The 144,179-nt window shown below is 44.7% G+C and overlaps 2 protein-coding genes across 3 annotated transcripts; one reads left to right on the top strand and one right to left on the bottom strand.

The window, feature by feature from the left end:
• Window positions 1-2,047: 2,047 nt before the first annotated feature.
• DCAF4 (DDB1 and CUL4 associated factor 4) lies at window positions 2,048-77,154 on the top strand. Its single transcript, XM_082275030.1, has 14 exons — window positions 2,048-2,099; window positions 10,375-10,476; window positions 19,433-19,518; window positions 20,212-20,366; window positions 21,698-21,780; window positions 29,894-29,996; window positions 30,127-30,270; window positions 39,366-39,415; window positions 55,090-55,175; window positions 56,478-56,576; window positions 66,725-66,822; window positions 74,753-74,932; window positions 75,053-75,167; window positions 76,854-77,154. Exons 2-14 carry the CDS (start codon window positions 10,409-10,411, stop codon window positions 77,060-77,062), a joined length of 1,476 nt encoding a protein of 491 aa, XP_082131156.1. The 5' UTR covers window positions 2,048-2,099; window positions 10,375-10,408; the 3' UTR covers window positions 77,063-77,154.
• A 22,354-nt stretch (window positions 77,155-99,508) lies between these two features.
• Window positions 99,509-134,609, bottom strand: ZFYVE1 (zinc finger FYVE-type containing 1). Of its 2 annotated transcripts, none has more exons than XM_082242823.1 (11): window positions 133,918-134,609; window positions 127,156-127,660; window positions 120,893-121,107; window positions 115,660-115,766; window positions 114,383-114,491; window positions 114,023-114,120; window positions 113,802-113,919; window positions 109,839-110,009; window positions 109,156-109,336; window positions 108,045-108,155; window positions 99,509-99,980 (listed from the first exon to the last, which is right to left on the bottom strand). In XM_082242823.1, the coding sequence occupies exons 1-11, from the start codon at window positions 134,407-134,409 to the stop codon at window positions 99,748-99,750; spliced, it is 2,340 nt and encodes a 779-aa protein (XP_082098949.1). In that variant the 5' UTR covers window positions 134,410-134,609; the 3' UTR covers window positions 99,509-99,747. The 2 variants fall into 2 exon arrangements, with proteins under 2 accessions (XP_082098949.1, XP_082098948.1); XM_082242822.1 differs by having other exon boundaries at window positions 108,045-108,158.
• Window positions 134,610-144,179: the final 9,570 nt, after the last annotated feature.

Consider the following 144,179-nt stretch of genomic DNA (forward strand, 5'->3'; position numbering starts at 1 on the left):
GGACGCTAGGTGTGAATGGGGCCTATATTTGATACAGCAGGAAGAGCTTTTACCTCTGGTGATTTCATTTTTCTCCTCTGTGTGCTCTACAATTAATTTATGTAAATGCTGTTTATGTTCGTAGTGTGGAAAAGGGACGTTTCTGTGCATGTTTCTCACACTGGAATGCCCTACCCTTCCTGGACGCGCGTGGGTGCCATTAATTGTTAAAGGCACCCCAAACGCATCTAGCAAACGTGGCATGCTTGCAGCACACTGTATCATGTGGTTTACTGCGATTTTTAAAAGTTGCACCTGCCCTACTTTTTACGCGATCCTGTGCATTTGGCAGCCAATTTAACCACTTGCTGACCGCGTAATGTACATTTACTGCTCTATTGTGCGAATACAGAGACCTGTACGTCATTTCGTGCGATAGCCTCTGGGGGGTGCGTGCACCGCCGGAGACCCGATCCTGCACTGATTGGACAAAGGGGGAGCCAATCAGCAGGTCTGGCGGACCCGATGTCCGCCGGCCACCTGCGATTGTTCCCAAATGGGGCAGTATGATGGTAAACAAGGCAGATCACCATTCTGACGGGGGAGAAGAAGGGGAGGAGATGAGTATCTTGAGTTTCTGCTAAGCAGGAACACAGATCTCTGTCTTCCCCCAGTCAGAGAACCCCCCTACAGTTAGCAAGCACTCCCTAGGGACACACTTAACCCTTTGATCGCCCCCGATGTTAACCCCTTCCCTGCCAGTGTCATTAGTTCAGTAACAGTGCACATTTTTTTAGCACTGATCACCGTATTGGTGTCACTGGCCCCTAAAAAAATGTCAGTAAGGTGTCCTGTTTGTCCGCCACAATGTCGCAGTCCAGCTATAAGTCGCTGATCACCACCATTACTAGTAAAAAAATAAATTAAGTTTCATAAAAATTTCAAATTGTTTGTAGACTCTATAATTTTTTTGCAAGCCAATCAATATACGCTTATTGGCATTTATTTATTTATTTATTTTTTTTACCAAAAATATGTAGCAGACTACATATTGGCCTAAATTGATGAAGAAATTCGATTTTTACATGTTTTTATTGAATGTGTTTTACAGTGGAAAGTAAAAAAATATTGTTTTTTCTTTTTCAAAATTGTCGCATTTTTTTGTTTATAGCGCAAAAAATAAAAACGCAGGTTGATCAAAAACCACCAAAAGAAAGCTCTATTTGTGGGAAAAAAAGGACAATCAGTTTAATTTGGGTACAGCATTGCACGGCCATGCAATTGTCAGGTAAAGTAATGCAATGGCCTGGTCATTAAGGGGGTAAAATCCTCTGGGGCTGAAGTGGTTAAATGTATGGCCTGGTAAAAGCGGAATGCATGGGCACCGGCCCTGAATGTATTCATGTCCTTAGCAATAAAATGTCTAATTGTGACCTGGTTTGGTTCTATATTCTCAGTTTACAACATGGTCGCTGGGTATAACAGCTGACAGAAACCCCATCCTTGTTCAAAGGCCCAAATGAAAGTAACCGTGAACAAGCTCAACCAGTATGACTGGAGATGGGCTGACCTGCCGGTTTACCTCAGGACAGTCAGGCCTCCATTTTGTTGTGAGGTAAATCTTTTGCCCTGTCCTCCCTACATTCCTTTATCTGTTCTATATTTCCATCAAAGCAATTATATAGAGGGTTCATTTCTAAACTGAAATCAGCATTTATCCACCAGAGTGACGATATATATTGTATATACAGGAAAAATCTTTCACTCACAGGACAAATAGATGGGCTGTCTGAGCTAAGCTTGATGTATGTTGTCCATGGTGGAGGTAAGCACACAGCTTAATATTATAGAGCCATTTATTCCAAACTGCAGACAGCGGGTTCAGACTTCTTATCCATAATCAGTGCAGTGTATGGAAACCATTGGCTTCTATGCTGTAAGAAGAAAGTTTAAACATAAGATTACCTGAAAAGCAGTCTAGTTTCATGTAATGGCAGTTCGGGCACTGACCACAAGATGGCAGCAGCCATAAGTGATAGCCGCTCCTGGAAGTGGAGCTCTCGATGGTTCCACGTGTATGTGTATTTCCTGTGGCATTTGGAGCGTGTTGTTCGTACAGTGTGAGTATCAGGAAGGGCTATGTGCTGGTAGTGCCCCTCTTAGTGCCTCCTGGCGGGCGGGGGTCACATGACTATTCATGCCTGGTTGCTGGCTGTTTAGGAGCGCTTCTAATCACAGCGCCTGGCTGTCTATCACTGTGGCTGCACTGCAGACACTGAGTGTTGTATTCCACTCGTTTTTGTGTTTTTTTTTTTAAAGTCAGCAGCTACAAAAAGTGTAGCTGCTGACTTTTTATAAACACACACTCGTCCCACGGTCCAGCGATGCGGCCGGCCGAACCTTCGCTCCTATTCCTCTCCGCTTGGCAGTGCCAGCATCTCTAGTGCGGGACCTGGATGTGACAGCTTGCAGCCTCATCGCCGGGTGCCCACTGTGCATGCAAGTCACGCTGTGCGTCGTGAATGTCCAGGCAATCTTCTGGGACCTGTGATGTGTCCCAGAAGATTGCAGGGACCTGCGATGTGTCCCAGAAGATTGCAGGGACCTGCGATGTGTCCCAGAAGATTGCAGGGACCTGTGATGTGTCCCAGAAGATTGCAGGGACCTGTGATGTGTCCCAGAAGATTGCAGGGACCTGTGTTGTGTCCCAGAAGATTGCAGGGACCTGTGATGTGTCCCAGAAGATTGCAGGGACCTGTGTTGTGTCCCAGAAGATTGCAGGGACCTGTGTTGTGTCCCAGAAGATTGCAGGGACCTGTGATGTGTCCCAGAAGATTGCAGGGACCTGTGATGTGTCCCAGAAGATTGCAGGGACCTGTGATGTGTCCCAGAAGATTGCAGGGACCTGCGATGTGTCCCAGAAGATTGCAGGGACCTGCGATGTGTCCCAGAAGATTGCAGGGACCTGTGTTGTGTCCCAGAAGATTGCAGGGACCTGTGTTGTGTCCCAGAAGATTGCAGGGACCTGTGTTGTGTCCCAGAAGATTGCAGGGACCTGTGATGTGTCCCAGAAGATTGCAGGGACCTGTGATGTGTCCCAGAAGATTGCAGGGACCTGTGATGTGTCCCAGAAGATTGCAGGGACCTGTGTTGTGTCCCAGAAGATTGCAGGGGCCTGCGATGTGTCCCAGAAGATTGCAGGGACCTGCGATGTGTCCCAGAAGATTGCAGGGACCTGCGATGTGTCCCAGAAGATTGCAGGGACCTGCGATGTGTCCCAGAAGATTGCAGGGACCTGCGATGTGTCCCGGAAGATTGCAGGGACCTGCGATGTGTCCCGGAAGATTGCAGGGACCTGCGATGTGTCCCGGAAGATTGCAGGGACCTGCGATGTGTCCCGGAAGATTGCAGGGACCTGCGATGTGTCCCGGAAGATTGCAGGGACCTGTGATGTGTCCCAGAAGATTGCAGGGAGGGAGAGAGAAGAATTTCTGCCCGAGCGGAAGTGGGAGTGGGCACCTGTCAAATCTAGGTACCAGCCCCCCCCAAAAGAACTCTGCTTCAAAGGAGACCACCTTTTCTCTATGTAATATGTAGGCTGTAGTTTCTAACAGCCTTGTAAAAGATTACTGCTTGGCTGTTTCCCTGATCCAGAACAAGCTAGAAATGAAAGCAGACCTTTACCCATGAAGTTAAAGAAGTACAGCCAAGGCTCATTTGGCTGTACTTCTGTTGATGACAGGGGTGCAATTTGTTCTTCACTCCTGTTACCCAATTTAGCAGACAGCGGGCTGAAGTCTGCTGTCACAGAACCGGTCCAGGCTTGGGCAAGACCGTGACAATGGAGTTGGGATCCACATGCATGGACCGGCACCCGGCTCAGCCTCTCGGCAAGTCGCTGAGAGCATGAGCCTGCCGCCCCTCCACAGCCTGGGGGGGGGGGGGAGTTTGCAGAGCAGAGTTGCTGACTGACAGCAGCTCTTTGCTTGGGGAGCTGTGAGAACAGAGCGATCAGCGGTCAGCGGTGTTCGATCACTCGGTTCTCAGTGTTAGAAGCGCTAATGCTGCATGCATCTAGGTATGATCCTTAAAAAAAAAAAAAAAACATCTTTTAAGTTTCTCTCATTGTCTCCCTTCCCTCCTACACAATAGCAGACAGTTCGCTTATGTTGGACAGAATAAATGGCACGTAGGATTTCTGGAACATGTGACAAAGCACACAAATACACGTTTTGCCGCGCTACCGCCAGCATGGGTGGCAGATGTGCATTTTGTCTTTCTACAAATGCACAGCGGAAAATTCCCCATGCTCAACTTTTAAAAAGGTCCGGAGCTTCTTTGCGGAGTTTGCTTGAAAAAGGAACAAAAATAAAACACGAGCAGAAACATGAAATCCCTCTACTCTAAGGTGTGAATCTTGCCTAATAGACGTGAATGGCCAAAGCTTTTTGGTCATGCATCTCATGAGTCACAGGAGTGCACTTACTTTTGCTGTCCTGTGACCCAGAATGAGCCGAGTGGGCTAAAGTCCACTGTCAAATGTTGTCACAGAGCCACTCCAAGCACTTGAAGAATCCCGACCAGATTGTCAGGATCCATCCAGCTGCCTGATTGACAGTTGTCCCAGAATCCGCACAAGGCTTAAAGCGTAACTCCACTTTAGAATTTACATTTAGTGCTGCTTCCACATACTAATCACATGTGCAGCTAGATGGTAAAAATAATAAGTGCCAGTGCAATCAATAATATGTATAAAAGCCCATCAGTGCAAACAAAGTGTTGGTGTAACTCCACTTTTGTTGAGAAAAAAACATTCCCCTTTGGGTGATCTATGTACATTACAAGGATTTTACCAAACATTTTGGTAGATTCCTACCTTTTTTTCTTCTGAAGAAATCACTGTTTGTTCCTCTGTGCTAAGTGAGTCTAAAAGGAGTGGTTTTATAATTATCAGTCAGGTGCTGCACTTGCAGGGCTCTAATAAGGAAAACTGCTGGGTCTGATTCTCCTTAGACATGATTTCCTATTGGGAATATTTCACCAAAAATTACATTTTTGTTACAGGGGATGCCAAAAATCTGACTTGTATCATAGGGCAGACTTCTGGGAAAATTACACAAGCAGGAAATGATGTTTCTGGGGAGTGAATGTGTACAGAACACCTCCAGGTAGCCATATTGCGTCGAACTTTACAGAAATTTACAGAGCTGCAAATTGAAAAGGAAAGGTGATTTTTATTAACATTCACTTACAATATGACTTGTGTCACAATTGTATACGCTATATTATTATTATTTTTTGCTATTTTTTTTCCCATGAAAGTGGAGTTACCCTTTAAAGTTGCTATGCTCGCCCCCTCTCCAGCCTGGCACTCCAGTGAGCACTGAAAGGAGTGGAGAGCTATGACTGATAGTCATTGCTCTAAGCAGACTGAGAACTGAGTGATCGATGGTCAGGTGGTTGCTCAGTTCTTGGTCTTAGAGCTGACGTGGGACAACTGCAGCATCACATGAGGAGTATGAAGGTTTTTTTTTTTTTTTTATCTATACCCCAAACTTGTCCCTTAATCATGGGGTGGGCTGTTAATTCCCGATTCCTCACCTAGGTGAGGTTGATGTAAGGATCAGGTGCCCAAATCTCCTGTGATGTCCATGTCACATATGCCATGAGGCAGTGTTTCAGTGAGTGAAGAAGCATTGTTTGATTTGATCTGGCATGATTTAAGTATTTGGGGAGAACTGTGGCATATATGTGCATGTGTGCGATCCCACAGCACACATAAAAACCTGGAAGAAAGTGTCTCAGTGGGGACAAAAGTTTCAAGATGGCGGTATGGAAGCAGGACCAGGAAGTATATTTTTTTTGTCAAAGGATAAGTTCACCTTTCGTAACATGTTATATTTAGAGTGTAACATGTTAGGAACAGACCGCACCTCACCGATCACCGCTGTGATAGCTAGCGGGGTTCTTTTCCCTCCCCGCTAGCTGTCACAATTTAAAAAAATGTGTCCGAGTGGGAACTTGACTGGCCTGCACAGAGTCCTGACCCCAACCTGATAGAACACCTTTGGGATGAATAAGAGCGGAGACTGTGAGCCAGGCCTTCTCTCCAACATCAGTGCCTGACCTCACAAATGCGCTTCTGGAATGGTCAAACATTCCCATAGACACACTCCTAAACCTTGTGGACAGCCTTCCCAGAAGAGTTGAAGCTGTTATAGCTGCAAAGGGTGGGCCAACTCAATATTGAACCTTGCGGACCTAAGACTGGGATACCATTAAAGTTCATGTGTGTGAAGGCAGGCATCCCAATACTTTTGACAATATAGTGTATAAAGCATTTGTTATCTGTCTGTTTTAAAGTAACATTTTGTGAATACATGAATGGCAAAGCTGCGTTTTATTAAAATCATTAAATAATGGAGCACATGTATGGGAACAAAATATGTTAATTTATCTATAGCTGTACATAAATATACCATGTGTTCTGTGTGTGTATGTGTGTGTATATATATATATATAACAGTGCTTTGCGAAAGTATTCGGCCCCCTTGAACTTTGCGACCTTTTGCGACATTTCATGCTTCAAACATAAAGATATAAAACTGTAATTTTTTGGGAAGAATCAACAAGTGGGACACAATCATGAAGTGGAACGAAATTTATAGGATATTTCAAACTTTTTTAACAAATAAAAAACTGAAAAATTGGGCGTGCAAAATTATTCAGCCCCCTTAACCACTTACCGCATACTAACGTACCCATACATCGGGTAACTTTGCGGGGTTATGCCGGGATGATGCCTCTAGCTAGAGGCATCATCCCGGTACTGTGGTTTGAAGCCGACGGTCAGCTTTCCGTCGGTAAGGACCAATGCGGCTCGGGAGCCGCTCGATCGTTACCCGGGTGAGCGGGAGGGGACGTCCCCCCTCCCGCCGCCTTCCGTGGCTTTGCTCGGGGCTCCCGTCCCACCGGGATCCCCGAGCACCCAGCCGGCACGTCCGCCGGCTGGATGGAGTCCCGATGAATGCCGGAAACGGCATCGATTGGGTCTCCGATGACGTAACCCGGAGGCGACGTCCATGACGTCACTTCCGGGTTACTGTGCTGCAAAAGGCGGCAGATTTGAAAAACGGCTGTATGCAAAAACGCCGTTCTCGGCGTTTTGCATACAGGGAAGTGTAGTGGAGGGGTCTAGGGTCTTTTAGACCCTCGATCCCTCCATAAAGTGTACCTGTCACTACATATTGGTGTCACAAGGGATGTTTACATTGCTTGTGACAGCAAAAAAAGTGATCAGATTTTTTTTTTTTTTAAAAAAACCTGTAATAAAGTTAAAAAGAAAAAAATAAATAGGAAAAAAAAAAAAATTAGCCGCCCCCATCACCGTTAGCTCGCGCACAAAAAAAAACGTATACGCAAGTCGAGCCGTGAATGAAATCGCTGTTCAAACCACACATGTGAGGTATCGCCACGATCGCCAGAGCGTGGGCAAAAATTAAAAAAAAGAGCTACACTCTAACTCTAAACTGGTAACCGTTAAATAAATTTAAAGCGTCGCCGATTGAGATCTCTATTGACCGTAGTTTGTCGCCATCCCACGGGGGGGGGGCGCAATTTTAAACCGTAACATGTTGGGTATCTATTTACTCGGCATGACATCATCTTTCACAATATACAAAAAAATGGGCTAACTTTACTGTTTAGTATTTTTTAAATGCAGTGAAATGTGATTTTTCAAATTTTTTCCAAAAAAATGACGTTTTAAAGACCGCTGCGCAAATACCGCGTGACAAAAAATTTTGCAATGACCGACATTTTTTTCTCCAGAGTCTTTGCTAAAAAAATATATATAATGTTTGGGGTTCTAAGTAGTTTTCTAGGAAAAAATACTGGTTTTAACTTGTAAACAAAAAGTGTCCGAAATAGGGCTGGGGCTTAAGTGGTTAAGTTAATACTTTGTAGCGCCACCTTTTGCTGCGATTATAGCTGTAAGTCGCTTGGGGTATGTCTCTATCAGTTTTGCACATCGAGAGACTGAAATTTTTGCCCATTCCTCCTTGCAAAACAGCTCAAGTTCAGTAAGGTTGGTTGGAGAGCGTTTGTGAACAGTTTTCAGTTCTTTCCACAGATTCTCGATTGGATTCAGGTCTGGACTTCGACTTGGCCATTCTAACACCTGGATAGGTTTATTTGTGAACAATTCCATTGTAGATTTTGCTTTATGTTTTGGATCATTGTCTTGTTGGAAGACAAATCTCCCTCCCAGCCTCAGGTCTTTTGCAGACTCCATCAGGTTTTCTTCCAGAATTGTCCTGTATTTGGCTCCATCCATCTTCCCATCAATTTTAACCATCTTCCCTGTCCCTGCTGAAGAAAAGCAGGCCCAAACCATGATGCTGCCACCACCATGTTTGACAGTGGGGATAGTGTGTTCAGGGTGATGAGCTGTGTTGCTTTTAACGTTGTGCATTGTTGCCAAAAAGTTTGATTTTGGTTTCATCTGACCAGAGCACCTTCTTACACGTTTGGTGTGTCTCCCAGGTGGCTTGTGGCAAACTTTAAATGACACTTTTTATGGATATCTTTAACCACTTTAGCTCTGCTCACATTGCTGCTACTGCAGCAATGTGGCTCGTTATCGTCCAGCGACGTAGGCCTGCTCCCGCTGTGTTCAGTCACAGCGGGAGTCGGGCCAGGGGAGGAGCAGCGGCGATCGCCGCCGCTCTTCCCCGATCGTCGGGGAATCTAGTTTGGAGATCCGCCCGCTTGTGTAAACAGAGCGGGCGGATCTCCTAAGTGACAGGGAGTGACAGATCGGAGTGTTTAGCATAGCTGAACATCCGATCTGTCCCTGACTCACACAGTCACCTCCCCCCCCCCCCACACACGTTAGTAAGCACCAGACATACATTAACCCCGCCCTCTCCAATAAAATTAACCCCTTCCCTTCCAGTGTCATTTTTACAGTAACAGTGCATATTTATAGCACTGATTACTGCAGTAATGTCACTGGTCCCCCCCAAAAGTGTCAAAAATGTCAATTAGGGGTCCGATCTGTCCGCCGCAATGTCGTAGTCCCGCAAAAAAAATCGCAGATCGCCGCCATTACGCGTTAAAAAAAAAACACCAAAAATGACAGAAATCTTTCCCTTAGTAAACGCAATAACTTTTGCGCAAACCAATCAAAATACACTTATTGTGATTTTTTTTTTACCAAACATATGTAGCAGAAAACAAATTGGCCAAAATTTTTTAAAAATTTTGATTTTTAAATTTTTTTTGAGGGGGAATTTCATATAAAAAAAATGTTAAAAATATTGTTATTTTTTCAAAATAAACGCTATTTTTTTGTTTATAGCGCAAAAAGTAAAAATCGCACAGGTGATCAAATACCACCAAAAGAAAGCTCTGTTTGTGGGGAAAAAAGGACGTAAATTTTGTTTAGGTACGGCATCGCAATTGTTAAAGTCGCACAGCGCTGAATCGCAAAAAGTGGCCTGGACGTAAGACAGCAAAATCCTCCGGTGGTAAAGTGGTTAAGAAATGGCTTTCTTCTTGCCACTCTTCCATAAAGGCCACATTTGTGCAGTATACGACTGATTGTTGTCCTATGGACAGAGTCTCCCACCTCAGCTGTAGATCTCTGCAGTTCAGAGTGATCATGGGCCTCTTGGCTGCATCTCTGATCAGTCTTCTCCTTGTATGAGCTGAAAGTTTAGAGGGACGGCCAGGTCTTCGTAGATTTGCAGTGGTCTGATACTCCTTTCATTTCAATATTATCGCTTGTACAGTGCTCCTTGGGATGTTTAAAGCTTGGGAAATCTTTTTGTATCCGAATCCGGCTTTAAACTTCTCCACAACAGTATCTCGGACCTTCCTGGTGTGTTCCTTGTTCTTCATGATGCTCTCTGCGCTTTAAACGGACCTCTGAGACTATCACAGTGCAGGTGCATTTATACGGAGACTTGATTACACACAGGTGGATTCTATTTATCATCATTAGTCATTTAGGTCAACATTGGATCATTCAGAGATCCTCACTGAACTTCTGGAGAGAGTTTGCTGCACTGAAAGTAAAAGGGGCTAAATAATTTTGCATGCCCAATTTTTCAGTTTTTTATTTGTTAAAGTTTGAAATATCTAATAAATTTTGTTCCACTTCATGATTGTGTCTCACTTGTTGTTGATTCTTCACAAAAAATTACAGTTTTATATCTTTATGTTTTGAAGCCTGAAATGTGGCAAAAGGTCGCAAAGTTTAAGGGGGCCGAATACTTTCGCAAGGCAATGTATATATTATTTTTATTATTTTTTTTCCACTTGCACAAAAATATCTGCTAGTTCTTGTGATTAGTTTAGTGATTTACATACTAACCCAATATATTTTTACAGCATTAAGCAAATGTAATGTTACTGGACAAAAGAAATGGGTCGTAAGAGAGAAAATAATCGAAAATGGTGGAGAAATAATTCACAGAGGCACTTTAATAAAAGGTATATACGTTCCTTTTTCTTCAATTTCTGCAAATACTGACCTCTGATTATGTTACTTAGTGTCAAACTGTGAAACAAAAGCCACTAGATTCTTCTACATCTACAATGACTTCACATCAATTATTAATATTCCAAAGCCTTTTAAGTGGTTCTAAAGGCAGAAAGGTTTTTACCTCAATGCATTCTCTGCATTAAGGTAAAAAAAACCTACTGTTTGCAGACCCCCCCCCCCCTATACTTACATGAGCCCAGGTTTGATCCAGCACTGTGCACGAGACCAGTGGCTTTCTCAGCTCTCTCTTATCTCACTGGACAGAGAGGCAGCAGCAGGAGCCAGTAAGTATAACATGTTTGTTATTTAAAAAAAAATGTACGTTTACAATCATTGTAAAGTGGAGTTAGTGCCGGTTCACACTTGTGCGGATGCGCTGATCGCATGTAATTCGGAGCGCACTGCTCCTTCATTATATGCGATCTCCTGTGCGGATGCGAGTTCAGCCATACACTTTGTATAGCTGAATTCGCAGCGCATCCGCAGCAAACTCGCACATGAGGGATTTTTTGAGCCGCCTCAGAATCGGATCGCATAGTGGTTAACACTTGTGCGATCCGATTCTGTGCGAACTTGCAGATCGCACTGCGATATGCGATCGCAAGTGGGGGTGTCGTTAACTTTTGACACCCCCTGCGTATCGCATATGGCAGTGTGAACTGCCAGATGTGCGGATGCGATGCGGGAACAGGCTGCATATTCGCAGCGTTCCCACATTGCACAAGTGTGAACCAAGCCTTACAGTCATTTTTGTGTTTATCAAATGTCAGCAGCAACAAAAAGTGTAGCTGCTGACTATTAATAAACACACACTCACCTGTCCCATGATCCAGCATAATAAACACACACTCACCTGTCCCATGATGTGGCCGCCTGAACCATCCATTCTCTCTCTCTCTCCTCTCCTTGGCACCGGCATTACAACTGCGGGCACCTGGCTGTGACAGCTTGCGGCTTCACAGCCGGGTGCACACTGCACATGCACGAGCCTTGCTGTGCCTTCCGAATGGTCGGGCAATCTTCTGGGACCTGTGACATGTCCCAGAAGATTGCAGGGAGCGAGGGGGAGAGGAGAACTTCCGCTCTGATCGCCTAGGCGGTCCAAGCGGAAGTGGGAGCGGGTACCGTCAAAAATAGGTACCCGCTCCCCCCCCCATAAAAGAAATGACATGCCAAATAAGATGGCATAGGAGGGGAGAAGTGCTTAAAGCAGGACTTCCCCTTTTGGGGGAGCTCTGCTTTAAAGTCTAAGGTGTTTAACTAGTTGCAGACTTTTGCTAGACACATCAAATAAACATCATCATTGTACAAAGGACATGTGTAGCATTCCCGGTGTCTCTACCCTGCTGCTGGAACTCCCCCTCCCAGTATACAGCAATTTTCAGCTTTGAATAACCACTTCAGTTCCAGAAGGGTTCACCCCCTTCCTGACCAGGCCATTTTTCGCGATACGGCACTGCTTTGCTTTAACTGACAATAGCACGGTTTTGCGTCACTATACCCAAATATAATTTATGTCCTTTTTTTCCCACAAATAGAGCTTTCTTTTGGTGGTATTTGATCACCTCTGCGGTTTTTATTTTTTGTGCTATAAACAACAAAACGGCAACAATTTGTAAAAAAATAAATACATTTTTCTATCGTTCATCGACAGACGCAGCTCTGCTTAATCATAGACTATAGGTTATGCTCCTCCCTCTAGGAATCGGCACTAGGCGGAAAAAAAAACTTGTCCACGCCTATGGAGCCTTTCCCAGCAGTCATAACCCCTCAGGCTCTGCTATACTCAAACAGTTTGCTCTGCCTAGTGTCAGGGATAGGACCTAGTTTCCTGCTGGGATTTCGGTCTTAGCTGTAACAGAGAAAGCTTTGTGATTTTTTATTTTATAGTTAGTTCCTGAAAACCAAGATCCAGAGGAACTACAAGCAACAGCCAGCTGGTATTTGCACTGGATAATCTAGACCCTTAAGGTCTCCCAGCCTGGCCAGCAAGCGCAAGGACATATGCCTCATCACGACAGTGCCCTGATGGATGGGGACCCCCTGGCGAGATTGCGGTTTTTCTGCGAAGCCTGATGTAAAAAGTGCAGTCAGTTTGTTCTGGTGCTGCTAGCCGCAGACGTCCCCTGTCCTGCAGGATCTTTGGATTCTGACACAGATATGGTTGCTGCAGACGCAGACCACCCTTAGGGATCAGTGTCTTCACATTCTGACAGTGAGGAGGAGCTGTCCTCCTCAACTGTTGCGCAAGAAAGTGCCTTGGTGGAAAATCTGATAGTTTCTGTGCGGGAAACTCTTAAAATGGCTGTTGAACCCACAGCGCCAGGTACGCAGGTGTCTTTTGGTTCCGGCAAATATCGCAAATCGGGTAAAAAGTAATCCCTTGTCCTGACTTGTTTCACTTTGTTGAGGATGAACAATGGCGACGCATTAAGCACATGCTGGTGGTACCTAAGCATTTTGCACGCCGTTATCGCTTTGCGGAGGCGGTGGATACCAGGTGGGCTGTACCACCGAAAGTGGATTCCCCGGTGGCCAGGTTGAATAAACAACTCTGGTGCCAGTGGAAGAGTCTTTTTAGATCCCGTGGATAGACAGGTGAAATCCTTATCTCCTCATGTACATGTGGTAACGGCTCACATGTTAAAAGCTAACTTTGTGAACGTTCTCGTAGCACAGACTGCTACTGAATGGGTGAAGTTTCTGAAGAGTAACTTGGAAACGGCAAAGCTTCCCTCTGCGGTTCTGGAGCTGTTAGATCAGTTGGTGTTCATGTGTGATACGTCCCTGGACTTGGCCTTATTGGTGGCCAGGATGTCAGCAGTGGGGGTTGCTTTTAGGCACCTGATATGGCTAAAATGCTGGTCAGCTGACCAGGCTTCTAAAAAAAAGCTCTTGCTGATCTCCCTTTTACAGGGGAGGAAATATTTGGAGCCTCTCTGGACGAATTGGTCAAAGGTATCATGGGGGGGGTAAGAGCACTAATCTGCCCCAATCCTCTAAAGGCAAGACCCCCTAGGCGGGGGCCTTCCTTTACTGCTCATGAAAGTCTTTTTCTTGCCTCTGGGTCACAGGAAAAAGGTAAACCGTTTAGATCTTCTGGAGGGTCCAAGAAACCATGGTCCTGTAAGTCCAACTGCGGCAAATCCGGACTCGCAATCAAGCACTCCTCTGCATGAAGGGGAACCCTCAACCGAGTCTGGGACTTCCTTGATCCAGGACACATGCGTTCACAAATTGATCCATTTCAGATACAAAACCGAATTCCGGTCTCGTCCTAGGGACAGGTTCTTCCCGACCAATCTTCTCTTGTCCCCAGCCAGGTTAAGGGAGTTGAGAGGGGCAGTACATGACTTGCTATTGCAAGGGGCGATTGTGCTGGTTCCAGCTCGGGATTGCTTTCAAGGGTTTTATTCAAACCCTTAAACCGTGCTCAGCAGTTTCTTTGCTTTTGGTAGCGGAGGAGCATTATCAATTTGTGGCGTTACCCTTTGGTCTCGCCTCCGCTCCCAGGGTGTTTACCAGGGTTCTGGCTCTGGTGTGTTAGCATTGCTGCGCTGGAGGGGGATTGCGGTACAGGGATACCTGGACGACCTCCTGTTGAGAGCAGACTCTCATTCGGGTTCTGTTGGGGAATCTGGAAGTCAGTTTCAAAAAATCTGCGTTGCCTCCTGTCCTGAGACTGGAGTACCTAGGCTTGACTCTGGATTCAGCCTTGGTGAGAGTTTTCCTTCCCCCGGACAAGCTGCAAAAGTTGCAGGGGCGATTCAGTCGTTGTTGTTGAACAGCCTTCGAAGCGGTTCAGTTTGCTCAGTTCCATACAAGACCCCTGCAGAGGAAGATTTTGGTAAAGTGGAACAAGGATCCGAAGTCCTTGGACTCCTTGATTCGGTTGAGCCACCAAGTCTGCTCTGTTGTGGTGGATGCAGTCTCCAGCACTATGCCATGGCAAGTCCTTCCTTCCGTTATTTTGGATGGTAGTAACCACGGATGCCAGCCTGACGGGCTGGGGCAGGTTGCTGGGGAAGCTCTGTGCCCAAGGTACCTGGATGGTGGAAGAGTCAAAACTTCCAATCAATGTTCTGGACTCAGAGCGATGAAACTTTGTTTGAGTCATTGGACTACTCATCTACACGATTGTCCAGTTCGGGTTCAGTCAGACAACGCCACAGCATACATCAATCACCAGGGGGGCACCAGGAGTGTCCTGGCGGCCAAGGAGGTGGCTGAGATTCTGACTTGGGCAGAAAGATTTGTTCCAGCTCTCTCTGCTGTACACATCCCAGGTGTGGAAAACTGGCTGGCGGTTTACCTTAGTCGTCAGGTGTTGGATCAAGGGGGAGTGGTCCCTGCACCCCGGAGGTGTTTCACCTACTGTATGTTCGGTGGGGGACCCCTGAGGTCGATCTGTTTGCCTCTTGCCTCAACAAGAAGGTGCAGAGATTCGTAGCCGGGTCTCGGGATCCTCTGGCCGACGCCACAGACGCACTGGTGGCTCCTTGGGATCAGTATCGGCTGATTTATGCATTTCCCCCTTTTAAAAACTTCTGCCGCGTCTTCTGCGCAGGATAGAGGTGGAAAACATTTGGTCATTCTGGTGGCTCCAGACTGGCCTCGTCGGTCTTGGAAAGCAGACTTACTAAGAATGGCTGCCGGTACCCCTTGGAGACTTCCTCTCAGTGAAGATCTGTTGTCTCAAGGTCCGATCTTCCATCCTGCTTTACAGTCGCTGGCTTTAACGGGCATGGCCGTTGAAAGTCAGGTGTTGAGAGATAGGGGTCTCTCTGAATCTAATACCCACTCTCTTGAAGGCTAGGAAGTCAACTTCTCGAAAAAATCTATCATTGTACGTGGAAATTGTACATTTCATGGTGCGAATCGCTGAAAGTGCACCCACGCTTGTTTTCTATCGCCAGGGTTTTGGCCTTTCTGGAGAAAGGAGTTGAACAGCGGTTGGCCTTGGGTACTATCAAAGGCTAAGTTTTGGCTCTGGCTATTATTTTCAATGCCCATTAGCCACGCACGCCCTCATCCGGACGTTCATTCAGGGTATGCGCCATTGGCGCCTCCGTGGCCATCCCCGTTACCGCCATGGGATCTCAATTTGGTGCTGTCTGTTCTTCAAAAGCCTCCTTTTGACTGGCCTGCAGAGAGTCCTGACCTCAACCTGATAGAACACCTTTGGGATGAATTAGAGTGGAGACTGCAAGCCAGGCCTTCTTTCAAACATCAGTGCCTGACACAAATGTGCTTTTGTAAAAATGGTCAAACATTCCCATAGACACACTCCTAAACCTTGTGGACAGCCTTCCCAGAAGAGTTGAAGCTGTTATAGCTGCAAAGGGTGGGTCAACTCAATATTGAACCCTACCGACTAAGACTGGGATGCCATTAAAGTTCATGTGCATGTAAAGGCAGGTGTCCCAATACTTTTGACAATATAGTGTATAAAGCATGGATGGATCAGACAGATGGTGGTACAGGCCTATTCGCTGAAAGGTCAGGTTCCTCCTTTTCCAGTGAGGGCGCATTCTTCTAGAGCGCTGAGTGCCTCTTGGGCTTTTCGCCATCAGGCATCGGTGCTACAAGTTTGCAAGGCGGCAACTTGGTCGTCTGTGCATACTTTCACTAAATTCTACAAGGTAGATGTGTTGGCATCAGCGGATGCTTCTTTTGGCCGCAAGGTTTTGCAAGCTGCAGTTTAAGAGAGAACTCCTTTTTTTTTTGGTTTCTCTTTGAGGGTTTGTTGTTTCCGGGGGAGCTCCAGTTGTTCCTGGTTGAGCTCTGTTTTCCCTGGTTGGCTACATTTGGCTATTGGGGCATTCAGGTTTTTTGTTCCTGTCTTGTTCCCACCCCTCATGTTTTTACTGCTTTGGGACATCCCTATAGTCTATGATTAAGCAGAGCTGGGTCTGTCGATAGAACGATACAGAAAACTGGATTTTTGTAAGAACTTACTGTAAAATCCTTTTCTCTGAAGTTCATCGATGCGCAGCACCCACCCCTCTACATTTTGAGTTATGGGGTCTTTTTCTGTCATTGCTTGCAACACAACTGTTTGGGTATAGCAGAGCCTGAGGGATAATGCCTGCTGGGACAGCTCCCATAGGCATGAACAAGTTTTTTTCCACCTAGCGCCTATCCCTAGAGGGAGGAGCATAACCTATCGTCTATGATTAAGCAGAGCTGCGTCTGTTGAACTTCAGAGAAAAAGATTTTATGGTAAGTTCTTACAAAGTTCCAGTTATTTTTTACTTTCTGCTATAAAACACATCCAATAAAAAATGTATAACGAATTTCTTTCATCAATTTAGGGCAATATGTATTCTGCTAAATGTTTTTGGTAAAACGAATCCCAATAAGCATATATTAATTGGGTTGTACAAAAGTTATAGCATCTACAAACTATGAGATAGATTTATTGACTTTTTTTTTTTTTTACTAGTAATGGTGGCAATCAGTGATTGTTAGCGGGATTGTGGCGGACAAATCCGACACTTTTTGGGAACCAGTGACACCAATACAGTGATCAGTGCTAAAAAAAAATGCACTGTCACTGTAAAAATGACACTGGCAGGGAAGGGGTTAACATCATAGGGCAAAGAAAGGGTTAAGTGTGCTCCTAGGAAGTGCTTTCTAACTGTGGGGGGAATGTTGTGACTAGAGGAAAACAGAGATCTGTGTTTCTGCTTAGCGGAAACACAAGATCTCCATTTTCCTCCCTCACAGAACAGTGGTCTGCCCTGTTTTCATAGGCAGACCACCGTTCTGCCTCTCCTCTGAACGTTCGGCTGGTCCCGGTGGCCTTCCTGGCGCCCCAGAGCTGAGGATCTAAATCACGTACAGGTACGTGATTTTGCGCTTAAGGACCACCTTCCGCAGTATATGTATGTGGGGAAGTCCTTAGGCAGTTATTCAAAGCTGACATTACTGTATACTCGGAGAAGGTGTAAGCAGCTGCAGCTGCCAGAAAAGCAGTGTGAATCAGTGTTTAGAAACATCACTGCTCCAGACACCAATATAAAAAAAATACAAAGTAACATATTACTGTTGTATCATTTTGTTCATTCATCTGCAGATAAAAGGGATAAACTTTGATCTGCAGATGATGTCAGTCAAAGCAACTTGACTAGTAAATCAAAAATGACTTGTTTTCAATAAAATGTTTCTGTTTAATCCCTTAACTTCTAGTTTACTTTCATCAGCCCTAATTAACTCCTTATTCTCCCTCTTCGTTTAAATATTATTTTCCTGCTGGTTTTTGTTTGATTTGTTTTTTTGTTTCTGTTTTATTAATCATTAATTTTTAAACTTTTTTTGTTTTTGTTTTGTTTGTTAATATTTTTGCACATTTAACATATTTACACATTTCCCATTTAAAAAAAAAAAAAAATTTGAAATAAAAAAAAAAAAAAAAATTTGTAATAAAAACTTTTCAATGCTTTGTAACTTAAGTGTCATTTTAAAAAGAACAAAATACAGATATAAATATGCACTTTTTATTTGCAGTAACACTAGTTATTTTTAAACTAACACTGCTCAAAAAAAGAAAAAGTGCCTGTTTAGTTTTGTTGCAGTTTGTCTAAGGATTGTAAAAAAAAGTATTGTTATAAGGCAATATAAAAAGAAAAACGACAAAATAGGGAGATTGGTAGTCCCCCTGAAGGAATCAACTAAGGACACCAAGGTGGGTGGAAAACAAAAATTATCTTTATTAAAGCACATAAGCCAATTAAATCAAGAATAGTGTGAATAAGTGTGGCAAAACACAGAATAAAACATGGTTAAAAACAAGACAACACACAATGAGATAAAATATCAACCCGGGTTGAATGATGAAGGGCTAGTTAAATGGGGAGCACTGTGGTTAGTATTGATAGGCCAACTGGCTAATAGTAGTATTGCACAGTCCCAATAACAGCGGTCAAGCACAGTGGGGTATGGGTAAGGGAGAAGGTCCTGGTGGGGACAGTCCCATGTATTTGAAAATTGGATATCACCAAGTATGGTAGATCGGTAATGGGGGTGTACAAGATAACCCAATGGAGGGGCTGAGCCTGATGGTGCCAAAGCGATGACAGGTTGGGGGCAAACAGATAGGAGTTTGCTTAATAGATGGATTCCATATAAGTGGATGCAGTAGGTAATGTCACTGTATAAGCACCGTGATGGCGTACCAGATACCTCTAGATACCGTCCATGCTGTGTTGATCCAGGTCTCATCCAAGCCTGTAAGTAGATTCCCGGGGAAGATGGACCCTGTAGACTCGGCAGCAGTGCAAGCCCGTCCCGGCGTTCCTAGCAGATAGCTTTCCCTCCGTGAGCTCCCCTGAGAGAGGGGCGGGCAGTCAGATTGCGGCCCAACGTCACACCGGACGTGGGAGGCGGGGAACGTTTGCTGCGGCCGTTGGGACGCCCGGCGGTCAGGTGGTCACAATCCCATTGGTGGATGTCGAATGACGCTGGTGCTGACGCGTTTCACTGGCGTATCACCGGTTTCCTCAGAGCTAGAGATGGGGGTGTCCTGTAAGGCAACTTATAGAGGCCACTGATTGGGTACAGCTGTAGCTGAATTCCAAAGTAGACAGCATGTAGTACATTTTTTGGCCACTAGATGTCCTCGCTAGTGAAGATGAATAGACAGTTACTTCAACCCCATACAGGTCATTCACATTTCCCAAGGAGTGTATGCCAATTAGGCAAAACCTCCGACTTCCATGGGAAATAAAAAATAAAAGGTGATTAACCAATATTTACAATTTAAAAAAAACACAGGATATTAAAACCAATTGATTCAAGATGACTGATATATCCAGCTAATGCCTTCTGAATTTGGTTAATAGACCGGATATACAGTAGTATTACACACTAATACTACTAATGACATTTATTCCTTCTAACTAGGTATGGGTCAGGTATATCGGAATCGTCGGAGGCAAACACACCAGCAAGTTCTTCCTCTAGGGGTAATCAGAACTCTTCAGTGCCAGGTAACAGCAGTCTTTTTCATGCACAGTTTTTAGGAATTCATATTCTCATGAGCAACAACAGTGTTTTGTAAATGAAAACCAGAGAGACCGCAAACAAACAAAAGAGCAGATTTAAAATTAGTAATATTAAAAAAAGAGCAGGTTTAAATATAGTAACATTAAAGCGTAAAGAAAAAGAGTTAGGTGACAGAAGGGCTTGAATAGCTTCAGTGCTTTTACTGTGAACTTTGGGGATGACTTGCTCCACATTATCTGCAATTATGTAGGTCAGCAAGGACTTTTTTAATATGCATTATTTTTCACATATCTGCGTACCTCCGAAATGTCCTTACTTAAACAGTACTTTGCTAAGAGGATTTGTTTTCGTAAGTTAAATCCAGGCAGAATTCCCCAATACAGGAAAAATTTCTGGAGATTGCCACAGGTATTCTTCACTTGTACTTTTCACTGTTATATGTCTTCTCACTTCATTTCTAGACATACACTGCTGTATTAGTGTATTTTTATTTGTCTAGGATTTCTAGATACTGTATGAACTGTAGCCAGAAATCCACTAAACTTAGTAAATGTGGCATCTCTACTAGTCACATTTTATTTTTATTAGATGTAATACTTGTAACTGGTATCTGTGAAAAACTATTCTTTTCTTCCCCTTTTTTAAATCAGTTTTTTTTTTTTTTTAATTTCTTTTAGAACTTCCAGGATTTTACTATGACCCCGAAAAGAACAGGTATTTCCGCCTACTTCCAGGACACAATAACTGCAACCCTTTGACTAGGGAGGCTATAATACAGAAGGAAATGGAACAGAAAAGACTTCAACTTCTTGAAGAAGACAAAAACAGGAAGGTGGGTGCTGCAGTTGATATGGGATAAAGTATTGACAAGTGTTTTTACCCTATTTGGTAATGCATTAAAATTTATCATCCTATATTTAGTGTCCTGTGTTTACCTTTGATATCAATGGCTACTATGCTGTCCTTTAAAAAAAACTTAAACAGTTTAGTAGTGTAGCACAATTCCCAGTCGTTTTTCTGGATATGGGTCCCCCTGGGTTACCGCTAACAACAGCAGCACATTTAAGCATGTTTCTCCAAGTGTGAGCACTGAGACAATGACCAGTCCAGTATATATATATTTTTTTTATTTATTTAGGAACTTGGATGGGAGAAGGGATAAGTGGGATACTCCTTTAACTCAACTATGCACAATTTGGTGGACACACTTAAGAAGTACTGTTTGATGCTGGTTAACGCTGGCTGAATGCCTGCCAAAGCTGACTTGACGCTGGTTAACGCTGGCCGGATGTCAGTTAACCTGAAGTATTCTTGTAACTGAGCTTCAACTAAAGAAATCCTCTCTTAGCTGACTTAGGTACTCCTTCCTGAGGTAGCTACTCGTACACTTTTGCTGCACTGCTGAACGCTTCAGGGCCCACACTGGTACCCCCTTTCACTCCCTTATCTTCAGGGCTTAACACTTGGCACTCCCTTTCTATGCCACAACTACCAGTTAGCTGGTTCCTGGATCCCTTTGACCTTCTGGAGTGGCCCCCTCTCTTAGGCAGACCCCTGGGCAGATCTCGAGTACTCACAACACTGTTGTTCCTGGAAACTTCTGCCCAGCAGCTCCACTCAGTCAGCAACACTCTGGATCCCTTTCTGCAGCCCAGCTCAACCTCCGGTCCTTCAGGCCGACTGCCCAGGACACCTTCACTCGCTCTGACAGGAGGAGAGACAACCATCAGCCTCCTCCTGGGACTCTGCTTCCAGCCAAAGATGCTCTGTCACATGCTCCCACCAGGTTTATACCCAATCCCAAGGTGCATTGCGACGAACTCCGCCCATTGGGACAGCTATAAACCCTGGTGCGCTATTGGCCAGGATTCCTCCACCGTACAACAAGAGCCCTCATTGGATACAGTGGGGAGACTCCCCAGACTCAACAGACTACACCTGGAAACACATGACAGCCTGACTGATCAGGCATCCCTGATAAGCAGACAGGGCCACACATACTTTTCCTAGCACCTACCTAGGAGGGTGCTACAGTAGTGATAAAGATTTGAGACAAAATATTTAAATGTAATCATTAAATGTTGACCAGGCAAGATTGTCCTGTTTTAGTGTCTATTGCCAGTGCTGCTCTAAATGTTCAATAAATATTTTTGGTTTATTTAGAAATCCACCAGGCCTGGAGTAAATGCATCTATGCTTGTGTGGAAACGACAGCTTGGACTGATGCCATTTACAACCTACTGCAGGTAGGAATAACATAACAATATAAGGCCACTAATTTGCCCCTTCCTTTTTGTGTATTTTTGTTAACAGTAACATTTTTAGGATTGACTATTCAGTATTTCTTTATGGTACATCATGGGCACAGAGCAGCCAAAATAATTACTATCCGGGTTATGAACCTCCTATAGGTGAATGAACACTGGCAACCAAAAAGACAGGAAGTGCCCCTCTGTATAACCCCTCCCATACAGGAAGTACCTCAGTTTTTTCGCCAGTGTTTTAGAGGTGATGGTAATGGTTGGAGAAGCTCTCCATATTTTTAAAGAAGAAGAAAAAAGATTATGCTTCAATCTTGGTTAAGATCTCTGGATCCAAGGGGATTAGCAGTCAGGTCCATTCCAAAGTGGAAGACTAAAAGGAATTGTATCTGAGCCCTAATAAAGGGAAACGAGGTATTGCCTGTAATGCAACCCTCTTGGGAGCTGGACCCTGGGATCCGGATCCTTAGTAAGACTAATTCCAAAGGCGTTCCGGCAGGGTGCCCTACAGGTACAAGGGAGTGGCACCAAAAATTTGGGGGAACCCTAATTTTTTTTTATTGGTCCTTGAAGGTTGACAAGTGACAGAACCCGCCATGATGTTTGAAGATTGGATTCTAGTTATAGGCAGAATCCTGCGGCAGTAATAGTAAGTTCACTTTAATTATGATGCACTGTTACCTTCTAATTTAACAGATACCGGGTGCCATGTTTTCGGTCTCCACTACAGGCAGTATGTGTATTCAGCTGTAGCATGCGTTCCTTGAATGACTTACATTTTTCTGCTCTCAACTCCCCTGATGCTTGGCGAGCAGCAGGACTTTGTACATCCCACCCACGCATCCACTTACCCTCTGTGGCTCTAGGTTCAGGGAGCACTTTTGGTGGCCATCCCTGCGGTGGGAGATCACGCACGCAAGTTCAGCCTTTTTACACACATGGCATGCGGACTTTCACATAGCAGGCTGCACATGCATAATAAGGGGCAGGGACGTTGTGGCATTTGAGGAGTGTTCCCGGCGGCGTGAGCTTCTGTCAGAAACTGGATGGGACACAGAGCAGCTGCAGCTGGATGCGTGGGTCACAATAAAGAGTTCCTCAAGTTTTCTTGTCTGGAGCAATGTCCTCCAGGTAAAAGAGGGGGGGGGGGACACAGCGAGAAGGGGCACAAGAGTGCTGCCGTCAGGATTGAAAGATCCTAGCCATGCATCCTTTGTGTTAACCTCCCCTGAGAGGCCAGTCTGAGCCATTAGTGTTGTCAGGCATAGTAGCCACATCTAGTGGTCACCAAGGACGATTTGGCATCAGCTTTAGCTGGCCTTGACGGAAAATTGCTGGCATGATTGCTTCAGAGGGAGGAAACATGATAGATCCCCTTCTCCTGAGCCCCCCCCCCCCATGTTTTAGTTCAGGATTGGGCAGAGGATGTGGTAGAAGTAGCTGTAAATGGCTTAGAAGAAGGCCAAGCAGAGGATTCCACTTCTGGGAAGTCAGGGTCTGAGGAACCATTCTCGATCTCTCAATCCCAGAGATTGTTAATTAAGTCACTCACGGAAATGGTCCAGTCTGGATTTAAATCACCTCCCTTAGAGATTTCTGAAGTCTTTTTTTCCTCATTAGGCTCATTATGCCTCCTCAAAATTCTCAGACTACAGATGCCAGTCTCTCTGGCTGGGAAGAGTTCTGGAGGAATCCACTGTCCAAGGGAAATGGCCGTGGTTAGAAAGGAGCTTCCCCATCAATATCCTGGAAATCCGAGCGGTTTGTCGGCATTAAGGTACTGGATCCCCAGGTTTCGGGGTTGCCCCGTCAGGGTACAATCCGACAATGCCACGGCTGTGGCCTATATCAACCGTCAGGGGGGCACCAAGAGTCAGTCAGCCCAGAAGGGGGTGGGTCAAATCCTACTCTGGGCGGAGAAATTTGTTCCATGTCTGTCGGCGGTTTTCATTCCAGGAATAGAGAACTGGCAGGCAGACTTTCTGAGTCACCAGCAGATGTTTTTAGGGGAATGGTCCTTACATCCCGAGATCTTTGCATTAATTTGTCAACGCTGGGGGGACCCAGAGGTAGATCTATTGGCATTCTGGTTTAACAACAAGTTAGACATATTTGTGTCCAGGCCCAGGGATCCGCTTGTAGTTGGAGTGGATGCCTTGGTGACTCCCTGGGAGCAGTTCTCCCTGATCTATGCCTTTCCCCCAGTTCAGCTGCTGCCATGACTTCTGTGCAGGATTCAGGAAGAAGGGAAACCAGTAATCCCAGGAGGATTTTGTACACGCAAATTCTAAGGTTGGCGGTGAGAAGGCCATGGGTTCTCCCACTGCGTCCAGACCTGCTGTCGCAGGGTCCAATATTCCACCCTGCTTTACAATCTCTAAATTTGGCCATCTGGAAGTCTTACATTTCTTGGTGTGAGGCCAGGAAGTGGCATCTCCGTGAATATATCATTGGGAGAATTCTAGCCGCCTCGCGTGTAGGGGTAGATATGAAGCTAGCCTTCTACACTATCAGCCTTGTCAGGCTTTTTTCAAAGACTGATTGCTTCCCATTCTTTGGTCCGAGCCTTTATACAAGGGGTGCTATGTATGCTTCCGCTAGTTAGGCCACCGTTGTGTCCTTGGGATTTAAATTTAGTCCTGACATTTCTACAGAAACAACCTTTTGAGCCCATTTGGCATATTCCTCTGGTTCTTTTGAACAGAAAGTTAGTCTTTTTGGTTGCATTAACTTCAGCTAGAAGAGTATCAGAGTTAGTGGCTGTTTCTTGTAAGGAGCCATTTTTGATCTTACATCAAGATAGGGGGATTCTATGTCCACACCCAAGGTTTTTGCCCAAGGTGGTGTCCGCTTTTCATTTGAACATTATACTGCCTTCCTTCGTTCCAAATCCTCAAACAGCAGAGGGAAAGTTGTTATACTCTCCCAATGTAGTACGTGCATTTAAGGTCTGTTTGAGGATGTTCGCTCAGATTCGGAAGACCAACCTTTTGTTCGTGCTGCCAGAAGGGCTCAGGAAAGGGCAGGCAGCATCTAGGTCTACAATTTCTCAGTGAGTTCGCCAGGTTTTTAGCCAGGGGTATGGTTTAAAGGGGGGAAGGTTCCACCTTTTCTGGTAAAGACACACTCTAACAGAAGAGTAGGTGCTTCTTGGGCAGTTCGCTATCAAGCTTCTATGGCTCAGATTTGCAGGGCTGCTACTTGGTCTTCAGTACATACATCCACTAGATTCTATCAGGTGGATGTTAGCACCCGGGAGGATTCTGCATTTGGCCACAGTGTTCTGTAGGCAGCTATGTAGATCTTTTCGGTCTGATGGCTGTTTTTTCGTATTTAGTGTCCCCCTCCCCTCAAGTACATTGCTTTGGGACCTCCCAGATAGTAATTATTATGGCTGCTCTGTCTCCCGTGATGTACGATAAATAAGTTTGGATTTTTCCTACAGCTTACCTGTAAAATGCTTTTCTTGGAGTACATCACGGGACACAGAGGTCCCTCCCCTCTTGTCTAGGATGTTTATTGCTTGCTACAAAACTTAGGTACTTCCTATATGGGAGGGGTTATATAGAGGGGGACTTCTGTCTTTTTGATTGCCAGTGTCCATTCACCTATAGGTGGCGTATAACCCAGATAGTAATTAATATGGCTGCTCTGTGTCCCGTGATGTACTCCAAGAAAATAATTTTACAGGTGAGCTGTAGGAAAAAATCCAATCATTACCCCATTTCTCATAAGGGTAAAACAAATGTTATTGCCTAAGCATAATTTTACAACTTTGACGTGTTAGTAAACCCGTACATATCATCAAAACTACTTTGTACATCCAGGTGTATTATACTTTGTTTTCTTCAGGACAAATTGGGCTTTCATTTGGTGGTAAATGGTAGAGGATATCTTCTGCCTTTTTTTTTATTATCATCAAAGGAAAATTGGCCCAACATAGTGAAAAAAATAAATATATATATATATATATATATATATATATACACACAGTGCCTTGCGAAAGTATTCGGCCCCCATGAACTTTGCGACCTTTTGCCACATTTCAGGCTTCAACAGTTTCTCCCGGCCGCCCGAAGTCTCTGCGCTCCAAGTCCCAACGGCTGTCCGTGGGGCACAAGCGCAGTAGCGCAATCCCACGGACACAGGGACTGGACGCAGAGACACTTGTACTTTATTACAAAGGATTAGTATGTTTCCGTAGTAAGGCCGTAAGGCCCAGAAACCATAGTGCGGATTTTGCTTTTCTATCCTACCTAAAACCCACTGACACTAATTTAAAAAATGCTTTTTTAAAAAAATAAATAAATCCTGCCCAAAATATACTTGTGTTGACCTTTGACCCTTACTAAAACCCACTGACACTAATTTAAAAAATGCTTTTTTAAAAAAATAAATCCTGCCCAAATTATACTTATGTTGACCTTTGACCCTTACTTGACCCATCAGAAACTGGCACTAACCTAGATTAAACCTTGTTCTATGTATTTTTTTATTTTTCATTATTATTATTATTTTTTTTATTTTACACACAGTTTTGTTTAATTTTTTTCTCTGCAAGGAGAGAGAGAGAGATACAACGTATCTCCCCCCCTCCATTCACAGAGAGAGAAAACAGGGGTGGGCTTCAAAGTGACTGATCAATGTGATAGCCAATTAGAGGCTATCACAGCCATCAGGTGACCTGGAACCTGCAGTTCCAGGTCCCCGATCGTTAGTATGGGAACCGGGGACCCCAGTCTCTTTGTTGGGAGTGCACTGTGCGACACACTCCTAGCATTAGGGATGCACTGATACCTGTCTTTTACCGGCGTGTACGAGTACCGATATTTGTACTCAAGTACTTGCTGATACAAATTACAGATACAGTTGGGCAAAAAAGTATTTAGTCAGCCACCAATTGTGCATGTTCTCCCACTTAAAAAGATGAGAGAGGCCTGTAACTTTCATCATAGGTATACTTCAACTACGAGAGACAAAATGAGAAAAAAAATCCTGAAAATCTCAATGTCTGATTTTTAAAGATTTTTTTTTAAAAATTATGGTGGAAAAATAAGTATTTGGTCATTGCCTTTGTTGGCAATCACAGAGGTCAAACATTTTCCATAATTCTTCACAAGATTTTCACACAATGTTGCTGGTATTTTGGCCCATGCCTCCATGCCAGATCTCCTTTACAGCGGTGATGTTTTGGGGCTGTCGCTGGGCAACACAGACTTTCAACTCCCTCCAAAGGTTTTCTATGGGGTTGAGATCTGGAGACTGGCTAGGCCACTCCAGGACCTTGAAATGCTTCTTACGAAGCCACACCTTCATTGCCATGATGGTGTGTTTGGGATCATTGTCATGCTGAAAGACCCAGCCACGTTTCATCTTCAATGCCCTTGCTGATGGAAAGAGGTTTTCACTCAAAATCTCACGATACATGGCCTCATTAATTCTTTCCTTTGCACAGATCAGTCGTCCTGGTGCCTTTGCAGAAAAACTGCCCCAAAGCATGATGTTTCCATCCCCATTCTTCACAGTAGGGATGGTGTTCTTTGGATGCAACTCAGCATTCTTTCTCCTCCAAACACGACCAGTTGAGTTTTTACCAAAAAGTTCTACTTTGGTTTCATCTGACCATATGACATTCTCCAAACCCTCTTCTGGATCATCCAAATGCTCTCTAGCAAACTTCAGACGGGCCCGGACATGTACTGGCTTAAGCAGGGGGACATGTCTGGCACTGCAGAATTTGAGTCCCTGGCGACGTAGTGTGTTACTGATGGTAGCCTTTGTTACTTTGGTCCCAGCTCTCTGCTGGTCATTCACTAGGTCCCCCTGTGTTGTTCTGGGATTTTTGCTCACCGTTCTTGTGATCATTTTGACCCCGCGGGTTGAGATCTTGCGTGGAGCCCCAGATCGAGGGAGATTATCAGTGGTCTTGTATGGCTTCCCTTTTCTAATAATTGCTCCCACAGTTGATTTCTTCAGACCAAGCTGCTTGCCTATTGCAGATTCAGTCTTCCCAGCCTGGTACAGGTCTACCATTTTGTTTCTGGTGTCCTTCGACAGCTTTTTGGTCTTGTCCATAGTGGAGTTTGGAGTGTGACTGTTTGAGATTGTGGACAGGTGTCTTTTATACTGATAAGTTCAAACAGGTGCCATTAATACAGGTAACGAGTGGAGGACAGAGGAACCTCTTAAAGAAGAAGTTACAGGTCTGTGAGAGCAAGAAATCTTGCTTGTTTGTAGGTGACCAAATACTTATTTTACCGAGGAATTTATCAATTAATTCATTAGAAATCCTACAATGTGATTTCCTTGATTCTTTCCCCCTATTCTGGCTCTCATAGTTGAAGTGTACCTATGATGAAAAATTACAGGCCTCTCTCTCATCTTTTTAAATTGGAGAACTTGCACAATTGGTGGCTGTCTAAATATTTTTTTGTCCAACTGTACATTTGCGGTGCAATTTGAGACCATACAAAGTGAATGGACTCAAATCGCCTCCCAAAGAATCGCATGTGATTTGAACAGGAATGTGGTGCGTTTCCTGTGTGAACCCAGGCTGAAGTCTGGGGTCACACAGAAGCAGTATATGTTTTGTATAGTTGGGAAAAGGGTTAGAGGCTCTGTGTGGGTTTTATTGCCTTTTTGTTCTGGTGTCACCGGGCCTAATTTCTTGTCCTCTCCTTAGGAAAGCAAGTGAAGCACATCTACCCATTAGGGTCACAGGTAGCTATAAAACCCCAACAAAGGTTCTAGCTCTACGCAGAACTAACTATTCTTTTTTTCAGACTGTTTAACCACTTAAGCCCCGGAGGATTTGGTTGCACGAAGACCAGGGCCTATTTTGCGATTCGGCACTGCGTGACTTTAACAGACAATTGCGCGGTCGCCGGTGCGATTTTTACTTTTTGCGCTATAAACAAAAAAAGAGCAACAATTTTGAAAAAAAAAATTTTCACATTTTTTTTATATGAAATTCTCAAAAAGAAAATGTAAAAATCTAAATTTTTTAACATTTTAGGCCAATTTGTTTTCTGCTACATATTTTTGGTTAAAAAAAATCGCAATAAGCGTATTTTGATTGGTTTGCGCAAAAGTTATTGCATTTACGAACTACGGGAAAGATTTATGTCATTTTTATTGTTTTTTTTCTTAACTAGTAATGGCGATCTGCGATTTTTTTTATTTTTTTTTTGCGGGACTGCGACATTGCGGCGGACAGATCGGACCCCTGACTGACATTTTTGACACTTTGGGAGAACCAGTGACATTTCTACAGTAATTAGTGCTATAAAATATGCACTGTTACTGTAAAAAATGACACTGGCAGGGAAGGGGTTAACTTTATTAGTGATCAAGGGGTTAAGTGTGTCCCTAGGGGCGTAATTCTAACTGTCAAGGGACGTGGCTTGTGATGTAACTACAGGCATATGATCCTACATAGCAGGATCATATAGTCTCTGCAGTTACACCAGGGAGAATGACAGACGGCTTTGTTTACATTAGCCGCCTGCCTTTCTCCCTCTCCACCGGGAGATCGCGAGTGGCCGGCGGACATTGGAGCCGCTGGTCACTTGTGCGGGGAAGGCAGGGAACGAGCGGGGGCGGGAGCGCGCCTTCGGCGGCGGCGCGCTCGCCCCCAGAGGCTCGGGGGCGAGCGACGTAACGATAGGTCGCTTTGCCCAGGAGGGGCTGACCGCCGCAGTACATAGTCGTGCGGCAGTCGGCAAGTGGTTAATATGCATTTATTTTCTTATATGAAATAAAGCCCTGAAGAGGTGGGTGCATTTTTAACCCCCTAAAATGTGTTGTCATCTTTTTCATATTATTATCATTGAACAAGTCTTCCCTAAAGACTTGTCTGCTGGCATACCTCTTCCTTGTTAGTTATAGAATTACATTTGAAGGACCTTACCTTATTGGTTCTGACTTAGGCTGAGTAGTGTACATAAAAACCATTGCTTGACCCCAAAATTCACAAGTCATAATCATTTTTGCAGTGTCCTTTTTTACTCATCAAGAACCATTACATCCACCTACCTGCATATAATTTCATTTTTTCCACAACTGTCTGTGCATCAATATAGTGTTTCTTTTGTGGCAGACGTGTCCATGAACTCAAAGTGAACTGTATGCAGAGAAAGGAAGTCCATATTGTCAACCCTGAGCCTGTTGGTCCAGGAACACACAAGTTCGAGTTTATTCTGGTAGGTTTACAATATAAAAATATTTATTCTCAGGCTGTACACATAAAAGGACAGTTTCTAATGTTGGTACGTTTATATCTGTGTTTTAATTACCTAATCTGCAGTGGTGATCACATTGTACATTTTTCAGGCAGATTCATCATGCCAAAGATTATTTGCAGTAAGTGATATGGAGAATGGGTTCTGTAAATATGGTCTTCTGAACCTTAACGGACTGTGGAAAAATGTGCCCACTGTGGAAAGTCACGACAATCCCTACTTTACAAATCACAAGGTATTAAAAGATTAGTGGGTGAGGAACCTGCATTGTCAGTCTCTACTGCATCACATGTTTATTGTTTACAAATATGATAATGTTGTATGTAGTGTAGCAGTGCAGTATACTGTATGTTTGCACTATCATAGTGACATGCAGACAAATGTATATTTTGAACAAACATGTTATGATGTAATTAGGATGTTTATTTTGTTCACCTAATGGTTCTGATTTAGAGGTGGTATTTGCCAATGTGATGTAGGAGATGATTGCACTGTTGAAATCCTGATGTGAAGGCTCCCTCTGAGAAAATTCAATACTGTAAGTGCAAGAAGGGTGCCTGTGACACTGTAGGTCGTAGGTTGAGTACCAGATGTCTAAAATATGCAACATTGTTAGACATAAATGACTGAATCATTTTCTTTATTTTGACCTTGTGATCCTGCCAGCAGTGCACTTCCTGCCCAGGGCTGACTCTGCCTACTCACTGTCCATCTATAGAGTAGCCGTGTTCTCCCCAATGTCCTCTTATGTTTTGACCTACAGGATGACCTCCTGAGGTGAATCTGGTGCTACATCATTATTGGGAGAGGATGCAGCTGCTGGAAGTAGAGTTGCATAGTCTTTAAGGAACAGAAGTGTAGCTACTGTATGTGCAAATTCAAAAATGACATATATAATGCAGTCTGTCAGTAGCATTAATACAGCAGTTTTTCTTTTGTTCCCTCCATAACATTTTTTTTTTTTTTTTTTATAAGATTTTCAGTGCAGATTCAGTTTAATCAGAAGCACATCTGTTACCCACTTGCCAACTAGCTTTACTGCTACAGGGTGGCCGCTCTGTGCAGAATAACGTGTGTCAATATACATATATATATATATATATATATATATATATATATATATGTGTGTGTGTGTGTGTGTGTGTGTGTGTGTGTGTGTGTGTGTGTGTGTGTAATTCTGCATCTCCGGGTAGGGGCAATGCTGTGATTTATCACAACACATACCATTCATCGCGTCCTGGCCAGTGACTGACCACAGGCACCCGGCGATCGTCTCTGAGTCTCATGGAACACAGCTCTGTGAGTGTAAACAGCAGGGAGCTGTGTTCACTGAGATGGGATCTAGTTGGCTTTTCATTCCCTGCTAATCAGGGATGAAAACCACTAGATACCCAGTAAAAGGAGCACAGATTACACACACACACACACACTCTTGTTAGACACATATTTAACATCCTTATTCACTCTAGATGTTAACCCCTTCTGCCCAGTGTCATTGGTACAGTGACAGTGCATATTATTAGCATTGATCATTGTAATAATGGCACTGATGATGTCAGTTAGTTCCCACAAAGTGTGAGATTGTCCACCGCATTATCGCAGTCCTGTTATAAGCTGCTGATCACCGCCATTACTAGTATAAAAATATAAATAAATAAAAACTCCAGTATGTATCCTATAGTTCGTAGAAGCCATAACTTTCACACAAACTAATCAATATATACTTATTGGGATGTTTTGGCCAAAATTTATGAAGATATTTTATTTAATTTTTTTTTATGAGGTTTGTTTTATACCAGAAAGTAGAAATATATATAATTTTATTTTTAAATTGTCAGTCTATTTTCTTTTTTATAATCAAAAACCCAGAGGTAATCAAATACAACCAAAATAAAGCTCTATTTGTGTGAAAAAAAAGTTTTGTTTGGGTACAACGTTGCATGACCATGCAATTGTCAGTTAAACAAGCGCAGTGCCGCATAGGAAAAAATGGACTGGTCACGAAGGGGGGTAAATCTTCCTGAGGGCAAGTGGTTACTTTGTTTTGACTATCCAGCCATGTGCTGCTTTTCATTGAGTGTTTATAAATATGGTGGGAGCTGGCAGTGTGCTTTGTTAGACCCGGTTCACACTTCTGCGTGTGCCGGGTTCGCATGTCATGTCGGAGCGCACTGCTCCGACATGACATGCGATCAGCTGTGCGGTGCGAGTTTAGCCATACAGTTTGTATGGCTAAATTCGCACCGCACCCACAGCAAAGACGCACAGGAGGCATTTTTGCTGCCGCATCAGGATCGGATCGCACAGCGGTTCACACTTGTGCGATCCGATCCTGTGCGAACTGCACGATCGCACTGCGATATGCGATCAAACTGGGGGTGTCGTTAAGATTACATTGACACCCCCAGCGGATCGCATATGGCAGTGTGAACTGCCCGGGGTGCGTGTGCGATGCGGGAACAGGCTGCGAATTCGCAGCCTTCCCGCATCGCAATAGTGTGAATCGAGCCTTAGGCAAACTTTATAAAATTATTTGTGTCAGGGCCGGTTCACATTCGTGCGATGCCAGACATTGCATGTGATTCACACTGCATTGCTGTGCATAACACATGCGATGTCTGGCTGACAAACTGGCTAAATTCCCATCGCATTCAAGCCAAACTCGTGCAGGACCCTTTTCTCTTTCATTCATTGACGAACACAGCTTCAGATCTTCATACCGTTGGGTTATACTGCCCCCCTACAAGAGTAAGACACTAGGCAGAAAAAAAGTCTGGCTACGCCCATGGACAGTCCTAGGGGGTATACTCCCTCTCTCTGCTATAGGCACTCAGTCTTTTTCTGCTTAGTCAGGAATAAGGACCTAGTTCCTTCCTGGAATCTCTGGTCCTGGCAATTTTTTCTTATTGGATCGAAAAAAAAAATTCTCCTGGATTTTTCCTGTGAGATCTACAATCAACTGCCAGATTGGGCGACGGGCTGGATAATCTAGATCCAGTGGTCACCCCAGTCTGTCCAGCGAGTGCACACAGACCTCAGCCCTGCACTAGGTTGGCCACGACTGGATGGGGGCTGGCCTGCGAGGTTGCATACGACCGGGTCTCGGCCCGAATCATAACGTTCCTCCTGGCCGACAGCCCCCCCCCCCATTTCGATGCAGAGGGGTTCTGTCTGGAGCAATGCCGGTCTGGTTCCTGGTCTGTTGAGTAGCGGTCCCCCCTCTCCCCCTGGAGGGTTTTGGGGTGGACGACATGGGCCTCTTCTTGGGACGGTCGGACCCCCGGGTTCCCGTCCAGCACCCCCCTTGTCATCTGTCCCCCATCCTACCCCCCCTCCACATATGTTGGGGCTGTTTGGGTGGTCTGGTCCACCTCCTGAAGTGGGAGCAGGGCTGTGGAGCCCTGTGGGTGGCGATTGCGGGAGCCCCTCCTCATCTCCTGGTGCTGACTCCTGGTTCCTTTCACTTCCTGATTGCCGCACGTGGAGTGCAGATTATCCCGGTGGCTGCAGGTGCCTGTTTCTGCTGGGTGGTGAGTCTGGGGAGTTCTCTCCCTCCCTGCTGGGGATCGCTTGGTGCTTGTGCATTGCGACTGGGTTGTGCTGCCAGCGCTATGGGGGTTGTCCCTTCCCAGAATCCTCTGATAGTGAGGATGATTCCATCACGTCTGCACGAAAAGGCGCTGGTGGAAGCACTGATTGTATCTCTGCGTGAGACCTTGAAAATGGAGGATGCAAATGCGACGGAGGCACAGGTTCTCTTTGGCACTCACAAGCCACCCAGAGCGGAAAAGGTGTTTCCTTTCCCCGCCTATTTTGACAGAATTGTTGCTAAAGAGTGGGGACGACCCAAGCATCCCCGTTGGGTCCCTAAGCTCTTTACTAGGTGTTTGAGGGGTCCCTTCTTAAGAAGTGGACTGTTCCACCGGTGGTGGACCCTCCAGTTTCCAGATTGAACAAGGCAACCATGATTCCGGTTGAAGAGTCCCTGGCCTTTAAGGATCCGGCTGACAGGGAGGCGGAGGCTGTGGCCCGCAATATGTACACTCTGGCTGGTTCGGCACTGAGGCCGGTATTCACCATTGTCCTGGTGTTCTCAAACTCTGACCGCGTGGGCTAAGCTTTTACTCCGTGACCCAGAGAGAGAACAGCTCCCCCCTGTCTTTGCTGAGCTGGCGGACCAACTGGTCCAGGGGCTACAGTTTATCTGTGATGCCTCGTTTGATGCGGCTTCTCTAGTGTCTCGGTTCTCTGTTTTGGCAATGGTCCTTCGGAGTGTCTTTTGGCTCAAATGCTGGTCTGCGGACCAGACTTCTGAAAAGGCCTTGACTAATCTTCCCTTTCAAGGAGATCGCCTGTTTGGAGCTACCCTGTATGACATCATAAAAGGTCTCACAGGGGGGGAAGAGTATCTTTCTTCGGCAGGATACTAAGGGCAAGGAACCTTGTCAGAAGTTTTTTCGTCCCTCAGGGTCGACTGACAAGGGCTCAGGGCCTCCTCTGGAGGATACAAACAAACCTTGTCTGGCATGCCAAGAGCGGGCTTCTCCAGACCTGCGGACAAGGCTCATTCAGCATGAAGGTGTGCCCTCACCTGTAGACTTCCCTGGTGCAAGACAAGTGGGTCCACAAAGTCATTCGGTCTGGCTACAAGATCGAGTTTTGCTCTTGTCCCCCGGCAAGATTCTTTCCTTCCAACTTGCGCCTGTCCCCGGACCGCTTACAGGGTCTATTTGGGGAGGTACAAGACCTGTTCCATCAAGGGGTGATTGTCCTGGTTCTGACTTGGGAACGTTTTCAGGGTTTTTACTCAAACCTGTTTACAGTTCCCAGGAAGGAAGGCAAAGTGCGTCCAATCCTGGACTTAAGAGTGCTGAACTGCTTTGTGGGGGTGCAGAAGTTCAGAGTGGAGTCCATTCGCACGGTGGTGGCATCCCTGCGTCAAGGGGATTTCCTCGCCTCTATCGACATCAAAGATGCTTACCTTCGCATTCCAATATGTGCCATTCTCCAGCTCTCCCTCTGCTTTGCCTTTGGAGAGGAGCATTATCAGTTTGTGGCATTACCCTTTGGTCTCGCCTCTGCTCCTCAGATCTTTACAAAAGTGTTAGCTCTGGTGCAAGCTTTGCTACGCCAATGGGGGATCGCGGTACTGGGCTACTTGGACGATCTCCTTCTTCAAGCAGAGTATCCTTCTGCTCTGGTGGAAAACCTGGAGATCACAATACGAACTCTCCTGGGAGTTCGGCTGGAGTCTGAATTTTCAGAGGTCTTCCCTGGTTCCGTCCACAAAGCTGGACTATCTGGGCCTAATTCTGGACTTCGCCTTAGCCAGAGTGCTTCTTTCCTCTCGACAAACTACAGAAATTGCAGGCTGAAATTCGTCTCCTGCTGTCCAAAAATGGTCATCCCTCCGGATCTGCATGCGGGTGCTGGGCCTGATAGTGTCTGCGTTTAAGGAAGTTCGCTTGCACAGTTCCATACGAGGTCCCTGCAAAGGGAGATTCTGACCAAATGGGACAAGACTCCGCAGTCTCTGGACAATCAAATCGGGCTGAATCGGGGAACGAAGGAATCCCTGATATGGTGGCTTCTTTCTCCGGTGCTTCAGCTGGGCAAATCCTTCCTCCCCTTGTATTGGACAGTGGTCACAATGGATGCCAGCATGTCCAGCTGGGGAGGTGTCCTTGGCAAGCATTCTGCTCAGGGACTTTGGACACTGGAAAAGTCCAGACTACTGGTTTAATGTCTTGGAAATCTGAGCGATCAGACTATGTCTGGACCATTGGAAAGATCGTATTCAGGGTTGTCCAGTGAGCATTCAATCGGACAATGCTACTGCCGTGGCTTATGTCAATCCCCAAGGGGGCACAAGAAGTGTCCTGGCAGGTCTGGAGGTTGCCGGCATTCTAAGGTGGGCAGAACGGTTCGTTTCAGCCCTCACCGCCGTACATATTCCCGGGGTGGGAAACTGGCAGGCGGATTACCTCAGTCGGCAAGCGTTAAACCAAGGAGAGTGGTCCCTTCATCCGGAGGTGTTTAATCAGTTATGTCTCCAAAGGGCACCCCCAAGGTGGATCTGTTGGTGTCTCGGCTCAACAGAAAGGTGCAAGGTTTGTGGCTCGGTCAAGGGATCCTCTGGTGGATACCACAGATGCGCTGGTGGCCACGTGAGGTCAGTATCGTCTGATTTATGTTTTCCCTCCTCTCAAGCTTCTGCCAAGACTTCTACGCAGGATTCCGGTCATCTTAGTGGCTCCGGACTGGCCTTGCTGGGCTTAGTACACCGATCTGGTGCGGCTGGTCGCTGAGGTTCCCTGGTACATTTTGGTACCTGCAGAGTATCAAAGGCGACAAAAGTTTTTCCTTCTCAGCCTATTTCGACAACATTGTCGCAAGTCAGTGGGGTTCCCCAAAACACACTGTCAGGGTACCTAAGCGTTTCACTAGAAGGAATCTTTTTGAAGAGTCCCTGTGGTGGACTAGGTTAAAAAAAGCTACCCTTCTCCCGGTGGAGGACTTTCCGTCCTTTAAGGACCCTTTTGACATGTGAGCTGAATCTCTGGTCCGATACCTTTTTGCCATGGCCGGTTCCATTCTGAGGCCGGTGTTTGCCATAACCTTGGTTTCCCAGACCTTAACAGAATGGGCAAAGCTTCTGTGCTAGGATTTGGAAGGTGGACAGCCTCCTGCTGGCCTGGCAGACCAGTTGGTCCAGGGGTTGTAGTATATCTGTAATGCCTCTCTGGATGCGGCCTGCAGGGTGTCCGTGATGGCTGTGACCCTTCCCTGCATATTATGGCTGAAATTTTGGTCTGTGGACAAGGCTTCCAAGAAGGTACTGACTGATCTCCCCTTTGTAGGAGATCGCCTGTTTGGAGTTTCCATGGAGGAGATCATTAAGGGTCTTACAGGACTACCAAGAGTGAAGAGTCTCGTCGCAAACGTAGCCCTTTCTTCTCGGCCCATAAGCAGCCCTTTCGTCCCTCGTGATCTCAGGACAAGGGATCGGAATCTGCCCGAAACCCCGCAGGAGTTTTCAAGAATCCCTGCCCTGGTAAGCCGAGAGCGGGTTTCTCCAGACCCGCAGACAAGCCCACTTCTTCATAAAGGGGCGCCCATAACAGTATCTGGGGTGGGGGAACATCGTCACTTCTTTCCGGATCCGTGCACCTCCTTGATTCAAGACAAATTGGTCCACGAGTTTATTTGGTCTGGTTACAAGATCGAGTTTTGGTCCTTGCCTCTTGCAAGGTTCTTCTCTTCCAACCTGCGTTTGTCCCCAGATCGCCTGCGAGGTCTTCTCAGGGCAGTACAAGATCTGCTCTCACAAGGGGTCATCGTACCAGTTCCAGAATCGGAACGCTTTTATTCAAACCTATTTACTGTTCCCAGGAAGCTAGGGAAGGTCCGTCCAATCCTGGTCCTCAAGGCCTTGAACCACTTTGTGCAAGTTCAGAAATTTCATTTTGTGGCATTACCCTTTGGTCTCGCCTGGGCTCCTTGGGTGTTTATGAAAATTTTGTTCCCTGTGTTAGCATTGCTACGGTAGAAGGGGATTGCGGTACTGGGGTACCTGGACGACCTCCTTCTGCAAGCAGATTCTCCGCATGCCTTAAAAGTCAATCTGGACATTTATGTGCAAACCTTGCAAGCGTTCGGTTGAAAACTGAATTTCCAAAAATCAGCTCTGGTCCTGTCCACCAAACTGGACTACCTGGGCCTGACCCTGGACTCGGCCTCAGCCTGGGTGTTTCTTCCGGAGGTGAAACTCCAGAAGTTGCAGGATGCCATTCGGCTCCTGTTGTCCAACTGGAGGTCATCTCTCAGGACTTGTATGCAAGTGCTGGACCTGATGGTCTCCAACTTCGAAGCGGTTCCGTTTGCTCGGTCCCATAATGGAGAGATTCTTGCCAAATGGAACAAGAATCCACAGTTTTTAGACAATCTGATCCTGTTGAGCCGGGGTACGAGGGGGTTCCTGATCTGGTGGCTCTGTTCTCCGGCACTTCGACAGGGAAAATCTTTTCTCCCCCTGTATTGGACAGTGGTTACCACAGATGCCAGCCTGTCCAGGTGGGGAGGTGTCTTGGGCACGGATTGTGCTCCGGGGGTTTGAACTTTGGGGGAGTCTAGTCTGCCAATCAATATCCTGGAAATTCGGACGATTAGGTTTTCCCTGTCCCAATGGAAAGATCTCTGCAGGGGCGCCCAGTAAGGATTCAATTGGACAATGCCACGGATTTAGCATATGTCAATCATCAAGGGGGCAGCCCGGGAGTTAGCCAGTATTCTAAAGTAGGCAGAACACTTTGTTCCAGCCCTCTCTACTGTGCATATTCCAGGGGTGTAAAATTGGCAGACGGACTACCTCAGTCGGCAGGCGTTGGATCAGGGAGAATGGTCTCTTCACCCGGAGGTGTTTCATCAACTGTGTCTCCGGTGGGGGACTCCCGATGGAGACCTGTTAGCCTCTCGTCTCAACAGGAAGATACAGAGGGTCATAGCAAGGTCTCGGGATCCTCTAGCTGATGCCCCTTGTGGCCAGTATTGTCTGATATACGCTTTTCCTCCGATAACACTTCTGCCCGAGACTCTGCCGCAGAATTGAGGCAGAAGGGATTCTGATCATCCTAGTGGCCCCAGACTGGCCTCGCGGGTCTTGGTACGCAGATCTGGTATGGCTGGTCGCTGATGTCCCATGGAGAAAAAACTGGATTTTTGTGTTACCTTAAAATCCTTTTCTTTGATGTTCATTGACGGACACAGCACCCACCCCTCTATTGAGTTGGGTTATATGTTATTCTGACACTGCATGTTAAAAAACTGAAGAGCTATAGCAGGAAGTGGGAGTATACCCCCTGGAACTGCCCTATAAGCGTCGTCAATCTTTTTTCCACCTAGTGTCCTACTCCTGTAGGGGGCAGTATAAACTCAAGGGTCACGAAGATATCGAGCTGTGTTTGTCAATGAAGTCAGACAAAAATCCAGTTTTTTCTTTGTTTGCGCCGGAATACGATTCTGCAAATAGCGTTATGTTTTGCAAACTGATTGCGGGGTGTGATTAAACTTAACATACACTCCGAAACCAATTCGCATGAACAGTTTGATCCTAATGCGATGCAAATTCAGCCCTAAAGTTTGTATGGTTGCATTCACATCGCACAGCTATCGCATGTGATCTGCACAGCGAATCACATGAGATGCCTGGCATCACACTAGTGTGAACCGGCTCTTAGAGCAGAAGTTGTCCTACATAATTTTGTCTATTATTTATAGAGATTGAGAGTTTACTGTTTCTTAGCCACTTACAGATTTTGTTTCCCTATAAAGGTGAATGTTGCATGCTGGGCCACACTCACTGGACAAGACTCGCATGTCCTGTATCCTTTTTTATAAGACAAAGTTTTAAGGAGATACACAGTCACAGCCAGGGGCGGACTGACAACTCATGGGGCCCCCGGGCACTAGGGGTTCATGGGGCCCCCAGGTTTAAAGATGGCCACCGCACAGCAGCCATCTTTCTGATGCAACATTTAAGTGATTGTAAAGTCTAACTTTTTTAATTTTTTTTAAATAACATACATGTTATACTTACCTCCTCTGTGCAGTTGGTTTTGCACAGAGCAGCCCAGATCCTCCTCTTCTCAGATCCTTCTTCTCTGCTCCTAGCCCCTCCCTCCTGTCGAGTGCCCCCACAGCAAGCAGCTCGCTATAGGGGCAGCCTAGCTGCAGCTCCGTGTGTCCATTTAGACACGGACCTGTGGTTTAGCCCTGCCCCCTCTCTCCCCTCATTGGCCAATTTACTTGGTTTGACAGCCGTAGGAGGCAATGTGTGTCTCAGCCAATCAGGAGGCAGATTCCCAGACCGCCGAGGGACTCGTGTACATCGCTGGACAGGGATGGGGCTCAGGTAAGTATTAGAGGGGCTGGGGAGGCTGCTGCACACAGAAGGCTTTTTATCTTAATGCATAGAATGCATTAAGATAAAAAACCTTCCGCTTTACAATCCTTTAATGCGGCAGGCCCACATGGAGGGGCACTTAGCTTGGTGACATGCAGAGTAGCAGGAGACTTAAAGCTGGTGACCCAGTAACGGTACTAGGAACCTCTCATGGGCAGTGCCACCTAAACAACATCATGGGCAAAGTAATGCACTGGAGGCCCCTACCAGGGAAAAGGTGACCTGTGGCATGCATAGTGCACTGCGGCACACAGTGGGGGTTGCTAACTAATCCGTGGCTTTTTATTCTGATTAGAATTGTAAGTCTGATTTTTACAAATGTTTTTTTTATTTTAACTAAATTTAATTTAATGATTGTTTTAAATGTTTTTCACAATGTTGGTGGGTGGCTTTGGTGGGATATAAGTCCCACTTTTGAGACAGGGAAAGGGACACATTCCCCAGTCCCTTTCTCTGTAGCCTCATCTGCACTGCAGATGAATGAACAGGACATAGAGGCTCCTGTCCATTCATAAACCAAAGCATAGTAAACCAGTTTACTATGCTCAGTTATAGAATAATACAGTGAGTGATCAGTATCAGTCACTCACTGTGTTCACTTAGAAAAGGAAGGAGCTGGTAAATGACATTTTCCAGCCCCTTTCCTGCTCTCCATCCTGAGGTTCTCCATGTGTGCCCCCAACTACTGCCGGTGGGAGAGGAAAGGAGGGAATGCCGGCAGCGCTGCAGGGGGTGGAGGCCCAGGTCAATGAGTTGAATTCAGATCAGTGCAGCAGGTGGGGAAGATAACTGGAACCGATTCTTTCTGGCTCTCGCTGGAGCAGGAGATGTTGGCTTTCAGCTGCTGCTGCAGTGAGAGCCACAAAAGGTTGGTTCCAGTTATTTTCTCCACCTGCTGCACTGATCACCAGACATAGGAGTAAGTCACACATGTGCAAGTCACAAGCAAGTCTCAAGTCTTAACCTTCAAGTCTCAAGCAAGTCGCAAGTTACTGTGGCGAAAAGCAAGCAAGTCAAGTCGAGTCCCTGCTAGAAGTCAAGCAAGTCAAGTCATTTATTTTGGTCAAGTCACAAATCAAGTCAAAATACTGATCTTCCCCAATTTTCACCTTTAAATCCGTTAAAAGTCAGTGGTCAGCAAAGGTTTTGTTTTATTTTCAACATTAACAAAACTGCTTAGTGCTTTTTTCTTGGCATATTAAAGAAACACTTTAATTGCTCAAACATCTCAAAATCCTTCGTCCGGTCATGTTTCAACACCACAGTCACTAAAAACATGTTAAGTATTTCCATTGTTAAACAGCCAGTGTCCTAAAAATCAGAACACACTGAGGTGTTTTAAGTGACTGTGGTGTCAGAAACATGACAGGCACATTAATTTTGCTTTAACACATCATGAGAAAATGCAAATATTTAAAACCTTAAAAAAGTAAAGTCATTTTGAGTCATATTTCTCAAGTCAAAGTCAAGTCTCAAGTCATGAATACCAAGTCAAAGTCAAGTTGAGTCTTTTATTAATTTTAGTCAAGCAAGTCTTAAGTCCTCAAACTGGTGACTTAAGTCTGACTCAAGTCAAGTCATGTGACTCAAGTCCCCCACCTCTGCTGATCACCTGCTCTATCTACTTACCATCCTCCTGTGGGGGGGCTGCAGCCCCCCCATGCAACAGTGGGATGGGTCAGTGAGGCAGTTGGTGGGGGGGGGTGAGTGAGTTGGGGAAGAATTTCTTTCAATGGCAGTGTCTGTGGGGATGTTGTTAAAGTAGAGAATGGAAAGTGATGTCTCTCAGCTGGGAGGTAGGCAGTAGCTCAAAGTGATATCTGTCAGTTGGATGTATGAAGTGGCTATAATCAAAAACTACTGTGCTCATCCACTAATAGATAAAACAATAAAAAATACAATAGCATGGCTCGAAGAGAACAACCTCCTGTTATAAGAGATATAATATGCAATGTAATAATGTAAAGTTACTTTATGACCATTGTATTTAAGCCTGCATTATCCAAACTGTGTACAATCAAAAGTGTAAACTCAGCACATAAACAAAACACTCTGAAGCTAAATTCACATTCAAATCTATGTTTGAGAGGAATGCATGTAAAATTGCATGCCTTCCCAAAACGCACAGAAATGTGCTGCACTTAAGCAGATGCATAGCAGTTCTAATAATTGTTAAGGGCACCCCCATGCATCTGCAAACCTGCGCCCCATATAGGATTTTTTCATGACTTTTCTGTGTTGCTCGTGTGTGTGAAAAACATGCTCATACTTGGTCGCACATGTAGGTGTGAACCAAGCCTAACCACGAGTACATAAAAAAAAAACAATCCTCAATAAACATAAATAATTCTCTAAATGATCAGTGTTCATATAATTGTACTTTCATGCATATAGCCTTGAATATCATGATGGATATGTTTATTAAGTGTTCTTGCCTGTGGCAAGTACACTTACTATTTTTTCACATATATATTATTAAGTGTTCTTGCATGGCAAGACCACTTACTGTTATCTCACATATATATTCTTATTATTATAGCCAAATTTACCACCCTAACTCCTCCCACAGTTTTTACACTACATAGACAGTAATATACTGAAATGTGCGGATTGTTCCCGATTGGTGTGCTATTACTTTGTGGAACGTTTCACCGAATAGTTCACAAAATTTTGGCGTTTTTGTGGCGAAATTGGTCCCATAGGAATGAATGGTGGAATGTTCAAAACTAGAGTGAGAGCTGAAAAATCAGGACATGATTTCTAAACTGCCACCACTCCATTATTTTCAAGCCCACCTACACAAATCTTATATCAAAACGTTCAGCTATCCCTGGAGCCACTAAAATTGTCCACGGATAAGACCTAGTCCTTATAGTTTTCACAATATGACTGGTGGAGTCAAGAACACTTCACACAATTTCCCCAGAAATTGTAGCTTTTCTAGTTCTTATTATAGTGAAAGCCTATGGGAAAACTTGGCACCCTAACTCCTCCCACAGTTTTTACACTACATAGACAAGTAACATACCGAAACGAGCGGATCGTTTCCGATCGTGTTGCTGTTTTGGAAGGTTTCGCCAAATGGTTTGCGAAATATCGCAATTTTTGTGGCGAAATTTGCCCCATAGGAATGAATGTCGGAATGTTCAAGACTAGAGTGGGGCCTGAAAATAGTTAGAGGGTGAGAGAAGAAATCTTGCCACAATTTCTAAACTGCTGCCACTCCCTCATTTTTAATCACTAACCGCAAAGTAACGTAGATCTACGTCGGTAAACTTTGCGGTAGTATACCGGGATGATGCCTCTAGCTAGAGGCACCATCCCGGTACCGTGGTTTACAGCCGACGGTCGCCTTTCCGTCAGTAACGACCGATGCCGCTTGGGAGCCGCTCGATCGTTACCCGGGTGAGCGGGAGGGGACGTCCCCCCCTCCCTCCGCCTTCCGTGACTTCCGTCCGCCAGCTGGATGGAGTCCCGATCTAAGCCGGAAACGGCTTAGATCGGGTCTCCGATGACGTAACCCGGAGGCGGCGTCCATGACGTCACTTCCCGGTCACTTCCCGGTTACTGTGCTGTAAAAGGCGGCAAATTTAAAAAACGGCTGTATGCAAAAAAAAGTGTAAGTGGAGTGTAGTGGAGGGGTCTAGGGTCTTTTAGACCCTCGATCCCTCCATAAAGAGTACCTGTCACTGCATATTGGTGTCACAAGGGATGTTTACATTGTTTGTGACAGCAATAAAAGTGATCAGATTTTTATTTTTTTTAAAACCTGTAATAAAGTTAAAAAAAAATAAAATAAATAGGAAAAAAAAAAAAAATTTTTTAGCTGCCCCCGTCAAAAAAACGTATACGGAAGTCGAGCCACGAATGATATCACTGTTCAAACCACACATGTGAGGTATCGCCGCGATCGCCAGAGCGTGAGAAATAATTTAAAAAAAAAGAGCTACACTCTAACCTGGTAACCATTAACCACTTAAGCCCCGGAAGATTTTACCCCCATTCCGACCAGGGGGTTTTTTGCAATATTTTTACTGCGTGATTTTAACGGACAATTGCGCGGTCATGCGACGCTGTACCTAAACTGATTTCACATCCTTTTTTTCCCACAAACAGAGCTTTCTTTTGGTGGTATTTGATCACCTGTGCGATGTTTTGATCATGCGCTATAAACAAAAAAAGAGCGTAAATTTTGCAAAAATAACAATATTTTTCACATTTTTTTATATGAAATTCCCCCCAAAAAAATGTAAAAATCTAAATTTTTTAACATTTTCAGCCAATTTGTTTTATGCTACATATGTTTGGTAAAAAAAATTGCAAAAAGCGTATTTTGTATTGGAGAGGGAGGGGTTAAGTGTGTCCTAGGGGCGTGTTTCTAACTGTAGTGGGACAGGTCTCCTATTGTAAAAACAGAGATCAACGATTCTACATAGTAGAACCTTCTGATCTCCATTTTTACACAGGGGAGAATGACAGGCGGCTTGTTAACATAAGCCGCCCGCCTTTCTCCCGCTCTACCGACGATCGTAGTGTGACCGGCGGACATCGGGTCCGCCGGTCACACGCGCGGACTCCTCCGTGAACGAGCCGCGGCGGGCGCGCGCTCGCCCGCTATTGGCTCAAAAACCGGTCACAGGCTAGTGACGTATATATACGTCGCTTTGCCTGGCCGGGGCTTACCGCCGCAGTATATCTACTTGCGGCGGTCGGCAAGCGGTTAAAAAAATTTAAAGCGTCGCCTATTGAGATCTTTATTGACCGTAGTTTGTCTCCATCCCACGGGGGGGGCGCAATTTTAAACCGTAACATGTTGGGTATCTATTTACTCGGTGTGACATCGTCTTTCCTAATATACAAAAAAAATGGGCTAAATTTACTGTTTAGTATTTTTTAAATGCAGTGAAATGTGATTTTTCAAAATTTTTCCAAAAAAATGGCGTTTTAAAGACCGCTGCGCAAATACCGCGTGACATAAAATATTGCAATGACCGACATTTTATTCTCCAGAGTCTTTGCTAAAAAAATATATATATATATATATATATAATGTTTGGGGGTTCTAAGTAGTTTTCTAGGAAAAAATACTGGTTTTAACTTGTAAACAAGAAGTGTCCGAAATAGGGCTGGGGCTTAAGTGGTTTAGGCCACCTACACAAATGTTACATCAAAACGTTCGCCTATCCCTGCTGCCTCTTAATATGTCCACATCTAAGCCATAGCCCTAATAGTTTTTACACTATGACTGTTTGTTTCTAACTCACGCCGTCCATTGACATTTATTAAAACTGCACTAAAACCATCTCAAATTTCAAGGCCGTTTTCTAACCTGTGACTGTGCCTTAAGTTTTGATGTTTCATAGACATACTGTACATCAAAATGTCGACCGGGGTCTTGTGATTCCTACGGTATAAGTCTCTAAGCTGTGATATTTAGAGCTTTTACACTAGAGCCGTATGAAGATGGGCACCTCCAACTTTGGTAAGTTGCCCCATAAGAATGAATGGCGGAATGTTCCGGAGTGTTCAAAACGACACCATTTGTTTCCAACTGCCAAACTGCTGCCACTCCCACCCACACACCACACCCCGCACACGCCACACACACACCGCACACGCCACACACACCACACATACACCACACATACACCACACATACACCACACACACCACACACACACCACACATGCACCACACCCCGCACATGCCACACACACACCACACTTACACACACACCACACTTACACACACACCACACTTACACACACACCACACTTACACACACACCACACTTACACACACACCACACAAACACACACACCACACTTACACACACACCACACAAACACACACACCACACTTACACACCACACCTAAACACACACACCACACTTAAACACGCACACCACACACATACCACTTACACACACACAACACACACACCACATAAACTGCTGCCACTCCCACACACATATAGTTACTCGCCCACTCCAGCTGGAGACTACCGGTGGCGGCAAAAACACTTCACACAATTTCCCCGGAAATTGTAAGTTTTCTAGTTGGGGATTATTATTTTGTATATGGTGTGTATAGTTTATTTGGTGGGTTTACACTTTTTACTGTACATAGTTTGGATAACATGGGGTAAATGGAAATGTCAAAAATGAACTGCACATTATCTAGCCATACACAGTGTTTGGGGATTGTTTATGTAGATAGATATGATGTGTGCCTGCTTTGGACATTTCTTTCAGCTGGGGGAGGGGGCTACAAACTTTGCCGGCTCCACCACACACACTCGGGCTGCTATTATCACCCTTCTTGTCACCTTAACCCTTCACATGATACCATAAAATCTTCCCTCCTGATATGGCACTTTACCAGGCATTGTGTGCAGCTTACCTCCCCATACAGGCTTTCCTCCCTCCGCTCACCTCTCTCCCTGCATGTAGTATGAGAGTGCAGTGACTATGCCCCTCCCCCGGGTTCTCCCATCACAGGGCACTTAAGATGGGAGGGGGGATCTGACTGAGGGGAACAGAAAGGAGATTCAGAACTTCTAAATACATACAGTGCCGGGCGATGTATGTATTTAGGAGCAGTAACACTGCTGCTGACAAACCCCGGGATGAGCTGTAGTGGGACATCTTTCTAGAATGTGTGACTGTCCCGGCTCATGGGGCCCTCTACTGACCCTGGGCCCTCAGGCAGTGCCGGAATGCCCGAATGGTTAGTCAGTCCGCCCCTGGTCACAGCATACACTATAACCACTTGCCGACCGCCGCAAGTACATATACTGCGGCGGTCAGCCCCTCACAGGCAAAGTGACGTATGGGTCACGGACCCTCCCCCCCCGCGCGTGTGCCCGGCGGACCCGATCGTCCATGACAGCGGGAGAAAGGCAGGCGGCTGATGTAAACAAGCCGCCTGTCATTCTCCCCTGTGTAAGAACAGTGATCATACGGTTCTATTATGTAGGACCGTTGATCACTGTTCCTACACTTCAAGCCACAGCCAATCACAGTAAGAATCACGCCCCTAGGGACACACACCACCCCTCCCTCTCAAATAAAGTTAACCCCTTCACTACCAGTGTCATTTTACAGTAACGATGCATATGTATAGCACTGATTACTGTAGTGATGTCACTGGTAACCCCAAAAATGTCAGTCAAGGGTCCGATCTGTCCGCCGCAATGTCGTAGTCCCGCAAAAAAAAACGCAGATCGCCGCCATTACGCGTTAAAAAAAAAACAACAAAAATGACAAAAATCTTTCCCTTAGTTAGTAAACGCAATAACTTTTGCGCAAACCAATCAAAATACGCTTTTTGCGATTTTTTTTTTTTTTTTTTTTTTAACCAAAAATATGTAGCATAAAACAAATTGGCCTATCTGCGGTCCTTCTCTTTCCACAATATCCTGGAAACCCTGCATGCTTAGCATTTTCTTCATTGCTCATTCCTTTGGTTTACTTTCATTTTCTAAGGGCTACATATCCCATTGTACCTTTCTGCCTGTAAACAGTGATTCCTTCACTGACTCTGCCAGACAGCAGGTTCTGTGGAATATGTGACAATATGTGACAGCAGTTTCTATTCCCAGGGCAATAGTAAATGCGTAACCGACTTCAAAATGGCTCACATTAATAGGAAATGGCTTAAAAATTTAAATTCGGGGGCGTGGCTAGGTCATGGCGGTGTGAGGACGTTTGACTCTGGTGCTCCCGCTCCCTGGCCCCCCTGATCGGCTAAATTGATCGTTACCTGGCTGTTTTCTAGCTGACATGAGCTCCTATAAGCGGTGGAAGAACAAATCCACATCCAAGGCTACTCCGGCGGCCCCGATCCGTTCATTCTTCCCGGATTCTGCTACCCCGGTGCTGCGGAAGCTGGTGGCGGGCCCACGTGGCAGTATCAATCCGACGGCGGTGTCCCGGACGGCACAGGCGGCATCCCCTCCGGCTCCCCTGCCTGCTATGGCTTCCCTGAGCCCCTTGCAGCTGTCCCAATCGTCCTCGGCTGGAGACCCCAGTGAAGAAAGGGACATCTGGGCTCTGCTGCGCTCCCTCCCCACTAAGATGGACATGGAGGCTCTGGTAGCGCAAGTCACGGAGCAGCATAAGAGGGACTTCCAAGTGCTGACCGCAGAAGTGTCTCATGTTCGGGAGCGAGTGGCGACCGGGGAATCGGCGATCGGAGACCTCAAGGCTAGGGTAGAGTGTCTGGAACGAACACAAGCTGTCCACGCGGATGTCCTTGCTGAGCACCAGCTCGCCTTGGAGGACGTGGAGAACCGGAGCCGCCGTAACAACTTGCGGCTCCGGGGCCTGCCCGAGGCCACCGGACCGGAAGACTTGATGGAGACGGTTCGGGCCATCCTGGCGCGGATCTTGCCTTCGGACCCCCCTGTCGCAGTGGAGTTCGACCGGATACATAGGGCCTTGGGCCCCAAACCGACGGACACTACAAGACCTCGGGACGTCATCTGCCGCGTGCATCGGTATCCGGTGAAGGAACAGGTGCTGCGGGCTGCGTGGACGAAGGGCCCGATTGACTTCGATGGGGCACAGATCCAGGTTTTCCCCGATGTGTCCAGAGGCACTCTGATCCGCAGAGCGATGCTGAAACCCCTGCTGGAGCGTCTCAGGAGACAGGATGCCACTTACAGATGGGGTTTTCCCCTCCAGCTCATCGTCCGCAGGAATGGCGCCACTTTCGTCCTCCGCAGACATGCTGACCTCCCAGCCCTGTTCCGGTTTGCAGCCATCGCTCCTCTGGAGGTCCCGGACTGGTTAGCCAGGCTTCCTGACAGGGACGCTCGCTCTCCCGGAGGAGGGCCATCGAGACCCCGATCCGAGGGACGCCGTCGGCAACGCAGTGCCCCCGTGGCGCGCTCTACTAGCCCCTCGTTGGCTTCCCCGGAATTTTGATTCAGCGTTGCCGAGGTCCGTGAGTAATGACTTAGCCCCTTGCCCTCCGCCCCTGCCTGTCCCGGGTCACATCCCTGAGCTTCACCTGCCCTTCCCTGATGGCTGACTGTCCTGCCTTGTGGTGACTGTCCCCCAAGCTAGATTTGAACTGCACTAGTCCCGAGGGCCGTGCCGGGCCTCCAGCTGTCCCCGAGTGTCCCCGGGTGCCTCTGACTGCTGCCCATGCCGAACTTCCAGGGCTCAGGTCATCTGCCTCCCCCCGTGTCCCCCTCTCTTGGATCTTGACTCCCCTAGATCGGCTCCGTGTCTCCTGCTCCCCCTAATGCTGACATGCGGGGGCTCTGGAGCGGCTCAAGGCGGTGCGGTGCCTTGCTCCCGCTTCCGGGGCCTGGGTGTCTGGCAGGCCTGCTGACTCTCTGCAAGTTTAGATCTAAGAGTAGTGTCATTGAACTGTTGCCTCTCATATTGCTTGCTGACTGTATGCACTATTTAATGCTTTCCAGATGTATGCACGCCTGCTCTTCTGTGGTTACTGGGGGGGCGCCTGGGTCTGGTCGTACTTGCTTGGGTTGCATGCCGGATCTGGGTGTTACCCCGCGCTGCAGGAGAGGGGATGCAGGGCGCTGCCGGTGGCCCTCGGAATTCACTTTTGCTTCACCCCCCCCTCCCTTATCCCCCTCCCCCCCTCCTTTGTCCCCCTCCCCCCCCTTATCCTCCCTCCCTTACCCCCCCTCCCCTCTATCTCCCCCTCCCCTCCCTCCCCCTTCCCCCCTTCCCCCCTTCCTCCCCCCTCTCTTCCCCCTCCCTTCCCCCCTCTCCCGTTCTTCCCTTCCCCCCTCCCCTCCATTCCCCTTCCCCCCCCCCCTTTCTACTAACCCCTCCCCTCCCTTCCCCTTCTCCCCCCGGGGGTTGGTGTGTTATATGTGTGGGGTGGCGTGGTATGTCCCCCTCTGGTCCGATGCCACTGATCTTGAGGGGGACGTCTGGATGGGGAGCGGGTGCAGTCTCTGGCATCTCTGTCCTGAGTGCCATTGAATTGTTCATTTGGTTCTTCTCGGGCGGGGGGTGGGGGGAGGTTTTCCTCTCCGGTTCAGGGGCTCAAACTGTTGCACTATGTTATTGGTATTTTTTTTTTTTTTTGTTTTGTTTGAGTTGTTGGTGTTTTTCAGCTGGTTATAATACTGTGTTGCTATGATCTTTGTTGGCCGGTTGGGGAGCCGGGGAGCGGTCACCTACCTCTCCCAGTTGGTGGCTCTCCTCGTTCCCCACGTAGGGTGATCCTTTGGTGCCTGTCCATTTTGCCCTGCCTGCGGGGTTGGTGGATCGGGCCCTAGGGTCCTTTGAGATTGAACTCTCTCTGGTGCTTCGGCACCTTAGTACTTTGTAAGTAGGCGCGTACTTTGCGCCTTTTCCTTCTCTCCCTCTCTTTCCCTCCACCTTTTCACTTACCTCTGCATCTCCGCTGTTCCCCTTCCTTTTCTTTCCCCCCTCTCCTTCCCTCTCCCTCCTCCGCTCCTTTTGGTTTCTTGTTTTCACCCGGTGGGCTGGACCCGCCGGTTGGGGGGGTTATGGCCGCCCCTCGTCCGGACCCGGTCCGTTTGGTCTCCTTAAATGTGAAGGGGCTCAATACCCCTGAGAAGCGCACCATTGTGCTGTCGGAACTCCATCGTCTCCGTGCTCATGTTGGATTTTTGCAAGAAACGCATTTCAAATTGAGCAAGATCCCCAAATTGGGAAACAGGCGTTTTCCAACGGTTTACCATGGCTGTTCCCCTGATTCCAAGACTAAGGGGGTTAGCATCTTGATTCAATGTAATGCTCCGTGGACGCTCTCGGACGTGTGGAGCGACGAATCGGGCAGGGCCCTTTTTGTAAAGGGCCAGTTGGGTTCCACCCCTGTCACTCTGGTGAATCTCTACCTGCCCAACACGAACCAAATCTCCTTTATGGACTCAGTGCTTTCTAAGCTGGCAGATTTCGCTGCGGGACAGATCCTTATGGGCGGGGATTTTAATTTGGCTCTTGATCCACTGGTGGACACCTCTAGGGGTTCCTCCCAGCTATCCTATGCTGCTCTACGTCGCTTCAAGCAGTTGATTCATGCCTTTCGCTTGGTTGATCCGTGGCGCGTTCTCCATCCCGGGGATAGGGATTATACTTTCTTCTCCCCCCCACACGACTCATATTCGCGTATCGACTTTTTTTTGGTACCGCAGTCCTTGCTTCCCAGGGTCTCCGCTGCCTCAATTGGCTCTATTGCTATTTCGGACCACGCTCCCGTTCTCCTCGACCTAGACCTTCGCTCCCCTGAGTTGTCACAATGGCAGTGGAGGCTTAACGACACCCTTCTCCAGGACCCTGCTATTCTGGGGGAACTTGGTGCTGAATTGAGGAACTTCTTCGCCTCCAATGCCACCACAGACAGTTCGCCCATGATGGTCTGGGAAGCTCACAAGAGTTATATGCGAGGGGTCCTGATCAAGCTCGGGTCGCGGAGGAAGAGGGAGAGGAGTGCCCAAATGTCTGACCTCCTGGCGAAAATTGGCAAATTAGAGATGGCTCACAAGCGGTCTCAGGCCGTTGCTGCTCTTCAGGAGCTCACTGTTCTTCGGGATCAGCTCCGTGATCTGGTCCTCTTCCAGGCCAAGGCCGCCCTGGCTAAATGTCGCCGTGCTTTCTACGAGCACGGGGACAAATGTGGGAAATTGCTGGCAAGGGCATTGCGTCAACAGAGGTCTAGGGCATTTATCCCGGAGGTCTCCGACTCAGCGGGCCGGAGGGTTCACTCGACGACGGACATAGCTGAGGCTTTCCGCCTGTACTATTCCTCCCTGTACAATCTGCCTTCTGACCCCTCGCCGTCATCGCGCGCTGCCAGGCTCCAGGAGATTAGGTCGTATCTATCGGCCTCCGGCCTCCCCACCCTTTCTCCGGAAGATGTGGAGGAGTTGGACGCGCCTCTGCGCCCTGGGGAACTCACTGCAGCCCTGGGGGGAATGCAACCGGGGAAGGCACCTGGTCCGGATGGATACACCCTTGCGTATTACAAGTGCTTTGAGGAGATTCTTTCGCCTCACTTCCTATCCGCATACAATGCGGCGGGTGAGTCGGCGGCCCTTCCGGTTGACTCATTGCGCGCCCATATAACTGTCCTAGCCAAGGAGGGTAAGGATCCACTGCTGTGTGCGAGCTACAGGCCGATTTCTCTCTTAAATATCGACCTGAAACTCTTCACCAAAATCCTGGCTTCTAGACTGGCTCCCCTGCTCCCAAGTTTGATCCACGATGATCAAGTGGGTTTTGTTACTGCCCGGGAGGCCCGGTACAATACCGCCAAGGCGATTGACCTCATCCATTATGCGCATAGCCGCCGAATCCCAATGCTGGTCCTGTCGACGGATGCCGAAAAGGCGTTCGACCGGGTGAATTGGGACTTTCCCCTGGCTACCATGGAGCATGTGGGCCTGGGGACGCGCCAGTTGTCCTGGATCAGGGCCATCTACTCCAGGCCTTCGGCTAGGGTGAAGGTCAACGGGTCTCTCTCGAACTCCCTCGACATTGCGAATGGCACTCGACAGGGGTGTCCACTCTCCCCGTTGATTTTTGTTCTCGCTCTAGAGCCTTTTTTGAGGACGGTGAGGGCTAATGCGGATGTGGCCGGATTGTCGTTGAGTGCCAGTGAGTCGCCTAAAGTGGCGGCGTACGCGGACGATCTACTTTTCTTCCTGACACGTCCTCTCACTTCCCTTCCGAACCTCCTGCGGGAATTTCGGGTTTATGAGTCGCTGTCGTTTTATAAAATCAACTACTCTAAGTCTGAGGCGCTAGCGGTGGGTCTGCCGGCTTCTTTGTCAACTCTCCTTAGAGCTGACTTTTCCTTTAAATGGGGCCTGTCTCACATCAAGTACCTGGGGATATCTCTCCCGAGTTGCCCGGAGAGAGTCTTCGACTGTAATTTCCCGCCTCTTCTGACTCGCATCAAGCAGGATCTGGAGGTGTGGAGCCATGGGACTTTTTCCTGGTTTGGGCGCTGCAATATTATAAAGATGAACATCATGCCCCGCCTCTTATATGTGCTTCAGGCGCTGCCCATCAGGGTCCCGTCCTCCTTCCTCAAGAGGGTGAATAGGGTGTTTCGGGAGTTCCTGTGGCGTAGGGGTTCCCCCCGCTTGGCGCTGCGGGTGCTCCGGATGCCTAAACTGAGTGGGGGAATGGCGATGCCCGACGCGATCCTCTACTATGAGGCGTGTCATCTCGCTCGCATTGTCGACTGGTACCGCCATGGTCCCTTGAAGCAATGGGTCCGCCTTGAACGTTTGTCCGTCGAGTCTCCCCTGGAGTCCGCCCTTTGGAGCCCTAACCCGGTGCCTAGGGAATTAGATGCCCATCCGACTGTAGGTGCCACGCTGGCGGTGGGAAGGCGTCTTTGCCACGATGGCCAGTTGGCGTCCTTTCCCTCGCCTCTCCTCCCGGTGTTTGATAACCCGGACTTCGGGCCTGGGGTGGATCAGCCCGGTTTTAGGACTTTGAAGACCGCTGGGGTCCATCAGGCTCGGCACTTTGTGAGGGCTGGGACTTGGGTTTCACGGTCTTACATGAACTGCACTGCGCCCTTTACCTCCCTGTCTTTTTGGCAACGAGTCCAGCTGGCTCACTTTCTACAAGCTCTTCCTTCAGCGTCTCTGTTTTCAAGACGGCTCACGTACTTTGAGGATTTGTGTTCTGACACCTCCCCCCTTCGCCACACGGTCTCTCTGGTTTACCGGGCCCTGGCCTCGCCGGACGAAGCTTTTCGTCCCCCATTTATTGCCAAATGGGAAAGGGACCTGAATGTATCTTTTACGGACCATCAGGTTGAGAGGATATTATTTTTCACGTACAAAACCTCCCGTTGCTCGCGGTATCAGGAGGTAGGCTATAAGTGTTTAACCCGCTGGCACTATACCCCAGCCAGGCTTCATCGCATGTTTCCGACCTGCCCCGAGGTTTGTTGGCGATGTGGGGAGGAGGTGGGCACCTACCTACACGTTTTCTGGTCGTGCCCGTGTTTACAACCCTTCTGGAAGGAGGTCCTACGCATTGCCCAGAAATTTACGGACCATTCCCTCACCCTGGACCCAGCCCTCTTCCTCCTTCATCATCATGAATATCCGAGAGCGTCCTATCGGAAGTCGATTCTGCCACTTCTGTTCACGGCGGCTAAAAGCTGCATCCCCCCGCTCTGGAAGCAGACGCAGCCTCCTACGGTAGCTATGTGGCTCCGCAAGGTTTCTTGTCTCAACGATATGGAAGATCTAGTAGCCACTGCGCACGGTACACGAGAAAAGTTCCTGAAAAGCTGGTTTTACTGGCACGAATTTAAATACACTTCGGAATACACGGAGTTGATTACCCACTAGTGGTCGCTGGGCGAGGGTCGGCCGGCCTTCCCCCCACCCCCCTCTTTGGATCTTTCCTGACCCCTTCCTTTCTCGCTCTGGTCTCCTTCCCCCTTCTCTTTTCTCTTTGTTTATTCTCCATAGCTTTTTCTTCTCTTTCTTGGCTCTAGGCATACCGTCTATAGGTTTTTCTCCCTCTTTGCCGCTCCTGGGTATTGGCTGATGTAGTGTTGATTTTCTGCACGGTGGATCGGTTGGTTCCCGGGAGTGGCGCGGTGCGGCACCCCTTTGGGGGAGGTACCACCAGTGAGCCCTCTGGAGCCTGCCGCGATATTCCGGGGCGCCTGGGGGGGGCCTCCCTTCCCCGGTAGCCGGCCATGAGATGGATGCCGGTGGGGCGGGGGGGGTCTGCCTTAAGGTGCCCTGCGAATTTATTTGTTCGATATTCAGCTCTAGAGGGCTAAGGCCGTGGGTTTCATGGAGGGTTTACATTTTGTCTCAGATGAGCTCTTTAGACGAACTAGTGCTATGTTGGTACACTTTGAAATGTGCTGTTTGTATTGTTCTTACTTTATTATTTGCTCGCTATACTCGTCAGTTGATTGTACTTGCTGTTGATATGTGGTATGCCTTTATGTTTTCTTTCTAATAAAGAATTTTGAAAAAAAAAAAAAAATTTAAATTCAATGTGGGAATTAAGGTATGATTTTAGGTTTTTATCATAAATACATTTTAAATACAGTAGAGTTCTTAATGACTATGTATATTCCTTAATGGCAAGTCAGTATTTCTCTCCTGGGAAGGCAAGATAGTCCAGGCTGTGTTAGCCTTATACCAGCATGTCTGTTCAGGAACTTGGCCCCTGATGCAGGTAATTTATTTAGAGCAAATCAGTAAATCAAGCTGAAAGGAGATTTTGTGATTTTGAACGTTGCTGATGTTTTATAACATTTCAGTTGATGTTATTTCCAATAGTTACCTAGTCGTTTAGAATGAAAACAAATAAATGTCCAACAGAGTCAGTTAATGTTAACATAAGCTTTAACCACTTTACCGCTGAGTACCGTAGTACTACTGCGGCAAAGTGGCTCTTGTAGGTCTGACGACGTAGACCTACGTCGCCAGACTCCTCCCCCTGTAGGCGGCGCGCTCCCGCTGTTTTCATTCACGGCGGGAGTCGGGCCAGGGGAGGAGCAGCGGCGATCACCGCTGCTCTGCCCCGATCGTCGGGGAATCCAGTTTGGAGATCCCGCCCGCCTGTGTAAACAGAGCGGGCGGATCTCCTCAGTGACAGGGAGTGACAGATCGGAGTGTTCAGCATAGCTGGACATCCGATCTGTCCCTGTCTCACACAGTCACCTCCCCCCCCACACGTCAGTAAGCACCAGGCATACATTAACCCCTCCCTCTCCAATAAAATTAACCCCTTCCCTGCCAGTGTCATTTTTACAGTAACAGTGCATATTTATAGCACTGATTACTGCAGTTATGTCACTGGTACCCCCAAAAGTTTCAAAAATGTCAGTCAAGGGTCCGATCTGTCCGCCGCAATGTCGCAGTCCCGCAAAAAAAATCGCAGATCGCCGCCATTACTCGTTAAAAAAAAAAAACACCAAAAATGACATAAATCTTTCCCTTTGTTAGTAAACGCAATAACTTTTGCGCAAACCAATCAAAATACGCTTATTGCAATTTTTTTTACCAAACATGGGTAGCAGAAAACAAATTGGCCAAAAATTTAAAAAAAAATTGGTTTTTACATCTTTTTTGGGGGGAATTTCATATAAAAAAATGTTAAAAATATTATTTTTCCAAAATAAATGCTCTTTTTTTGTTTATAGCGCAAAAAGTAAAAATCGCACAGGTGATCAAATACCACCAAAAGAAAGCTCTGTTTGTGGGAAAAAAAGGACGTAAATTTTGTTTGGGTACGGCGTCGCATGACCGCGCAATTGTCAGTTAAAGTCGCACAGCGCCGAATCGCAAAAAGTGGCCCAGACGTAAGACAGCAAAATGCTCTAGTGGTAAAGTGGTTAAAGAGCATAACCACTTATATGGCATTGTTATGTGATCTTCTTCAGTAGGGATTTATATTTAGTGACCATATAAAAGAAGAAAGCATTATAAGTTTGTGCTTGGTTTAAAAATTGTTGTTTTATATCTTAATCTTTAGATGATGGCCAACCTGTAATGCTATACAATATCAAAGTTTCCAATGTATGGAGCTGTGTATGGTGCTTAAACCCTCGTCTGGATTGTAGCTTTTCAGCAGGTTTGTATTAAAAATATCGGCTTACATACTACTTAGACAGTTCTCGGGGTTTAACAATGTTTGAACCTAGAAACTAAAAAGAGCAGTTAATGCCACTATCTGTGTACTTGTTAACACTTCATTTAGCTGTCTCATAGTATTCCTGTGCCCATTTGTTTTGGAGTAAATTGAGAGCCCTGAATTCAAGATGCAGTTATGCAAAGAGGGACCTAAAGCGGTACTCAACTTCCCCCATGTTTTTTTACCCAACTTAACTGTAGTGCTCTCATCTTCTTCAAAACATACTTGCCCACACAGCAAATCTATTGTCCCGCTGTAATCCGCTGTTTGGGTGCCACACAGCATGTACCACACCTCCCATATTGGTCCTCTTCAGCTGGCTGCCTCTTCCTGTTGCAGTTTTTTTCATCTAGCGTTTCTTTATGTAAAAGTGAACTGAGAGGCTATACAGTGATCCCCTCTGTCGCCGCCTTTCCCAGGCTCTTATGTCCCATCCTATATTTCCTTGGAAAAAAAAAAATACATTTATATCCCTATGTGTGTGTGTATATGTATGTATATATATATATATATATATATATATATATATATATATATAACGCAGGTGGTCAGATTTTTTTCTTTTCATACACCATGTTATTTGTTTCAATCCCAGTCCATATTGCCCAGCTTTTGTCTCTGGTTTTATCCAAAATATTATTATTTCTTCTTGATTTTTTATTGTATGATCTAGATAGAGATGATGTGGTACTCCTTTGTTTCCCCCAGACATTCATCAAAAAATTGAATCTAATTAAATCATCCTATTATATATACACTAAATAGCAATTGTAATAATGAACTTAAAACAAATATAAAAAAACAAAGTATCACATACAAGCCCGATTCCAAAAAAGTTGGGACACTACAAATTGTGAATAAAAACAGAATGCAATGATGTGGAAGTTTCAAATTTTAATATTTTATTCAGAATAGGAATGTTGTCCCATTCTTGTCTAATACAGGCTTCTAGTTGCTCAACTGTCTTAGGTCTTCTTTGTCGCATCTTCCTCTTTATGATGCGCCAAATGTTTTCTATGGGTGTAGGATCTGGACTGCAGACTGCCCATTTCAGTACCCGGATCCTTCTTCTACGCATCCATGATGTTGTAATTGAGGCAGTATGTGATCTGGCATTGTCATGTTGGAAAATGCAAGGTATTCCCTGAAAGAGACGACGTCTGGATAGGAGCATATGTTGTTCTAGAACTTGGATATACCTTTCAGCATTGATGGTGCCTTTCCAGATGTGTAAGCTGCCCATGCCACATGCACTCATACAGCCCCATACCATCAGAGATGCAGGCTTCTCAACTGAGCGCTGATAACTTGGGTTGTCCTTGTCCTCGTTAGTCCGGATAACATGGCATCCCAGTTTTCCAAGCAGAACTTCAAATTTTGATTCGTCTGACCACAGAACGGTTTTCCACTTTGCCACAGTTCATTTTAAATGAGCCTTGGTCCAGAGAAAATGCCTGCGCTTCTGGATCATGCTTAGATATGGCTTCTTCTTTTGCCTATAGAGTTTTAGCCGGCAATGGCGAATGGCACGGTGAATTGTGTTCACCGACAATGTTTTCTGGAAGTATTCCTGAGCCCATGTTGTGATTTCCATTACAGTAGCATTCCTGTATGTGATGCAGTGCCATCTAAGGGCCCAAAGATCACGGGCATCCAGTATGGTTTTCCTGCCTTGACGCATATAGATTGTTCCAGTTTCTCTGAATCTTTGGATGATATTATGCACTGTAGATGATGATAAATTCAAACTCTTTGCAATTTTCCTCTGAGAAACTTCTTTCTGATATTGCTCCACTATTTTTCCCCGCAGCATTGACTTCTGAGAGACACTGCCACTCTGAGAGGCTCTTTTTATACCTAATCATGTTGCCAATTGACCTAATAAGTTGCAAATTGGTCCTCCAGCTGTTCCTTATATGTACATTTAACTTTTCTGGCCTCTTATTGCTACCTGACCAAATGTTTTGGAATGTGTAGGTCTCATGAAATCCAAAATGAGCCAATATTTGGCATGACATTTCAAAATATCTCACTTTCAACATTTGATATGTTATCTATATTATATTGTGAATAAAATATAATTTTATGAGATTTGTAAATTAGTCCATTCCTTTTTTACTTATAATTTGTACAGTGTCCCAACTTTTTTGGAATTGGGTTGTAGATTTGATACAATTAGATGTGATACTTTGTCATTTTGTATGTTTATATTTTTTTATGAGTTCCTTATTACAATTGCTATTTAGTGTGTATATATATATATATATAAGATGGAAGGTAGTTATATTATGCTTTTGATTCAATTAGAATAAGAGATGAAGTGAGATAGTCGTATATGGACACATAAATCTCTAGTGGTGAGGGGATACACCTGGGTTTATGCCTACACTTGTTGTGAGAGGGAAGATAAAAGGCAACCTAAAACATTAGTGCTATACATGCAGCTTGATAAAGGACACATGCATGTCCGAAACTGTGCAGTCGCTTGTTTGTAAATGCATACCTGCCTGTAAATGCATGAAGATATGAAGTAAAGAAAGAAAGAAGCTTACAATTATTGAGATTGCATCTCCAATTTTTTGATGAGATATATATATAAAGATTACTAATACACAACTTTATTATTTGCTCTTATTAGAGTATATGATACGTGAATTAGTTCACCCCTTGTTCCTACACTCTGCCATTTGCGGCTCAAGCTGGCTCCTGTTACCAGCACCTGTGACTTTTTTACCCTCCTGGTGAGCAGTTCAGCCATTCCTGGACCCGCCCCTATAGTGCTGTATTTATTTTTTTGGCAGCTTTTGGATAGCTTTAAGAAGCAACATGCTTTGAAATCCGTCCCTATCTCCCAGCGCACTCCCAGTGGTGTTAGGCATTTTTTCCATCCAGGCCCTGGCTTCCAACCCTGGTTGGTTGTCTCTCTGCAGCTGCGGCTCCCTCCTGCCTGTGCTCTTCTCCCCCTGCTCACGGCTGATGCAGGGGATTTCCACTGTGGCTCAGGTCTCTAGAGGCAGCAGCTTTGACTTTTACCGTTTTGCACAAGCTCCCATTTTTTGAGCTTGGGACCCAGCCGGCCAGCGGGATTGGCTTCCCTGTGTACAGTGAGAGGAACTGACACTGTTCCTCCTACTGTGTGTCATCAGAAACTGGAAGCAACGAGGATTTAGTCACTTTCGTTTTCTGTTTGTTTACTTACAAGCTGTTACCAGCATGTAAAGAAACCGGTTACACAGATCTGTTTGATCAACTGCTTTGTAGCCCAGATGAAAGATATGGGTTCTAATAGACCCAAGATCCCTCCAGAAAGAGGACTTGTTATGGCCCATGTTATCACAAGGAAGGAACAGCATCCCTTTAGCGGTAGTTGTTACACCGTCTGGTGCCTTTATACTACCTTTGTAATTGTACAAAGGCAATTTTTCCTTTCCTCTTACTGTCTGCCCTTTTACTTATTTGAAAAATTGTAATAAACACTTTGTAAAAGAACAGAATCCTTTTGTGATGGCAATAAAGTTGATAGAAAAAAATAGTTACAATGTAAACAAAAAAATTTAAATAAAATAAATAATAAAAATATGAACTTCAGAGCAAGAGCGATGATTTCTAGGGCCAGACCATCTGCGTAAAAAATTGTAATTTTCCCAAAACTTGTGGCAAAATATAAAATATTCCATGGACTCACCATGCCTCTCAGCAAACAGCTTGGGGTTTCTACTTTCCAAAATGGGGTCATTTGGGGGGGTTTTGTGGTATCTTGACATTTCAGCGCCTCCTAAACCATTATAGGTAGTGAGAAAATGCAATGAAAAATGTACGCCCTTTGAAATTCTGATGGTGGTGATTTGTTTTCGGGCTCCCGTACACTGCTAGGCTCCCAAAAAGTCTCACATATGTGGTATCCCTGTACTCAGGAGAAGCAGCAGAATATATTTTGGGGTGTAATTACACATACAGTGCCTTGCGAAAGTATTCGGCCCCCTTGAACTTTGCGAACTTTTGCCACATTTCAGGCTTCAAACATAAAGATATAAAACTGTAATTTTTTGTGAAGAATCAACAACAAGTGGGACACAATCATGAAGTGGAGCGAAATTTATGTGATATTTCAAACTTTTTTAACAAATAAAAAACTGAAAAATTGGGCGTGCAGAATTATTCAGCCCTCTTAAGTTAATACTTTGTAGCGCCACCTTTTGCTGCGATTACAGCTGTAAGTCGCTTGGGGTATGTCTCTATCAGTTTTGCACATTGAGAGACTGAAATTTTTACCCATTCCTCCTTGCAAAACATCTCGAGCTCAGTGAGGTTGGATGGAGAGCGTTTGTGAACAGCAGTTTTCAGTTCTTTCCACAGATTCTCGATTGGATTCAGGTCTGGACTTTGACTTGGCCATTCTAACACCTGGATATGTTTATTTGTGAACCATTCCATTGTAGATTTTGCTTTATGTTTTGGATCATTGTCTTGTTGGAAGACAAATCTCCGTCCCAGTCTCAGGTCTTTTGCAGACTCCATCAGGTTTTCTTCCAGAATGGTCCTGTATTTGGCTCCATCCATCTTCCCATCAATTTTAACCATCTTCCCTGTCCCTGCTGAAGAAAAGCAGACCCAAACCATGATGCTGCCACCACCATGTTTGACAGTGGGGATGGTGTGTTCAGGGTAATGAGCTGTGTTGCTTTTACGCCAAACATAACGTTGTGCATTGTTGCCAAAAAGTTTGATTTTGGTTTCATCTGACCAGAGCACCTTCTTCCACATATTTGGTGTCTCCCAGGTGGCTTGTGGCAAACTTTAAACGACACTTTTTATGGATATCTTTAAGAAATGGCTTTCTTCTTGCCACTCTTCCATAAAGGCCAGATTTGTGCAGTATACGACTGATTGTTGTCCTATGGACAGAGTCTCCCACCTCAGCTGTAGATCTCTGCAGTTCATCCAGAGTGATCATGGGCCTCTTGGCTGCATCTCTGATCAGTCTTCTCCTTGTATGAGCTGAAAGTTTAGAGGGACGGCCAGGTCTTCGTAGATTTGCAGTGGTCTGATACTCCTTCCATTTCAATATTATCACTTGCACAGTGCTCCTTGGGATGTTTAAAGCTTGGGAAATCTTTTTGTATCCAAATCCGGCTTTAAACTTCTCCACAACAGTATCTTGGACCTGCCTGGTGTGTTCCTTGTTCTTCATGATGCTCTCTGCGCTTTAAACGGACCTATGAGACTATCACAGTGCAGGTGCATTTATATGGAGACTTGATTACACACAGGTGGATTCTATTTATCATCACTAGTCATTTAGGTCAACATTGGATCATTCAGAAATCCTCACTGAACTCCTGGAGAGAGTTTGCTGCACTGAAAGTAAAGGGGCTGAATAATTTTGCACGCCCAATTTTTCAGTTTTTTATTTGTTAACAAAGTTTGAAATATCCAATAAATTTTGTTCCACTTCATGATTGTGTCCCACTTGTTGATTCTTCACAAAAAATTACAGTTTTATATCTTTGTTTGAAGCCTGAAATGTGGCAAAAGGTCGCAAAGTTCAAGGGGGCCGAATACTTTCGCAGGGCACTGTATACCCATGGCATGTGTGAGCAATATATCATTTCAATGACAACTTTGTGTAAAAAAAAAAAAAAAATTTTTTTTAGTCATTTTTCAAACACCTGTGATAAAAAAATTAAATACTCAATGGGCTCAACATGCCTCTCAGAACATTCCTTAGGATGTCTACTTTCCAAAAAGTGGTAGTTTGGGGGGGGGGTTTTGTACTGCCCTGCCATTTTAGCACTTCATGAAATGAGATAAGCAGTCAGAAATTAAAGCTGCGTAAATTTCAGTATTTACACCATAGTTTGTAGACGCTATAACTTTTGCGCAAACCAATAAAAATACGCTCATTGAATTTTTTTTTGTCAAAGACATGTAGCTAAATATATTTTGGCCAAAAAAATGACATAAATTGAGTATATTGGATATTTTTTAAAAGACAAAGTTGAAAATCTCATTTTTTTTTGCAACATTTTTGCTCTTTTTTTATTAATATCGCGAAAAATAAAAAGCGCAGAGGTGATCAAATACCACCAAAAGAAAGCTCTGTTTGTGAGGAAAAAAGGACGTAAATTTCGTTTGGGTACAACATTGCATGACCGCGCATTTGTCAGTTAAAATCACGAAGTGCCAAGTTGAAAAAAGTGGTCTGGTCAGGAAGGGGGTAAAATCTTCCGGGGCTTAAGTGGTTAAAGCAAGACATGTTTGGTATGTCTTGCTTAAATTAAGCACCTGTCACTTTTTTAAAACCACCCATGGAGTCTGTAATCTCACTAAGGGATTGATTTATTAATGCATTATTTTTTTATATAGTAGCACGTGAATTGGCACCCTTTTTGAATATAGTTACCATTGGTTCATTATTGTTGCCTGTTATACTATTTGCACATTTGGTCACACATTTCACACTTTGGAAATGTATCACTTATTCTTGCTACACTCACTGTTTTTGGATTAACTATATATTTTTCATATGAGCTGCACATGTAATGCACCTAGCACTTAGCAGTTTTAACTATTTTTGGTTTACCATATAGCTTATGTGACACGTATTCGTTATAATTATAGCACCTCTCCAGCAAGCAACTCCATACCCACTTACCCCCTCCCTATTTTCTCTCATTACATGACATCTACCTAGGTAGTTTTTTCTTAGTGGAGGCAGCAGCTTCTTGGAAACACATACATACAGATCTCTTCCATATATATACGGTCCAGGGGCTGCAGTTTATCTGTGATGCCTCTTTGGATGCGGCTCCCCTAGTGGCTCGGCTCTCTGCTTTGGCAGTGGTCCTTCGGGGTGTCTTTCGGCTTTAAATGCTGGTCTGCGGACCAGACTTCTTAAAAGGCCTTGACTGATCTTCCCTTTCAAGGAGATCGCCTGGATGACATCATAAAAGGTCTCATAGGGGGGAAGAGTACCTTTCTTCCACAGGCTACTAAGGGCAAGGAACCTCGTCATAGACGTGGGCCTTCCTTTTCGGCTCATAAGAAGTTTTTTCGTCCCTCTGGGTTGACTGACAAGGGCTCGAAGCCTTTTAGGGCCGCCTCTGGAGGATCCAAACGAACCTGGTCTGGCAACCCGAGAGCGGGCTTCTCTAGACCTGCGGACAAAGGTTCGCCCTCACCCGTATGGGGATGGGGGGACTTCTTCGCTGGTTTCTGGACCCATGGACTTCCCTGGTGCAAGACAAGTGGTTTCCACAAATTCATTCGGTCTGGCTACAAGATCGAGTTTCGCTATTTTCCCCCGGCAAGGTTCTTTCCTTTCAACTTGCGCCTGTCCCCAGAAATCTTACAGGGTCTGTTTGGGGCGGTTACATCAAGGGGTGATTGTTCCGGTTCCGACTTCAGAACATTTTCAGGGTTTCTCCTCTAACCGGTTTACATTTCTCAGGAAAGAATGCAAAGTGCAACCAATCCTGGACCTCAAGGCGCTGAACTGCTTTGTGCGGGTGCAGAAGTTCAGAGTGGAGTCCATTCGCACGGTGGTGGCATCCCTGCTTCAGGGGGATTCCTTCTGCTCTGGTGGAAAACCTGGAGTTCACAATACAAGCTCTCCGGGAGATCGGCTGGAGTCTGAATTTTCAGAGGTCTGCCCTGGTTCCGTCCACAAAGCTGGACTTTCTGGGCCTGACTCTAGACTTGGCCTTAGCCAGAGTGCTCCTTCCTCTGGACCAACTACAGAAATTGCAGGCTGCAATTCGTCTCCTGCTGTCCAAAAATGGTCATCCCTCCGCACCTGCATGCAGGTGCTGTGCCTGATGGTGTCTGCCTTTGAGGCGGTTCCGTTTAGACAGTTCCATACGAGGTCTCTGGAAAGGGAAATTCTGACCAAATGGGACAAGACTCTGCAGTCTCTGGACAATCAGATCGGCTGAATCGGGGAACGAAGCTGTCCCTGATATGTTGGCTTTGCTCTCTGGTGCTTCGGCTGGGCAAATCCTTTCTCCCCTTGTATTTTACAGTGGCACCATGGATGCCAGCCTGTCCGGCTGGGGAGGCGTCCTCGGCAAGCATTCTGCTCAGGGGATCTGGACACTGGAAAAGTCCAGACTACCGGTTTAACGTCTTTTTTTAGTGTCTGGACCATTGGACGGATCATCTTCACAGTTGTCCAGCGCGCATTCAATCAGACAATGCCACGGCCATGGCTTATGTCAATCACCAAGGGGGCACAAGAAGTGTCCTGGGGGCTCTGGAGGTTGCCGGCACTCTAAGGTGGGCAGAACGGTTCGTTCCAGCCCTCTCCGTCGTACGCATTTCCGGGGTGGAAAACTGGCAGGTGGATTACCTCAGTTGGCAGGCGTTGGACCAAGTGGAGTGGTCCCTTCATCCGGCGGTGTTTTATCAGTTGTGTCTCTGGTGGGGCACCCCCGAGGTGCATCTGTTGGCATCACGGCTCAACAGAAAGGTGCAGAGGTTTGTGGCTCAGTCAAGGGATCCTCTGGTTGATGCCACAGACACGCTGGTTGCCCTGTGGGGTCTGTAACCATCTGATTTACGCCTTCTCTCCTTTCAGGCTTCTGCCAGGACTTCTACACAGGATCGAGGCAGAAGGGGTTCTGGTCATATTAGTGGCTCCGGACTGGCTTCGCCGGGCTTGGTACGCCGATCTGGTGCGGCTGGTCGCCACGTTCCTTTAAAGCTTCCTCTCAGGGAGTATCTACTGTCCCAAGGACCGATCTTCCATCCTGCTTTACAGTTGCTGGCTTTGACAGCTTGGCTGTTAAACCCCAGGTGCTGAAGGAGAGAGGTTTATCTGAGTCGGTGATTTCTACACTGTTAAAAGTGAAGAAATCTACTTCTAGGAGGATCTACCATCGTACGTGGAAGATGAACATTGCGTGGTGTGAGTCTCTTGGGGATCATCCTCGCTCCTTCTCGGTGGCTTGGATCTTGACCTTCCTTTAATGGGGGGTTAAACAAAAATTGGTCTTGAGTACCATCAAGGGCCAGGTGTCGGCTTTGGCGGTCTTCTTCCAACGACCTTTGGCCTCCCTGGTGCGTACATTTCTTCAGGGTGTCCGTTATTTGTTGCCGCCTTGGGACCTCAATTTGGTGCTTTCGGTCCTCCAGAAACCTCCCTTTGAGAATCGTCTGGTGATTCCCCTGCTTACGCTGTCCCAGAAGTTGGCCTTTTTGGTGGCTATCAGGGTGTTTGAAGTGACGGCGTTATCCTGTCGTTCACTTTACCTGATGATTCACAGAGATAAGGTGGTTCTTCGGCCCTAACCGTCGTTCCTTCCAAAGGTTGTCTCAAATTTTCTTTTGAATGAAGACATTGTGTCCTACTCCTGTAGGGGGCAGTATAACCCAATGGTGGGTTATGAAGATCTGAAGCTGTGTCCCTCAATGAACATCAGAGAAATGGTAAGTCAAAAATCCCATATTTTTCTTTTCTTTCATACCTAAGTCCATAGCGCAGAACTACCATCTATATTCTTTTATGTTTGGTATCTATTTACTTGGCTTAACATAATCTTTTTTTTTTTACCAAAAACTGGGTATTATATTATGTTTTTTTCACTAACATTCATTAAAATGTATTTTTTTAATTGCGTTTGAAAAACCGCTGCGCAAAAAGTGTATTACAAAAAATTTATATTTTATTCTCCAGGGTCTCTGCTTAAAAAAAATATATAATGTTTAGGGTTCTAAGTAATTTTCAAAAAATATGCGTGTATGGGAGAAATGACTGAATTAGGCTTGGGATCAGTGGTTATTAATACAGCTTTAATTGTAAAGTGGCTACGATCGCTAGCAGTCTCCTGTAAAGCGTCTTTAGTCTCTGGCCATCACCTGTAGCATGTCAACAGTCTCTGACCATCTCTTGTAGCATTCCCATAGTCTCTGATCATCACCTGTTGCATATTTACAGTCTCTGACAACTTTCTGTAACATTACTTTTACTGAATATTATGTGAGGCCCTTTGGTGGTGTTAGGGTTGCACTTGACCCCTCTTATATTAAGAAAGTTGACCGCAGCTGCTTTATTGTCTTCTTCTGCTAACTTTTTCTTCTTCACTTTGAAGGGCTAAAGAATCAAGTACTGGTAATGAACACTGTAACAGATGTTCGGCACACATTCAAAACAAATAGTGATGTTTTGGCCCAGCAGTTTGCTACAGAGGTATATTTCCTTTATTACACCATGTTGTTTTGCAGCATATTAGATTACAAAAGTATTTTGGACAAGCATGTGCTTTGGAATCCTGTTTTTTGTGGAGTTTTCTCCCAGAAAGGCTGATTTTTTTTTTTTTTTTATAATTCCTCTATTTAGTCAAAAGTTGCATTGTACAAACCAAGTCAAAGATATTGCATGATACCATTACATAAGCAGGTTGATATCATTTAGATCATCAGAACTACAAAAGTAGCTCTCCCAGTAGGAACATACAATATACAAGGTTCATTTTAAGCAGAACTTACATACAAAAGAGCCCTTACTGAGTAATGCAACCATGTTGAATATAAAGTGAAAAAATACTAGGGCCAGGAGAGGTACCCTGGTGGCCAATATAACCCAATGAGAGAGCAAGGGCTAAAAGACAGGATTAGCTATATAATTGCAAAGAAACTGCAAATGAGGAATTTCCGAATTCAATAGGGGATACATAAAGGGAGAACAAAGGAGGAGGGAGGGATAGATGGCGAAAAGAGGAGGGTAGCAAGTGCAGATAGAATTGATAAAAGGGCATGGGCCCTAAACAGGAAGGAAAGTCAACGGAACGAGAAGAAACCAAAAAGACAGTGAGAACCAGAAGAGTAAATTCTCTCACCTGGAGCCTCAAAAAGTCCCTGAAAAATGAGCCGGGGTGCGAGACCTTCTGTAGATAAGCATGCGTGTAAACAAAATATTGCCATGGTCTCCAAGTGTCGTGAAAGGACTCTGACTCCTCCCAGTTATAGAGGGTAGCCGTAAAGTCTTTTAGAAAATCATAGAAACCTCAAGGGCCGGTGCACTGGAATGCTGCGTGTGTGTAACCTGAGAATTACTGGGGAGAGGGAACATTTTAATCCACATTCTTTTTTTCTTTCTTTTTCTTAACGCTACCCTGTCACCAGGTTTCACCCCTGTATCAAATGGTGAAAAACAACAAAATGTATAATTCAGGTTTAACTGGACAGCCACTGAAATATCTTGTGAATATTTAAAATGAAAGCAGACACCAAGAGCAGTTTTGATAAAAAGCATAAAACAAAACTTTACTGGACTTCAAAATACATAAATCTTCCTTACACATCTTAAAAGTTACCATAAACAGATACACAAAATACCACGTCTTAAAACATACAACCCTTGTCCCAAGAATATCAAATAAATACTTTGCTTTGGTAGTTGTAACAGCTTCCAATGGATCTCTGCAAGACAAAGAGGTCTTGGCCGCATGTTTCTCCAACTCCATAACAGCCAACCTTCACCAAACTAACTAAAAACAGCAAGGCTACATCATGGATGTTTCTGTGTGACTCCCAGAGGAGAGAGAGAGAGACAGGGAAAAAGGGCCTTTCTCATGCTAATTACTCCTTTTTTTATAGTCCTGTATACAAAAAGACCACCCACAGGATGTGGTCATATCTTTTGACCACTCCTAGGTCACTTTGCAGCAACACATGGCTGCACCCCCCCCCCCCACAACCACATGGTTCATTGAATATGTGGCAGGCAGCCATTTTATATACAAGCCTTAACCACCTGTGGGTAAGAGAGATTATTACACATGTATGGGAACATTTGTTATGAATCAGTTAAAAAATCCACAACTGATACAACCCCCAAATGTGAAACCTTTATTAATTTATTCATTACCAATAAAATAGGAAATTTATGTGCACCCAATATTTTTTATTTGACTAGGGTAATAGTTAGGAGCATTTCAAAATAGAGTTGCTTGCAGAATGGCGGCTGTATGGTTATAATGTGTCCCTGATAGCGCCAGAGAACTGTCTCTGATAACATTTTACATATAGGTGTCTGAAAGTCACTGTCCACCTACTGTATAAATCAGGGGATTAAGGACAGAGGTGAGCCGGCTCTGCCGAGTCAAGCTTGTGCACCAGTATGTTGGCAACAGAGGCTGTAAGAACAGGGAAGCAAGGCAGCGGGTTATTCTCCCAGTAGAAAGACTAAAGCACTGATGCTAAAAGCTTGGCTCCTGCTGTCAAGTTTTCTTTGAGTCCATCCAGGTTTTATCTTGTGTTGAGCCCTGATGAAGGGGGGGTGGTGTTGCTCCCAAAATGTGTTGGCTGTTATATATATATATATATATATATATATATATATATATATATATATATATATATATATATATATATATATATATAATTTTTTTTTTTTTTTTACCAAAAACTAAAATTTTATTGGACTCTTTCTGTTTTTTGTCTGGCACTTCGTTCTGTATTTGTATGGTCTGAGCTATTGTTGGGTGCCCAGTTTGAAGTTTTCCTTCATCTAACGACACATGCAAGTGTAAAAGTTCTCAGCACCTTTAAGTATGTTGTTCTGGACTCCTTAGAGCAGGGGTGGGGAACCTTTTTTCTGCCAAGGGCCATTTGGATATTTATAACATCATTCGGGGGACTTACAAAATTATCAACTTAAAAATTTGCCGCTTTATTGGTCAAACATTTAATTAACTCACCCCTAATGTGATGGCTGGAACTGCTTCTCTTTGGTAAGGTGTGTGATTTTAGCTGGTATTGATGAGGTTGCTACTCGCAACTGGTTTTCCAGATTTGCATAGGTCAGTCTGGAGCACAGTCGACTCTTTGCGGTGGTAAATTTTGAATAGAACTGCTGGCTGGTACTGCTGGCGGGTACAGCTGGTGGGTACAGTTGGCGGTTACTGCTGGCTGGTACTGTTGGTGGGAAATGCTGGCTGGTACTGCTGTGGGTACGAGGGAGAACCCAAAAAGACACACCGCACAACGTAGATCTTCCTAGAGGTAGATTTTCTAACCTTTAACAGCGTAGGAATCACCGATTCAGACAAACCTCTATCCTTCAGCACCTGGTTTTCAACAGGCAAGCCGTTAAAAACCTGTGACTGTAAAGCAAGATGGAAGATTGGTCATTGAGACAGCAGATCTTCCCTGAGAGGAAGTCTCCAAGAAGAATCGACATCCAGCTGGGCCAGATCGGCGTACCAAGACTGGAGAGGTCAGTCTGGAGCCACCAGAATTCCTTGCTGCCTCGATCCTGCATAGAAGTCTTTGCAGAAGCTTAAGAGGGGGAAAGGCATAAATCAGACAATACTGACACCAAGGAGCCACTAATGCGTCTGCATCATCAGCCAGAGGATCCCGAGACTATGCCACAAACCTCTGTACCTTCCAGCAGAGAGGACTGGACCAATTGTTTTGCCCACCTTAGAATCCTGGCTACTCCCAGATCTGCCACGACACTTCTTGTGCCCCCATGGCATTGGCCATTTAAAGTTGTACCAGACACCCCTGAAGATGAATTGTCCAATGATCCAGACAAAGTCTGATCACTCGGAGTTCCAGTACATTTATCTTGCCAAGTCCAGACCCCAGAGCACAAGCTGTACCGAGGACACCGCCCCACCCAGACAGGCTGGCATCCGTGGTGACAACTGCCCAGTACAGGGGGGAGAAGGATTCCCCTGTCAAAGTGCCGGAGAACGAAGCTACCTCCTCTGTGGATTCTTGTCCCGTTTCACCAGAATCTCTTTTTGCAGAGATCTCATGTGGAACTGTGCAAACAGCGCCACCTCAAAGCTAGACCCACATGCAAGCCCGGAGGGATGACCGTCTGCTGGACAACAGACACCAAATTGCCTCCTGCAATTTCTGGAATTTTTTCAGAGGAAGCAACACTCTAGCTGAGGCCGAATCCACCCAGATAGTCCAGTTTTGTGGACAGAACCAGAGCAGACCTCTGAAGATTCAGAATCCAATCAAACTCCCTCAGAAATCGCAGAGTAATCTCCAAGATGTCCATCAAAGCAGTCAGAGACCCAACTCGCAGAAGAAGATCGTCCAGGTACCCCAGTACCGTGACCCCCCCGCTGATGCTAGCACCGGGGCCAACACTTTGTGAGGACCCGAGGAGAGGAGGCGAGACCAAAGGTAATAAAATTAAAATTTGAAAAAAAAACAAAGGTAAATGCCACAAACTGATAATACTCCTTGCCCACGGAAAAGCGGAGGAAGTGCTGGTAACCGGCACATATTGGAATATTGATGTCGATAGAAGCGAGAAAATCCCCCAGATGTAGGGACGCCACTACCGTGGGGATGGACTCTGTTCGGAGCTTATGTACCCGCACAAAGCAGTTTAGCGCCTTGAGGTCCAGAATTGATCTTACCTTGCCTTCCTTCCAGGGAACTGTAAACGGGTATGAGTAAAACCCCTGAAAACATTCCGGAACCGGGACAATTACCCCACAAAGTAGCAAGTCTTACACTGCCCCAAAGTGACCCTGTAAGCGATCTGGGAACAAGTGCAGGTTGGAAGGGAAGAACCTTTCCGGAGAAAAGGACCAAAACGCGATCTTGTAGCCGGACCGAATGACTTTGTGGACCCACATGACCTGTACCAGAGAGGTCCATGGATCCTGAAATCAGCGAAGACATCCCCTCACCCCAGATACGTGTGAGGGCACCCCTTCATGCAGAGGAAGCCTTGTCCACAGGTCTGGAAGAGCCCTTCGTGGCTTGCCAAACCAGGTCCTCTTGGAACCTCCGGGGGAGGCCCTGAAGGACTTTTATCCCTTGAGGGACAAAAAAAGGCCTCCTATGAGCCGAGAAGAATGGTCTATGTCTGGGCTCCTTGCCCTCAGTAGCCTGCGAAAGAAGAGTACACCACTCTCCTATCAACGGGATCTTTAAAGGCCAAGGGCTCCTCAACCAGAATTAAGGTAGCTTTATTTAACCTGGAAACCGGTGAGTCCTTTACAGGTGGGACCGCCCACTTTTTAAGCAGGGAATCCTTATAAGAATACTGCATAGCAAAACGCTTAGGGACCACAAGAGTGCGTTTTAGACAATCCCACTGTTATGTGACAATGTTGTCAAAGTAAGCGGGAAAGAGGAACACCCCGCCACAGTGGAGGACCTGTGGTGCCAAACGGGACCCGCTCCTCCAATGCAGCATCTCCGCCATGTTTAAAATTTCACACAAGACACAATCAGTGCATCCACCAGCGCCGTTTTATGCATGGCTATCGAGCAGAGGAAGCATCCTCACTGTCTGAGCACTTAGGGTACATGGACGCAGACCTAGTAGGGTGACTACGCAACTGTGGCGGCCGAAACAGATTCAGGATCTCATGGAAAAATGAGGCAGGGGAGGGTAGTGGACGCTATATACTAAGGTCACCCGGAAAAAAACTAAAAATCAGGGGAGGGCCCCCGACTGCAATCCCGCAAGGTGACCTTCGTATATAGCGTCCACTACCCTCCCCTGCCTCATTTGTTCATGAGATCCTGAATCTGTTTCGGCCGCCAAAGATGCAGAGTCACTCTTGTGGTTCCTAAGCGTTTTGCTATGCAGTATCCTTGTAAGGATTAATGGGTACCACTGAAGGAAGTTGAAGCCAAGGGTGTGCCAAGACTAGTCCCAGTAGACCTTGTGGGATAGGAAATAACACTAGAGAGGGAGGATGTTGAGAGGTACCAGAAGGGAATTAACAGAGCTCAAGAGCTGAGGATCTTCTGAGTGAAGGAAGGAAGTCTGAATAAGGTACAACTACGAAACTGGATTCTTCATTGTACGTGGGAGACCCAAGGCATCAGAATTTGCAGTAGAGAGTTTGTGAGGAACATGGAGGGCTATGAGTTGCCTAAGTTGAAGCATGAGCATACTTTGGCCACCTGTGGCATTGCTGATCATACCCCAAATATGTAATATAAGGCCTGCGCTGTGATAAAGGAGGCTGCTAGCAGAAAGGTTGATATAAAATAAAACATAAAGATAATCATATGCAGCACCACACAACCAGAGTACAACAACTAGTCATATACAGTGGATATAAAAAGTCTACTTACCCCTGTTAAAATGTCAGGTTTCTGTGATGTAAAAAAATGAGATAAAGATAAATAATTTCAGAACTTTTTCCACCTTTAATGTGATCTATAAACTGTACAACTCAGTTGAAAAACAAACTAAACTAAAACCTTTAGGTGGAGGGAAGTAAAAATAAAAAAAATAAAATAATATGGGTGCATAAGTGTGCACACCCTAAGCTAATATTTTGTTGAAGCGCCATTTGATTTTATTACAGCACTCAGTCTTTTTGGGTAGGGGTCTATCAGCATGGCACATCTTGCTTGGGCAATATTTGCCCACTCTTCTTTGCAAAAACACTCCATATCTGTCAGATTGCATCTCCTGTGCACAGCCCTCTTTAGATCACCCCATGGAATTTCAATCAGGTTCAGATATGGGCTCTAGCTGGGCCATTCCAAAACTTTAATCTTCTTCTGCTGAAGCCATTCCTTTGTTGATTTGGATGTATGCTTTGGGTCGTTGTCATACTGAAAGATGAACTTCCTCTTCATGTTCAGCTTTTTAGCAGAAGCCTGAAGGTTTTGTGCCAATATTGACTGGTATTTGGAACTGTTCATAATTCCCTCTACCTTGACTAAGGCCCCTGTTCTAGCTGAAGAAAAACAGCCCAAAAGCATGATGAATCTGCTTTACTCTGGGTATGGTGTTCTTTTAGGGATGCGCAGTGTTGTTTTTGAGCCAAACATATCTTTTGGAATTATGGCCAAAAAGATCAACCTTGTTTTCATCAGACCATAACACATTTTCCCATATACTTTTGGGAGAATTCAGTGTCTTTTTTGTGTGTTTTTGCAAAATTTAGCCAGGCTTGGATGCTTTTCTTTGTAAGAAAAGGCTTCCATGTCGCCACTCTACCCCATAGCCCAGACATATGAATAATAGGGCAGATTGTTGTCACATGTACCACACAACCAGTACTTGCCAGGTATTACTGCAGCTCCTTTAATGTTGCTGTAGGCCTCTTGCAGTTTCCCTGACTAGTTATATTCTCGTCTTTTCATCAACTTTGGGGTGACATCCAGTTCTTGGTAATGTCACTGTTGTGCCATATTTTCTCCACTTGATGATGACTGTCTTCACTGTGTTCCATTCTATATCTAATGCCTTGGAAATGTTTTTGTACCCTTCTCCTGACTGATACCTTTTAACAATGAGATTCCTCTGATGCTTTGGAAGCTGTCTGCAGACCTTGGCTTTTGCTGTAGGATGCGACTAAGAAAATGTCAGGAAAGACCTACTAGAACAGCTGAACTTTATTTGGGGTTCATCAGAGGCACTTTAAATGATGGCAGGTGTGTACTGACTCCTATTTAACATGAGTTTGAATGTGATTGCCTTTTCTGAACACAGCTACATCCCCAGTTTAAAGAGGGTTTGCACACTTATGCAACAACATTTTTGGTTTTAATCCCCCCTAAAAGATTTCAGTTAGTTTTTCCATTGAGTTGAACAGTTTATAGGTCACATTAAAGGTGGAAAAAGGTCTGAAATTATTTAACTTTGTCTCATTTTTTTTCATCACAGAAACGTGACATTTTAACAAGGGTGTGTAGACTTTTTATATCTATTGTATCTATATAAAGTGAAAAAATCAACATAAATATAAATACGTCAATCCTAAAGTATAATATCACAATAAAAATAAGTATGGATGTATAAAAGTGCAAAAAAATGTCCTGTAAAGTCCAAAAAAGCATATGTATTAAAATTCCTCTACCGACGACTCAAGTTGTTGCCAGACTCTTCCCAGTGTAAAGAAGCATCAGCCACCACCTCATGAAATGAACACTCACCAGAAAATGTGCTACAAAATGTGTAGCAAGCTTAGCATGTCATCTTAAGTAGGTGTCATCCAGGGTAGCCTATGAATCCATCCACAGTACTGTCCTCTCCAGTTTCCAGCAGTAATTCATTAATAAAATTCACATCTCTTGCTATAATATACGCCCTTGGTAAGTATGTTGATTTATAACATTTATGTTTTTTGCACAGTCTTTTTAATTGAGTGATTTATTTCTCATTTCAGAACTTACTGCTGTATAATGGGTGTCGCTCTGGAGAGGTATTCTCTATTGATATGCGTGTCCCTGCACTTTCTCCGTCTAACTGGAAAAAGGGAACATCTTTCTTCCAGAACTCTGCCATCACTTGTCTACGACTTCTTCAGGATGAAAATTACTTGATGGTTTCTGATATGTCTGGACAGGTACATTAACAGATAGTATTATAGAACTTAAACTGTAATATGCAACCAGAAGTTACTGTTGAAAATATTTACATGTCAGACACCTCAAAATATCCAGCCTCTTCTTTTTATTTTGTACAGATCAAATTGTGGGATATGAGAATGGTAAAATATTTACAGCAATATGAGGGACATAACAATAGTTATGCCTATTTACCACTGCACGTTATAGAAGAAGAAGGATTGCTCATTGCCGGTATGTATAGAATTTAAAGCTAAACTGTCGCCCATGTTGCTACTAGGGATGTAACGATATTACCGCTATCGCGGTATCGCGGTGTTTTACATGGCCCGATATCGTCGTGGTGGGTGCACGGTCTGACCGCCGTCTGTCTCGTCGGCTCCTGTCTGCTGTCACTCACTCACCTCTATGCTTCTATGCTGCTTGCTTACTGGCCAAACCGAGGCGAGCAGCTGCCAGTTGGTTGGAGCAGTGTGGGTGGGCGGGTTGTGAGGCGGAGCCAGCGCACGAGAGCGGCGGACTCGGCGGAGCAGAGCCAGCTTCCACCGCAGGCACCACGGCAAGACAGTGACACCGGACCGCCTGTGAGTAATGTGTATAAGTGGCTGAAAGAGCAAAAAACAGACCTGTCTATGGCCAGCTTTATGTAGAGTGTCTGCAGATAAAGCAAACACAGATGCTCAGACAGACAATGTAGGGGAGCAGGAAGGAGCACATCCTGAAATCTGTGTAACGTCTTTTCTCTCTCTATCCTTTATGCAATATCAATGAGATTCAGTTTTCAAAGGTAGGTTTCAAGCTGGTAGGTGGCTGTAATGAACCTTTTAAATAGTTCATTTTATTCATATCCAGCTCTGTGCGGCGGGCAGCAAGCATTGTGTCACAGAATGTGATGGGAACTACGTGTGGACAGCCAGGGGCAGGCGACTGTCATTGCAGCACAACGCTAGAACTTTGGGACTTCTCTAGTGACGTTGAAGGTGTAGAGACACTGCACTAGAGCATGGCCTCGGGACTGCCCAGACGGTGGCAGCCGACTTGTTCAAGCAGAACGATAAACCAGAGCCAAATCGCAGAGCAGATAAAGTCAGGACTGGAGCAAGCTTGAAAATCAAGGCAGGCAGCAGGCAAGGGCAGAAACCAAGACCAGCCATAACCGAGATAATCCAAAGTATAAGAGAATAAGACAAGAGAAGACAGATTCTGAGAGTACTCACCAGATTCTGAAGCTTGAAAGGCACACACCTTTGATCAGCTCACAATATAAACCCTACTGGGTATTTAACAATACCGTGAGCTTTTCCACAATATCGCAATAAATATCGTACCGTGAGGTCAATATCGAAATTGTATCGTACCGTGAGATTTTGATATTGTTACATCCCTAGTTGCTACTGTATAAAAAAAATGCTTATGTTAAGCTGGTGTTCCAGCTTTTCTACTTAGTTACTGACCTGGAATAAGTAGGCAGCTTTGCAGTTCGTACATCAGCTGCACTGTTTTAGGACAGTGGCGCATACATTAGTAAAGATGGAGGATCTAAAGGATATCCACAGAATTAGCATGTTTACGAAAAAGGATGGTGCATCTATTCAACACCAACTACAATTTGTTTTATGTTGTGTTTTATTTGTATTCAATTGAAATAATTTTACAGAGATCCATTTTACCTGACAGGAAAGTCTAATTTCAATGAATTAATCAAAATCTACAGACAAATAATTTTGTATTAAAATAAAACTTAAATACTTCCAAGTGAGTAAATACTTTTTATAGGAGTTAACCTGTGGCAATTCATATATTTGTAAGAAAGTTATAAAAATGAAAGGAAAATTCTAAGTTGGCAAAAAATATTGAGGTTTATTAAAATACATAGTTATGGCAGTGAAGACTACTAATGTCTGTGTTTAAATTGTTCAGTTGGCCAGGATTGCTACACCAGAATTTGGAACCTGCAAGATACCAGACTGCTTCGGACTATCCCATCTCCACATCCAGCATCTAAGGACACTATACCAAGTGTGGTGTTTTCTTCCCAATTAGGAGGGAAAAGACAGACTGTTCCTGGCATCCTTATGGCTGTTAAGAAAGACTTGTATCACTTTACATATAACACAAATACTGTATAATAAGGAATATGATGTCAAACGTGGGCATCCAAGCAATTGCAAGTGCCTTTTTTAATCCATCACACTCTTTTAATAGAGCTGGTGAAAAGAACAATCAGCCTTTAGCCCATATATACCAAGGAAACCTTTGGGACTTTATCCATGTTACTGTAATTAAGTAGTCATATTTTTATCAAGTATAAATATAAGTATTTTACAATAACATAAACCTATGCTTCGCCATGCAGGGTAAAAGAACAGGCTAACTTTAATGTTGGCCGCTGTAACTGCTTAGACATACTGCATTGGCTCATGGGAAGGAAGTGGCATACTTGGTACTTCCAAGTATTCTGAACTATCACTGCTGATCATAGCAACCTATAAACTTCCACCTTTCAGGTTTCTGAGTAAGAATACGAAATACACAAAAGGAAAAATTGAGTGCTATGGTAGCATAGACTGTATTATGACTATAAAATTATTCAAGTAACTAGGAAATTCCATGATCTTTGTTTCCAAAGCTTGTACGTTCACATATAAACTAGACTTAATGAAGAATGTAGACTAAACAATGCAGCTAAATTATCTTTTTTTTTTTTTTTTTTGCCTATTAAAAGAAAGCCATCTTGCTAAAAGACTGTATTCACAGTAGTGATTAATGATTCATTCTCTGAATGGTCTAAGTCAGGGCTGTCCAACCTATTGACCTTCCTGGGCCACATTGGAAGAAGAATTGTCTTGGGCCACACATAAAATACATTAACATTAAGGATAGCTAATGAGCAGAAGTCAGGCAGGTCACAAGTTACCAATCACTGAGCTAGATAATGTACCTATCTGAATAATAAAATGTTATTTTTTATCATCAAATTAAAAGAGGGCAACATAAAACTAGTGCAATATTTTACACTGTTTTTGATAAACTAACGCATCAATATGGATGTAGCACCAATATCCATCAGATATTTTGGTTCTAATTTTGCGCTTTTTTGTGGTTCATTCTTGAAAATAATTGCTCACAAATGTAGGTGCTGCCGAAAACTGATGACCTGAATAAGGCGTGATTGTGAAGAGTGGGATATTTTTTGGGGAAGATAGAACTTCTAAAAGTCTAGTAAAGAAACTGTCAAATTTTTCTTCAGCCGCATGTGTTCACTAAGTGTAAATGCATTTTTATAAAAAATTCCAAAAAAAAAAAGACATTTTTAAGAAGGTTTTTGATTTTGTGTTGGGCCGCATGCTGTTGTACATCCTTTGTCTAAGGTTATTCGTGGTGCAAGCAAGGTTCAGTGTTGGGAACCGTACTTTTTAACCTAATTAATTATAAATGATATAAAGATTGGGATGAAAAGTACCATTTCAATCTTTGCAGATGACACCAAGCTATGCAGTGAAATAATGTCCTTACATTATGTCTCCAACGTACAAGCCGACGACAGTGCACTATTTATTTGGACAACTATGTGGTAAATGAGGTTTAATGTTGATAAATGTAAAGTTTTGCACTCGAGGGCTTAAAACATTCATGCACAATACATTCTAGGAAAGAGGAGAAATACTCAAATTCAGGGTTAAGGAGTGTGCAATGCACTAAAAAAAAAAAGCTTTGTCGCATCTTACCTGCCCAGCCCAGGTCTAGTACCTCCTGGCAGTGTACCTACCCGGCCCAGGTCTAGTACCTCCTGGCAGTGTAGGTGGCTCCGCCTCTATCACTTGCAGGGTGATCATTGGTCAGTATCTGGCCCCACCGACAGTGTGTGAAGGAATCTGTGAGAGCGACAAGCTGCCAAAAGTAACGCTGTCCTTGTAAACACAGAAGGCTTTCGTGTTTACAAGTGACAGTGGTGAACAGAGGGTTCCACCATGTTCCTGCTGAAAAAAAGCCCTGGGGGCAAGGGCCACATTAAATAGCCTTGCGGACTGGATTTGGCAGTGGGCCTTGTGTTTGACACGTGTTCTAGGAGGGGAATTAAGGGAGTCAATGGTGGAGAAGAATTAGGGTATTCTGGTAGGGCATACTTTTAATAATAGCATGTAGTTTCTAAGGCTAGCAAAATTATTTTTTGTATTAAAAGAGGCATAGACTCCAGAGAGAGAGACATAATTTTGTCCCTGTAGAAATCATTAGTAAGACTTCATTTAGAATATGCAGTTCAGTTTTAAGCACCAGTTCACAAAAAGGATATTGAGGAACTGGAGTTGTGAAAAGGGCAACCAAACTGATACAAGGCATGCTATGAGGAAAGATTAGCTGAACTGAGTTTATTCTTTCTTGAGAAGAGGCAATTAAGAAGGGGGAGAGATATGATCACTGTGTATAAATATATAGTCGGCCACCCATTGCAAGCTACTTGCAATGGGGGCACTCGTGCGGGCTCGCTCTCAAGCCACAGTCTGTCCATTGGCACACCGAGCACTAAGCCCAGGCCCTCATTCTCTCCTCACTGGCTGTGATTGGCAGCCAATGGCTCCCCACTGCTGCCTCGATCTCTAGTGAGGAGAAGGAGCCACTCCTCTTGGGCACAGTGCTGGATTTAGATCAAGCTCAGATAAGTATACGGGGGATGCTGCACACAGAAGGTTTTTTTACCTTAATGCAGAGAATGCAATAAAGTAAAAAAAAAAAATCTCCCTTTAGAACCACTGTAATGTGGAGTTATTCACTTTCAGGTCATTGCAGAAGACAAGTTGGCACACTTTACATCTAGAGGAAAAGAGTTAGAAGCAAGAGCTGTGAAAATGTGGAATAGACTCCCTCAAAAACGAGTTGTGGTCAGCTCAGTAGGTTGTTTTAAAACAAAAAGAGCTTGATGCATTTCTTAAATGCACAATATATACTATATATATAACTGAATACTAATATTTATAGGGGTAGTTGATTCAGGGAATACCCACTTGCCTCCTGCATGATTTTTTCCTGCTCAAGCAAATTGCATCATGCTTCATTTGGGTTTTTTTTTTTTTTTGCCTTCCTCTAAGCTGTGGGTATAGGATGTATATATGGAGGTTTTCTATTTATTTTTTTGCTATTCATTGAACTTGATGGACCGGAGTCTTTCTTTCCAACCTAACATTGCTAAAACACTTTTGGTTGTCCTTCAATTTCAATTTACCCACTCTGGAAAGCTTATGTATTTATGTTATTAATTGACAGGTTGAGTCACATTGCTGATATTATTTTTCTCTTCTAAATTATCACATTTTCACCAACTTACCCAGTCATTGGAGAGTACACCCCTCTAGTAGTGCAATTTTTGTGGGGTGCCTATTTTGCTCAGCAGCTTAAAGCTGTAGTAGCAGATGAAGCCCCACTGAAGCCCAGCTTGCATGGGAGCATATGGTAGCTAGGTTAGACTGATCTTCAATGATTAATGAGTTCATAAGTACACCAAGCCTTAAACTAGATTTGTGGATTCTGGTATGGGTAAAATACGATTTAACTAAAATTCCACTTTTGTTAAAAAAAAGGTTGCACTTTTTGTAATTTATTGGTATTGAAATCGCTCTAATTTTTAAAAAATCGTAAACATTCTATGTAGTATGGCAACCTGAAGGCATTTTGTACACCACTGGAGAACGTAACACCTTTTAAAAAAAAAATGTAATTTCCTGCTTGTATAATTGACTCACTGATTCATTTTATTTATTTATTTTTCAGTCATCTGCGCCAAGATACAAGTAAAATTTTAGGCATCCTGAGCAATAGGAATTTGATTATTGGTAGAATACTCCCTCAGGGTCCTTTCACACAGGAGGATTGATCCGCTGAGCAGGTGGATGACAGATCCATCTGCGCTCACTCTGCAGAAATGGATCTGCCAGAGCCCCGCTTTTCTCTCTGGTTAGATTGGAGGAAAACTCTTTTCCAAATCCGTTTTCATCCGATCCGCCAGGCAGATGAAAAATAGGGTTACCATCCATCTGCATTTCACGGACAGGATCAGAACGGTGTCAGGGGACATGTCACCGCTGCCCCATAGGGGTGAATAGAGTGCCTGATCAGGTCCACATGAAAAACTGACAGGCGGACCTGATTGGAAAGCCCATGTGAAAGGGGCCTAAGGGTTAAATTGTGGGATTTTTGACTTACTGTAAAATCCATTTCTCTGAGTTCATGAGTTCATTGACGGGCACAGCGCTCCATTATTCAGAACCACAAGGTTATATTGCCCCCTACAGGAGTAGGACACTAGGCAGAAAAAAAGACTTGGCTACACCCATGGGCAGTTCTGGGTGGTATACTCCCCCTGTCTGCTATTGGCCTTCGGTTTTGTAACAAGAAGTGTCACAATTATTACAACTCCATAGAGGGGTGGGGGCTGTGTCCGCCAATGTACTGGAGAAATGGATTTTACAGTAAGTCAAAAATCCCATTTTCTCTTTCGTTCATTGACAGAAACAGCCCTCCATTATTCAGAACCACAGGGACATCGCCAAGCAGTGCCAAAACATGAGGGGTGGGACAACAGACAATTCCAACCAGGTATAAACAGGAGCTCAATAGCCAACCAGGTAAACAGGAGCTCAAAAAAAAAAAAACTGGAGCCCAATCTGAACAATACACCCCCCAAGAGGGAACATACCCTCTAAACAGCAGCCTGCAAAACTTTGCGGCCAAAGGAAGCATTCGCAGGTGCCAACACATCCACTTTTAGAATTTAGTGAAAGTGGGCACCGATGACCAAGTGGCCGCCTTGCAAACCTGCGCCACTGACGCCTGATGACAGAAGGCCCAAGAAGCACTAATCACCCGAGTAGAGTGTGCCATTACAGGGAAAGGAGGAACCTGACCCCTGATAGAATAGGCCTGAGTCACCGTCTGTGTGTTCCATCTGGAAATGGCCTTCCATGATCACAAGCAGTGAGTCTGACCTCCGAAAAGACTGCATTGCTGCCTAATACACCCAAATTGCCCTAGCCACATCCAAGGTATGTACAGCAAAATTCCCTAGGATGTTTGGGGCTGGGAAACAGGGAAGGCAATACAATATCTCCATTCAAATGGGCAAAGAACCACCTTATCTTTATGGACCACCAAATAACGGGTACAACAAAATAACGTTGCAAGATCCGACACCCTGCGAGCAGAAGTGATAGCTACCATAAAGGCCACCTTCTGGGACAGCGTTAACAGGGGAATCTCCTGAATATTTTCAAAAGGAAGCTTCTGGAGAACTGAAAGCACCAAGTTCAGATCCCAAGACAGTGGAGGAGACCGCACCTGGTGGAGTCAGATCTTGAACCCCTTCAATAAAAAGGTATGCACCAGGAAGTGCATGGCCAGAGGTCGCTGAAAAAAAGATGGTACTCAAGGCCAATTTCTGCTCCACACCTCCTTGAAGAAAGGTCATTATGACTCTCATTATGAAATGTACGCTTTCCACGTACGATGATGGATCTTCCTAAAGGTAGACTTCCTAGCCTGCAGCAGTTTTGGAATCACTGACCAAGGCAAACCTCTTTCCTTCAACATCTGGCTTTTAACAGCCAGGCTGTCAAAGCCAGCGACTGTAAAGCAGGATGGAAGATCGGACAGTAGATCCTCCTTGAGAGGCAGTCTCCATGGGATGTCGGCGACCAGTGGCGCACCAGGTCATCATAGGCTAGTATGGGGCCTACTAGAATGACCGGAATCCCCTCGGCCTCGATTCTGCGCAAAAGCCATGGCACAAGCTTGCGAGGAGGAAAAGTGTGAATCAGACGATACTGGCCCCACGGGGCCACCAGAACTTCTGTGGCATCCGTCAGAGGGTCCTGTGACCTTTTCACAAACCTCGGTACCTTTCTGTTGTCAGGATGCCAACAGATCTACCTTAGAGGGTGCCCCACCAGAGACATCCGATGAAACACGTCCTGATGAAGGGACCACCCTCCCCCCCTTCGTCCAACGCCTGCCAACTGACATAGTCCGCCCTGACAGTTTTCCACTCCTGGAATGTGTATGGCAGAGAGGGCCAGCATTCTGCACACCGGTGGAAGCCGGCTACTTCCAAGGCTGCCAACACACTCTTTTTTCTGCCCTGGTGATTGACACAGGCTACCACCATGGCATTGTCTGACTAGATACACCCGGGAAGCCCCCAAAGTCGATCCGTCCAGTGATCCAGGCACAGCCTGATCGGTGGAAGTTCCAAGACATTGATCGTTAGTCTGGACTCCTCCAGCATCCAACAACCCTGAGTGGAGCTCAGTCCCAGGACACCTCCCCACCCAGACAAACTGGCATCCATGGTGACCACTGTCAAATACAAGGGAAGAAAGGTTTTCCCCTGCCGCAGAGTCGGAGAACCAAGCCACCAGACCAGACACCCTCTAGTTTCCCTGCTCATTTGAATCTGATTGTCCAGAGACCTCTGACACTTGTCCTATTTTACCAGGATCTCCCTTTGAAGGGACCTCATATGGAACTGTGCAAACGGAACCGCCTCAAAGGCAGATACCGTCAGGCCCAGTACCCACATGCAAGTCCGGAGGGTGGACCACCTGCTGGAAATTAGTAGGTGAATCACAGGTAACCCCGGTACCGCAATCTCCCCCGCTGACGTAGCAACACCAGAACCGGGGCCAAACTTTTGGGAAGACCGGAGGAGCAGAAGCGAGACCAAAGAGTAACGCCACAAACTGATAATGCTCCTCGCCCACAGCAAAACTAGGAAGTGCTGGTGTCTGGCACATATTGTAACGTGCAGGTAAGCATCCTTGATGTCGATAGACGCAAGAAAGTCCCCCTAATGAAGGGATGCCACCAACTTGCGAATGGACTCAATTCTGAACTTCTGTACCCGCACAAAGCAGTTCAAGGCCTTGAGGTCCAGAATCAGAGGTACCTTGCCCTCCTCCTTTTGGGACCGTATACAGGTTTGAATAAAAACCCTGAAACCGTTCGGATACCGAAACCATCACATCCTGAAGCAACAGTTCTTGGACTGCCCCAAAGAGAGCTTGCAATCTGTCTGGAGACAGACGCACATTAGAAGGGAATAACCTTTCCGACAGGCAAGAACAAAACTATCTTGTAACCAGGCAGTATCACTTCGTGGACCCACTTGTCCATTACCAAAGAAGTCCACGGGCTCACAAACCAGCAAAGACTCCCCCCCCCCCCCCCCCAGGCATGGGTGAGGAGGACACACGATCATGCTAAAGGAGCCTTGTCCGCAGGTCTAGAGAATCCGTCTCTCTGCTTACCAGACCAGGCCGCTTGGAACCTCCCGAGGAGGACTTGAAAGACTAGAAATCAGAGGAGCTGCTCCAAAAAGGCATCGCAGACAAACTGCAGCCCCTGGACCAGTTGGCCTGCCAATTCAGCAAAGGCAGGGGGAATCTGCTCACCCTCTAGGCATGGCGCAAAACTTTCCTGAACCAGCAACAGTGAACATATTGCAGGCCACAGACTCCGTCTTCCTGTCAGCCGGATCTTGAAAAGCCGGAGATTCCTCTACCCATTAATAGTTCCCTTGTTTAACCTGGAAAACAGGGGTCCACCATTGGTGGAACAGTCCACTTCTTGAGGAGAGGCTCCTCAAAGGGGTACCTCACCTCAAAGCGATTAGAAACCAACAAGAGATGTTTCAGACGCTCTCACTCTTTAGAGACAAGTCTGTCAAAATAGGAGGGATAAGGAAACACTTTTGCCATGCGAGACAGCTTGTGGGTGCCAAAGGGGACCAGTGCCTCAGCTGCATCCTCCCTTTTTAAAGTTTCCCACACAGATGTAATTAGTGCATCAACCAGCGCCTTCTTGTGCGCAGCCACAGGTGTGAAAGAATCATCCTCACTATCTGATAAATCAGGGAGTGTGGCTGCAGACCCTGCAGGGTGGGCCACTTCCGCCAAGTCAGATTCAGGACCTGATGAAGCAGGGGATGCTTTTTGCTAGCCTGCTGCCCAAGGGCCACCTCCACCTGGGAAACAAAGTACTCCAGGACCGCCATCAGTGGAGGACTGGGACCCTGAGGGACCTGCAGCCTCTGAGATGAAGTCAGGTGGGGAAACATGCTCCTGAGACTCCATAAGTAAAGAGGGAGACCCCAAGAAAAAGTGTCTAGCACCGCTAAGGGACACCCCCACTGCACCAGTGGCACCACCGGGTCACCAGCAAGCCAAGCACCCCACAACTTGCAGTAGAGGGTGGGAGGGACCTCACCAGAGTAGCACTTTACTGCACCAGGATAGCACTGCTCCACGTGCGGTGTCCAGGGGAAAGCAAATACCCAGGAGTTAACTCCAGGGGAAAAGGAGTTGCTCCCACAGCCTAAATCGCCGCCTAGAGGCTTCTCTGTCATAACTGCCACTCTATCAGCACGCCGGTCCAACGAAAAATGGCCACCCGACTACATAAACATGGCCGCCGGCCATTAAACCACGTAGGCTATAGCAAAATGGCCACCCAACAAGGCTCTCAGGGACCCGGGAGGGATCCCTGGAGCTCCGACTGTATCCAGCAAAGAGAGAGGGAACCCGGAGAGGACCTCCAGTAGCAGCCAGTGCCCCCCACCCGTACAGTCCTCAGTGTCCCGGGTGGAAGTGGCGTGTGAGCAAAGGCCCAGGAGGAAGCGCCCCCCGCATTCCCCTGCGCAGGCTGTCTCATCTGTTTCTGAGCCTGATGCCACTGTGGACGCGGCCAATCCACGGGAATTTAATATCACACCCCCTGATCCATTCGATAGCAAGGATGATTCCTCCATGGTCGCAGCAGCGAATGAAAAAGCACCGATAGACACACTTATCACTGCAGTGCGTGAGATTAAAAATGGAGGATGCGGCTGATGTAGCCGCGAACATGGCTGTGTTGTTTGGTACGCACAAGTCGCATCATACTCCAAAAGGTGTTTCCTTATGTTGACAGATATTCCTGTAAGGAATGGTAACATGCTGTATGTTACCCTTTTGGGGAGTCACTTTTCAAAAAGTGGGCTAGTCCACCAGTGGTGGCCCCTTCTTTTTCCAAGTTGAATAAAGCAACCATGATCCCAGTAGAGGAATCCCCACCCTTTAAGGACCTGGCTGACAAGAAAGCAAGGCTGTGGCACGCAGCATGATAACTTTGGCTGATTTGGCATTGCGGCCAGGCTTTGCCTCAGTCCTGGTGTCTCAGACCCTAACTGAATGGGCCAAGCTTTTGCGCCAGGGCCTGGGGAGTGAGCAGGTCCCCGCTGCTTATGTTTATTTAGCAGACCAGTTGGTCCATGGGCTGCAGTTTATTTGTGATGCAGCTTTGGATACAGCTCCTGTGCTGTCCAAACTTTCTGTTTCAGCTGCTGTGATAAGGCGCGTGCTGTGGCTTAAAAATTGGTCTCTAAGCCTCTAAGAAAGCTATCATTAATATGCCCTTTCAAGCCGACCGCTTGTTTGGGGCTAACCTAGATGACATCATTAAGGGTATCATGAGGGGGGGGGGGGAAGAGCACCTTTCTGCCACAGTCAAGGAAAGGGAAGAAGCCTCGCCCCAGACGGGGGCCCTCCTTCTCAGCCCATTGAAAATGATTTTGTGCTTCTGGGATAGAGAATAAGGGAAATAGATCTTTTAAATATTCCGCGGGAGGTTTTAAGCAACCTTGGTCAGATAAACCTAGAGCTAGCTTCCCCGGACCAGCAGACTCCTTTCAGCATGAAGGTCTGCCCTCACCTATTCTTGGGGTGGGGGGACATCTTCGCTGGTTTCCGGCCCCATGGAATTATTTTGCGAGCGCCAAGATCCTGGAAATGTTTCTTTTGGGGGTACCCAGAAAGGGGGACAAAGCTTGTCCTTTTCAGGTATATTAGGTCCCCAGTCTCCTTGTGCGGATTTAATTCCTGAAAAGGTTCAGGTGCGGATTTAATTCCTGAAAAGGTTCAGGTGATGTCTGAACTACCTAAGGTCCCCCCCATCCCTGTCCAGGGAATTGATTTACCTAGGTCTGATTTTAATTCTGACCAGGGTGATTTGTCCTCTGGACAAATTTCAAGAACCATAGGCCGTGATTCACTGGCTGCTGTCACACATACAGTTCTCTCTCCCAATTTGCATACAGGTTCTGAGTCTGGTGGTATCCACCTTCAAGACAGTTCTGTTTGCACAATACTACATGCAGCTCCTTTAGCAGGTTCGGCTCCACAGGAGGATACTGAAGTTCGTGACGAGGCCACTGAGTCCTCTGACAGACGCCATAAGCGTCTATGGACCACGGTAAGGACAGTATCATCCTTGGCTAAGGCTTCTTCCGCAGTTCCTGCGAGGAACTTCCAATCATCCTGGTAGCTGTAAACATCCCTTGGGGGCTTCCTCTCAAAGAAGACCAGTTGTCCCAAGGGCTGATCTACTGTCCTTCTTTACAGTCCCTGGTTTTTTAATGGCTTAGCTATTGAAAGCCTGGTACTGAGGGATAGAGGTCTGTCTGGATCAGGGATCCCTACTATGGAGAAGGTGAGGAAGTAAACTTCCAGCAAGATATACCATTGTACGTGGAAAGCGTACATCTCTTGATGCGAGTCGATTGGCGCTTATCCTCGATCCTTTTTGTGTGGCTTGGATCTTAACCTTTCTTCAACAAAGCATTGATCAGAAGTTGGCCTTGAGTACCATCAAGGGCCAGGTGTCTGCCTTGGCAATCTTCTTTCAGTGACCCCTAGCCACACACTCTTTAGTTCGTACCTTCCTTGGGGGGGGTTCGTCATGTGGCTCCACCTGTACGGTCTCTTTGCTGCCATGGGATTTAAATTTAGTACTTTCGGTTCTCCAGAAACCTCCATTTGCAAATACTCGGGAGATTCCCTTGCCTACTTTATCCCAGAAGGTGACGATTCTTGGTGGCTATTACCTCAGTGTAACAGAATTGGCAGCATTATCCTGTCGCAGTCCCTATTTGTGGTCCATAAGGGTAAAGTGGTTCTTCGTCCCTGTCTGTCATTCCTGCCCAAAGTTGTCTCTGACTTCCATTTAAATGAGGAAATTGTGTTGCCATTCTTTTGTCCCAAGCCAGGTCATCCCAATGAATTTGCTTTGCATACCTTGGATGTGGTTCATGCGATTCGGGTGTATCTGGTAGCTAATGAGTCTTTTCGGAGGTCAGACTCGCTTTTTGTGGTTACAGACGGACCAAGACAAAGGGTTGGCAGCTTCTTCACCTACCATCACAGCGCATACTATTCGGGCGCTGAGTGCTCCTTGGGCCTTCCATATCGCAAGTTTGCAAGGCGGCCACTTGGTCGGTCATCCATGCATACCTTCACGAAATTCTAGAAGGTAGATACTTTGGCATTTGCGGATGCTTTTGGCCGCAAAGTCCTGCATACTGCTGTTTAAGAGGGGCTGTTCCCTCTTAAGGGGTGTTTTTTTTCTTTGAACCTTTATTTTTCAGATGGGGCCCCTGTGTCCTGGTTAAGGACTCTTATGTTTAGCCTTGGGTTATTTCCCCCCACCCCTCATTTTCCTTTTGGACTAGTTATGATTTATGGAGCGCTGTGTCCGTAGATGAATGAAAGAGAAAATGGGATTTTTGTACTTACTGTAAAATCAATTTCTCTGAGTTTGACGGGGGTTATATACCAGCTGAGGATGGCCCAGGGGCATAGCCGGGTGTTTTTTTTGTCCTGCCTAGTCCTACTCCTGGAGGAGGCGATATAACCTATAACCCACTAGTTATGATTTATGGAGTGCTGTGTCTGTCCATGAACTCAGAGAAATGGATTTTATGGTAAGTACAAAAATCTTATTTTTACTTTTACCAAGACATGACGTTAACTTAAAGGGAAACTAATAGTTCCGGGTCAGTTACTTTACTTTCAAGGGCTGTAAGTTTTTAAACTGATGTCTATATTTGTTTTACAAATACCATGTAATGAATTTCGAATTGAGCATTAAAAGTAGGCTAAAAGACAGGGTAAATATAATTTATAGAGAAACCTGCACATTATAATGTAAATCCAAATATTCACACTCATGATCTTTACACATGGTATTCACACAATTGAGTATTAGCTTGCATGTGGTTGAATTAGTCATAATACCAATAGCACTGTATGTACATTATAATTTGAAATAGGTGACACATGGAATTCTGCATAGTTACAACAGCGGGAAACCAATGAAAAGTTTACTATTGACACACTAGGCCCTTTGACTTGGCTTCTGGGAGTTATTTGCTGTGACTGTAACATGAACTATTTGTTACAAAACATTAAATAGAACAGGGATTCTGTCAGCAGCATCATGGAAATGGTTTTCAAAGTATGATTTGCAGGTGTTTAAAGAGACAGAATAACCAGAAAATAAAGCATTATTGCAGCTCAATGGACAAACCGTTAAACCAAAAATGCCCTAATTCAATCATATAATGGATGTAAAGGTCAAATCAATAGTAAGCATGCTACAACAAAGCAACATTTTTATGTGTTCTGAACCTTTATGGATGTACATCTGCAAAACTAATGCCCCATACACACGTGCAGATTATCTGCAGACTTACCAAAACCATATAATATGAGGTCAAACCTAAACACTTTCAATTTGTATGCAATCCGGCAGGCCCTTGCACTACATAGAAAAGGTAAGTCTGCAGATAATCTGCACGTGTGTATGGGGCATAAGGTGGAGAATAAACCAAGACAAACAGATGACTTTTTTTTTTCTTTACAAATTACTGAAAAGGCACTTCCAGATAAAACAAAATAATTTACTACGTCGCTATATATGAATAAAATGGATTCCAACAGGGAATTATGTAGAATTAAATTAAAAATGTCTCAGTCATATCAAAACAGAAAGGGATGTGCATTTTTGGACTCCCCATAGGCCCGAGTCCACACTAAATTTCTAGTTGCTGTTATAAAAGAATAGTAAGAAACTGCCCGCAAGTAAAGAAAAACTGAATTTTTGTAAAATCTTACCTGTAAAATTCCTTTCTCTGAGTCCTCCGACAGTCGCCGCCTCTCCATATCCGTCACTATGGGGTTATTGACCTTTGCTCCGTAGGAGTAGCTAGGCAACAGAATATGTCAATATTAAAGCTTTTAGCATATCCCACCCCCAGGGGGTGGTCCCCTCAGTCAATACCCTCCTGCTTCCTGTATCCATACCTCAGTTTCAGTAGAATAGCAGTAGAGTACATAAAAAAAAACCCCAAAAGAGGGGCGGGGTCGGCGACTGTCGGAGGACTCAGAGAAAGGAATTTTACAGGTAAGATTTTACAAAAATTCCGTTTTCTCTTACGTCCTCCGACAGTCGCCGCCTCTCCATATTCGTCACTATGGGGACGTCCCAAAGCAGTGAATACATGAGTGGTGGGAAAGGCGGCAACGCAGTACCCACAGCAGAAAAAAAGGAACCTTACCAAAGGAAGGAAACCAGCTGGGCAGCATGAAAAAAACTTTGCTCAACAGGAGCAACAACCCAGGAAAAACAAATAACCCAGGGATAAAAACATCCCAGGGCCCAAAAATAAGGGACCCTAAGGCACTGCCGCACTAAGAACCTTGCGGCCAAAAGAAGCATCTGCCGATGCCTGAACATCCACTTTGTAGAACTTTGAGAAGGTGTGAACGGACGACCAAGTCGCCGCCTTACACACCTGGGCCACAGAAGCCCGATGATGACAGGCCCAAGACGTACTCCGAGATCTGGTAGAGTGCGGCTTCACAGGCATAGGGGGAACTTTTCCCTTCAAAACATATGCCTGTTCAATAGTCTGTCTGATCCATTTGGCGATGGTAGAAGCCGACGCCGCCAAGCCCTTCCGAGGCCCCTCTGGAAGGACAAATAGAGAATCCATCTTGCGAAAGGATTTAGTAGATGACAGGTAAACCCTGATCGCCTGAACAACATCCAAGGAGTGTAAATCCACCTCCTTCGGATGTCTAGGCTTCGTGCAAAGTGAAGGCATGTCCTCATTGAGATGAAATTCCGAGATCCTCTTCGGGAGAAAAGAAGGGTTAGGTCGCAAGACCACCTTATCCAAGTGAAACACCAAATACGGAGACCTGCAGGACAAGGCTGCCAGCTCCGACACTCTGCGAGCCGAAGTGATCGCCACCAAAAAAGCGACCTTCTTGGACAACAGAGGCAATGAGATCTCCCTGATCTTTTCAAAGGGAGCATGTTGCAACACGGACAGAACGAGGTTCAAGTCCCATGGAGGCAAAGGCTCCCTCCTAGGAGGGACCAGGTGTCGCACCCCTTGAACAAAGGTGCTAACCAAAGAATTAGACGCCACAGGGCGTTGAAAGAGAGCGGCCAGCGCAGAAATCTGACCCTTAATCGTGGCCAACGCCAAACGCTGGTCCACACCCGTTTGAAGGAAAGACAACACCCTAGACACCGAGTATGAGCGAGGGGAAAACCCCCTGGACTCACACCAGGCAAAATAGGCCTTCCAAGTACGGTAGTAAACCTTCCCCGAAGAAGTCTTTCTAGCGTTGATCAAAGTGTAAATGACCTCCGGGGAGAGACCCCTATCCTTCAGGACCTCGGTTTCAACAGCCAGGCCGTCAAAGCCAGCGACTATAAAGCAGGGTGGAATATCGGTCCTTGAGACAGAAGATCTTCTCGAAGAGGCAGACGCCATGGAGCGTCGACCGCCAGATTCACGAGGTCTGCGTACCAAGACCGGCGAGGCCAGTCTGGCGCCACCAGAATCACCGTGAGCGGTTCCGAGGACAACCTGCGAAGGAACCTGGATAGTAGCTGAATCGGTGAGAATGCATACATCAGTCGATACTGATGCCACGGAGCCACTAACGCGTCTGACGAGTCTGCCCGAGGATCGCGCGTCCTTGCCACGAACCTTCCCACCTTGTTGTTCAGACGAGACGCGAACAGGTCCACATCTGGAAGACCCCACTTCGCGCACAACATCTGGAAGACATCCGGGTGGAGTGACCATTCCCCCTGGTCCAGGGTCTGGCGACTCAGATAATCCGCCTGCCAGTTCTCCACCCCCGGAATGTGAACTGCCGTGATCGCCGGGACGTGCGTCTCGGCCCAAGACAGAATGTCGGCCACCTCCCGAGCCGCTCGGGCACTCCTGGTGCCCCCTTGGTGGTTGATGTAGGCCACCGCTGTGGCATTGTCCGTCTGCACCCGAACCGGACGGCCCTGAAGCCTGTCCGTCCAACGTCGAAGGCAGAGATTTATCGCCCGCAATTCCAGAATGTTGATCGGAAGGGAGGATTCCCCCTCCGACCAAGTACCCTGGGCGGACAGAACGCCCAGAACACCACCCCAGCCCGACAGGCTGGCATCCGTGGTGATCACCGTCCACGAAGGAGGGCGAAAAGACTTGCCCCCCGACACCGCCGGGGACTGTAGCCACCACAGAAGATCCCTTCTGGTGCGAGGACTCAACGAGATCTGAAGATCCAGAGATTGTGGTCGCCCGTCCCACCTGGACAGGATCTCCGCTAGGAGACTCCTCGTGTGAAACTGGGCAAAGGGAATCGCCTCGAAAGCCGAGACCATCAATCCCAGACACCTCATGCCCGTCCGGAGGGACGAGCACGGAACGTCCCGGAGGGACCTGACTTCTTCCTGAAGTGTCCTGAGCTTGTCTTCCGGCAGGAAGACCTTCGCCTGAACAGAGTCCAGGATCATTCCCAGGTAGGGAAGACGAACCGACGGGCACAGCGTCGATTTTGGAAAGTTTATCGTCCAACCAAACTCCTGTAGAGTTTGCATCGTGGCGGACAGGTCTTTCACCAGACCCTGACTGGTCGCAGACCGAACCAGAATGTCGTCCAGATACCCCAGGACCGAGATGCCCTGGGCTCTCAATAAAGCCAGAACCGGTACAAGCACCTTGGTGAACACCCGCGGAGCCGAAGCGAGACCAAAAGGCAGCGCCACGAATTGGTAATGATCCTCCGCAATGGCGAATCGAAGGTACCCCTGGTGATCCTCGAAAATGGGGATGTGAAGGTACGCATCCTTCAAATCGATGGATGCCATGAATTCTCCCGGAACTAGAGCAGCCACCACCGAGCGCAGGGATTCCATGCGGAACTTGCGAACCCGCACAAAGCGGTTCAGAGCTTTTAAGTCCAGAATTGGACGTACCTTGCCCTCCTTTCTGGGCACAGTGAACAGATTTGAATAAAACCCCCTAAATCTGTCCCGATGAGGCACCGGAACCACCACTCCCTGAGCCCGCAGGTCTCGCACCGCCAGGTGCAGATCTCGCAAACGCTCCAGAGACAGTTGAAGATTTGAGGGAAAAAATCTGCTCGCCGGCCGAGAGAGAAACTCGATCTTGTAACCGGACCGAACAATCTCCTGAACCCACCTGTCCCAAACGCGGGCCAGCCAGGGTTGAAGAAAACCGAGCAAACGTCCCCCCACCCCAGAACTGGGTGAGGGCGCCCCTTCAGGCCGCATTGTTATGGGCAGCGGACCCGGACTGGCCGGACTTCTGCTTACCTGTCCACGGCTTCTTCTGGGAGCCTTGACCTTTGAAGGGTTTGCCCTTAGGCTGCATTCACATGTCAGCTTATAATCGCAGGCAGAACCGCCACGGTTCCGCCCGCGATTCGGAGATTTATTGCAAATCGCGGGACGCCTAGCGTTGCCCGTTGATTTGCAATAGCCCCCCAAACGCCGAGCGATGTTGCCGCGATTTACGCCCGCCGAATCGCGGCAACATCGCGCAAACAAAATCGCGGGACGCAATACGCTCCAAAAAAGTACAAGAGCTTCTTTGGAGCGTATTGCGTCCCGCGATTTTGCCGCGATTCGGCGGGCGTAAATCGCGGCAACATCGCTCGGCGTTTGGGGGGCTATTGCAAATCAACAGGCAATGCTAGGCGTCCCGCGATTTGCAATAAATCTCCGAATCGCGGGCGGAACCGCGGCGGTTCTGCCCGCGATTATAAGCTGACATGTGAATGCAGCCTTATAGTGCGACCGAAAGGCACGAAAGGACCCCTGAGAGGGTCTAAACGAGGCATGCTTCTTACCTTGAGCAACCTTAGCCTTGTGAGACTGGGGCAAGAGCGTGCTCTTACCCCCAGTGATCCCCTTTATCAGCGTATCCAAGGAGTCGCCAAAAAGGCGAGATCCCGTATAGGGTAGATTAGCTAAAGTTTTGCGAGAAGATTGGTCCACAGACCAACATTTCAGCCAAATCAAGCGGCGTGTCAACACCGCCACGCTGTTCACACGTGCAGCCAAAGGGACTATATCTAAGTCCGCATCACACAAATACATGACACCCTGATGAATTTGATCCACCATAGCCAACGTTGTCGGCGGGGCAGAATCAGCCACCAGGACGCGCCTGAGCACCTGCGTCCAATCCGCGACAGCCTGAGCTGCCATAAGGGAAGCAAAAATAGCTTGTAGCATGGAACCGGTAACCGAGTAAGTATGGCGGGCAAGAGACTCCAGTCTCCTGTCCGTAGGATCCCGGAACACCGGGGTATCCTCCGCCGGAATCGCAGTAGATTTATTCAAAACTGCCACCGCGTGATCCACCGGAGGCGGCACACACCAACGTTCATCAGTGGCGGGTGTGAAGGGATAACGCAGCTTGAACCTACTTGGCACAGCAAAAGGCTTCTTTATATTGCGCCATTGTTCACTAACAGCGCGCTGAAAATCCTCAGTGCAAGGAAAAACCTGCGATGATTTGCGTCTCCACTGCGTCCCATAAGAGGCCAGGACGGCAGGAGGACATGGTTCATCCTGCAAATGCAGTGTTTGTTTGATAGAAGCAACCAATTCATCCATGATTGCAAGCTCTTCAGACGAGCCAGGGGGGAATCATCAACCCCTTCAACCTCTGCCTCCCCTTCCGACCCTACAAGGTCCAGGGACGAACGGGACCCCGATAAGGGGACCCCAGCCATAGCAGCCCCATCACCATCGCCCTCTGAATCAGAGGAAATTGAAACTCTGGGCCGTTTTGTGGATTGAGCAGCCACAAGCATCTGCACCTGAGCAGCCAGGTTAGCCACAATGGTAGCCAAATCGCCCCCCTCGGGGGAAGCAGCAGACCCTTGGCCCCCCACTAAAGTGGGAGGAAATTTGCTTTCCTGAGAATCCATGCCCCAAAATTTTGCAGGAAAAAAAGGGGTACTGCCCCTTTAAGATCGCGGCGAGTGTAGCCCACCGCACACACACAGCACACACCAACCCCCACAGGGAGAAGCACAAAACTCAGGCAAGGAATACAGGAATAAAGAAGGTAAACCTGGAGAGATCACTCAGGCTGCTGCATCGATCGCTGTTCTCAGGGCAAAGGAAGTGATGCAATACAGACCGCATCTATAAAGCCTATGGAAGGCTCCACAAACATGGCCGCCGGTGGGGGACTGCAAAGGCAGAGCATGCAGCGCTGACATGTGGCCTGAGCGATCGCTGCCAAAATGGCGGCGCTTGGCGCCAAAAACGCCGCTCTCCTCATACAGTAATGGCCATCATACGCCTGCAGTAATAATAAAAAAATGGCGGACCGCAGCAGCGGCCGCCGCATGTATGCACAAACATGTCTCACATCATGCCCCACAGCATACAGCATGTCACACAGAAAAACACACAGCCTGTAACACAGAACAGTGCAGGATAGCCCCCCTCCTTGCAGCCCACAGAAGGCAGCAAACCAGACAGGGAGCCCAATAGTGTGTACAGAAATGCAGGGTTACACAGTCCCAGACTGACACCCACTAAACAGACAGGTCCCCACACAGAGTACACTTACCTTCTGAATGGCGTGGGGAGCCCGCACAAGCGATCAAGCCGCTGCACAGAGGACAGGGAGAGTCGCAGCCAGGACGCAGTAGAACTGCGGTGCGAAACCGCATGGCGTCCAGTGAGGTAGCCACGTCACCGCAGCATCCCTGCAGCGAACAGGGATGGGTCGTTCACACATGCCAGGAAAAAACCTGACTGAACGCTCGATGGCAGGCTGGGAAGCCACTGGCCCACAACCCGCGACCAGGGGGGCCAGCCCGAGACCCAGCCCGCACGATCCTCTTCATCAGAAGAACTAACTAATGCTGAAAAAATTAACAGCTAAGCAAAGAGAGAGAAAAACACTCAAATAAAATCAAAAAGGAGATAAAGGCTTAGACAAAAAGCCCCAGCACAGAAACAGCCTGCTACTCCTGATAGCTAGACAATGAAACTGAGGTATGGATACAGGAAGCAGGAGGGTATTGACTGAGGGGACCACCCCCTGGGGGTGGGATATGCTAAAAGCTTTAATATTGACATATTCTGTTGCCTAGCTACTCCTACGGAGCAAAGGTCAATAACCCCATAGTGACGAATATGGAGAGGCGGCGACTGTCGGAGGACGTAAGAGAAATTATAAGTCTGGCATCCAATATGTGAAGAGGAGAAAATCAATCACAAATCGGAAGTCAAACTATTAAATTTGAGGAGTCAGGCTTCAATGGTTGACAACATAATAAAGGAAAAAAATGGTACAATCTGTAATTTAAGGTAGCAGGATTACCTTCTGATCATGTGACCCTTCCCTCCCTCCGGGCATTTAGAATTTTTTAAAGGGATGGTGGGGTGGACCAGAAGGGTTTCATTTTTTTTTTTCACACAGCTAGCATAAGCATCTGAATAGGTACATCACAGAGATTATTTATGAATGTGTTGATGCTTTATTGTCCAGTCAGTGGGAGGGGACACCACTATATGCCATAAGGCAAAGAGTAAATGGTGTCATTCTCCTAGCTTTAGGACTCACAAATATGACTATACATAATTACAAATCAGAAAGCACAGAATATGTAATATATAGGTTTCACCTGTGTATTTATATAGCCATTTACCTAGAGTTCAAAGAAATATAGCCAAAGCTTTTTTGGGCTGTACTTTTATGGATTACAAGAGTGCAGTTGGTCCTGCACTTCTGTGACCCGTTTCTCACTGTCGGCTGGCATTACAGAGTTGGTCCAGGCTCCATATGTTATGGATCCACCCAGAAGCCTAGACCGGCAGTTGGCTTAGCCTCTCACCAAGCTTAGCCATCCTTTACCACTCCTGCAGTGAGTGCTGGAGGAGCAGAGCAATGAGTCCCTGACTGACAGTCACCAGCTCTCTGCAGCCTGAAGACCTAGTGCTGAGTAGGGGACTGATGCTGCATACACCGTGGTTAGGATATTTTATTTTTTTTGTAATGAATTTCAAAAACTTTTCTTTTAAAGTGTATGTAAACCCAAAAGCAAAAATGTAATATATTCCAGTTTACCAATCCTTAAATGTGATGGCTGGCTGCATTAGCTTTATTTTAGAACTCCCTTACTTTATTTTCACCTGTTGATCCTGTCAGTAAAGCCCCGTACACACGTACCGATTGTCGGCCGTAAATGTCCGGCCAACGTCCGATCGGCCGATTGTCGGCTTGTTAGTATGATGCTTCCGACAACCGACTGCGACTTTTCGGCCGAACAAAATCTGGTCTGCATGCTATAAAATTTTTGTTGGCCGTCACCAGAACGGCCGATTGTTCGTCAGTCAGTACAGATTTCGGCTGACAAAAGCCAGATGAGCAAGACTGGGCATGCTCAGAGAAGAAAAAACACACGGAAAGTTAACCATCACATGACATCACTTCTGCAGTTGGTTGTTGTTGGCTGACAAAATTCGTGTACAGTCTTGAGCACTTTTCAACCAACACGACAGCACTGGACAAAAGACGGCCGATCGTTCGGCCGACAATCGGTACGTGTGTACGGGGCTTAAGTCTATTTTTCAGCTTTCCTTGTAGCGTGCAGGCTGGTGTTCATTTTCTCAGGCAGTGCGATGTTCTGCATTATTTGAAGATAACGTGAACCGGCCCTGAGACAAACCATTGTAAGCAGCCCTGCCAGTGTTAAAGCCAAACTTCAGGTTTTCTGACACTTTAAATAGTTTATTGGGCCAGCTTCATAGGGCTTCCTCTGATTGCCTGAAATGGAAATTGTAATGCTGTGTGCCTGCCTCTCCACCTGGGCCTGAGAAAACCTTGTATTTATTCATAAAAATGCAAGGCTTCCTGTGAACAGTTGCGAAGCACTCAACCTGACTTGATTGTGTTCCAGCAAACAGGAAGTCTCTGTACTTGTCTCAGAACACAGTGCTACATAATGCACGTAGCTGATAGCAGCCACATCGATTAGTAAAAGGACAATGCGTTTGCCAGCTTGGCCCAAATAAACTATTTAATGCTCATTCACACATGAATGCAGTGCGGGAGAGCCACATTCCAGCACCACATTCTAATCGCAATGCCTTTGCTGATCTGCTACGGGGGGTCAGATAAAAGTTAATATGGCAAACGCAGTGCATTTGCCCGCACCATATCACATGGTACAAAAGTACTATCTTTGGTGCTGTGTGGTGCGATTTCAACCCATTCAAAATGAATGGGCTAAAAATCGCACTGCACAGAACTGCATGTGGATCACACAATGTGCAATCACATGCAGTTCCTAGCTTTTATGGGCCCTTAAAAATAAAAGAAAAACCTGGAGTCTATTTTTAAATTATCAGATGTTAATAATTGATTTAAAACCTTTATCATAAAAAGTTACTGTAACTGTAGTAGGATGAACGAAAAAAAAACTGAAGAGCTTGGGAGGAGCTGCTGCACTAACTGCGATGTTAGTACAGCGATCTACCCCACTGAGCTATTGTGTTCTGACAGGTGGACAGCCCGTCCATACATCCTCTCACCCCCCAGAACATACTGGTCAGCACCGATCAGAAGCCGTACACACGGGCAGCATATCGCCCGATATTTGGCCCGTGTAAATTGCCCTTAAGACAACACAATTATGCTATTAACTGTGTTACCAAGTAAGAGAAAAAAAGTTAAATAAGGACAACTAATACAGACATCACATCTAAAGATTGGTAAGGTACAATATAGTTAATATTTGTGTTTGGGTTTTGATACACAAAAGTAATTTCTATTTTCTTCCTTGGCTTTATTTAGCTACCACAGTACAGTGTATTATACTTCCACATATTTTTTAAACATGCTTTAAATAAAACAAAAAGTTTAGGATGAAGACCACCTTGGAGTATATTTTTACACTAAAAAACATAATTCAAGTAATTTTTTTTATATTTGTTTATATATTCTGGGAACATGGGCAATAAATATACATTTCTAAATATGAAAATTTGGCTTGAAGTTCTTACATAGCGACACAAACAAACATTCACCTGAATAATCCTTGTTACAATAGCTAAATAATCACTGGGGCAAGGCAAACTTGTCTTTTTTTTTTCTCCCTAAGAATATGAACATGAATGCATAAAGCCTTTAAAATATAGCCCCCACGCGCGCTCACACACACACACTGAACTAGAATTTCTATTCGTGTAATTAAATTTAAACAATGCGATGGTGCAAATGTTGAAGAGGATCCTTGTCAAATCGTGATATACTGAACCTGGCAGTAAGGGTAAGGTGATTCCAGCCTTCTTACTGAAGGATATAATAAGGGTATTGAAGATGAGATCCAGCATCCAAGGTGCATATGACAATTTCTTACTGATTAACAAGTTTACATTATACTTTATTTTTTTTTTCAATAATAAAAAAGTGCAGATTATATGCTGTATTGTCTCCTGGACAGAGCAAGTTTGGTGCCATTTTGTTTAATAAGACAATACAGTCATAGGGGAGATTACAGCTGACAGGTCAAGCATGCACTGGCACAAAAGCCTAGGAGGAAGATTGGATCCATTATAATCTAGCCCTGAGTAGGTACTGCTGGTAATGGGGAAAAAAGGGTTATAGATCACCAGGTTTTTTACTGCAGTTAATGCACACACGGACAGGGTGGTCCCAACCCCGGGAGGGCACTGGTCTTCTATCATTTGAACATTCACCACAGAAGCCTTGACCGCAGGCTCTGCAGTGGTGTTTAGAGAGTTTGACATTAAATTCCTTTTTGCAGTTGAAGCAATCTGTGATCTCATGGTCCGGAATCCAGTATGTAGGTCTTGCAGCATCTTTCATGAGCCCTAAATTTTTAAAAAGAAAAATGTTAAAAATAATCTGCAAGAGCCATCTAAAATAAAAACAAGTCTATGGCTTTAAAGTGATTCTCATTCCACAAATAAAATTGCCAACAAAATGCCTACTGCAAGAAAAAAAAAACACACCAATAATAATGTAGGATTCGCAGGAAGAGCCACTGAACCACAGTGGGAAGTCTGAATTTTTAGGTGTCAATTTCTCTTCAGCGCAGTGCACAGGCAGAGGGAGGGGTATTTCCCATCTTCTTGGCAGGGGACACTTTTACTGGCAGTTAAATTTAAGCAACAGAGTCCCCTTAAAGCACAGGTGTCAAACACAAGGCCCGCGGGCCGAATGCGGCCCCCCAGGCCATTTTATGTGGCCCTCACACCTCTCTTGCAGCACCCCCCTTTCTCTCTGCCCTCACCTTGTCTCAGTAGTCGGCAGCAGAGGGCAGAACTCCTTTGCCAGATCCTGTGCTGCTGTAGAAAGGCTCATCTTTGCCCACCCCTCTTCTCAGCAGTCTGCAGCAGAGAGGAAGGCAGAACTCCTACAGATCCTGCACCTCTCTGTGCAGCCACAACAGCACCTTGTCTTTGCCTCCCCTGGTCCCAGCATTCAGCAGACTCTGTAAGCGGACTCCAGACCTCCTCTGGTCCTCCTCCAGACCTTGCACTTTTTACCAGATCCACCCGCATCTTCTTTAGCACCAGGTAAGGGGGTGCATTGTGATGTAAGGAAGGGTGGGTGACTCTAGACTTATGATGGTGGGGGGTTCTTAACATTTCATGTAAGGGGGGGGTTAGGGTGCTCTGAACATCTAACATTACAGATATAACCGGCCCTTTGAGGGCAACCATAATGCTGATGCGGCCCGCAATGAAATTGAATTTGACACCTCTGCCTTAAAGTATGAAGAATCTACTTAACTGATAGCAAAGGATCTGGTTATGCAAGATTAAAGCTGATCCCCAGACATACATAAAAAACACATTATAGGATACGTTCCTTTTAGAAAAAAAATAAATCATGTTTTTACAGGTAAAAAAAATGTGCATTTATAATTTTTTTCCTTATGGAGTCTGTAAAGCATTGCATCAGTGAACCCGCAGACATGTCAGTATATCTGTATACCCGTACATCCCATACAGACAGGAACAAATCAATGAACTACCCCATGGCGCTCCACAGCACCATTGTAGTTCATTCATACACAAAGCTGTGTGAATGAATGACAAGGCATGTGGGTGGAGCCCCACACGGCCGTGCTGAGTTAAAAAAGGGACAGCTAGGATGGGAAACCGCTGAAGCATTGGGAACATGTTCCACCCTAAAAATGGGTGGAACATGAAACATGCTCCCAAAGGTCTTTTAAGGGCCTGTATTAATCAGCTTTTTTTTTTTTTTTCCTATCACGTCAGGACTGGTTCCCTGTCCATACAAGTTTTCTGGGAATGTAAAAGCAGCTTAAAGTACTGTAGGCCAATGCATAGAAGGAAGAGGTGAACTTCAAGTCAAATATACCTGCACTGAATAATCTCAGAAGCGTCCCAAACTAAAAATCAAATATGATTATTACAAAAGCACTACTAATGATAAAGCATTTAGTACCTAAATTTGACTTGACCTCTACCTCTTGCAATCTCCTGTACAGCAGCACTCAGACTGAAAGAGGGATGGACAGTACTAGAAGCCAGGTAGATGTGCTGTAGGCAAATATGCCAACAAGGAACGTTCAGATTTCAGAAGAGCGCAAAGTAAAGCTGTGGCCATACATAAGCAGATTTTTTCGAATATTTGTACAAAAATGCTCATCGGTATATTTGTTGACATGACTAATATTGTTCAAAAGTACTTTTAGGTACTTTTTTTTTTCTGACCCTTTAACCTGTTTTCCTGCTGAGCCAGTCATTATGTCAGCCCCCTTCCCTGGACACACACACACACCCTCCCCCCGTCTTCAGCTCCTATTAAGCTCCAGCTTCCCCTTCTATCTTCTCTGACCCCCCTCCCTTACCACCCTCCCCTTTTTCTTTCTTTTTCCTCTCCTCTTTCCCCTTCTTGCCCTCCCGGCTACCCTCATTAGCCTCCCTATCTTCCACATATGACGGTCTCCCAGACTTCTCTTGCTCTTTGGTATTGTCCCACATTGGGGTGCCAAACAGCCACAGCACTTATACTGTGAGTGGGAGATGACGGCAACGTTCCCATCTCTCCTACGAATTATACCTTGATCCTCGTCTGTTACTCTTTACCCCAGTTGTATTTTGTTATTTGATACATTTTTATATCTCCCCTTGCCTCCATACTTTGGGAAGGCTGTACAACGTTGCATATTCCATACCTATGGTACCCACAGTTTTCAATTACGTTTTGTACCGAATTCTGTACCGCTGTTTTATCTCCTTTGTTAACTTTCAATAAAATTTTGAACAAGAAATTGTTTTTTTATTTACATTCAATTTTTAAGTGACTTTCCGGGATCAAAAATTATATTCATTGTCACTTTGTTCAGGAAAAAAAGAAAAAAAAAAAAAAAAGTTCCATTCTTCTCCTTTGATTTTTCTCGCCACTGTCGTCAAAAAACACTGTCAATTTGATCCCACTAATGGTTAGAAAAATAAATCTTAAAACTAAAAATTTTAAACAAAAAATTCTACTAGTTCCAGGATGTGCTGGAACTGGAGAAAGTCCAGAGAAAGGCAACAAAAATAATTAGGGGAATGGAGGACATCAGCTATGAGGAAAGACTACAAGCACTGAACCTTTTCTCTCTGGAGAAGAGACGATTGAGGGGGGATATGATATCAATGTACAAATACTGTACTGGTGACCCTAGCATAAGGAACAAACTATTCAGAGAAAGGAGATACAATAAGACACGTGGCCACTCACTAAAACTTGAGGAAAGGCGGTTTAACCTTAAAGTGCGTAAGGGGTTCTTCACTGTAAGAGCGGTAAGGATGTGGAATTCTCTTCCGCAAGCAGTCGTATCAGCAGGGAGCATTGATAGTTTCAAAAAACTATTGGATGGACACCTTAAAGACCACAACATACAGGGGTATACAATGTACGGTTAAAAGCAAACACACACACACATCATAGGTTGAACTGGATGGACTTGTGTCTTTTTTCAGCCTCACTAACTATGTAACTATGTAACTAGTGCATGGCCAGCTTAAGCTGAGAGATGACCATCGCAGTCTGCCGCTATTTTACTGTCCAACACAAGGGTAGTTTCTAATTGTTGATAGGTTACTTTAATACATTCTGGGAATAAAAACTGGTTTAAAATACCTGAAATGTCCAGTTTTTGTGTGACCGGCGTTAGTCTACTGAAGAAATGTAAATCCCCCTTTCCTTTACCACTGCTTAAGAGAAGCATGTTAGGGGTTTGGGATACTACTTTGTTAGTACATATAAGATTGGGGATTCCAAAAAAAACAACAGTTCATTACATACATTTTCTAGATACCATGGGTTGATTTTCTAAGGCTGCATTCACACTTGAACGTAGCGTTTTTGTGTGTTTTTTTACCGCGATTTTTAGGCGTTTTTTTTCAAGCGTTTTTGGAGGCAGGCATTGACATCTATCAAAAACGCTGGTAATCAGCACAAAAAGAAGCTCATGTACTTTTTTCAGCTACAGGCATTTTGCTTCAGGCGTTAAAACGCTCAGATGTGAACAGGGGCAATTTAAATGAATGGGGTTTTACTTGTTGGGCGTTTTGGAACGTTTTTTTTAGCGTTTTTGGAGCTGAAAAAGGCTCAAAAACGCCCAGGTGTGAATGGAGCCTAAAACTTGAGCGTGCAAAATCTGGTGCAGCTCTGCATAGAAACCAATCAGCTTCCATGTTTTTTTGTCAAAGTTTATTCGAACAAGCTGAAGTCAGAAGCAGATTGGCTACCATGCACAGCTGCACTAAATCTTGCACTCTACAGTTTTAGTACATCAACCCTACTGTTCAATTTAGTGCCACTCAGCTGCAAACAAAATTTGCTAGACTGGGTGATCATGCTGTTGTACACCAGTGTTGCCCAGGGACAGGCCATGTTTTCCAGACTTCCTGGAAGCTACACAGACAGACAATCAGTGAAAAGGAAGCTCCATAATAATTTTATCTGCTGATGATATCTGGGAAATGACATGTCAATTGTCCCTGACAAATGGATTGAGTACATTTTTCTGTACAATTGTCCCTGACAAATGGATTGAGTACATTTTTCTGTACAATTGTCCCTGACAAATGGATTGAGTACATTTTTCTGTACAATTGTCCCTGACAAATGGATTGAGTACATTTTTCTGTACAAAGTGTGAGGATAAAAGGAAAATATAAAAAATAGGTTTTCAATTAAAAACCTGAAAAGATAAATGTAATGGATTGCAGCTTACTAATCCTCACATGTGGTGGTTACATTAGTCTTTTTTTTTTTTTTTTTTTAACCTGGTAATCCTGTGAATATCAACATTTCCTGTGCGGCTACACTCCACTGCTCTATGGTTGTCTCACTAGGCTGAACTTCAAACATATCTGCCTTTTATTAACCACTTGCCGACCCTATACTTTATACATATATATATATATATATATATATATATATATACACATATATATATATATATATACACAAGTCGGCAGAGTGGCTCTCCCAGTCACGTATCGGTACATCACTTGCCTGGGTGGAGCTAGGGAGCTCCTGCGCGCCACCGGCGGCGCGCTCCCGTTCGTTAGCGGGGAAGCTGGCCCATGTGTCAGGCAGCTCCGATTGCCGCCTGACACTCTCGATCTCTCATCGCTGACAGAGAAGGACGTATGACTGATGTAAACACAGCCGTCCGTCCTTCTGCCTGCAATGATCATAGAGACCATGCGATCCTTCTATATAGGATAGCATGTCTCTGATCATTTCACAAGCTCAACCCCCCCCCCCCAGTTAGAATTCACTCCCCTAGGCTTACATTTAACCCCTTGATCACCTATACTGTTAACCCCTTCCCTGCCAGTGTCATTACAGTAAAGTAACAGTGATAACTTTTGCGCAAACCAATCAAAATATGCTTATTTTTACCAAAAATATGTAGCAGAAAACAAATTGGCCTAAAATGTTAAAGTTTGATTTTTATTTTTTTTTGGGAATGTTATATAGCAGAATGTGAAAAATATTGCTTTTTTTTCCCAAAATTGTCGCTCTTTTTTTGTTTATAGCGCAAAAAATAAAACAGGTGATCAAATACCACCAACAGAAAGCTCTATTTGTGGGAAAAAAGAACGTCAATTTTATTTGGGTACAACTGCGAAATTTTCCGTTAAAGTAACGCAGTGCCGAATCGCAAAATAGGGCCTGGTCATTAAGGGGGAAAATCCTCCGGTCTGAAAGTGGTTAACTACTTGACCTCCAAAAGGTTTTACCCCCTTCGTGACCCCAGCATTTTTTCCTTTTTAGCACTGTGCTACTTTAGCTAGCAAATGCTTGGTCATGCAACACTGTACGCAAAAGAATTTTATATAATTTCAAAGACACACCTAAAATTTACGTGAAAAAACGATGCTGCAGGCTAGTCCATTTTGCTGAAATTTCATTGCAGCAACTCAAAAAATGGTACTTAGTAGTTTGTTTGGCCCCAACGTGCTTGTATGTATGCCTGACAATGTCAGGGTGTGCTCCTAATAAGACAACAGATGGTGTCCTGGGGTATTTCCTCCCAGATCTGGACCAGGGCATCACTGAGCTCCTGACCAGACTGAGGTGCAAACTGGTGGCATCAGATGGACCAAAACTTAATGTCAAGAGGTGTTCTATTGGATTAAGGTCAGGTAAGGTGGGGGCCATTCAATGTTATCAATTCCTTTATCCTCCAGGAACTGGCTGCATACTCTCGCCACATGAGGCCAGGCATTGTCATGCACCAGAAGGAACCCAGGACCCACTGTACCAGCGTAGGGTCTAACAATGGGTCCAAGGATTTCATCCCGATACCTAATGGCAGTCAGGGTGTCATTGTCTAGCATGTAGAGGTCTGGGCGTCCCTCCATGGATATAGCTCCCCAGCCCATTACTGACCCATCACCAAACCGGTCATGTTGAACGATGTTACAGGCAGCATACCATTCTCGATGGCTTCTCCAGACCCTTTCACGTGTCCTCAGGGTGAACCTGTTCTCATCTGTGACCTGCCAATTCTGGTGTTCGATGGCAAATGCCCATCGTGGTCCATGGTGCTGGGCAGTGAGCACAGGGCCCACTAGAGGATGTTGGGCCCTCAGGCCACCCTATTAAAATCTGTTTCTGACTGCTTGGTCAGAGACATTCACACCAGTGGCCTGCTGGAGGTCATTTTGTAGGGCTCTGGCAGTGCTCATCTTGTTCCTCCTTGCACAAAGGAGCAGATACCAGTCCTGCTGATGGGTTAAGGACCTTCTTTGGCCCTGTCCTGCTCTCCTAGAGGAACTTACTGTATCCTGGAATCTCCTCCATGCTCTTCAGACTGTGGAGGGAGACACAGCAAACCTTCTGGCAATGGCACATATTGATGTGCCTTTCTGGAGGAGTTGGAATGCCTGTGCAACCTCTATAGGGTCCAGGTATCGCCTCATGCTACCAGTAGTGACACTGACCCTAGCCAATAGCAAAACTAGTGAAAAACAGTCAGAAAAGATAGGTAGGGAAAAATAATTTCAGTGGTCTCCACCTGTAAAACCATTCTGTTTTGGATTCTGTTGTCTCGATGCCCATCTATTGCCCCTGTTGTTCATTTATTTAACACCAAAGAAACTGAAACTTAACAACCCCTCTGCTACAGTACCTAACTGACCAGATCAATATCCCAGGAGTTAAAATGACTTAAAGCTATACTCTGAGTAAAAAGTGTTCATTTATTTTTTTTGAGCAGTGCATTTGAAAATTGATCATTCCTGACGTACTGGCTGCCTATATCTCATTACTTGGAGGCACTAAAATGCCAGGACAGTACAAATATTCCCCAAATTTTTTGGAAAGTAGACAGTCCAAGGTATCTAGAGAGGCAAGGTGTTTTTTTTAAGTATTCGATTTTGGCAATTTTTGGATAGTGTATGAGAAAATTAAATACATTTTTCGCAATTTTTTATTTTTTTTTCAAATATTTTATTCATGCAAAGATGGAGAACCGGATCAAGTAAATACAACACTTGTCAGTAGTGAACATGTAGTGGTAACATGCACATACTGTCACCAGGGCAGTACAGCCCCATCATAGGACTGGTGTGGCTGTATTCTTAAATAATGTTTTGTTTAATTATTTTTTTTTTTTACTTACAATGTTATTGCTTGTTACACTGATGTTCACTGTAACAGCAATCGTTTGAACGATCTTAAATAGCTTTCACTCATGATACGTTTACTATTGTGATGCTGTGATTGGTACACAGCCATCACATGGTACAGGGTGCTGTGATTGGCCCAGGTACCATGTGATCACTGGTGACCAATCACAGATCACACAGTAGTAAATGATGTCATGAATGGATTTAATTCATGACTATTGATTACTATGAGATGTGATTTCAGGGTGATCACGTGGTATCTAGGCCGCTCACAGCGGGCCGATACCAAGCACTGAAATCCATTGTGATCGTCCTGGGGGCACACACGCTGCGCATGAGCACAACATCGTAAGGGTATGTCACGGTGCCAGCAGTAAATGTCTGGTGGTATAGAAGAGAACATTTTTTTTTTTTTTACTTTCAGTTCATTTCACAGGAAGTCACAGGGACACTGCATTTCTGGCAAACTCAAGAGGTATTTTCTGTACATGCCATAAAAGCCTTTAGAAAGAAAAAAGGACTAGTAATCTGCACTGTATTCATTTTTGGAGGCTAGTTATCCTTTAGGAAATAGAGAAAAGAAGGTAAGAATCAAACTGAAAGATTAATTAGGATCCAGTAAATGGACCTTCGTATGTGTGTTTGTATGGCTCTGGGAGTAACAGTAAAATGTAATCTCTACTGTGCCAGGGACAGGTGGAAATCACCTATACAAAAGGGCAAAGAGGAATTTAGTAGTGCTTTACAAACAACATAACATACCTAGAGGAATATCAATAGCTGTAGCAACAGCTCCCAATGTATTCTGTACAGCTTCCCCAACTTTCCTTGCAATGAGAGTGCTACCTTCATCATCCTCACCACCATCGGAGACTGCTGGAGAGAAGAACCAGGAAACTACTTAAGCCTTGCACAGCATATATATTATGTATTAAATGAACAATGGACTACAAGGTATACAGTGTCAGACTGCTACAATGATAATACTACAAGCTACAGTTAGCAGAAAGTTTTTGGTATTGGTAAAGTTACTCTTTTCTAAAGCAGGGTGACTGACACAAGTGTCAATTCACTATGCAGTGTGAAATAATAACATAAATGTTGTTCTGGGGGTTGCATTCATCTAGGGATCTCTACCTACCTGCACTTGTCCTAGTTTCTAACAATTTTCCTCTTTAACGTGATGCCTAGATCCAGGTGCCATACATTACATGTAGGTAATTAACAATGGAACTGTAGCCAAAACTTTTTTTTGTTTGGGTTCGCACAAGGCTTTGTGTCAATATCATCTGTTATAGAGATTTTTATTGCACAGATCGATATTGCATATAACAGCCCTGAACCTCCTCCGGCGCTCCTGGCTCCTCTTCTGTAGCTGCCCTTATAGCAAGCGCTTGCTATTAGAGCAGACGTGCAGGCTGTGTGTGTCCATAGACACACAGAGCGGTTGAGCCTCGCTCCCTCCTCACATGATTTGACAGCAGCAGGAGCCAATGGTTCCCTCTTTTGTGGATGTCTGGATTCGATCCTGAGCTGGGCTCTGTTTGCCCATTGACACACACAAACACAGCGTGGCTCTGCCCCAACCCCTCCTCACATTGTTTGACTGACAGGGGAGAGGGAGGGAGAGAGAGAGACTGCATAGTGCTGGATCGATAGAGGAGCCAAGTAAGTATTTAGGGTGGGCTGGGGGGAGCGGATACTGGACTGTTTTTTACCATTAGGCATAAAAAGCATTAGGGTTAAAAAAACCTTAAGCCTTTAGAACCACTGTAAATCAATCAATTCATGAGCAGACTGAGCACTCTTTCAGTACCAATGATCTTATCCTCAATTTCAACAATTTATTTGTAAAAACAAAATTAAAATTTACCAATCTGTGTTCCTCTCAGGTCATAGCAACAATCACAAACACGCACTGGAGAGAGACCCCAGCCTCGCTCAGGCACTGGACGGCTTTTGGATGAGCAGATGTCACAAAAACCCTCTCCGCAGGCCCGACAGTGATGTTTTGTATCATTTTCCTTAAAAGGCGTTCTACACTTGGTGCATTCCTATACAAATATATAGTAATACAGGCTTTTAAGAAGGACATAGATTTTTTACAATCAAAAAATTAATCTATATATATATATATATATATCAGTGCAGCACAAGTTAATTCATCATATCTACAGCCTTTTGATAACCTAAGTCAGCCTTTCTCAACCATTTACCCCAGAGAAACTCTTGAAATAATTGTCATGTCTTAGGTAATACCTGCAAAGATTAGTTCCTTGGAAGTCATTGGGAAAATGCACATTACACTGGTGGTCAGTGAGAAAAATGCCACCTTTACAAAGGTAGATAGAATGAAAAGATATAAAAGATCATTGGTGACATGCTTCTGACTCTGCCAAGTGGTAACAGACCTGAATCCTAACGGCACCATCAGATGCGAGATCAATTAGACCCAGCTCAATAAAATCCCTAGCAACCTCTGAAGGAGACCTAGAGTTCCACGGAACCCTGACTGAGAATGGCTGATCTAGGTATATAAAAATAATTATACTATACCAGAATTTGGGAATTGGGCTTCCAGTAGGCTGGGGCGATCTGATCAGTTAACCAAGATGTGACTGCTTTTGTGGGACCAATACTCAGTTCAGTTACAGACTGGGCCATAAAATTCACTCCATCCAAAAGACGCTGAGCAGCATTGTTGTTATCCTTTAGAAATCCATCAGCCTATAAAGAGAAGTAAATAATGAAAAAGATGTATCTGCTACTATTAAGCTAAAATTTTAATAGATTTAGGAGACCACCAATATCTTAAAAATACTAGATTTAGTAGATTTAGGGGTGTATTCATTTTTGCTTTAACTAATTTGAGTAAAACTTAAGATTTTGTAATGCTTGGTTTATTAACACCTTACTTCATATATATATATATATATATATATATATATATATATATATATATATATATATATGCAAGGCTTTTGTTTTTGCCCCCATTTTTCATGAGCTGAACTCAAAGATCTAAGACTTTTTCTATGTACACAGAAGGCCTATTTCTCTCAAATATTGTTCACAAATCTGGCTAAATCTAGTGTTAGTGAGCACTTCTCCTTTGCCGGGATAATCCATCCACTTCACAGGTGTGGAATATCAAGAAGTTGATTAGACAGCATGATTATTGCACAGGTGTGCCTTAGGCTGGCCACAATAAAAGGCCACTCTAAAATGTGCAGTTTTATCACACAGCACAATGCCAAGGATGTCGCAAGTTTTGAGGGAGCGTGCAATTGGCATGCTGACTGCAGGAATGTCCACCAGAGTTGTTGCCCGTGAATTGAATGTTCATTTCTCTACCATAGGCCATCTCCAAAGGCGTTTCAGAGAATTTGGCAGTACATCCAACCGGCCTCACAACCGCAGACCATGTGTAACCACACCAGCCCAGGACCTCCACATCCAGCATCTTCACCTCCAAGATCTTCTGAGACCAGCCATCTGGACAGCTGCTGCAACAATTGGTTTGCATAACCAAAGAATTTCTGCACAAACTGTCAGAAATCATCTCAGGGAAGCTCATCTGTATGCTCGTCGTCCTCATTGGGGTCTCGACCTGACTGCAGTTCGTCGTCGTAACCCAAACATACTCAATTGGTGACATGTTCGGTGAGTATGCTGGCCTTGCCTTGCAAAATATTTTCAGCTTCCAGGAATTGTGTACAGATCCTTGCAACATGGGGCCGTGCATTATCATGCTGCAACATGAGGTGATGGCCGTGGATGAATGGCACAACAATGAGCCTCGGTATCTCTGTGCATTCAAAATGCCATCAATAAAATGCACCTGTGTTTGTTGTCCATAACATACACCTGCCCATACCATAACCCCACCACCACCATGGCTCACTCGATCCACAACGTTGACATCAGCAAACCGCTCACCCACACGACGCCATACACATTGTCTGCCATCTGCACTGTACAGTGAAAACCCGGATTCATCCGTGACGAGAACACCCCTCCAAAGTGCTGGACACCATCGAATGTGAGCATTTCCCCACTCAATTCGGTTACAACGACGAACTGCAGTAAGGTCGAGAGACCCCGATGAGGATGACGAGCATACAGATGAGCTTCCCTGAGATGATTTCTGACAGTTTGTGCAGAAATTCTTTGGTTATGCAAACTGATTGTTGCAGCAGCTGTCCGGGTGGCTGGTCTCAGACGATCTTGGAAGTGAAGATGCTGGATGTGGAGGTCCTGGGCTGGTGAGGTTACACATGGTCTACGGTTGTGAGGCCAGTTGGATGTACTACCAAATTCTCTGAAACGCCTTTGGAGACGGCTTATTGTAGAGAAATGAACATTCAATTCACGGGCAACAACTCTGGTGGACATTTCTGCAGTCAGCATGCCAATTGCACGCTCCCTCAAAACTTGCGACATCTGTGGTATTGTGCTGTGTGATAAAACTGCACATTTTAGAGTGGCCTTTTATCGTGGCCAGCCTAAGTCACACCTGTGCAATAATCATGCTGTCTAATCAGTATCTTGATGTTCCACACCTGTGAGGTAGATGGATTATCCCGGCAAAGGAGAAGTGCTTAGATGTTGTAAACAAATAAAATATTATTTTTTTCCCCACAAATAGAGCTTTCTTTTGGTGGTATTTGATCACCTCTGCGATTTTTATTTTTTGCGCTATAAACAAAAAAAAAGAGCAAAAATTCTGAACAAAAAAAAAAACCAATATTTTTCACTTTCTGCTATATAACATTCAAAATAAAAAAAAATAAAAATCTAATTTTTATATCAATTTAGGCCAATATGTATTCCGCTACATATTTTTGGTAAAATAATTCCCAATTAGAAAACGTACAATGTCTGGGGAAATTGTGTGAAGTGTTCTTGCCGTGTGTGTGTTGAAATTTTGGCAGTTGAAAACAAACTGTCACAAATTCAAAATTAGATTTCAAATAGGGCAGATTTCTCACTTCACTGGCGGTTGCCATCTTGAAACGGTTGTAGTTTTAAAAACTATAAATCCTACAGCAAAGAGCTTTATAATGTGAGAATCACAAGACCCAGACCTACATTTCGATACATAGTATGTCTCTGAAATATTAAAAATGAAGGCACAGTCGCAGTTTAGTTGCAAACAAACGGTCATATTGTAAATACTATAAGGACTATGGCTTAGCCGTGGGCATTTTTAGTGGCAGCAGGGATAGCTGAACGTTTTGATATAAGATTTATAGGTGGGCTTGAAAATGAGGGAGTGGTGGCAGTTTAGAAATCATGTCCTGATTTGTCAGCTCCCACTCTAGTTTTGAACATTCCACCATTTATTCTTATGGGACCAATTTCGCCACAAAATCGCTGATATGTCGTGAACCATTTGGCAAAATGTTCCACAAAGTAATAGCACACCCATCGGGAACAATTCGCACGTTTCGGTATATTATTGTCTATGTAGTGTAAAAACTGTGAGAGGAGTTAGGGTGGTAAATTTGGCTATAATAATAAGAATATATATGTGAAATAACAGTAAGTGGTCTTGCCGTGCAAGAACACTTAATAAGAGTATATGGATTGGTTTGCGCAAAAGTTATGGTATCTTCAAACTAGGGGAAAGATTTATGTCATTTTTTTTACTAGTAATGGCGGAGATTTTTAGCAGGACTGCGACATTGCGGCGGACAGATTTGACACCTAATTGACATTTTTTACACTTTTGGGGGGGGGACTAGTGACATTACTATAGTGATCAGTGCTACAAATATGCACTGTTACTGTACTGACACTGGCAGGGAAGGGGTTAACACCGGGGCGATCAGAAGGGTTAGATGTATCCCTAGGGGGTGCTTTCTAACTGTGTGGGGATGTACTTATGGAATGAACACAGGGACCGGTGTTCCTAAACAGGAGGAACACAGAAGCCTTGTGTTCATTGCTGACAGAACAGCGGTCTGCCGTTTTTACGGCAAACCGCCATTCTGTCTCCACGGGGAGCGATCATGGGTGCCCGGCTGTAATCGCGGCCACCAGACCAGCTTTCCCTGTGGTGAATGTGCGCGCACCCCCACTCACGGTCCTGCGAAGCGACGTACAGTTACGTTGTTTCTCGGGACAGAGCCGACCTGCCGCAGTATATGTATTGCTGGCAGTCGGCAAGTGGTTAAGCAATATCACTGGCTTGGAGCTTATTCATGCAGGAGTCAGAGATTGTCATAATTCAAGACAGATGCTCTAAGCCATCTTGTAGGGCCATTAAGGCCAATTTCACACTTATGCAACCTAAAAGTCGAACGATTTTGACTGGACTTTAAGCAATATAATCGCCCCAAACTAGTGCAGGGACAACTTTGAAGTCGTTGCGACTTGAAGTAGCACAGATATGAACGGTATTCATTGGCAATCATGGAGTACAAGTCGCAGGACAAGTCGCACAAGTGTGAAAGGGGCCCAACAGCACTGGATTTTCTTGGGCGCTACAAAAAAGGTAATAAATTCAGGTCTTACTCCAGGCCACACATGCTGTATTTCAGTGCGCACAATAGTGTCCACAGGGTCCTGATTTCCAAACCAGTATTGGCGGCTGCGATAGATCACTCCACAATTCGGGCACTCAATCACGTACCTACAGGCAGAAAGACAGTAAAAAGACTTACTAAACCAATAGCCAAATATGTCTGTTAAAATTAGACATCGCATAAGAAAAAAAGCAAAAAAAAAAAACTTACCCAGACCAAGCATACTTGGCAAGGCCTAGCCACGGGGAGTCAGTAGATGCAGAGGTTTTAGGTATCACATTCACCTCCCTTCCACTTTCATAACAAGCCTAAAGAAAAAAGGTAATTATCTATCTTACCATACATATGATCATTTACTGTACTGTAAAATAAAATAAAAAAAAGGGAGGGCTAGTTTGGCTGTTAGTGGACTACCCCTACTGCTTACCAATTTATTCGCCTGTTTGGGTGAAGAAAATCTTCTATTACTAACACCATCACCTGTCCTCTTAATTTTAGGACACAGTGCACAACACCAATAACCACATGATTTTTTATGGGTTATCATTTCCTCATCTCTCCTTTGCTTACCTTACAAGTGTACACCCTGTTGTCAAATTGGTGCGAGTATCTGCAACGTCTTGGAGTGTCATGCAGGAGTCCTTCCTTTGAGTGGTTCATGCTATTCTTACACCCTGCTCTACATAACAGGACATCACAGTTAGATTGGGAGAACCAAACACATTTAGGTCAACTATTACTATTCTTTAGAAATAGTGAAAAATAATAATAAAAATAAAAAAAAATGATAAAAACATAAAACAAAAATTCAACAATGGATATAGTCTACAGCAAGCACTAGTGCCTAGAAGTCTGCAAGATAAAACACAGGGGAGCAAGGACTCACATGCTCCAAGTCAGAGTCAGAAGTCCTTTTGATAAACAAAAGAGCATGTTTTAAAGTAGACTTGACACAAACCTGTGTGAAATCAAAGTGTCTGTCTGTCTTGTTTACCCCATTCCCTTTTTCCACTGCTTGTATTGTGGTATACTGTACTTTAAAACTTTAGGAAGACATTACACTACTTGCCTTCTCCACACTCCAACACTGCTCAGCATGTCTAAGAGTAATGGGCCATACACACTATTCTTTCTGAAGACTTTTTCCTTTAGACTTACCAAAACCATATAATATGAGGTCAAACCTAAACACGTTCAATTTGTATGCAATATGGCAGGCCCTTGCACTACATAGAAAAGGTAAATCTGAAGGAAATCTAACCATAAAAGTTGGATAGTGTGTATCCAGCTTAAGTACTTCTCAATTTCATCCAACCACTTCCTGTCATCCCAGACACATATAGGCTATAAAGAAAGAATGCAGAGGGCACACCAGCTGGTGAGCCCTTTGCGTTCTCTCTTTTCAGTTTCCTTTGGGTTTCCCAACCCTTTAAGAGTGGCAGCACAGCAGGACGACGACAACACCAGCTGAGGTCGGTTTCCAGCTATCCAAGTCGCATAACCCCTCAAGCGCAGGAGCATCAATTCTCCAAGTTATACATATAGGCTGTACTTATACTGAATACACAGACGCTTTTTTAAAGTTAAGTCTGGGAAGGGTACAGGGACAGGAAGGCAAAAGGCCTGGTGGGGGTAATTTTCTGAGCCTGGAATTGGGCTTTATTATATCATCACACACTAAAATGCCCATTCTGGGTCTAAACAGTAAAAACTGAAAACAATTTAAAGGCTGTGAGATGTAATAAACTAAATAATAATATATATATATTACATATTCCATTCTGTGGAAAAAAAAATAATTCTATTTTTTTCAAGGTAAAAACTTTTGAACATAGGTGAAGACTTACCCACAGCTTAGACACAGGGCAGAACAGGTGAAATACTCATCAGGGAAGAAGCAGCTATGTGTCATTTGATCATCTGGTATCTCACCACTGAATCGATCACTCAATGCCTGAAAACCAAATACACAAGGCTCATAATAAAAATGAAAAAAAAAAAAAAAAGTAATGACGCCACCTACATCAAAATAGTTCATAACCAACCTCATATTATAGCATGCAGTAAGTAACTACAGGTTTAAATATATACTAGGAAGCAACAAGTAAAATAAATCTCCTAGTGCAACCCAGATAACACTGTAACAGGTCTGTAATCAGAAAGTGCACTTAGTTTATGTCAAACAATACCAGGCAACAGGGGTAAGCATTCAATGTGAGACCAATTCTATAAAGTAAACAATGAACAAACTTCACACAATTCAAACTTAATCTGGAGTTCTGTGTAATCCCTTCCAGTATACACTTACACTTCTATAGGATAAGTAAAAGAGCTTTAAGGCTCCATTCACACCTGGGCGTTTTCAGCTCCAAAAACGCTCAAAAGAAACGCTTCCAAAACGCCCAACAAGTAAAACCCCATTCATTTAAATGGCCCCTGTTCACATCTGAGCGTTTTGCAAAACGCCTGTAGCTAAAAAAAGTACATGAGCTTCTTTTTGGGCTGATTACCAGCGTTTTTGATAGATGTCAATGAAAAACGCCTGAAAAAATTGCGGTAAAATCGCGGTAAAAATCGCGGTTAAAAATCGCGTTAAAATCGCTGTAAAAAACGCTACGCTCAAGTGTGAATGCAGCCTAAGAGATTTCTTCCTAAGCCTAGGTTTGAAATCATGTGAGTTCAGCTGAACTCACACAATTTCAAACAGGCATTTCACTCCGACTTCCGGGGCGATTTGAGAGACACATGTCCGGGTTCATGCACAGAAATCTATTAAAATCACCCCCAAAGTCGCCAAAAGGTAGTGCAGAAATTATCACAAAATCACGGTTGCACAGATTCAGACAGTGCCGTTGCCAGCAATAGGATCAGATTTGACATGTCAAATCGGCCCGATGTGAACGGGGGCTAAAGTCTGTACAACTTCTTTTTTTTAACAATAGGCTGTATTTAATAAGCTGGAAAAGAAGAACAGCGCCACTCTAAGTGCAATAGACTCAGTACTTTATTAGACATCTACCATAATGGGTACTCACAGAATAGAACGAATAAAAACATGGTGAATATGTACAAAAGATCGATTGTTCCGGTGCCTGGGCGAGGAGGGGCTGATGTGCTCTAAACGAGTCCGTCCGACTGCGGGAGTAAGCAATATCCGGACCCCGAGGACACCTGCAACGCCTCCGGCGGTGGACTTCCGGGTTGGGCGTAGAACGTGGGCGTGATGACGTGACGCGTTGTCGGAGCATGCGCTCCTTCCTCAGGCCTCGTTCTATCCTGTGAGTACCCATTATGGTAGATGTGTAATAAAGTACTGAGTCTATTGCACTTAGAGTGGCGCTGTTCTTCTTTTCCAGTACCTTGCAAGTTTTCTTCTCCACTTGAGAGTCAGCAGCCTTCTGGAGTGCACAGACCGGTGTTTCTTATGGACTTTTTGGACTTTGCCACACAACATCCAGGTCCGTTCACCTTCCCATAATAATATTCTTAGGAGGCTATTGAGGTTCATTTTTTGAGTCCTGTTGCGCCAGTTTTTTTATGTTTGTATTTAATAAGCAGCAAGAAAAGTATTCCAGCCTCATAGTGAACTGGTGCATTAGTGTAGTGGTTGAAAACTCAACTAGCCAGCAGGTAGGTTATACTGCCTGTATGCACCTCAAGGTTGGATTTTGGATAGAGGTGTTCCTACAACTAAAGATTTAAATACATTTTCTGCGATCCCTTGAAGCAAAATCGAAAAACAGGTTTTCAAAGTGTCCCTTTATAGGACTGCAGCTTCTTGCCATTCATTTTGTTTAGTGTAAGGACCTTATTTTCTGAATACAACAATTATGCAAATCTCTAAACGATTAGCATAGGTGTGCATGCTATATCCCCTATGCATTCAGATAGATGGAGTTGGCAACGTTAGACTTTTTAGTATGAATGTTTGCCAGCTCTTAAACAGGAAACGTCAACTCAGTACAATAAGAGTTACCATAAAATAAAATAAAAATATTATATATATATATATATATATATATATATATATATACATATACACATATACAGTGGGTACGGAAAGTATTCAGACCCCCTTAAATTTTTCACTCTTTGTTATATTGCAGCCATTTGCTAAAATCATTTAGGTTCATTCTTCTTCCTCATGAATGTACACATAGCACCCCATACTGACAGAAAAACAAAGAATTTTTGACATTGTTGCAGATTTATTAAAAAAGAAAAACTGAAATATCACATGGTCCTAAGTATTCAGACCCTTTGCTCAGTATTTAGTAGAAGCCCCCTTTTGATCTAATACAGCCAGGAGTCTTTTGGGGAAAGATGCAACAAGTCTTTCACACCTGGATTTGGGGATCCTCTGCCATTCCTCCTTGCAGATCCTCTCCAGTTCTGTCAGGTTGGATGGTAAACGTTGGTGGACAGCCATTTTTAGGTCTCTCCAGAGATGCTCAATTGGGTTTAAGTCAGGGCTCTGGCTGGGCCATTCAAGAACAGTCACGGAGTTGTTGTGAAGCCACTCCTTCGTTATTTTAGCTCTGTGCTTAGGGTCATTGTCTTGTTGGAAGGTAAACCTTCGGCCCAGTCTGAGGTCCAGAGCACTCTGGAGAAGGTTTTTGTCCAGGATATCCCTGTACTTGGCCGCATTCATCTTTCCCTCGATTGCAACCAGTCGTCCTGTCCCTGCAGCTAAAAAACACCCCCACAGCATGATGCTGCCACCACCATGCTTCACTGTTGGGACTGTATTGGACAGGTGATGAGCAGTGTCTGGTTTTCTCCAAACATACCGCTTAGAATTAAGGCCAAAAAGTTCTATTTTGGTCTCATCAGACCAGAGAATCTTATTTCTCACCATCTTGGAGTCCTTCAGGTGTTTTTTAGCAAACTCCATGTGGGCTTTCATGTGTCTTACACTGAGCAGAGGCTTCCGTCGGGCCACTCTGCCATAAAGCCCTGACTGGTGGAGGGCTGCAGTGATGGTTGACTTTCTACAACTTTCTCCCATCTCCTGACTGCATCTCTGGAGCTCAGCCACAGTGATCTTTGGGTTCTTCTTTACCTCTCTCACCAAGGCTCTTCTCCCCCGATAGCTCAGTTTGGCCGGACGGCCAGCTCTAGGAAGGGTTCTGGTTGACCCAAACGTCTTCCATTTGAGGATTATGGAGGCCACTGTGCTCTTAGGAACCTTAAGTGCAGCAGAAATCTTTTTGTAACCTTGGCCAGATCTGTGCCTTGTCACAATTCTGTCTCTGAGCTCTTCAGGCAGTTCCTTTGACCTCATGATTCTCATTTGCTCTGACATGCATTGTGATCTGGAAGGTCTTATATAGACAGGTGTGTGGCTTTCCTAATCAAGTCCAATCAGTATAATCAAACACTGGACTCAAATGAAGGTGTAGAACCATCTCAAGGATGATCAGAAGAAATGGAAAGCACCTGAGTTAAATATATGAGTGTCACAGCAAAGGGTCTGAATACTTAGGACCATGTGATATTTCAGTTTTTCTTTTTTAATAAATCTGCAACAATGTCAACAATTCTGTGTTTTTCTGTCAGTATGGGGTGCAATGTGTACATTCATGAGGAAGAAGAATGAACCTAAATGATTTTAGCAAATGGCTGCAATATAACAAAGAGTGAAAAATTTAAGGGGGTCTGAATACTTTCCGTACCCACTGTATATATACATACATACATACACACATACACACACATATAACACACATTTTTGCCCTAGGTTGACAATTTGCCCTGTATCCAAATTAAATGGCACATTTTAATGTTTGATTGAAACAATCCGGTAAAAGGCTGCTTGCAACAATCATAAAACATACACAGAGATAGAACTTTATGAGCCACTTGGATGAGCAGAAATGTTTTCACCACTGGGAAAGGTCTTTTTTGCAGCATAGGGCACAGAAGCATGCATATTCATGCAGAGTAGGAAGGAAACGACAAAAGCAGACACTTTCAGTGCCTGCTTACCTCTGTAATGAATAATAGCAACTGGCCAATTTCACAACCCAACTCTCCCAAATTTGGAAGCTTCTGCTATCTGCAGGTGCCCATCGGCATAGGATCTAAAATCAGCAAGATTCTTGGACAATCACCTTATGTCTATGCTCAGCTTTAGATTCTGCAACAACTTTCATACTAGTAAAGGTAAAGGTGCAGTCACATTTGTCTCCAAGTACATTTTCATTCCACCTTATTCTTGGAAATATCAAATCTGAATTGACTAGGTGTACTGGGCCTGTTCACACCACGATGTGTTCCAGTATGCATTCAAGATGCTTTTTTTCTTCTTTTTCCTGTTTTTTCACTATACAAAGTTTCAGTGTGTTTTACCACATTCCAGTACAGTCCAGGAAAAATGCAGCATGTTATTTTTTTTTCCTAAAACTGGATTGCCCTGGAACTGACAGCACTGGCGTGAACTATGCCATTGGAAACCATATAACCTACTTTCCACGTGTTATTGATGCAGAAAAAGAAATCAACTGGACTGCATGTGGTGTGAACTTGTCCTTAAGGATGGAAATCATAAGAGAACCTTACATGAAATAAACACATTCACAAAGATTTTAGAATGTGCCTGAAGACAGTAAAAACCTTGAAAGGATAAATCCACCATTTATCAACAAATAAATGCACATTTTTTTGCAGGTAAAACAAAAAAATGTGCATTTACAATTTTGTTTTAGGAGCCTTGCAGATCGCTGATATCATGTAGGTCTCCCGCATACTGTCAGTTGTACGGGCTTCGGGCAGGCAGTTTTCACTGGCAGGAAGAATCAATGAATACCACAGCGCTCAACAGTGCCATGGTAGCTCATTGAAAGCGACCAGCCGAAAGCCACAAAGGCTGTCAGTATTTGTAGTTCATTGATGCACAGGGATCTGTGAATCAATGAAGCGGCTGTGTTGGCGGAGAACAGAAATCCATCATATTCATGGTGTCCCAACTAAAGTTATAATTTATGAAATAAAAATACCCCACACACATTATAATAAATATAGCTGTAAAACAAAAATCCACTTGCATGTGTGCACAATACATCCCCATTATTATGGTACCTTCAGTGCCTTATAGATGACACCAGGGTGGCGTGAGGAGCGTGTGGTGTTGCTCTCCAGTTGTTGCTCAACAGCACGTCTTAAGCCTGAGAAATCTGTAGGAGGGTTGTAAGTACGTGTCCCTTTGTAATGTATAGAGCTGAAGGCTTCTGGGAAACGACCAAGCCTACGGAACCGATCTTGAATCACTTTCTCTGGTATTTCTGAAGCCTTCTCTACAACAAAATGAATTGCCAGGTACCATAAAAGGTAGAACATTAGTACTGGGACAAAATGCTAACTACAGTATTTTGAACATCACACAGTATGCCACATAGACTTGAGATAAAGATAAAAGAACCACAAATCTCTGATGCTAGAAACAAAAAAAAAAAATGTATACTGACTTCTTCTTTACAGGGCTACATAGGTTAGTGCTAGATCGTGGATGTCTGCAGATGCAGGGATTTAGGTTTTAGGATGGACTTGGATATCCCCTGAAAAAAATATTTTAAAAAAGCCATGTTTCCAAAATATTAAAAATGAATGTTTGCTAGAAAACTAATCGCAATGGATGAGAGCAGCACCCCCAGAATTCAATACCTGACTACAGGAAATCAATACTACTCTACCTCACAAACAAACAATTTCTGTACATTCATAGAGGATGTCCATCTAAATATAAGATAGATGGCTTCAGGCCCCTGAAACTTGTGTCGAAATAGGAGATGCTCTTCAAATTGTTCTGTTAATCTCTTACTAATATCATCTGCCTCAACTCATCAATGTTGTTTTTATTGATAGATATAGGTCTTGTTGTACCTAGTACCTTTAGGGAGAAGTAAGCTTCCCTAAGGTTTTTAGCCATATTGTTGTCAACTTGTACAATGTACACTATTTGTATCCATATATATGTACTTGTATCAATAAAAGTTACTGTTTAACCCCTTGCCGACCAGTCGCCGTAGTTTTACAGTGGCAGGTTGGCTCTACTACGCCAAACGACGTACCTGTACGTCGCTTTGTGTAACAGATAGTGAGGGCGCGCACGCCGATTGGCCAGAGGGGGAGCCAATCAGCGGGTTTGGTAGACGTAATGTCCGCCAGGCACCTGTGATCGTTTCCCTTGGAGACAGAATGGCGGTCTGCCAATGTAAACAAGGAGATGAACGCAGGGATCATGTGTTCCTCCTATTTAAGAACACAGGTCTCTGTGTTCATCCAGTGAGTACAACCCCCATACAGTTAGAAAGCACTCCTTAGGAGCACACTTAACCCTTTGCTCGCCCCTGGTGTTAACTCCTTCCTTGCCAGTGTCATTAGTACAGTAACAGTGCATATTTTTAGCACTGATTACTCTATTAGGGTCACTGGCCCCCTCAAAAGTGTCAGTTAGGTGTCCAATCTGTCTACCACAATGACGCAGTCCCCCAAAAAAAACGCTGATCGCCACCATTACTAGTGAAAAATAAATAAATAAAACTTACATAAATCTATCCCCTAGTTTGTAGACGTGATAACGTTTGCGCAAACCAATCGATATACACTTATTGGGATTTTTTTTAACAAAATACATATTGGCCTAAATTGATGAAAAACATTTATTTTTTTTATTTATTTTTTTTGGGGAATGTTTTATAGCAAATTAAAAGATAAGAAAAATCAGCGCAACTATTGTGAAAAAATATTAATAAATGTAGTGCAATCAAGTAGCTGCTATAACATCTATGCTTGTCACTGCATAACACAAAAATCAAAATATATTCAAAGTGGAACAGATGGTGCTCATGGTACAAGGAGACTTTCAATACTATCATTTGCTTCCAGATACGTTGTGCTGGTTTTGCAGGATGTGCTCCCTCCTTCCCCCTTCCTCCTTTCCTTATTTCTCCCGTTGTTTTTCCCCTTTCTTTTGTCTACTCTTAAACTCATCCTTCACTATCTTCTCTGATCGTCTCCGAGGGCGAATTGAAGGAGATTTTGGCCTTTGGTTGATACTACTTCATAAGGGACCTCCCCTACCCACTGGGCGTAGTGTGTTCGCCTGAAGGCTACCTCCTCTCCTGCAAGCGGGAGTGGGGATAGTGGGGTGAGGCACCCTCCTTATGTGTAATATATATATATATATATATATATATATATATATATATACACATACATACATACATACACACACAAAGCACTGTTACCAAGAAATGCTTTTATATTGCTAATCTTACAGGTCTCAGGGATCTCCTTTCTTGTTTGTAACTTAGCACTTGCTGCATTCAAGTAATCAATTATCTGTTATGATTGTTATTCACTTGTTGTTATCACTGTCTTTTTGATAATAATAAAAATGTATTGAAACAAAAAATATATTCAAAAGATACAGCACTACTTAGTACACAACAGTATAACTGTGCAAAATACCCAGATTAGAAAGTGCATGCAATAATCAAAGCGCAGATAAGTGCAATATTATGATAAAAAATAGTGCAAAGAGTAAACATATCTCTCATAAAGTGCAAATAATGCCCATTTAAAGTGAATCAATCCATTTGTATTGCTTCCTGCGCCATTTGCTTAACGTGACTGAAAAGGGTGCTTTAAAAGTGCAAGTGCTTCCTCCACAACCTAAAGATGGTCTCTCACCTTAGGGGTGACCCCTACTGAGGAAGTCAATTGTCAGGGACGTGTGACGCAACGCGTATAGGGGGTGGAGACTTCCTAGCAGACGGGACCCGGCAGTCAGCTCTAATCTTATGCTTACCTACGTGAGATAAGCCCGCACAGCTTTATGTGCTTTCTATATGAGTTCATTTAAAGTGTTTTACTCAATAAATTGTATGATAAACAGAGAGAACTAGATATCCACCTCTTTTTAAGTACACTTGGCGATGGTTTGAGTGAATCAGTTGGAAACTAGCCCAGCTTTTTCAAGAGGTTTCAAGGAGCGTTTCCTTTATAGTGGAATGATCTCATCTCCCCTCAGGGGAATTGCTGATTTAGACCTGGTGGTAAAACACGGATCTAACCCTAAGGTGAGAGGCCATCTTTATGTTGTGGAGGAAGCACTTTTAAAGCACCCTTTTCAGTCAAGTTTTGCACATGGCAGAGGAAGCAATACGAATGGATTGATTCACTTTATATGGACATTATTTGCACCTTATGAGAGATTTGTTTACTCTTTGCACTATTTTATCATAATATTGCACTATTATCTGCACTTTGATATCTGGCTAATTTGCACAGTTATACTGTTTTTATGTACTAAGTAGCGGTGTATCTTTGAATATATTAATGTTTTATAGCAGAAAGTAAAAATATTGTTTTTTTTTTTTTGTTTTCAGAATGGTCACAATTTTTAGGTTTATAGCGCAATAAATAAAAACCACAGAGGTGATAAAATACCACCAAAAGAAAGCTCTATTTGTGTGGAAAAAATCAATTTTATTAGGGTACAGCTTTGCACAATCATGCAGTTGTCAGCTAAAGTAACGCAGTGCCGTATCGCAAAAAATGGCCTGGTCATCAGGGGGGGGGGGGGGGTAAAACCTTCTGGTCCTTAAGTGGTTAAAGTAAAAGAAAAAATAAAAGTATATTATATATATATATATATATATATATATATATATATATATATATATATATATATATATATATCTCAATTAGGGATGCACCGAAATTTCGGCCACCGAAATTATCGGCCGAAAATGAGCCCTTCTCATTTCGGCCGATAATGGGTTAACGGTGCCGAAATTAATATGGCCGCCGTGAGGAAGGAGGAGGGCGCAGCGCAGCGCAGGGCAGGTTTTAAAAGTCCCGCCTCTGGCCGGCCGCCCGCCTCTCAATGACGTCCCTGTTACTATGATCTCTGCATTAGTGAATGGACATACCAGGCAGGAGGGCGGGGCGAGCGGCCGCTAATACATAGTACTATGTGATCCTTCCTGTCAGCTCAGCGGGACTATGACTATGTGTGAATGAGATCTGATCTGACCTGACACCGGGCGGGGGGGCGGGTTGGAGCGGCCGCTATTAGCTGTAACTATGTGAGCCTTTCACTTCCTTGTCAGCGGAGATACATGCCTGACAAGGAAGTGAAGCGCTTGCATAGTTACAGCTAATAGCGGCCGCTCCAACCCGCCCCCCCGCCCAGTGTCAGGTCAGATCAGATCTCATTCACACATAGTCATAGTCCCGCTGAGCTGACAGGAAGGATCACATAGTACTATGTATTAGCGGCCACTTGGACTGTCAGGGAATTGAAGAGAAGTGAACGGCTCATAGTGACAGCTATTAGAGGCCGCTCGCCCGCCCGGTGTGTCAGTTCATTCATGGACAGATGCTAGTAGTAGTGACATCACCGGGAGGCGGGCGGCCGGCCAGAGGCGGGACTTTTGAATAATGGACACAGTGACCGGAGGAGCTGAGTGAGTTGGAGAGGGACGCTGAGGCTGAGAGAGGAGGGGGGAGGGGTGATAGCTGAGGCAGCTTACCATTGGTATTTGTATTAATTATGCAGCATGAGGGGGCTAATGTATTGTCACTGATGCATTAGTGACCGACCAGTGGCAGTTAATTAACCCCTTTGTGCTGCATTAGTGCAACCAGTATCAGTGCAACCAGTGTTAATTAACACTGATACTGGTTGCACTAATGCAGCACAAAAGGGTTAATTAACTGCCACTGGTCGGTCACTAATGCATCAGTGACAATACATTAACCCCCTCATGCTGCATAATACAAATACCATTGGTAATTAAATTAACCTCTTGCCAACCCGTCACAGTACATATACTGTGACAGGGTGGCAGCGACAGGTGTACGTTGCTGCCTGTTTTTTGGTGTATGCCCCTCTTCTATCTATTTTTTTTTTTTTTGGGGGAAAGTCATTTTCGGTTTCGGTTTTCGGCCAATGGCATCCTGAATTTTCGGTTTCGGTTTCGGCCCAAAATTTTCATTTCGGTGCATCCCTAATCTCAATGTCTTTTTGATATGCAACCATCTACCACTAGGAGTTTTCACCAATTATATTAGAGTAAGGAACTACATTCAGTGTACCTAGAAGAATTTATGCTGTATTGAAGGCAAAAGGGTAGTCACACCAAATATTGATTTTAATCTCTCTTCTGTTCATCTACTTTGCATTTTGGTAATTGATAAACTATTAACACTTCTATTTCTGAAAGTATTCTTAATATACAGCATGTTTTCAAATCTGCCTAAAACTTTTGTGCAGTTTACACACAAATCATTTCAAGTGGCCATGTCTAGAACCACACAAAGCTGTAATGAACTATTAGTTTCCATGATAAAAAGTAAGAGCTCTCTGTTGCTAGATTGTATAAAAGGAAACTTGGACATTGTAGAGTTTGTTTAAACCAGCTAAATGAAGATGCATCAATTGAAAAGATGTTTAAAATCCTGCAGTTAGTTTACTTTGGAAAGTAGCCGCATCATGAGTGGAAGTGTCCTCTGTGTGCAAGCAGTGGTCTCTCTGCAGAAATCGGACACACTTCCTGCATTAAACAGACCTATAGCTCTGGGAGCAGAAAAGCTAATGCTTCCTGCGATTGGAAAGCTTTCATTCTGGCCTGGGAAGGGCAGGGTAGAGCAACCGCTACCATCACACAGAAAGCAAGTTCCTTAAGTATATTGGCTGAAGATACGTTTGCTGCCCATGCTTTGGGTGTTCGCTTTATAAAGTGACCTAGAATGTATTTAATGGCTGTAACCAGAAGGTTCAGTTGGCCTTTAAGTGAGCAGAGTAAATTTAAAGTGGTTGTAAACCCTTACATGAGTCCCAGTGAAAGGACTATCTTTAGGTGATACACAGAGATGAAACAAATCCTCCTATATAAGTGGTACCTCTTTATCTGAGTCCTCTCTTCATCCGTGCTTAAGTGCTTAATTTATAAACTTGTCAGGGAGTTCAGTAAAAAAGTGGGTGAAGAGCTGAAATTACACTCTGCATAGCTCAATGAGATGTCTGAGAGCTGATTGAAGGGAAGAGACACACACCCCCTCCACACAGCTCACAGAAACAAAGGCTTTCAATCAGCTGGTTCTCCCTCCCCTGTCACCATTTTTCTCTCTGGTGTCAGGAAAACTTGTTAAGGTGATTTATGCTGATAGCAGAGGAACAAAGCAGCAGACAGAAATTACACTTAGTGATTTTAATTGAGAAAAGTACACACTATAGAAGGATATGCTTCACTCTTCTTTCATGTCAGAGGTTTACAACCACTTTAAGGCAGAAAAATCATCTATCTAAGTGAAGTATCATCTTAAAAGCTTACCCGAACCAAGCAGCTTGGTATGTACAGTCTCATGAAAGATAATGACTCCAGGACCCAGTGTGGAAAGAGGCACGTCTAAACCACAACGGGCTGTAGTGGCTTTCAGCTCTTTAGTAAAATGCTTCAAGTAGGCTTCGGAGGCATCACCGAGAAACTTAAATAAGTCATTGTGTAAACGATCAGCATGAGTTCTATAGATAACTAGATCAGAAATGGCTAAGACTTTGAGCAGTAATCGCGTCCGCTGACTCAGGTTTACAGTAGCTCCGAGCAGTCCTTCTGTGTCAATGACTACAACCTTATGAACCGGATCAAATGCTGCCCAGACACCAACCGTGCAGGACTCCTGAGCTGGGGAGGTCTTAAAAACTTCACGCCCATAGAAAAACGTATGGTTAAGAGTGTGCGATTTCCCGTCACCAGTGTTTCCGAATATTGACACAACTTTCAGTAAATCCCCTGCGCTGCAATCCAGTTTTTTCACAAATTCATCTTCATCCTCCACCTTAGAATTTAAGCAAAAGTTAAAGAACACTGTAAAAATGAATACCTTCAATTACATACCATCATTTTCTTATATGTTATATAGCAAAATATTAATTTAAGTACAGAAACAAAAAAATTCATGACATCCAGAATTTAGTATATCCAGTGTTGAGGACAGTAGGAATTTCACAGCACTGCATGCAGACACATATGCGGGCACTACCTGCATACAGTACTTCTACGCTATATTGTCAAAAGTATTGGGACCCCTGCCTTTACACACACATGAACTTTAATGGCATCCCAGTCTTAGTCCGTAGGCTTCAATATTGAGTTGGCCCACCCTTTGCAGCTATAACAGCTTCAACTCTTCTGGGAAGGCCATCCACAATGTTTAGGAGTGTGTCTATGGGAATGTTTGACCATTCTTCCAGGAGCGCATTTGTGAGGTCAGACACTGATGATGGACAAGAAGGCCTGCACAGAGTCCTGACCTCAAACCGATAGAACACCTTTGGGATGAATTCGAGTGGAGACTGTAAGCCAGGCCTTCTCGTCCAAAATCACTGCCTGACCTCACAAATGCACTTCTGGAAGAATGGTCAAACATTCCCATAATCACACTCCTAAACCTTGTGAACAGCCTTTACAGAAGAGTTAAAGCTGTTACTGCTGCAAAGGGTGGGCCGGACTCAGCCTCGAACCCTACAGAGTAAGACCGGGATGCCAAGTTCATGTGCGTATAAAGGCAGGCGTTTCAATACTCTTGACAATATAGTGTATTTGAAAATGTATTCTAAATACATATTTAAAAGGAGACAGTCCATACAAAATGTTTTTTTTTTTAAATAGATGATTAGGAGTTAAAATGTCTTATGGTTTCTAAGGGCTTACACGCCTAGAAAAAATAAAAAAATGCTGCATTTAGCAGTGACGCACAAAGTTACGTGAGCATCGAAAAAGGCGGCACTACAGTAATCAAAAGAGCCCATATATACAGCTGCTTCTACATGTGAAAAGGTTTTCTGCGTTTAGCTGCGCACAAAGGGCCGCATAGATCTACAGATTTTACGCACATACAATTGTAGTCATTAATTTAAAAGAAAAATCGTATGTAAATCTGTGAGCATTTAAAACGCGTCTAAACGTGAGGACTTTAAGCACGTATTTTATGCAGGATCTTCTGCCACTGGGAACCCGCGTTCATACAGAAAATACGCATGTGCCCATGTAAATGAACCCCAACAGATTTTTGACATTTCAATGGCAGGATCTGCCAAGACCTCTTTGAGGTTTATTTAGAATGACCCTATTTATCTGACCCCTTATAAACAACTAATAGTTAAAATATTTGCCGATAGGGATAGGATGACCTTTTAGTAAAACGCTACCATTTATAAAGATTAAAAAAAATGTTTTTAAACAAGGTAATGCATAGATATGTAATGTGCAGTAAAACCAAACCAACCAAAATCATCTCTCAGCTAAAATGACTCAAGTAATTTGAAACTGGATTAGTTGCTCTGAAATTGTAACCTTTGCACAATTCTTTTCTTTTCATATGTAAATGAGCAGCTATCTAGTTAATACGTTACCAGAAAATGTATTGATACTCTTCATGACTCATATGTATTAATGCAGCACATGAAGTGGCAACCCAAGTTTCTTGATAAACAAAAAATGAATGACAACAAGCTGAAAAACCTCTTGTGTAATAACGATATCTGATTGTGAGAAGTGCTCAGTAATACCCACTATGGAACACTTCTATGGCCAAACTGTATCTGAACATTTCAAATGATGCTGCAATCAAGAAAAATGCTTTGAAAGATCAGCAGCAAACAATTAAAATGGAAAACAAAGAGGTGTGTACCCAATATTAAAAAATGGCTCCCAGACTTTAGAGCTGAGTAACCACATTTACTAGGATCCAGAGATGTCTACTCAACTCAAAATATTGTTTGTCAGTTTCTCAATTCCATGCTATAGCATTGCATAACCTCTGATCAGTCAGCTCTTGGTCTGCCTTAAGAACAGTGAATGTCAGTCACTGCACCCTGCTCTGCTTCTCTGCTGCTCACTGTGGGAATGGGGGAGCCTGGGGAGGGGCAGGTATGCAAAGTGGATCCCGACAATATTGTTGGGATCCCTCCCAAGCCTGGCATGACTCTGCCCCATCAGCTGATCATAGGCAATAGCTTGCCATCAGCTGACTCAAACATGTATACAACATGTAAATGTAGAAAAGTATGGACAAAAAAAAAAAAAAAGGTTTGGCCATAGTTCTCTTAGTAAATTGTCAATTTAAATTCTCTTTACATAAATTGGATATAAAAAATAGATATAAATATAATCAATTTAAAGCAGTTTTCCACTTTTACAACAACCTTAAAATGTGATTACTACATGTAAACACTAAAGGACACCTTCACTTTTGTGCAAAATATAAATAAAAGATATACAGTATCATAAAATTGCTGCACTTGCCATATTTTAACTTAGCATTTAGAGCCCATTGACACTGCCGCGACTTGTCAGCCTGACAAGTCGCGGTCGGTCGCGGTCCATTGAGTAGTACAGGACCCGTTCTAATAGGAGCGACACAAATCCCTCCGACTTAGAAAAAGAGTCCTGTACTACTTTGGGGCGACCTCGGAGCGACTTGCATAGACTTCCATTATGTGAAGTCCCTGCAAGTCGCGCCGAAGTCGCGGTGCACGCGACTTCACAGGTCACCCCCCAAAGTCGTGTCACCTCAGTGTGAACCGGCTCTAAAAGAGAAGGGTAATTAAAAAATAAATAAAAACATTGATATTCACCAAAGTGGAAGCAGCATTGATTTGATGTTGCAACTGTCCCCTGTCAGCTCTAAGACTGAGAACCAAGTGATCAAAGACAGCTGATCACTCAGTTCTCAGTCTTCAGTGAGCAGAGAGCCAGTGACTGTCAGTCACCAGGTCTCTGCTCTGCCCCTCCAATGCTCACAGGAGCGCTGGGTATTGGAAGCAACTGGCTGTCTCTGTCTCCCAGCAACTTGCTGAAAAGCTGAAAAAACTGCCAATCAGGAATCTGGGTGGATCCTGACATTAAAGTCGAGATCCCTCCAGAATCTAGAGGAAATCCGTGACGTCAGCTGACAGTGGGCTTTAGACCGCTGACGGCTGCATAGGGGCATAGGAGTCCAGAACTAAGTGCACTCCTGTGACCCACAGGAGAAGTAGGCTCTACTTCTCCTTTAAAGTGGAGTTCCACCCTATTTATATACTTACCTCCATCTTCTCGCTCCGGGTCACCTGAAAAAGAAATGGATAATCGCATATTTTTTTTTTTTTTACTTACCTCGTAGCGAAGAAAATATACTTACCTTACTTCCTTCTTCCTCCTTCCTCGGCCGCGGCCCGACGTCACTTCCTGGCTCTGCAATGATTCCTGGGAGCTGGACGTCATAGCTCCCAGGAATCATTGCGCCTGCACCGGCCCCGACGTCAGTTCCGGGTCGCGCGCGTCATCCCCTTCTAAACAGCTTCTGGGCATGCCCAGAAGCTGTGGAGGGATGACGCGCGCGACCCGGAAGTGACGTCGGGGCCGGCGCAGAGCATCGTGGGACCAAAGAAGGCGGAAGAAGACGCCGAAGAGGACGCGCTGGCTTCAAGCTGCCCACATCTGAGATGGCAGCGCTGGACAAGACGTTTGCAAGGTAAGTATTTGTCCTAACAGGCAAGTGCAACCCGGGACAGATCAGAGGCTAGCCATTGTGGAATGCACTAGCCCTGACTGTCCCGGGGGTATTAAAAAAAAAAAAAAAGAAATCCAGGGTGGAACTCCGCTTTAATAAAAGTTATCTTACCTTTTCAATCTGCAGAACAGCAATTTTCTGTAAAATTTAATGCAATGTGGAAACCCGAAGAAGGTGTTGTACACCACTGGAGTACTGAACACCCCCAGAAAGTTAATTTCCTGCTTGTGTGAATGGCTCACTGATTTTAGGTATCCCCTGCAGCAGAAATGTTACTTTTGGCGAGATATTTTCCAAGGGTTAAACACTTCTAAAAGTAATGCAGACACTGCAGTTTTTCTCTCATTAGAACACGAATAATGCACCAGCTGATTAGAACGAAGCAATCACTCCCATTCAGAATCAGTATCCAAAAGGACAAACTGCTTTTTCTTCAGAGCAGAAATAGGTAGTTTTCTGCAACAAATGTTGATAAGACCCCCGCAAATGTACACTGATCACTGAGAGAATGTTTTTTTTTTTTTCTTAACAAAGGTCAGGTTACCCTTTCAGAAGCCACCCTACTTGTTATTTTCAGATTTCTTTTGTAAGTACTTATACACAGAGTAAGCTGGGTACACACTATAAGCTTTTCTTGTTTAAACCAGTAGGCCGAAAAAATAAAAAAAAACAACCTACAGGTCGCCATACTAACACAAGCGATGTTAAAACACAGCGGGGAGTTAGCTGCACTAACAGGGGAAATAGACACTCTCCCCCCCCCCCCCCCGCCAAAACACACGATGTTGGCTGCGTGCACTGATCGGATGCTGGTTTTCAGCATGCTCGTTCCACATGAGACCACCTTCTGCCGGACTTGGCTGCGAGCATTGATCGGATGCTGGTTTTCAGCATGCTCGTTCCACATGAGACCACCTTCTGCCGGACTTGGAGCAGTACACACAGGCTGACAGTCAGCCGGATCTGTGTACCCAGCCTTATGGAAAAGCCAGTTCATGATGATATAAAAAGTCTCCTATGTTAGGTTGACTACATCAGCAAGGACAGATTTAGGCCTGGTACACATGGGTGCCAAATTGTCAGGCATTCCTTACAGCACTCATTTACTGCCCTGAAGCCAAAAGGGCAGAGAGTTTCTGTATAGAGGAAAACAAATCAGTATTAAAGGAGTTGTAAAAGCAGGGTTTTTTTTTCTATGCATTAAGATTAAAAGCCTTCTGTGTGTAGCAGCCGCCCCAGCACCCCCTAATACTTACAAGAGCCCCATCTATATCCAGTGATGTCCACGAGTCCTTCGGCTGTCCGGGACTCTTCCTCCTGATTGGCTGAGACACAGTAGCGGCCATAGGCGTGCGCACAGGGTGTGCCAGGTGTGCCTGGGCACACCCTAATCACTCTGGGTGATGCAGATTTCCCCGGCTTAAACCCCTGATATTTTACCATAGTCCCCTAATGGGCCTCATAAAAAATGTGTAGAAATGTTAAAAAAAAGTGTAAAAAACAAGAATAAAAAATAAAATAATACAAATAAAAAATACACCAATCTCTGCCTTACACCGTCAGTATATATATATATATATATATATACACATACATATACACATGCACACACATATGTGTTTGAGCTTTGAGGTGCACACCCTAATACAATAGGCTTTGCACACCTATGGTAGCGGCGCCATTGGCTCCCGCTGCGCTCAAAGTCAGTTAACCAATCCGGAGAGAGGGGGGCAGGACCAAACAGCAGCTCCGTGTCTGAAAGGACACACGGAGCTGCAGCTTGGCTCGGGTGCCCCCATAGCAAGCTGCTTGCTGTGGGGGCACTGGACAGGAGGAAGGGGCCGGGAGCAGCGAAGAGGGACACAAGAAGAGGAGGATCCATGCTCTGTGCAAAACCAAGTGCACAGAGGAGGGAAGTATAATAGGTTTATTTGAAGGAAAAAAAAAAACACGCTAGACTTTACAATTACTTTAAACACTATGGGGGACTATTTATAAATGTTTTCACACAAGATACAGCCAACTTTCACTCAGGATGCACACTTACTTTTCCTATTGAATCCAGTTAGAAAAATGTGTGAGTTTTGGGTGAAATTTGTGCGAAAAAAAAGAATCCGATGCCTAAATATAGTGCTAGCAGGCTGTATCGTCCGTACATACTGATGATCAAATACTCACTATCTGGAATGCCTGCTAAACCCAGGAGAGTACTGAGGCATGTGCTTTTTATCCCAGTGCTAAATCTAATGAGTCTCTAGGCCCTGTTGACACAGAAGTTCTTGGCCTTGAATTTATCTGTCAGATCAGTGTAAACAAAAGTGGAATATACATCTTACTGCTGTCCACAGATGAAATGAAGGAAAGTAGGATTCCAGATTAAGACATGGAGAGTTCAATTACACAAAAAGATCATTTAATATTATGTAGCTGGAGCACACTCTCTCCTTATTGCCACTCCTAGATAAACAAAGAAAATGTTCTTTGGACGTGATGCAAGAATAAATATATATAAAAGATTGAACTGACCCATAGGCACTTACCTGAATTTGTTCGGTCTCATCCACTAGAAGGAAACTGACAACTTTCTCGGTCATCTTTTTTTTTCTAATTTCCTCGTCCATCTTTCCTCCTTCTTGAGGTTCTGGGACGTTCATGGTTTGGTAATAAGTCAATGGATGCTTTCTCTTGTTCCCTCCAGAATGAGTACGTTTTTGACAGTCGGCACAGAGGTCAATTTTGCAAGAGCCACACCTCACCACTGCCCGTTGTCTAGTGCCGTTTGTGCTACTGTGCATAGTATTCACTCCTTTACAAGAGGAGCAGAAAGGGACATAGCCAGGTAGTATGCGGTTTCGCTCATGATTTTGAAGTCTCTCTTGTTTGTGCAAAGCTTCCTCACATCGCTGACACTGTAAGGTATTACACTCATCACATTCAAATACAGCTTCGTTATTGCCAGAACAGGCAAAGTTTTCTTGGCACGTCAATCCGGCTACAGCAGATTTTTCAGTCGCCGTCCCCTGGGTACTCATCTTCTATCTACAGCTAAACGCGTAGATGAGTTCAGACTGTTAAGAAGGACTATGCCCAGATTTAAAGGCTATGCGAATTTATCAAAGAAAATGAATTCTAATTGGGCTAATAATCATTAATTCCTAACTTAACTGATTATCATAGATTCCTAATTATGATGACAATTATAGATTTCTAACTACAGTGAGAATCATAGATTCGATTTTCCATTTGCTTCTGAAAACTTTAGACAGTTACACTAAAATAGAGACTGGCTATGTAAACTGGTACTGACATCAAATGCCCTTAAAAAAAAAGAAAAGCCTTTAAAACAACAATCACAAAATTCAAAAACTGGTGATGAACAAAGGAATACAACAGTGCAGATGTAGTTTTAGAGTGAAAAAAAAAATGCAAAGGGTTTAAAAAAAAACAAAACACAAAGGATTAAAATGCCACGTGACAAAAACAAGGCTCTAATTGGAGTAGTGACACCTGAGATGGGACTTCCTGCTAGGACAACAAATGTGTCATTGGGCAGTAAGTCCAGTGTTACCAGGAAGAGGAGTCATCTAATTATTATTTTTTATGTTGCTGGTAAAAAAAAAAAGTGTTCCTCTTGGCCAAAAAACTTTTTCCTTTCAAAGCAAAAAGCAGTTAAAAAAAGAAAAAAGTGGATAATCAAACTGCAATAATAAAAAGAAAGGTGGGGATGGTAGTCCAGCTAGCATCAACGGTCACCTGTGACATCCACTATACTGCCAATGGGATTCCAGTTATAGCACAGAGGCAATAAAAGATATGAAAACCTGTTAAAAATATGACAGGCTGGTGGGGAGGAGCATTACATTTAACAGAATTGTCTGTAGTTGCTGCAAGTAAATACAAAAATAATTAAAAGAAAATCAGATTTTGATTTTCTTGAGATGCATCAACAAATAATTTGGAGTCTTATGAGGTCTCTGTCCCAGACAAACAGAAGTCTTGTGAAGTCTCCCTTTTGTCTGGTATAGTGTCTTCTGAGGGCTCTGCCCCACAGCAGGCGGGAATCTTGGGAGGGCTCTGCCCCACAGCAGGCGGGAGTCTCTGCCGATCTCAGTCCCACAGCAGGCGGGAGTCTCTGCCGATCTCAGTCCCACAGCAGGCGGGAGTCTCTGCCGATCTCAGTCCCACAGCAGGCAGGAGTCTCTGCCGATCTCAGTCCCACAGCAGGCGGGAGTCTCTGCCGATCTCAGTCCCACAGCAGGCGGGAATCTCTGCCGATCTCAGTCCCACAGCAGGCGGGAGTCTCTGCCGATCTCAGTCCCACAGCAGGCGGGAGTCTCTGCCGATCTCAGTCCCACAGCAGGCGGGAATCTCTGCCGATCTCAGTCCCACAGCAGGCGGGAATCTCAGTCCCACAGCAGGCAGGAGTTTCTGCCGATCTCAGTCCCACAGCAGGCGGGAATCTCTGCCGATCTCAGTCCCACAGCAGGCGGGAATCTCAGTCCCACAGCAGGCGGGAGTCTCTGCCGATCTCAGTCCCACAGCAGGCGGGAATCTCTGCCGATCTCAGTCCCACAGCAGGCGGGAATCTCAGTCCCACAGCAGGCAGGAGTTTCTGCCGATCTCAGTCCCACAGCAGGCGGAAATCTCGGGAGGTCTCAGTCCCACAACAGGCGGGAATCCCGGGAGGTCTCTGCCCCACAGCAGGCGGGAGTATCTGCCAATCTCAGTCCCACAGCAGGCGGGAATCTCGGGAGGTCTCAGTCCCACAGCAGGTGGGAGACTCGGGAGGTCTCTAGCTCCACCTCAATACAATCCAGGCCAGACAGGTGGCCTGTATTTATATAAGGTTGGGGTATTAATGACAGAAAGGTGGCCTGTGTTGATATAAGGTTGGGGTAATAATGACAGACAGGTGGCCTGTGTTGGGGTATTAATGTCAGAAAGGTGGCCCTGTGTTGGGGTAATAATGACAGACAGTGGCCTGTGTTGGGGTAATAATGACAGACAGGTGGCCTGTGTTGGGGTATTAATGACAGACAGGTGGCCTGTGTTGATATAAGGTTGGGGTAATAATGACAGACAGGTGGCCTGTGTTGGGGTAATAATGACAGACAGGTGGCCCTGTGTTGGGGTAATAATGACAGACAGGTGGCCCTGTGTTGGGGTATTAATGACAGAAAGGTGGCCCTGTGTTGGGGTAATAATGACAGAAAGGTGGCCCTGTGTTGGGGTATTAATGACAGAAAGGTGGCCTGTTTTGGGGTAATAATGACAGACAGGTGGCCCTGTGTTGGGGTATTAATGACAGAAAGGTGGCCTGTGTTGGGGTAATGATGACAGACTAGTGGCCTGTGTTGGGGTATTAATGACAGGTGGCCCTGTGTTGGGGTATTAATGACAGGTGGCCCTGTGTTGGGGTATTAATGACAGAAAGGTGGCCTGTGTTGGGGTAATGATGACAGACTAGTGGCCTGTGTTGGGGTATTAATGACAGGTGGCCCTGTATTGGGGTATTAATGACAGGTGGCCCTGTGTTGGGGTATTAATGACAGATAGGTGGCCCTGTGTTGGGGTATTAATGACAGATAGGTGGCCCTGTGTTGATATAAGGTTGGGGTAATAATGACAGAAAGGGAGCAGCTCTCCTCAGCTGAGGTAAACACTCAGGAGAGGGCAGGCTGTGCAGCATAGGCCACAATGGGTTTCTTATGGAAGCTCCGGCGCTCTGCACCCCCTAACAGACTGAGCCAGGAGCCCCGGCATCCCCTCCAGAGAAAGGAGTCTCCGCACACAGCTATTGTTTACAAGAGAAGCCGGCAGTGACTCAGGAATCCCAGACAAGGTCCTCCTGGACACGGTCTGGACACAGCTTCCCGCCTACAATGGAATGGGCACAACGTTACCGGGCGATGAGCGCGCACCGTCATGTAGAGGGGTGACAGCTGCTCCCAGGTCAGGGACCCCCTGACACCTCCAATCAGCTGATCCTTCTGAACTTCCAGCTTATTTACCGTGACAGAATTGAACACGTACGTCATTGGGGGGCGGGGCCGGGGATGGTCGGGAGTTGTAGTTTTCCTATCCTCTTCCTTGGTGTGATCTGTAAACACGGCGGACTTTCTTACCCATCATGCCGCGCGGGGAACAGAGGACTCTGGGAATGTTAGTTCCTCCTGACCAATGGTTATCAGGTGCAGCTATGTCATCATCCTCCCATCCTCTCTATACTGTCCTGTGCAATGTATTCATACAGAACTGCTTCCAGCAATGGAAGTATAAAGGAGAATCCTTCATGGCTTCATAGAAGTAAAAGTATAACTAAAGGCAACACATTTTTTTTTCATTTTGGATAGAGTGGAGAGAGATTAGAACCCCTGTCAGGTTTTTACTGCTGTGTGTGTCCCTCTATTCATCCTCTCTATTTGTCCTGTTTACTGTTTTCATCAAAGGTGAAAGTAAAGGAAAATGCCACATTTTGGGAACAGGAATTGAAGGGGAATCTTCCAATGGGGACACTAGTTCTGGTGATCCAGATGACAGCTAGGAATTCCCTCACTTTGGAGGGATTTTCCCTCACTTCCTGTTTTGGCTATGCGACAGGAAATTAAAAGAAATCTCCCCAATAGGATGGCAAAAAACTGACCAGGGTTACTCTAATCCAAAATGACAAAGGAAACATTTAGCCTTTAGTTCTACTTTAACCACTTGCTGCCCACCTGCCCAGAATGCAGACGAGTGGCCGCTGTAGGCAGTGCCATCTTAAGAGCCTTATAGGCCCCTGGGCAATGCAGTGCACTGGGGCCCCCTGCCTACACAATCACGCACAAGAATAAAAATGCAAGGTAGTTGTCTCTTGTAGTATATATTGGTCCCTGTAATATGTATATAGTAGGGTATATACTCCAGGTAGTAGTTGTACTCTCTTGTAGTATATAGTGTTCCCTGTAATATGTATATAGACTATATACACATTACAGGGAACACTATATACTACAAGAGAGTACAACTACTACCTGGAGGATATATACCTTACTATATACATATTACAGGCCAGGGACCAATATATAGTAGGTATATCCTCCAGCCAGGACAGGTAGTTGTCTGTCACTTGTGTCACATCGATTCGATCCCATCATTGCCATCATGCCATGACCATGAGAGAGTTAAAAAAATATATAATTTAATCAGTCAGCCTGGGCATCTGGCTGTGGCAGCCTTACCTCACAACGGCTGCACATGGGAGGAGGTGGGTGGAGGCGGAGCCAGTCTTCTTCTAGGGTCGAAACTGAGCCGGACTGGAGAGGAGTGAGGAGGAAGAGCCGACGAGGAGGAGGATCCTCCTCCGTGTCCTCCGCTGCGGCCGGCGGCGCTGTGCATCCTGGGTCTGCACTCTGCTAACGTCACTGGTTGCTAGATGCCAATCGGGCTGGCCTTAGCAACCAGTGTGCACTGCAGTGCAGACTCGAGCCAATAAGGGGGGGGGCCCGGGCCGGCGGGCAACGGAACAGGGGGGGGGCCCTAGACCACCAGGGACATGCCGCCATCCATGTGGGGCCCCTTGGCCAGTGGGGCCCCCGGGCAACCGCCGGGCATGCCCAGTGGAAAAGACGGCCCTGGCTGTAGGCAAAGCAACCTACCCGTATATTGCTGCCTACTTCTGGGTTTAGGGCAAGCACATGTGTGCCCCCCCTCCCTGACACTTGCTGTGATTGTACACAGTGGGAGCCTATCAGCAAGTCCCATATAATGATTCACAGCCTAGAGCTCTGTGTTGATAAGCACCACAGAGCTCTGTACAGAGGGAGCGATACGTCAGTTGCTCAGCAGGGATGAGAAACGGAGAGCTCTATTAGCAGCACACTTTACACATATTACACATAGCTAGGCAAACATTTAACCCCTTGATTGCCCTAGATGTTAACCCCTTCCCAGCCAGTTTCATTAGTACAGTGATAGTGTATACATAGCTCCCAAATGTTCCTGATTTCGAGGGACTGTCCCTGATTTGGGTCAAAGTCCCTCTTTCATCCTCATTTGTCCCTAATTTTGGTCTAATCTATATAGTTGTATCTAAAATGCACAAATTATCTATAAAAAAAGTGGTTCCCTTTCACCCAATTTCTAAATTACCGCATTAGTACATTTCCAAAGGCAGTAAAAAGGAACAGTAGTGTTAAAAAAAAGGCACTTGTGGGTTTAGTTAATGATTTTTTTTGTATAATTCTCCTGTAAGGGGACATTGGGGTGGGGGGGTCCTATGCCTACTTACTTTTACTAATAGGTGTCCTTTGTTCCCACCTCAAAAGTTGGGAGGTATGGTGTATAGTATTATCACTGATCACTGTATTAATGTCACTGGTGATCTCAGTGGCAGGTAATCAGTTCCCCCCAGTGTAGGTTCGTGTCACATTGTCCGCCGCAGTATCACAGTCCCATTATAAGTCGCCGATCACCGCCATTAGTAGTATAAAACAAATTTAAAATAAAGATTACAGTATACAGTATATACCATAGTTTGCAGGTGCTATAAATTTGATGAAAACCAATCAATATACACTTATTGGGATTTTTCTTATCAAAGATGTAGCAGAATACATTTTGGTCAAAATTCATTAAGAAAATAGATTTTTTTATTATTTTTTTATTGGACATGTTTTATAGAAGAAAGTAAATATATAATTGTATTTTTTTTTTCAGAATTTTTTGTCTTTTTTTTATTTATATATAGCAAAAAAAAAAACAGTGGCGATCAAATACTACCAAGAGAAAACTCTATTTGTGTGAAAAAAAAATTAAATACAATTCTTTTGGGTAAAGCGTTGCATGATCACGCAATTGCCAAAGCAGGGCCAAATAGCAAAAAAATAGCCTGGTCATGAAGGTAGTAAAATCTTCCAGAGCTTAAAGCTGGCCATACACCATACAATTTTCTTATTCAATTTCCATTAGATTTACCTTCAACTATGTAGTGCAAGGGCCTGCCTGATTGCATACAAATTGAAAGTGTTCAGGTTTGAACTTATATTATGTGGTTTTGGTAAATCTAAAGGAAAGTTGAACAAGAAAATTGTATAGTGTATGGCCAGCCTAAGTGTTTAAGCTTGCTTCTTAGGTTAATATATAGACATGTATGAGTGTTATACCTATTTCATACTATTGCCTTTCTTTTTTATTGAACACAAAATAAATATATATATATATATATATATATATATATATATATATATATATATATATATATATACAGTATCTCACAAAAGTGAGTACACTACTCACATTTTTGTATATATTTTATTACATCTTTTCATGTGACTACCAGTGCTGTATCCTGGCCTAGGCCGACAAGGCCCAGGCCTATGGCGACACTTTGCAGGGGGGGGGGGGGGGTGGCAAAAAAGCCACCCCTGCCTCCATCTGAGACTCTACTGGCAACTGGCTGCTAGAGCCACCTTGCGTCTAGCAACCAGTGACGTCGCGGCCTCGACTCCCTGGTCCTGCCTATAATTTGAAGCGGAGGAGGATTTAACTTCCTCCTCCTCTGCGCTTAGTGTTCATGGGGCCCAAAGCAGCTGCCAAGTTGAGCCCCTTGTCATAGAGAGTCCCACCGGTCTAGTGGCAGAGGCAGCAGGGCAGCGGAGCTAAACCTGCCAATCCAGTGCCAACAGCAGCTGCTGATATTGGGCAACGGCATCTACACACAGCAAGCAGGCGGCCTCTGAAGCTGCCTAGAACCGAGATCCCGAGAAAAATACCTCCACTGCCACGCTGACCCGTGAAGCAGCGGGCACATCATCTTTGGCGCCTCCCAGAGCCTGCAGTTCTTCTCCACCCTTCGGTCCGCTCCCAGCTGTGACATCAACAGGCAGACCAAGGGCCCAGACGACGAGGATGGGCGAGAGGTAGGTGCATAGCACACACCCACCTGAAGACAAGAGGGCAAAGGAGGGACTGCAGACAGGGCTAGCGGATCTCCCACCCCTTCTCTCTCTTCCAGCCCTCCTTCACCCACCCCCTCTCTCTCTCTCAACCCCCCCCCCCTCACTCACTCCCCTCTCTCTCTCTCTCACCCCCTCTCTCACTCCTCTCTTTCCCACCAATCCTCTGTCTCATCTCCCCTCTCTCTCCCTTATCCCCCCTCTCTGTAATCCCCTCTCTCTTTTGCCCCCCCCCTCTCACCCCCACTCTTGTGAAATCTAAGGGGTATATGCTGGGACTTGTAGTCCTTCAATTTTGGAGGGAGTCACATCCATTAAACAGGAAGCAGTGGGGAAAATTTACATAGTAGAGGGGGGTGCCTAGGGCAGCACAAAATCAAAATACACCACTGGTGACAACACTGAAGAAATTACACTTTGCTACAATGTAAAGTAGTGAGTGTACAACTTGTATAACAGTGTCAATTTGCTGCCCCCTCAAAATAACTCAACACACAGCCATTAATGTCTAAACCGCTGGCAGTAAAAGTGAGTACACCACTAAGTGAAAATGTCAAAATTGGGCCTAAATTGTTTATATTTTGTTGCCCACCATTATTTTCCTGCACTGCCTTAACCCTCTTGGGCATGGAGTTCACCAGAGCTTCACAGGTTGCCACTGGAATCCTCTTCCACTCCTCCATGATGACATCACGGAGTTGGTGGATGTTAGGGACCTTGTGCTCCTCCACCTTCCATTTGTGGATGCCCCACAGATGCTCAATAGGGTTTAGGTCCGGAGACATGCTTAGCGAGTCCATCACCTTTACCCTCTGCTTCTTTAGCAAGGCAGTGGTCGTCTTGGAGGTGTGTTTGGGGTCGTTATCATGTTGGAATACTGCCCTTCGGCCCAATCTCTGAAGGGAGGGGATCGTGCTCTGCTTCAGTATGTCAAAGTACATGTTGGCATTCATGGTTCCCTCAATGAACTGTAGCTGCCCAGTGCCAGCAGCACTCATGTAGCCCCAGACCATGACACTCCCACCACCATGCTTAATTGTAGGCAAGACACACTTGTCTTTGTGCTCCTCACTTGGTTGCCGCACACACGCTTGATACCATCTGAACCAAATAGGTTTATCTTGGTCTCATCAGACCACAGGACATGGTTCCAGTTATCCATGTCCTTAGTCTGCTTGTCTTCAGCAAACTGTTTGCAGGCTTCCTTGTGCATCATCTTTAGAAGAAGCTTCCTTCTGGGACGACAGCCATGCAGACCAATTTGATGCCGTGTGTGGCGTATAGTCTGAGCACTAACAGGCTGACCCCCAACCCTTCAACCACTGCAGCAATGCTGGCAGCACTCATACCTCAATTTTCCAAAGACAACCTCTGGATATGACGCTGAGCACGTGCACTTAACTTCTTTGATCGACCATGGCAAGGCCTGTTCTGAAGGAAACCTGTCCTGTTAAACCACTGTATGGTCTTGGCCACTGTGCTCAAGCTTCAGGGTCTTGGCAATCTTCTTATAGCCTAATAGCCTAGGCCATCTTTATGAAGAGCAACAATTCTTTTTTCAGATCCTCAGGAAGTTCTTTGCCATGAGGTGCCATGTTGAACTTTCAGTGACCAGTATGAGGGAGTGAGAGCGATAACACCAAATTGACCTCACCTGCTCCCCATTCACACCTGAGACCTTGTAAAACTAACGAGTCACATGACACCAGGGGGGAATTGGCTAATTGGGCCCAATTTGAACATTTTCAACTAGGGGTGTACTTACTTTTGTTTCTAGCGGTTTAGACAATAATGGCTATGTTGAGGTATTTTGAGAGGACAGCAAATTTACACTGTTATACAAGCTGTACACTCACTACTTTACATTGTAGCAAAGTGTCATTTCTTCAGTGTTGTCACATGAAAAGATATAGTAAAATATCTACTAAAAATGTGAGGGGTGTACTCACTTTCGTGAGATACTGTGTGTATATATATATATATATATATATATATATATATATATATATATAGTATAGTAGTTGGCAGAGATGTATAGTAACGAAGTAGAACTACTTAAGTACTGTACTTAAGTACCGAAATGCGGTATCTGTACTTTCCTAGAGTAGAATTTTTTTCTCCTACTTCTACTTTTACTTCACTACATTTTTTCGATGATTTCGATACTTCTACTCAAGTATTTTTTTTTTGTGCTGCATAGTTACTCGTTACTTTTAAAAAAATTACCACTGCCAGAACAGTAGATGGCAGGTTGCATAAAGCTCAAAAAATGTGTATAATGTCATTTGTAAATCAGCGCATACGAAAATAAAGGCTGTGTATAATAAAAGCTGCTATACCAAATCTTTCCAATAAAAAGAAAATATGAAACAAACAAATAAATGGTGCTACAGCGCTTAAAGTGCATCAAGAAACTACTAACAAACACAGGTTAATCATTTGAATAAATCATTTGAAATAATAAAAACATTATGATGTTCAAACTTTTGACTTCTTTCTTTAATAACTACATAACACAGTACTTGTACTTCTACTTTCAGTACTTGAGTAGAAATTTTTTTTCAAAACTACTGGTACTTTTTACTTTTAGTACTTAAGTAGCAAATTTTTGGAAAAAACTACTTGCAATACTTAAGTAAAAAAAATGTTGAATACTTTAGTACTTCTACTTAAGTAACTTTTTCTGCGAGCACTTCCACTTCTACTCAAGTAATTTTTTGATCGAGCACTTGTACTTTTACTCAAGTAGAAATTTCGAGTACTTTATACAAGTCTGGTAGTTGGTGTGCCTTCTAATTTTTCATGGATAAAAAATTAATCTACAGTATTTAAATCTAAGCAGATCTACATGCAAAAATGCTCAGGTA

Source organism: Pelophylax lessonae (assembly GCF_965119305.1).
Source record: "Pelophylax lessonae genome assembly, chromosome: 13".
Classification (NCBI taxonomy): Eukaryota; Metazoa; Chordata; class Amphibia; order Anura; family Ranidae; genus Pelophylax; species Pelophylax lessonae.

Excerpts from the sequence above, each read along its gene's own strand:
- ZFYVE1 (XM_082242822.1), bottom strand. The coding sequence starts at position 134,409 with ATGAGTACCCAGGGGACGGCGACTGAAAAATCTGCTGTAGCCGGATTG. Across the intron at positions 114,121-114,382 it reads ACAGGGTGTACACTTGTAAG|GCTTGTTATGAAAGTGGAAG; the intron begins GTAAGCAAAGGA and ends TTTTTTCTTTAG. Across the intron at positions 110,010-113,801 it reads TACAGCATGTGTGGCCTGGA|GCTGATGGATTTCTAAAGGA; the intron begins GTAAGACCTGAA and ends TTCTCTTTATAG.
- DCAF4 (XM_082275030.1), top strand. The coding sequence starts at position 10,409 with ATGGGTCGTAAGAGAGAAAATAATCGAAAATGGTGGAGAAATAATTCA. Across the intron at positions 74,933-75,052 it reads TTTCTGATATGTCTGGACAG|ATCAAATTGTGGGATATGAG; the intron begins GTACATTAACAG and ends TATTTTGTACAG. Across the intron at positions 75,168-76,853 it reads AGAAGGATTGCTCATTGCCG|TTGGCCAGGATTGCTACACC; the intron begins GTATGTATAGAA and ends TAAATTGTTCAG.